We start from the raw sequence: 144,179 nt of genomic DNA on the forward strand, positions 1-144,179 counted from the left end.
GATTAGAGGGATGTCTATCTAAGTGGGAGTTCTTAAGTAATATGATTAATTGAACTTTAATTTATCATGAACTTAGTCCTGGTAGTATTAGCATATCTATGTTGTAGATCAATAGCTCGTGTTTAGCTCCCCTGTTTTATTTTTGATATGTTCCTAGAGAAAACTAAGTTGAAAGATGTTAGTAGCAATGATGCGGATTGGATCCGTGATCTGAGGTTTATCCTCATTGCTGCACCGAAAAATTATGTCTTTGATGCACCGCTAGGTGACAAACCTATTGCAGGAGCAGATGCAGATGTTATGAACATTTGGCTAGCTCAATATGATGACTACTTGATAGTTTAGTGCATCATGCTTAAACGGCTTAGAATCGGGACTTCAAAGACATTTTGAACATCATGGACCATATGAGATGTTCCAGGAGTTGAAGTTAATATTTCAAGCAAATACCCGAGTTGAGAGATATGAAGTCTCCAACAAGTTCTATAGCTAAAAAATGGAGGAGAATAGCTCAAGCAGTGAGCATGTGCTCAGATTGTCTGGGTACTACAATCGCTTGAATCAAGTAGGAGTTAATCTTCCAGATAAAATAGTGATTGACAGAATTCCCTAGTCACCATCACCAAGTTAGTAGAACTTCGTGATGAACTATAATATGCAAGGGATAAACGGAAACGATCCCCAAGCTCTTCGTAATGCTAAAATCGATGAAGGTAGAAATCAAGAAAAATATCAAGTGTTGATGGTATACAAGACCACTAGTTTCAAGAAAAGGGCAAAGGGAAGAAGGGGAACTTCAAGAAGAACGGCAAGCAAGTTGCTGCTCAAGTGAAGAAGCCCAAGTCTGGTCCTAAGCCTGAGACTAAGTGCTTCTACTACAAAGGGACTGGTCACTGGAAGCGGAACTGCCCCAAGTATTTGGCGGATAAGAAGGATGGCAAAGTAAACAAAGGTATATTTGATATACAGATTATTGATGTGTATTTTACTAGTGTTCGTAGCAACCCCTCGGTATTTGATACTGGTTCAGTTGCTAAGAGTAGTAACTCGAAACGGGAGTTGCAGAATGAACATAGACTAGTTAAGGATGAAGTGACAATGTGTGCTGGAAGTGGTTCCAAGATTGATATGATCATCATCGCACACTCCCTATACTTTTGGGATTAGTGTTGAACCTAAATAAGTGCTATTTGGTGTTTGCGTTGAGCATGAATATGATTTGATCATGTTTATTGCAATACGGTTATTCATTTAAGTAAGAGAATAAATTGTTGTTCTGTTTACATGAATAAAACCTTATATGGTTACACACCCAATGAAAATGGTTCGTTGTATCTCGATCGTAGTGATACACATATTCATAATATTGAAACCAAAAGATGCAAAGTTAATCATGATAGTGCAACTTACTTGTGGCACTGCCATTTAGGTCATATTGGTGTAAAGCGCATGAAGAAACTCCATGCTGATGGGCTTTTGGAATCACTTGATTATGAATCAGTTGATGCTTGCGAACCATGCCTCATGGGCAAGATGACTAAGACTCTGTTCTCCGGAACAATGGAGCGAGCAACAGATTTGTTGGAAATCATACATACTGATGTATGTGGTCCAGTGAATATTGAGGCTCGCGGCAGGTATCATTATTTTCTGATCTTCACAGATGATTTGAGCAGATATGAGTATATCTACTTAATGAAACACAAGTCTGAAACATTTGAAAAGTTCAAAGAATTTTAGAGTGAAGTGGAGAATCATCGTAACAAAAATAAAAGTTTCTACGATATGATCGTAAAAGTAAAATATTTGAGTTACGAGTTTGGCCTTCAGTTAAAAACAATGTGAAATAGTTTCACTACTCACGCCACCTGGAACACCACAGTGTAATGGTGTGTCCGAACGTCATAATTGTACTTTATTAGATATGGTATGATCTATGATGTCTCTTACCGATCTACCACTATCGTTTTGGGGTTATGCATTAGAGACAGCTGCATTCATGTTAAATAGGGCACCATCTAAATCTGTTGAGATGACACGGTATGAACTATGGTTTGGCAAGAAACCTAAGCTGTCGTTTCTTAAAGTTTGAGGTTGCAATGCTTATGTAAAAAAGTTTCAACCTGATAAGCTCAAACCCAAATCGGAGAAGTGCGTCTTCATAGGATACCCAAAAGAAAATGTTGGGTACACCTTCTATCACAGATCCGAAGGAAAGATATTCGTTGCTGAGAATGGATCCTTTCTAGAGAAGTAGTTTCTCTCGAAAGAAGTGAGTGGGAGGATAGTAGAACTTGATGAGGTAACTGTACCTGCTCCCTTATTGGAAAGTAGTTCATCACAGAAATATGTTTCTGTGACTACTACACCAATTAGTGAGGAAGCTAATGATGATGATCATGTCACTTCATATCAAGTTGCTACCGAACCTCATAGGTAAACCAGAGTGAGATCCACACCAGAGTGGTACGGTAATCCTGTTCTGGAGGTCATGTTACTTGACCATGACGAGCCTACGAACTATGAGGGAGCGATGATGAGCCCAGATTCCGCGAAATGGCTTGAGGCCATGAAATCTGAGATGAGATCCATGTATGAGAACAAAGTATGGACTTTAATTGACTTGCCCATTGATCGGCGAGCCATTGAGATTAAATGGATCTTCAAGAGGAAGACAGACGCTGATAGTAGTGTTACTATCTACAAAGCTAGAATTGTCGTAAAAAGGTTTTCGACAAGTTCAAGGTGTTGACTACGATGAGAGTTTCTCACTCATATCTATGCTTAAGTCTGTTCGAATCATGTTAGCAATTGCCGCATTTTATGAAATCTGGTAACTGGATAAACAAAACTGCATTCCTTAATGGATTTATTAAAGAAGAGTTGTATATGATGCAACCAGAAGGTTTTGTCAATCCTAAAGGTACTAACAAAATATGCAAACTCCAGCGATCCATCTATGGACTAGTGCAAGCATCTCGGAGTTGGAATATATGCTTTGATAAGTTGATCAAAGCATATAGTTTTATACAGACTTGCGATGAAGCTTGTATTTACAAGAAAGTGAGTGGGAGCACTACAACATTTCTGATAAGTATATGTGAATGACATATTGTTGATCGGAGATAATGTAGAATTATTCTGCAAAGCATAAAGGAATGTTTGAAAGGAGTTTTTCAAAGAAAGACCTCGGTGAAGCTGCTTACATATTGAGCATCAAGATCTATAGAGATAGATCAATATGCTTGATAAGTTTTTCAATGAGTACATACCTTGACAAGATTTTGAAGTAGTTCAAAATGGAACAGTCAAAGAAGGAGTTCTTGCCTGTGTTACAAGGTGTGAAGTTGAGTAAGACTCAAAACCCGACCACGGCAGAAGATAGAGAGAGAATGAAAGTCATTCCCTATGCCTTAGCCATAGGTTCTATAAAGTATGCCATGCTATGTACCAGACCTATTGTATACCCTGCCCTGAGTTTGGCAAGGGAGTACAATAAGTGATCTAGGAGTAGATCACTAGACATTGGTCAAAATTATCCTTAGTGGAATAAGGATATGTTTCTCGATTATGGAGGTGACAAAAGGTTCGTCGTAAAGGGTTACATCGATGCAAGTTTTGACACTAATCCAGATGACTCAAAGTCTCAATCTGGATACATATTTAAAGTGGGAGCAATTAGCTAGAGTAGCTCCGTGCAGAGCATTATTGACATAGAAATTTTCAAAATACATACGGATCTGAATGTAGCAGACCCGTTGACTAAACTTCCCTCACAAGCAAAACATGATCACACCTTAGTACTCTTTGGGTATTGATCACATAGCGATGTGAACTAGATTATTGACTCTAGTAAACCCTTTGGGTGTTGGTCACATGATGATGTGAACTATGGGTGTTAATCACATGGTGATGTGAACTACTGATGTTAAATCACATGGCGATGTGAACTAGATTATTGACTCTAGTGCAAGTGGGAGACTGAAGGAAATATGCCCTAGAGGCAATAATAAAGTTATTATTTATTTCCTTATATCATGATAAATGTTTATTATTCATGCTAGAATTGTATTAACCGGAAACATAATACATGTGTGAATACATAGACAAACAGCATGTCACTAGTATGCCTCTACTTGACTAGCTCGTTGATCAAAGATGGTTATGTTTCCTAACCATAGACATGAGTTGTCATTTGATTAACGGGATCACATCATTAGGAGAATGATGTGATTGACTTGACCCATTCCGTTAGCATAGCACTTGATCGTTTAGTTTGTTGCTATTGCTTTCTTCATGACTTATACATGTTCCTATGACTATGAGATTATGCAACTCCCGTTTACCGGAGGAACACTTTGTGTGCTACCAAACATCACAACGTAACTGGGTGATTATAAAGGTGCTCTACAGGTGTCTCCGAAGGTACTTGTTGGGTTGGCGTATTTCGAGATTAGGATTTGTCACTCCGATTGTCGGAGAGGTATCTCTGGGCCCACTCGGTAATGCACATCACTATAAGCCTTGCAAGCATTGCAACTAATGAGTTAGTTGCGGGATGATGTGTTACGGAATGAGTAAAGAGACTTGCCGGTAACGAGATTGAACTAGGTATTGAGATACCGATGATCGAATCTCGAGCAAGTAACATACCGATGACAAAGGGAACAACGTATGTTGTTATGCGGTCTGATCGATAAAGATCTTCGTAGAATATGTGGGAGCCAATATGAGCATCCAGGTTCCGCTATCGGTTATTGACCGGAGACGTGTCTCGGTCATGTCTACATTGTTCTCGAACCCGTAGGGTCCGCACGCTTAAGGTTTCGATGACAGTTATATTATGAGTTTATGAGTTTATGAGTTTTGATGTACCGAAGGAGTCCGGAGTCCCGTATGAGATCGGGGACATGATGAGGAGTCTCGAAATGGTCGAGATGTAAACATCGATATATTGGATGACTATATTCGGACATCGGAAAGGTTCCGAGTGATTCGGGTATTTTTCGGAGTAACGGAGAGTTACGGGAATTCGCCACGGAGTATATGGGCCTTATTGGGCTTTAGGGGCAAGAGAGAGGAGAAGTTGGGCGCCCCCCCCCCAAGGCCTAGTCCGAATTGGACTAGGTGGAGGGGCTGCGCCCCCTCCTTCCTTCTCTTCCCTCTTCCCTTGCCTTGACTCCTACTCCTACTACTTGGAAAGGGGGGAATCCTACTCCCGGTGGGAGTAGGACTCCTCCAGGGCGCGCCATAGGGGCCGGCTCTCTCCCCCCTCCTCCACTCCTTTATATACGTGGCCAGGGGGCACCCCATAGACACAACAATTGATCATTGATCTCTTAGCCGTGTGCGGTGCCCCCTTCCAGCATAATCCTCGATAATATTGTAGCGGTGCTTAGGCGAAGCCCTGCGATGGTAGAACATCAAGATCGTCACCACACCGTCGTGCTGACGGAACTCTTCCTCGACACTTTGCTGGATCGAAGTCCGGGGATTGTCATCGAGCTGAACATGTGCTAGAACTCGGAGGTGTCGTGGTTTCGGTGCTTGATCGGTCGGGCCGTGAAGACGTACGACTACATCAACCGCGTTGTGCTAACGCTTCCGCTTTCGGTCTACGAGGGTACGTGGACAATATCTCCCCTCTCATTGCTATGCATCACCATGATCTTGCGTGTGCGTAGGAAATTTTTGAAATTATTGCGTTCCCCAACACACCGCTGAACCACCCCTCCTTACACGGACGCCCCCATCAACATGGATCTTGTGATTACCAAGAGGTGGCTTTTTTGGTTTTGCATGGCCTGGCTGTGGCGCTGATCCGTTCTTGTTTTGGTTCTGCACTGGCTTGTTTATGATCGCCAGGTCTTGCATGTACCATTCGATGAAGCAGTGGGTTGCTTGAGGGCTCTGAAATATTGCTTCATAGATAGCTTTCCTTTGGGCATGCCAAATGGACCAAAGAGTTACTGCCATAGTGATAAATTGGTCATGTGTCAACAATCCCATAACTGTAAAGAGCCAGTTTTTTGCCTTTGGTTCGGTATTCGATGTGATTTTATGTGTAATCTCCTCATCCGCGAGCGCCCAAACACTTCTTGAAGATGTACATTCCAAGAGAGAGGCCGCCACGAATCCTGAACTCCGCATAATCCGCATGTGCTTGAGTCGGCCATATGATGATGTGCTCACACATCATTTGTTGGTAGCGAATGTATCGACAAGCTCCAAAGGAACATACGGATCTTACCAGGGACTGTTGTTTTCCATAGATACTTCCACGTCCCCTCTTCTGCCCTTGTGTGTGATGGGCCAGCTTCTCCATCTAACCACGCCTCTCTTCTCTGTTTTGTCGCCACAAGCATTTTGTAAGGTGACTTTACCGTGAAGGATCCATGCTTTTCGTGATGCCATGACCAGAAGTTAGGTAAGTTGCGCGTGCAGAGTGGAATGCCAAGGATGATCTCTGCATCCATATGCAAAAAAATTGCCTGAACTAGATCTCTATCCCATGACGCCGTGGCAGTAACGATCAGCTCAGATACCATTGTGGGTGGATTCTGAACACGACAACCAAGGGGCCGAAGGAACTCCGCACGAGGAAGCCAATTCTGCTCCCAGATGTGCATGGTTGCACCGTTGCCAATCCGTTTGACAAGACCTTGCTTTAAAGTATCCCTTCCCTCGATCATAGCTCGCCAAACTTGGCTCGGGTACCTTCCTAGTTCCGCTTCAAGGATGTTAGTCGCTGGGTGGTATATACTCTTGAGAACTCGGGCACATAAAGTATCAGGGTGTTGAAGCAGTTGCCATGCTTGCCTGGCGAGCATGGCAAGGTTGAAAAGTTCAAAATCCTTGAATCCTAGACCCCCCATGCCCTTGGGTTGAGTCATGGTCTCCTAGGATACCCAATGAGGCTTTCGTTTGCCCTCTTTACTCCCCCACCAAAATTTTCTAATAAGCATGTTTAGATGTTCACATAGTCCCCTCGGGAGCTTGAAACATGACATTGAAAACACCGGTACCGCTTGTGCCACAGATTTTACCATAACCTCCTTTCCTGCCGTGGACATTGTGTGCTCTATCCAACCTTGCACCTTACTCCAAAGCCGATCTATTAGATACTTGAAAGCACCATTCTTCGAACTGCCAATGTCAGACGGCATTCCTAAGTACTTCTCATTAAGGGTTTCATTTGGCACATGTAAAGTATCCTTTATCTCCTGTCTGATCGAGTCTGGCACTCCTTTGCTGAAATAGATAGATGACTTGTCATAGTTAATACGTTGTCCGGTTGTGTGACAGTAGGTATTCAAAACATGGTACACCTCATTTGCCTCCGTGCTATTTGCCTTGAAGAACAACAGGCTGTCATCTGTGAATAGGAGATGGTTCACCGGAGGCGCCATAGGTGCCACCTGTAAACCATTTAGATTTGATGACTCACTTTTTGATTTGAGGAGGCACGAAAGGCCCTCTGCTTCTATCAAGAATAAGTACGGAGAAATTGGATCCCCTTGTCTGATTCCTCTAGATGGTTCAAATTGTTGTAGTTTCTTGCCGTTGAACATCATTGAGAATTTGACCATGGTTACAAGGCTCATCACTATATCAACCCAACGAGCATTGAAACCCAGCTTCAACATAACTGCCCTCAGATAAGACCATTCCACCCTATCATACGCTTTCATCATGTCAAGCTTGAGGGCGCAAGATTGGTTCTTCTTAGCCTTGTTGCGCTTCATAAAATGCAAGCACTCATAGGCTGTAATAATGTTGTCTGTGATCATTCTCCCTGGCACAAAAGCAGACTGTTCTTCTGATATGATATTAGGTAGGACTATTTTCAATCTGTTAGAAATCACCTTCGAAGCAATTTTGTATAGAACGTTGCACAAGCTAATTGGGCGGAATTGAGACAAGTGTGTAGGATTTTTCACCTTGGGTATGAGGACCAAAATAGTCTCATTGATGCATTCTGCTGACTCAGTGCCCTCCACAATTTTCAGAACCACCTTGGTTACATCATCTCCACATGTTTCCCAATGGTGCTAAAAAAATGAGCCGGAAAGCCATCTGGCCCGGGTGCCTTTGTCGGGAACATTTGAAACAAGGCAGTCTTCACTTATTTATGGCTATACGGAGCATTTAACATGTCATTCATGTTTTGCGTAACTTCGGTTGGTACTGTGTCCAAGACCTGCGCCATATCTTGGACTCCTTCCGATGTGTACAACTGCTGATAAAAGGATGTGGTCAAGCTCTCCATCTCAAGAACATTTTCTGTTGCAACACCATCCTCTTTTAAAAGGGATTTTATCTGATTTTTCCTCCTCCGTCTACTCGCCCGTAAATGAAAAAAGTATGTGTTCTTATCCCCATGCGTTAGCCATTAAATACGTGCACGCTGTCACCAAAGGATTTCCTCTCTGTGAAATAATTCAGTTAATCTCTCAACTATTTTCAATTCCACATGACTAGGACTCGATCTGCCTGGGATCTCCCATAACTCCTGTAGTTGTCACTGGAGCTGTTGGATCTCGCGCCGTACATTGCCAAAATGTGTTCTGTCCCATCTGGCCAAACCAGATGAAAGCGACCGGAGTTTGTCGCTTATGGAACTCACAAAATCTCCCGCTCCAACTGCCCAAGCGGATTGCACCAGCGGCGCCAAGTCGGGGTCCCTTTCCCATGCCAACTCGTATTTAAAGGAGCGCGGGCCCCATTCGCATGCAGCCCCATGCACGTACTGCACGTGAAGTGGAACGTGATCGCTTGTTGCTGCTAGCTTGTGCTCAAGCGTGGCTGTGGGGAAAGCGATGGACCAGGCTGGGTTCACCACGCCTCTATCCAGTCTCACCTTGCTAAACGACCCACCTGCCACCTTCCGTTCAAAGGTCCAGTCTGTTCCAGTGTAACCTATATCAAATAGACCACACGTATCCAGAGCATCCCTAAAAGCATCCATTTGTTCCTGACTTCTATTTCCAACTCCATCATGTTCATGTGCATGGAGCACCTCGTTAAAGTCACCTAAGACTAGCCAGGGTATATTGTTAGAGCCGACAATTCCCCTGAGCATGTCCCAGGTCTTGTATCTTTCGCTCACTTGGGCTTCTCCATAGACGAATGTAACCCTTGTTTTAACATCCATAAGATCGTTAATGACTGCATCAATGTGATACTTAGAGTACCCAATAACATCAAGCTTTATTTCTTCATTCCAAAAAATTCCTAGTCCACCACTTCTTCTAGAACTACTAACAGCAAAACTCTTATCATAACCTAAATAACCATCCATATTTTCGACTCTAGTTCCCTCTATTTGGGTTTCAAGGATACAAAGTACAGAGGGGGCAAACTGCTTCGCTAATTCACGAAGCTCTTTAACTGTCGCAGGTTTGCCAATCTCGCGATAGTTCCAGCACATGAGACTCATTGTGCTAGGCGTGACCCCCCATGGGAGCCCGCCAAACGCGCATCAAGATTTTTGGTCACCACTGTGTTCTTCCCACTGTTCTTGTCAGTTGTGCTCGAGTTTTGCTTGGTTCTCTTCGGCTCTTGTACTGAAGAAGGGCTTGGCAGTATCTGTGGGGGAGGAAGCAACAACGGGTTGTCTGCATTACTGCTAGCATGCGCCAATGTCAAGGATGAATTGGGGTCACTTGCAATAACCCCTCTCTTCCTATTATTGTCTGCATCACTCATGGACACATCAGAAGCAGGGTTGGCTGTGTCTTCCTCGTTGTCATCTTCAACAGAATTCGCCTGAGAAGAGCCCCTACCATGTCCTCTACCAGAACGGCCTCCTCTCCCGACATTACTATCATCTTGTCCTCTTCCCTCCCCTAGGCCTCTTCCTGGTCCTCTGAACCATGATGCTCTGAGATCCTTGAAAACCAATGCCCTCGGTGGGTGAACCCCATCGCCACACTCTTTAAACAGATGTTCGAGATATCCACACACGGGCACCAATCTGGCAGCCATTCGTATTTAACTTTGAATATTACTCTCTGGAGGACGTCTTTCTTCTTGATCACAAGTGAGACTGCATTCTTGAGAGGTTTTGTCACATCAATCCTTACTCGAACCTTGGCGAAATTCCCTTTGAAGTCCTGGGATTTTGGTTCAACAAAGATGAATTCTCCTACCGTAGCTGACAGTGCTTTGATCTTGGGGTAGAAGCCATCCGGAAGATCGTGGATCTGTATCCAGATATCGATATTATTAAGCTCGATTGACGATGGCTTTGTGAATCCATCGTAATGAGCTAGAACTACAATTTTTCCTTTCAAGGTCCATGGTTTGTCCTCCATCACCCGTTCCCAGTCACCCAAACACCCAAATTGCATAGTGTACAAGTTTTCCTCAAGCGGCCTGATCTTTACCTCCTTTGCCAAGTCCCAAGCAGCTCTCATGTTCCTATAGAACCAGTACTGGCTGTATGTTTTCTCTGTGTGAACCCTAGCAATGGCCATCAAGCTTGTTGCCTCCGCCGGAAGCTCCTCATCTTCGATCACGACATCCTCAAGATCGCCTTCCTTCAAGCCAAGTTCTTCCATCATTGCCTCCAGATCGGAAGCGGTCGTGCCCGATCCTGAAGCATCATCATCCATCGATCTCTTGCTCGAGGTGTCTTTTCCGCGAGCGGTAGTACACACTTGGATTGGATGGGAACAGCAAAAGGAGCGGGCCTCGGCCAGGCGCTAATCAGGCCGGTAACACACATGCCTTGGCAGAAAGCCCTCCTTTGTTTAGGCCCACGCAGGAGGCTGGCTCAGTCTTCCTGCACCGTCCACACTCGGCACCGCAGGTGCGAGGGACGAGCAGCTCGTTTAGTTCACCTCGCTCAGCGATGAGGGGACGGGAGGGCGAGGAGGATAGAAATAGAGGGGCAGAGCAGCAATTCAACTCATACCTTTCTCGGCCTTTTGACTAAGATCAAGTGTAGTATCTGTTCTTATCAGTTTAATATTTGATATGTGGGCCATGTGCCCATAACGATATTAAATTTATTTTTTATGAGGGTGAGCCCATCACAGTAGCTTGTTATTGGGGTCCACATGCGTCGCCTGGGTGTTGCACTACTGCCTTAGCCTGACGCACCACAATCAAATCAAGTTCAAATTTTTATCGTCTTCAACTGATTTTGAAACTAGATTTGTTTGTCAGGCGAACCAATTGTTTATCTCAGCATGATGTATGTTGTGCAAACAGATTCATTGGCATTGGCACGGTCTGCACTACTAGCTTTGTGGTAGCCTTGTAGCACCTTTGGTCCATCGTAGGGCGTAGTTGCTGCCACCAAAGCCCATCTGTCGGTCGCCAACAACAGAAAAGCAATTGCATGCTATATAAATTCCCGGTATCAAACATGCAACCATTTTTTCTTGTGAGTATCTTCATGTGATTTGGTTCTGAACTCGAAACATAACTCGAGAGATTGAAAGTGTTTCAGGACAAGCAGAGTGGAGCAATGGTAAGACATATTCGTGGCTACGATTTCATTATCATCACAAAATTACACGAAGGATCATGTGCTTACGGGTTGTGAACCAGTTGAGAGGGTCCGATCTGCAGAACTCACACAAAGGGAGAAAGCCGGAAGAGAGGAAATTCTCTATGAGGGGAGAATGTGTGAGTAAGGGAGGAAGGGAAGTGAATGGGCACCGATCGGCAGCAGTGGTTGGTCTGGCGGCAAATGGTGCCCGGCCATTGCAGCGCTAGCACGTACTCCTGGTTGACCCGGCCTGCCATTGCTTCCTCACCGTCACCGGCGACGCCAGCACCGCGCCGGGGAACGACATGGCGAGGCAGAGGAAGCAGAGCACCACTTGGATTTCCTTTTTTGAGACAAGAGGAGCGGGCCTCGACCAGGCGCTGATCAGGCCGGTAATACAGGCCTCGGCAAAAAGGCCTCCTTTGTTTAGGCCCACGCAAGGGGCTGGCTCGCTCGATGGCATAGCACCATCCGCATTACGCACCACAGGCGCGAGGGGCGAACAACTCGTTTAGTAACACCTCACTTGGCAAGGAGGGGACGACCAGGCGAGGAGGGTACAAACAAAGGGGCATGGCAGCAGTTCAACTCATATCTTTCTCGGTCTTTTCGCTAAGATCAAGTGTAGTATCTATTGTTATCAGTTTAATATCTGATATGTGGGGTACATCCTCACAATGATATTAAATTTATTTTTTATAAAGGTGGGTCCATCATAGTAGCTTACTGCTGGGGTCCACACGTGTTGCTTGGGCGTTGCACTGCTGCCCTGGCCCGGTGCACCCCAACCAAATCAAGTTAAAAATTTATTATATCTTACAGAATCAAGCTAATTTTTTATTATATCTTTCATTGCTTTGAAACTCAATCTGTATAGTACATGTGTACGTGCACAGCAATGTTCAATTTATGAATACAACTTTTCCAAAAGAAAGAAACAATCACATGGCTATAGAAAAGTCTAACAAATCAACTAGTATTCTATTTTGTTTGCATAAAAAGTTGTTGTGGCAGTTACCTGCGAAAACAAAGGCGGGTGCTAGGCGTAAGTCGGCTGATAGTTCGCAGTTATAAGCCGCCTTGATAACCGTCCGATCGTGTACACCGTAGCCGGTTGCTTGCTGTCCCGCGAACGTACTTCCCCTCAACCCACTCTCTTCGCTCCAACAGAGAAAAAACCCATGCAACGCCCACTCGCGCTCCAAGCACACCAACTAGCACAACGGTAGTGGCTGCGACGCCGTCGTCGGAGTCGACGCCGCCGGAGCTGCGGTGCAGCGGCCGTTGATGCCGCCAGAGCTGCGATGCAGTGGCCACGACGCCGCCGGAGCTGCGATGCAGTGGCCGTCGGAGACGACAGTGCTGGAGCTGCGATGCAGCGGCCGTCGAAGTCGACGCCCCAGAGCTATGATGCAGCGGCCGCCGGAGTCGACAGTGCCGGAGCTGCGATGCAGCGGCCGTCGAAGTCGACGCCCCAGAGCTATGATGCAGCGGCCGCCGGAGTTGCAATGCAGCGGCCACGACACCGCCGGAGCTGCGATGCAGCGACCGTCGGAGTCGACGCCGCCGAAGCTGCAGCCATCCGGGTTGCAATGCAGCAGTGCGTCGGAGTCGACACCGCCGGAGCTGCGCCCGTCGGAGTTGCAATGCAGCGGTGCGTCGGAGTCAACGCCACCGAAGCTCCGCCGCCCGGCGAGATCCACGGCCAGCCGGCACCGGCTTACAGCACGGTGACCCCTTCAGCAGCAGCGTCGCTCGTTCTACTTGCTGTGGTGCGGCAACCGGCAACCGGTAGTCAACGCCGACTTGCAGCACCCGCCCCCTGACGACCAGCCTGCACCAGCGTCACTCGTCGGCCTGCAGCTGCATGGCGCCGCCAAGCAGCAACGCTGCATCGACGTAAACACACATGTGAGAGCAAGAGCGCGAGGAAAAGCAGCACGACGCGGGGAGGCTTTCCGGCGAGATGGTGCGGATGTGAAGCTGCACGTATCGATCTGAGGAGCAGAGGAGAGGATGAGGTTTGCGAAGGAATGGAGGGCTTCCGGATAGGATATGGGTGAACCAGGGCACGAGGGCACGAGGCACAGGGACACGTGGCCAACAAACGAGGCGGCTGATGTGCGGGGTGCAATCAGTCGGTTGATTTAGATAGTTTCCCAAAACAAAAGATTGTTCTCACAGTTATCCTAATTTTACCTATCACTTCTACAGCGGGTGGTTCTGACGCAACGTGATAAAATTATGCTTAGTGATGCATAGCGTAAACGGGAATTATCTTATAGTCACATTTGTTTTGGAGTAATTATTTTATGGTTGCAAAACTTGCAAGAAAACGTACACACTAAACTATTTTTGAGTTCCCTAAAAATAATCTTTGTGAGTCTCAAATAGTTGTACTGTGCTATACTTTAATCACAAGGTGACTTAACTAATGTACTACCAACTCTACTAATTCTCTACAAATATGCTAGTATATTCCACACAAACGGGCCACATAAATCCAGTGTTGCCTTGGGCACACGTGGAAAGCCTCGCCACACACACCATCCTCCGCTACTCTCCGTCCGACCACCCTCGCACAAAGTTTGTAGCAGCTGCACACTGTTGAGGTTGTGAAGCACCACGTCCTAGAATAAACAATTCAAGAGGAGGGGTCTAGATTTCTATAGAATGAAAGTGCAGTTGCACAGTGAATACTGTAGAGGCGAATCCCTTCACCTTGGACCATAGGATTGATGTCATCAACGGCTGAAATTGCATATTAGACTTAGGATTTTTAAAAAAAAACTGGTACATTATATAGTAATAAAATATACCTAGTATAGATTTGGGATGAAGCAATGGGTTTGCAAAGAAGGTGTGTTAACTTGTTCCTACAAACTCTCTGCGTATGTTGTGCAGATAGATTCGTTGGCACTACTAGCTTCACACACGTGTCATGAGTCATGTTTTTTTCTTTCTTGAATACGCACGAGAGTGCATATTATACATTTATAGAATGAGGGAAGAGAGACTCCCAAAATATCCACTTGGTTTATAATATTTACACACCCACTTCACCATACATTGTATAGGATTACTTGCGACCTGTCCACCCGCTACCTAACTCCTCAAACCCTCTGTCTTCATTCTTGAACATGCCGGCCTTTGCCCAGAGCTTTCCTTTTTCACGAAGTTGTTCCTTGACCCTTGGCAGAGAAAGTGGCGCCCCATTGAAAATGATGTCATTGTGATGCTTCCAAATCGTCCATATGACAAGGAGACACTTTGCCCGAGTGGCTTTCCGGTGCCGCGGATCATGATCCCGCCTTAAGCACCAAGCACTCAACGTTTCATCTTGTAGTGGCTTCAACTCGTGCTGTTTTGTCATCTTTCTAACTCATGTCAGACTTGTCTTGCAAAGACACAACTTAGCAAGGGGTGCTGTATTGACTCCTCATGCTGCTCATAGAAGGGACAGGAGTCCTGATGCGGTAGGCCTCTTCTGGCCAAACGATTCGAAGTCCAGCATCTATTTTGGATCGCGAGTCAAAGGAAAAGGCGACATTGGAGTGGCGCTTTTGACTTCCAGATGAACACGGCCGTTGGTGACACTTCTAGGCCCATGAACATAGCCGCTTATGCAGATCGAGCCGAGAAGTTTCCATCTTTCTCCCATGCCCAAATAGTTCATCTTTTCCTTCCACTAGTTGCGTGTCTTCAATCTTTTGCCACAAAGCCAAGAACTGCATCAGCTCCGTGGCAGATAGATTTGGCCCAATGTTTCTTGCCCACTCCCCATTGCTGAGCGCGTCGGCGATTGTCCGCGAGGTCATGAGTCATGTTATGCAGATAGATGAGCGTTTCGGGGTGAGCAGAGTGGAGTAATGACAAGACAGATTGGTGACTGCATTTTCATTATCATCATAAACTTACACAAAGGATCGTGTGCTTACGGATTGTGAACTAGTTGAGAGGGTTTGATCTGCAGAACACAGCAATGAGAGAAAGTTGGATCAGAGGGAATTCTCAAGAAGGGGACATCGCGTGAGTAAGGGAAGGAGTGAAAGCGAGTGGGCATCGACTGGTAGCGACCGTTGGAGGCGCAACGGTGGTAGGTCTGGCTCGGGGTACATGCCAGGCTATGTTTGATTGGTCAACTTTTGATTAGCTTAACGTCGTTTTAGACTACCCACAGTGAGAGTAATATAAATAGTAACATCACACATTTCTAGATAAAAATAGATGATGTGGCAAGCAATAAATGAAGAAAGAGATGTATGTAGTAACATAATTAGTTACTACTAGTATGAGTAACATCACACATATCAAGACAAGATGAGTCTATAGCATAATAAATGAAGTGTTGCATGTTGCCATACATATGTTATTCCTCACTATAGAGGTAGTAACATAGAGTAGTAACATGCCCATGTTATTACTCTATGTTACTATCCATTGTGGCTAGTCTAGGTAGTATGCTTGCGTCCATGGAGAGTAAAGTCAACTTGGGATAGTTCGAAATTTATGTCCATCCAGTTGACAAAGTATACCACAGCAGGAGCAGCAAAGACACAGCTGTCTATCTCGTTCCGGCGTGTTCCCTTTTTGGTCCGACAGGCCGACGGTCGCCTTGGGTTTGGGACAATTTAAGTTAACCTATTCAGTAAGCAACCACTAGTCACGCTTTTTGAAAAAATATTGCGAGTTTTGAAAAAAATTGTTCGAGAAATCATAAAAAGCTCGTGAAAAATGTATATGATTTTGACAAATGTTCAGAGCTAATAAAATGTTTGTGGATTCAAAAAATGTTCGCATATTCAAAAATGGTCGTGATTTTTTTTAAACCGTAAGGGAAATCAAAAGTTGTTCAATATTTTGAAAACATGTTTGCGTATTCTAAACATGTTCATGAACTCAAAAAATATTCATAATTTTGTGAGTTTCAAAAAAAATTCACAAATTTCACAAATATTTCATCAATTCAGAAAATGTTTTGCTGATTAATTTTTTATTCATTTCAAAAATGTCTGTCAAAACAAAAAAATGTTCATAAATTTTAAGAAAATGTTCATAGATTAAAAAAAGCTTGCCGATTCAAAAAAGGTTCACGAGTTTCAAAAAATGTTCAGAATTTCAACAAAATCATGAATTTGTAAAACTAGTATCAAATTTAAAAAATTTCATGATTTCAAAAAAGTTTGCAAATTTGTCAAAAATGTTCATGGTTCAATATAATGTCCGTAAATCCAAAAACAATTCACGATTCAGAAAATATTCAAAGAAAAATCAAAAAACGAAAATAAAAAGGGAAAGGAAAAAAAGAGAAAAGGAAATGGAAAAAACAAAAAAATAAAGAAAAACTAGAAGAAGAGACAAAGAAAAAGATGAGTAGCGACCTACACACCAAATAGGAGCTGTGATGTTTCTTGTAGAAAGAAATATCAATACTCACAATCATTATAGGTACATTGCTTTAGATCCATGATCCAAAAAATTACTAACTCCCACAACTAAGAATTACAAAAAAATAATCTTGCAGATATCTTCTTCGTAGCATTAATCTTTGTAAGACGAAAAACTGACAAGACTTCATACTACAGTTGGGCTCGAGCATCAATATTGACATTCATTCATTTGCATGAAGTTAATTTACCAACAAAGGTTTTTGAAAGCTCCTTGAGCGCCCATCTAAAATGATGGGAAGCCGGCGGCGATTAATGTACTTGGCCGAGGATGAACCCCTAGAAGTGTAGGTCGTTGAACCATAAAATCTTCAGCATAACATCGAGGAAAAATTCCAACCCCACAAATAATTAAACTAACAAAAGTAACATGACACGTAAACTCACGTGTTCCCAATAATCAGATACACAAGGACACATACCTCTATAGCTCCATGGCATCACCACAAAAACCGGAATAACTTTATTCAAGAAGACGTACCTCTATTGAGTCGTAGGTGTCGAGTGTGGGTACTTTCATGTCGGTGGCGAATTCATGTCCTTGCGAGCACCAGATGCATTGTGGGACAACAGATGAGCAAATGAGTTCGCCGCTGACCACCAGACACACCATGTATGTCCTCTGAAGTGGTTGGACGTTGTCGATGTAGTTGGCCAACTGTCGGTTGATGAAGGAAGTTGAGTTGCCGGAATCAACCAGCACCAGTACCTCTCGGCCTTGAATCCACACTGGAAAGCCTTGGACACAACTTCCTCAGAGATAGCCGAGCAAGATATCGCCATGACCGCGTCAATCATATCGTTGTCTGGCGACGCAGCGTGTCAAAGACAATGTCATGCCGAACAACTCCAAGATCTCCTCCATGACATGCAGCTCAACTGACATAGGGCAAACATGGTTGTCCCCCTATCATTCGCCACTCTTGAAGCATAGACACGGGTGCACAGGTCGTGCCGTAGTATATTGAGTTTGGTTGATTCGTCCCGCACGCCCTCGGTAACGCGTTGGTCCGTCGTAATTGATGGTGCAGCGAGGCGTGTCGGCAGTGGGGGAAATGGTAGATGTGCACCCGCCTTGGCTAGTGTGTCACACGGTCGTGGTAAGTGTTCTCGGGGAAGATTGCCTTAGGCGCCATCGTCCATCTCCTTCGAAAGCAATTAATATCACTGTGCATGTGAGGACGTTGAATGAGTACCCCGCCCGTATGTCTGCCCACAATCTCTCCACGAAACGAGTAAGAAAGTAGTATGGATGAATTGTATCTGAATATGGGCTCAAACGGTATATAAGAAGTCCAAACTTATCAAAATAATCAACCATAGTGGAACTTTGCCGCACAATATATAATTGTTGGATGAACAGTTGGTATCGATAACAGCCAGATCACGTACACAGAAACGATGTCAATGATTCACAAATTGAATTTGACCAGTTTCTTTTGGATCGATTGCGGCCAAATTGACGAAGTTCTAGGGTTTTCCTAGAGTTGAAGTGGCATCTGATCCATGCGCGAGGGGTGCGACAACAATGCATTGATGCATCTAAAAAAAAGTCAATGATGCATGTGGTCGCCGCATCGCTGGTCACAAGCCTGAAGCCAAAACATTGAGCGCTGACAAGCCCACAGCTACTACCACCGCCTCACCAGCCCACGGCTGCGAATCACAGATAGCCGTCACGGCCAATCGCACCACACGAAGACCACCGATGCCCAAACTTTATGACGAGCCACCAAATCCATCACCGACCAACGGGACGCAGGACCAACGGGCGGAGCGTTGAGCAAGACCAAGAACCGTCATGGTTCCGGATAGCAACCATGCACTAGAAGCACCGACATGCTCAACGCTGTGTGTTGAGTATCGTGATTAAAAAGTTAGGATAGCGTAGGATATTATTTCATCTTGCCTTGTATTTCAAAATGATCATGTACTCTTATATATATGTTCATGAGGCTCAAGCAAAACAACAACGAACTATTTCATCAAATCTCTCTCTCCCTTCTAACATGGTATCAGTTTCCGGATTCTAAACCCTAGCCGTCGCCGCTTCCGCACCCGTGCGCCACCCCCGGGGCGATCGACCTCCATGACCGCCGCTGGGGGCCGCGCCCCCCGTACCTAGGGCTCGTTTGCCGGTCGTGTTGATCAGCTGTCCTAGCGACTCTTTTTTTCGAGCCTTTGCTCCGGCTTTTTTTGCTCTCTCGCCGATCGTTTTGATCGGATTTTTTTTTTGGTTTTTCAATCTATACTTGATCGGTTTGCGTCGCCCGCCGCCGCCGTCGACCACCGTGCGCCTCTACTCCGACACCAGCACGACCGGCCGGCCTCTTCACTGACCCGGCGGCCTCGCGCGACAGGCGGTCCCTAACAGCCGCCGTCCATGCGTTTTCCCACCCGTCGCTCCGACCCAGCGGCCTCGTGCGAAAGGCGGCCCCTCACGGCCATCGTCTGCACGTCGGCCTGCTCGTTGACCTACGCCGGCCGTCACCGCCCTGTCCATGAGTTCAGCGCGCCCCTCCATCGATCGAGCAACGGGCTGCCGCTGCGTCGCCCCATCGGGCCACAGTGCCGCCGCCCCGCGGTTCTCCCCGTGGCTGCACTGATCCGCGCCGCCGCTGCGTCGCCCTTTCGGGCCATAGCGTCGGCACGTGGTCCCCGCCGCCGCCGCCCTGAGGCTGTTCCCGTGGTTGCACCACATCGCGCACTGCCGCTGCGTCGCCCCTTCGGGCCATAGTGCCGCGGCCCGCGGTCCACCACCGCACCGAGACCGTCCACTCCAGGCCATCCCCGAGGCTACACCGACCCTCGCGCTGCCGCTGCGTCGCCTCGTCGGGTCGTAGCGAGCGTGGCACGCGATCCCTGCAACCGCCCTGAGGTCTTCCCTACCGTCGCCCCGACCTGCTCGCCGCCGTTGCGTCGCCTCTTCGGGCCGTAACGCTGCGGCCCACGGTCCACCGCCGTCCACGCGCGTGGACTTCCACGTGATATGCGCCGCGCCGCCTCTCTTGGCGCGGGAGCGTCACCGTCTGTGCCGGTCTTCGTCACGCTGTCGGGTTCATTATCGCCTACTTCGAGCACCGCCGCCGCCTCCTTAGGCCGCCGCCGCCGCCGCTCTTCTTCCGCGGCTCCACGACGACTACCTCGACACCGGTGACCCCCGACTCGACACCGACCACAACGTTCTTCGCACGGCTACACCACCTACGCTCTCGGCTACCTCGACAAACGGTACAAAGGGCTACCGCCTTGCTTGAGCAACCCTGTCGGTTTTCACTCCAACCACGACTCCACGATGCATCGGCCGTTACAACTGTGGAGGAGTGTTCGTCGGCTTCCCTTTGGATTCTTCTTCAGTCTCACCGTCGACGTCGCTACCGTTGTGACCGCGGGGGGATGTTGAGTATCGTGATTATTAGGAAAGCTAGGATAGCGTAGGATATTATTCTACCTTGCCTTGTACTTCAAAATGATTATGTACTTCTATATATATGCCCATGAGACTCAAGTAAAACAACAACGAACTATTTCATCAAATCTCTCTCCCTTCTAACACTGGGCTACCGCCCGCCCGCCCGGCGGGGACCAAATTCGTAGACTCGCGCCATGAAGCCAGTCTTCTGCGCCATCTCAGGCCATCGAGCTGCTCCACCTGAGCAGCAGCGCCACCACGCGACCTCCTTGCGGCAGATCCGTGTCGCCTGGCCCATGTGCACTCATGTAGGCCCTCCTGCGTAGCCGCGCGCCAACGCGTCAGCGCCGGCCCTGAGGGGGGGGGGGGGGCAGGGGGGCGGCCGCCCCGGGCCCCCAACATCCAGGGCCCCCCTCCCGACCAAGTACGCAGGCCAGCCCATGAACTTCTCGAGACTGGTGTACAGGCGAGGGCACAGCCCGATCGATCGATAGTGCTGAAGTAGACGCACAAGCCCACGCCCGAGATTGTATCCGTATCGCTTCGTACTACCCTCGTAGTTGTGCGTAGGGAATGTAAAGGAACACAGCGGAAAAGCAGGTCGTCTAATCCAAAAGCCCTAATCCGATGTTCCCATCGCACGCCGCCACGCGAGGTTTCCAGACCTCGCATACTGAAGTTCGTCGATCCGCTGCAAACACAGGAGTACACGACCCCGTCTGGCTTCCCTCAATCTGGGTTCCACCGCTGTGATCTTGCCCACAATCAGCTTCTCCTCTCGTCTGCAGCCTGCACATGCTTCCGCCAAGGTTTGTTTTCTAATTTTCATCCCTTCGAATGAAGGGATACAAGATGACTAGCGTTCTTATGATTGAATTGTTATCTAGAACTTATGGCAAAGATTCCCCTCGCAAAATGGATGTAACTAGGACGGTAGGAAATCATCTTTACAAAGAATGAAGAGAACATCATGTTGCCATGCTTTCACGGTTACAATAGTTGCATATTCAAGTCACCTAAAACCATTGAGAGAACTTAACTAGATCTGGTTATGATATTTATTTATGAATTTGCCTTTATACCTTCAACCTTGTATATTTTTTGGTTCTCGAGTAGACTATATAACAAGTATGTTAGCGCCAAATATATACTTTCTACTATAACATTTTTTTATTGCAATTAGAGAACTTCTGCATGCATTAAGTTAGTCCTGCTGTGTTCCTAGCTTTGCTACTAAGTGTTATAGAATCACGGAGAGAAGCTATTTACAGATTTTTCAAGAGTAATATTGGTAACTCGGAAATAAGTTAATGCTTGAGATTGACATCAAACCCCCCCCCCCCCCCCCCCCCAAAATAGATTTGCATCGAGAATTAGAAGACATTTTGAAGGTAATACATATAAGTTATCTGATATAAATATTGATTTTGAATGCATTAAAAAAATTTATTGATAATAGTAACTATTGATGTTATATTAAAGGGCCCCGAATTTTAGTTCCGTCCCGGGCCCCGAAAATCTCAAGACCGGCCCTGCAACGCGTGACCCTGACATGGCAAAACCACGTCGCCCCGCTCCCTGTGCACCCTTGCCACACCTAGCGCACCTGCACCCGCGCTGCCCACTCCCCTGCGCGCCTCCATGCGCCGCCCCAAGCCAGCCCACATGCCGGCGCGAGAACCGTCTCGAGCTCCCACCGAAGAGATCGGTCCATGCCGCTCAACCCCGAGCACGAGGAGGAAAGGGCCCCTGTAGCCTCGCCGCGCGGCGGCAACGGAAGGACATGACGGTGAGGTGCAGCACTGGCGGCGGCTGTTTTCCGAAATATCCTTTGCCATCATTAAACACCAGAGAAAGAGACAGGTCAGCAACCGCGTACGAGCGGAACGTATGGTAATGAACACGGGTTCCATTCAGCTAGTCCCGTAAAAAAGAAGACCCACAGCAGCATCGACAGAAGTGACAGCCACGGCTGCTGTGCTTGATCTCGCGTATGGATACGCTAGCACTACCATATTCGTTCCTTGATGCCATCTTCACATCTACTCTACGTGGCTATGCTGAGAGACATCACGCACAAGATTGCGACGTCAAGTTGTTCCGAGTGGAGCTACATGCACCTTCAGGTCAACCTCTTCGAGGCAACCCTCGAGCAGTGGCGTTCCCCAACTCTGTCATGGCAAAACGGCCAGAGACGCGAGCAACTCGTTTTAGCCAGGGGCGGATCAGGCCTCGCCAAAAAGGCCTCCTTCCTTGTTTGAGGCCCATGCAAGAAAGAGGCTGGCATTACACCGTCCGCACTCCGCACCGCAGGTCGTTAGTTTAGTACCACCTCGCTTAGCGAGGGGAGGACGGGAGGGCGAGGAGGGTACAAGTAGAGGGGCAGGGCAACGTTGCAAATCATACCTTTCTCGGCCTTTTGGCTAAGATCAAGTGTAGTATCTGTTCTTATCAGTTTAATATCTGATATGTGGGCCATGTGTCCACAACGATATTAAATTTATTTTTTATGGGGGAGGGACCACCACAGTGGCTTGCCGTTGGGTCCTTCAGGTGTCGCCCAGTGCGTTGCACTATTGCCTGGGCAGGCGCACCCCAACCAAAAGAATTTGAAATTTTAATTAGATGATGAAATGCTTGGAAATTTTAAAAATAGATAAGGAGTTGGAAACATAACAAAATTATATACGATGAATGTAACGTCTGAACGTTTGGATCCGAAGGATCGATTGCGTACAGCCCGCAATCCTCGCGCTCACATGCACCAACCAAACCCCTGTCATGGGCGAGAAAAAAACTGCTAGTAGTTATTACTTTCCAGGATTGTCTATATGAGGCTTTATTGAAGTTTTTTTTTCAAACACAACTGAGGAAATAAAACAAGTGCTCAAACCACGTGAACTATCGTTGGTTGCTATACTACGTACAAAAACTAGATTTGTGTTATGTAGGTACAGACTTATGGTTTTCTATCTAACATGTATGTGGTTTTTTTAACAAAGTACCCACTTATTGTTGATTCTCATCCCTCGATACACTCCTCCCTACTCGGTCTTTTTTGGTTTTTCTTTTGCCCCACGCATTCCACATTGCATTATTAATTTGTCTTGGTTTTCTGTCGAGCAGGTTCCGCATCACTCGATCGCTAGCTATTTGATCTAATGGAAGAATAAAAGAGTTGTTTGAAACACACTCCATAACATTGGTGTAAATAGCACGGTAATTTGACATACCTAATAACTTAACGTACAAACACCGTGGTAATTTTAATTCGAAAAAAAATGGTTTGAACATACCACGTTAACTTTTGTGTACATAGCATAATAGTACACATACCACATACCCTATAACTTATGTATAAATAGTTACAGGACTAGATGTATTATAGTTATCAACATGGTTATTATTTTGTTATCGGACTAGATGTACCATAGTTATCAGCATGATTATTTTTGAAGTTATCGGGCTACTTGTGGTATAATACAACCCCGTTTGTTTTGGTGTAAATAGCATGATAATTTACACACTATAAACCTGATAACTCATGCACAAACATCGTGATAATTTTCACACGAGAGGAAAAAATTGTTGAAAACATCCTCCGACAACTTCTGTATAAATAGCATGATAATTTACACACTGTAGACCTGATAACTCACGCATAAATATCATGATAACTTTGACTCGAGAGAAATTTTTTATTGAAAACATTCGTCAGACCTGATACCAAGTTATACAATGAAGTTGATAACTCACTACAAACCCCACGGTAACTTTTGACCCCGGGATATAAGTTTGTTGAAAACATACCCTGATAATTTGTGTGTAAATAACATGACAATATACATACAACAAAGCTGATAACTTACATAGTCCATACATGGTAACTTTTGACCAAGGAAAAATATTGTTAAAAAACACCTCCCAATAACTCATGTGTAAACAAAATGATAATGCACGCACATGAGAGCTAATAACTCATACAAATATCGTGGTAATTTTTTGACTGAGTTGATAAAAATTGTTGAAAAACATAACCCAATAACTTTTGTGCAACATGGTAATATACACAACAAAGTTGATAACTCATTGCAAACACTATAATCACCGTTTGACACTGGGATAAAAGTTTGTCGAAAACACCCCCCCGAATACTTTTGTGTAAATGACACGGTAACTTATGTATGACGGACGTGCTAACTTATATAGTCCAGATGTGGTAACTTTTGGTCCCAAAAAAAAAATCATCAGAACATATCAACATGGGATCTAGTTTCGAAGATCTCGTTGAGATGTTTTTTTTATGAAGACGGTTTTTCAATCGGGCGACGGTTTGAGCTACAAAACATTTTGAAATTTGAAAAAAGTAAAAAAAAATCTAGGATGACATCAACTTTTTATCCTTTGATGCATATATGCATGTAATTAGAGGGAGGAGTGCACGTTCTAGAAAAATTAGTCATTCTAATGCATGCATGTATATAATTAAAATGGAGTAAGGATCGTTCTTGCCTATTGCTAAAATCCGAACGTTTGGTAGTTATAAAAGTCCAATTATATACTAACATTTGTTTAGCAAAATATCTCTATATGTCTGGTTCGATAGGTGTGTAGCACTGCAATTTTTATCCTCATGGTGTAGTCAGAAAATAGAACAACTTAAACATGTGACAAGAAAAATTCAGAGACAGAGGTGAACTTATCAATTGCTTCATGTATCAGGGTTATAACATAAGTTAATAAGCGAAGGCTTGCAAGGACCAAACAACGAGCTACAAGTAAAGGAAACAAGACAGGTTGAAAAGTTTATGCAATCTCACCAATAACCACTCTGAGGTGCCATTTTGATCTTCAGTTATTCCTTGCGAGGGAGCTGAAAGAATTTGCGTGTGACATCCCTGACTTCCATCATTAGCGACTCCGCAATCCCATGATCTTTCTATTAATAACACACATATACATCATTTACCATAGTTGGTCTAGACAACAACACATTATTAAATATTAATTAACACGCTATCGATGATTTAAGACCAGTTTTTGTTCAAAAACCCAAAGTGGAAAGACCAGCTGCACAGAACAATTGAACATGACACACACATGACGTTTTATTACATTCTATTATTGATACAGTACAGCATTTTGTCTGCAAACTGCTGATACTATTTTATTTTCATTTTCTATTGAAATATCACAACAACATAAAAAATGAGTATAAAAAGGTCTTTCCAGTTTTGTATAGTCTGCTTGGCAGTCCAAATTGCCATCAGAAAGTTGAACGAGTGATCACCAAACAGAAGAATCCGGCGTCCCTGCAAGCGTCGTCCAGGAAACCCTTGTCGTCGGCCATGGAAGGATCATCGATCTTCTCGACGAGCTGGCTGATATCTCATCATGCAAAGAGGAAAAGAGAACTCACTTTTCATATTTTCAAAAAAAAGAGAACTCACTTTTGAGATAAACAAACAGTGCATCAACCATATCACCTTAACACGACTGGTGCGGAAAAGAGAAATTTAAAAGGATAAACATGTATCGATCAGCTGCATGTCCTCAAGGAGAACAACTTGTTCCGTCAGACCGTCACACTCCAACATCCAGTCTGCTGAGTTCAGAGAGGGCGCAGAATGTCTGAATAATAACTCGTGAATTCAGAGAAGACTGCAGCAACATATATTTCCGAATAACTCATGAACGCACTGTTGAATTTCTCTTTCAGAAAGGATGAGGAATCAGGCCTGGCTTCCGCCCGTGACTGTCAGCAGTACATACATATTTTGGTTGAAGCAGTCCAATAGCGCTCGGCCGTGAATGTTAGCTGTACATACATAGCTCCGCCCGTGACAGGAAGAGGCTCGACAGTGCGCGCGGCTCGTTCTCCCTAGGCCGCCCATCCGTGGTGATCGCAAAACAGCAGGAGGCGCGAATCAGGCTGATGTTAAGATTAAGTGTAGTATATATCGGCGAAAAGGCCTTCTTTGTTTGAGGCCCACGCAAGAGGCTGGCTCGGGGGCATTGCTTGCACTGTCCGCACTCAGCAGCGCGAGGGGCGAGCAACTCGTTTAATAGTACCACATCGCTCGGCGAGGAGGGGACGGGAGGGCGAGGAGGGTACAAATAGAGGGGCAGGGCAGCGGTTCAACTCATACCTTTCTCGGCCTTTTGGCTAAGATCAAGTGTAGTATCTGTTCTTATCAGTTTAATATCTGATATGTGGGCCATGTGCCTATAGTGATATTAAATTTATTTTTTATGGGGGAGGGACCACCAAAATGGCTTGCCATTGGGTCCCTCGGGTGTCGCCCAGTGCGTTGCACTACTGCCTGGGCAGGCGCACCCCAACCAAAACAATTTTAAATTTTGATTTGTTCTGCCAAAGTGCTTTGAAGTTCAGTCTGCATCCAGTTTGTGAGTGAGAAGATATGTTCATTCTGAACCCCCAAAATGCTTGTAGGACAGGAGGTTGAGCCGTTGGTAGGTTGTTCTTGAGATGGAACTCAGTGTTGTTCCGTTGGTAGATTGGCAAAGGACCGAGACGCCCGGGAGGCTCGAACCGACATAATCACCTTCTATAGAAAAACTGGTGGAGTTTCTAGCCTTTTCGTTGAAAAAAAGATCTCTACGTATGAGCATAACAAATAGAGTGACTGTTCATTGTGCCTGCAAAGTGAGCGCTTTGCCATGGCACTCCTTTGCCTGGTCACAACACACCGGGATAGTTTGTCAACATGTTTTATTGACGAAGCGCCGTGGCCGGTCCCCAACGTTTCCAGTACATGCTAATGCTACAGAAACTGTTACATAACGAAGTTGGTGAGAACTTTCTGCACCAGGTGCTCCCCATACACCACCTTCTCATACTTGGCAACGCCGCCGGTTTTCTCTCGGCACAACTCCACGGGCTCCACCGCAGCGTCAAAGTTCGACTGCATATACAGGCCATTTGTTTCAGAAAAAAACATCGAGTATAAGCAACTCAATCGGTACAGCCATACATATCATGAATATGTTCGTCCGCGAGAGGGCTATACATACATAGATACCTCATAGAAGAATGCGACAGATACACGGTAGCTACAAGAAAATGATTTACAATTGATAAGGTTGCTACAAGAAAAGACTGAATTAGGCGGACAAAACAGATAAAATTCAGTGAAGTTGCAAACAAGGAAACCTTCAGCATGTCTCCGATGTTGCAAACGAAGGTCCCGGGTACGGGCTTGGCTTATATCCACTCACCAGACTGGTTCCTTACCTGATACCAAATTTACTAAAGAGTTTCAGCAGATCAATCTCTTTGCTTCTTGACAGAGGAAACAGAGGGCATAGATGGATAATAGTACAAGATATGTGTGCTAGTGAAGTAATAAGTATCTCAAGAGCACAGATATCACCGTCCTGATTCACCAGTGTCAAAAAGGCCTGCAGTTTAACAAAATGAGGAAAAGTATTCCCCCCAGGATTTTTGGTTTAATGTTTTGAAAAATACCATATGCGTTTTTCCTAAAAAGGCAAACATATTATTCTAGTATTGACTTAAAGAACACGATACAGTGTTCTAGTATTGACTTAAAGAACACGATACAATGTACTAACCATAATCTGTGTGAGCTCCACTGAATTGATCATAGGATGCATGGTGTATCGAAGAAAAGCAGTCAGATGTATCCACCCAAGTAAGCATAAGACAAATATGTTTTTTTGTGTGCTTACCATCCAATATCAATGCGTGGTGGGATGCCAGCTGAGAATGGATAGCCAATCAATCTGAGAACCCAGAAAGCATCTCCTGTTGTTCCGCCTTCGAAAGCATCCAACTGCGCGCCCAGTGCCAAGGCTATGCCTCGCATGATCTTCCTTGAAAGATCTGAAATAAAAAATGGCATGATAAACACTGTCAGATACGATCGATGAGCATAAAAGAATAAGTAATTCAGATAAGTGGACTTTGTAGAAGGCTTATATAGTTTTCCAGCAGCGTGTCAAAATTTGATGGATAATCTGGCCTGCATAGAAGATAAACTATTCAGCTCTTTAAAGCGTATTAAGTAGTAAAGGAGCATTTTTTTACATGGTGAACATACTGACATCAATAGGTGTCTAACAGTGTTACCTTCAGAAAAGCAGGCAGTGAACCGTTTTCTGAAAAAAATGTGACGACGGCTCTCTAAAATATACCTTCAGAGAAAAGAACAGAGAAGGGATCCTAAAGAAAAACAGAGAAGGGAAGTTGAAAACATACCACAAATTAGATTCTTCCATTGGTTTAGCATGATTACCATATCTGCCCGGTTCGATAGGCATGTAGCATTGCAAATTTTTTCTAAGGGTTTAGCTAAAAATGACAGAACAATTTAAACGAGTATTACAAGAAATTGAGGGACAGATGAACTTACATGAATTGCTTCATGCATATTAGGTTTACCCTTGGTAACATTTTCTCCCACTCTCTGATACCCTCTGATGATAGACCACAAGAAAGTTCATTGCATATGTACTTATGTAGAGATATTCCAAGGACCAAACAACTAGCTACAAGAAGAGTTGGGTTTTTATTCAGATATCACACCTATAATCACTCTGAGGTGTCATTTTGATCTTCAATTTTTCCTCGTGAGGGAGCTGAAAGAACTTCTGTGTGACGTCCCTGACTTCCATCATTAGCGACTCATCCCATGGCCTTTCTGTTAATAATGGACATCCGGTCTGCTGAGTTCTTTGAGGGTGGAGAATGTCTGAATAATAACTCGTGAATTCAGAGAAGACTGCAGCAACCTATGTTCTGAATAACTCATGAACGCACTTGCAGAATTGCTCTTTCAGAAAGGATGGTGGAACTGAGCCCGGATTCCGCCCGCTACTGACAACAGCGCTCGGCCGTGACCCGTGATGGATAAAGCATCTCCAGCCGTTGGCCCCCAAGGAGGCGCTAAAAATCGCCCCTGGGGCGCACCAGCGCAAAACGCGCGCTGGGGGCGTGATGCCAGTCGCAGCGCCCAAGAATTTTTGTGAAAATTAAAGTGAGGCACAAACATGGCGCAAATTCAACCATTTTCGGCGAGTTCATACATATTTCGGCAAGTTCAAACCAAATTCAACCAAACACGGCGAGAGTTTATACATATTTAAAATATTTTATAAAAAAGAAAAAAACACACACTACTAGGCCCGCCGTCTCCCTCGCCTCGCCGCTCGTCACCGTTCTACATGCCGAGGAGGCTATAGAACCGCGTGTAGTCGCCACCGTCATCGTCGTCGTCGTCGCCTCCGCCGCGGCCGCCATCCCTGCTGCAACCCTCCACCGGTTGGCGCGGCGGGTTGGACGGTCCGGCGGCGTCCTCGTCGTCGTCGCTGTCGAGGATCACGACGCCGTGCTCGTCCTCGCGCCCACGCTTGCGGGCGGCGATCTCCTCCAGGGCCCGACGCTGTCGGACCATCTCGTCGCGGAGGCAGTCGTCGCGCGCCCACCGTAGGGCGTCCTCGTCGGAGAAGCCGCGCCGAGCTAGCTCCTCGTACTCCGGGGGGAGGCTGGGCTCCGGTTTGGGTGCGACGAAGACGAGGCGGCCAGAGGCGGGGGTGGAGTCGGCGATGCGGACACCGGAGCGGCGGGTGCGCCGGCTGACAGGCGTGTCCTGGGGCTCCGGCTTGACGGAGCGGAGGCAGGGAGAGACGGTCGACCGACCGGACGAGGAGGAGGACGCCCCAGGGTCCATGCGCCTCGGCGTCCACGAGCTCCCACAGCGGCGAGAGAAGGACGGGGGCTCGGGGTACTCCAGCCTCGGCGTGTTGCCGCCCTCGATGTACTCGAGGACGGCCTCCAGCGTTGGTGGCTTCGAGCTGCTCGGCGTGACGGCGGCGGAAGTACGGCTCCCAGAGCGGACTGTCGGGGACGTAGCGCGGCCCCTCCCTCGTCGCCCGCGGCAGGGAGGCGCGGATACGTGCGATCTCCGCACGCCGTGCCACCCCGGTGGGCGGTGGTGGCACCGGGACCCCGCCGGCGCTGATTCTCCATGCTCCGGGCACCCGCATGTCCAGCAGGACCGGGTACTCGGCCTCGAAGAGGAGCCATGCTTCGTCCTCATGAAGGTGGTGGCGGCTGAAGCCGTTCGCCGCCGCGCCGTCGCCTGGGAATCGTTCGGCCATTTATTTGAACTGGGACGGCGAGGGGAGAGGGAGGAAGGGGAGAGAGGGTGCGTCAGCGGTGGAGACTCTGTGCGTGCCACCGGCGCGTTGGGGGTCGGCTTATATAGGTGGAGGTGCCGCGAGCATGCGTGGCCGCCGCGTCTACGCGTGGCATGCGCGGGGACACGCGTCGTCACGCCTTCACTGCGCCGCCCGTGAGGCATCAACGGCGGAGGCTAACCGGCGCGGCAGCGTGCGGCAGCTTTGGCATTGATTCGCCGCGGGAAACGAGGCGATGAGGACGATGAAGCGGCGAGAAGCGAGACGAGTCGCTGGCAAGGAGCGCCCGTGGCTCTTTCGCGCCAAAAACGATTTGCCCAGTGCCCCCGAGCAGCCCCAGCACGCCGGATTTGGGTTGGGTCCGCCGGCGCCAATTTCAGTCCGAGCCGACGAAAATTGGGTCCTTGGGGCGTGACTGGACCGATTTTTTAGCACCGACGACCGAAAAGTCGTCTAGGGGGTCTTGTTGAGGGCGCGGCTGAAGATGCTCTTAGCTGTAGATATATATAGCTCCGGGCGTGTGCACGCGGCTGATTCTCGGCAGACTGCCCCACGAGCCGTGGCGTTCGCCAGCGCTGTGATCGCAAAACAGCGGCGTGAGCAACTCATTAGCCAGCGCTGTGATCGTAAAATAGGCCTTGCAAAAGGCCTTCTATGTTTAGGCCCACGCAAGAGGCTGGCTTGGTGGCATTGCACCGTCAGGCGCGAGCAATTCGTTTAGTACCACCTCGCTAGGCGAGGAGAGGACAGGAGGTAGGAGGGGACTATATTTCGGTGCCTTAAGGCACCTGCCTTTATATCTATGACATGTGGGCTCAACAAGTGGCTAGCCCACATGTCAGTGACCCAAAGGCAGGTGCTTTTAAGGCACCGAAGCTGCGTCCGGTAGGAAGGGATAAATAGAGGGGTAGGGCAGCGATTCAACTCATATCTTTCTCGGCTTTTTGGCTAAGATCAAGTGTAGTATCTGTTCTTATCAGTTTAATATTTGATATGTGAATCATGTGCCCACAATAATATTAAATTTATTTTTTATGGGAGAGAGACCACCACAATGGCTTGCCATTTGGTCCCTCAGGTGTTGCCCATCAACTTAAAATTTTCATTTCTTGAGATGGGATGCTTGTAATTAGATCAAGGCCAGAGGCCCTCAGATTAGCCTTATCCCTTCGCACAAAAGCCAACTCTCTCCTTCTTCCTCACGCACGCATTCCTCGTCAGAAGAAAAAAGGGGGGTATCCCTTCGCACAAAAGTCAATTCTCTCCTTCCTCACGCACACAATCCTCGTCAGAAGAAAAAAGGGGAGCGCCGCATGCAGCCCGCATGCACCCACGCCTCCGGTCAATCCCCGACCACCTGCCCCACCCCCACCACGCAGGTCACCGCCCTCGCCGCGGGTTGGAGTTTGCCGTCGCCGTGTCTCTAAAGGAAATATGCCCTAGAGGCAATAATAAAATTATTATTTATTTTCTTATATCATGATAAATGTTTATTATTCATGCTAGAATTGTATTAACCGGAAACATAATACATGTGTGAATACATAGACAAACAGAGTGTCACTAGTATGCCCCTACTTGACTAGCTCGTTGATCAAAGATGGTTATGTTTCCTAACCATAGGCATGAGTTGTCATTTGATTAACGGGATCACATCATTAGGAGAATGATGTGATTGACTTGACCCATTCCGTTAGCTTAGCACTTGATCGTTTAGTTTGTTGCTATTGCTTTCTTCATGACTTATACATGTTCCTATGACTATGAGATTATGCAACTCCCATTTACCGGAGGAACACTTTGTGTGCTACCAAACGTCACAACGTAACTGGGTGATTATAAAGGTGCTCTACAGGTGTCTCCGAAGGTACTTGTTGGGTTGGCGTATTTCGAGATTAGGATTTGTCACTCCGATAGTTGGAGAGGTATCTCTGGGCCCTCTCGGTAATGCACATCACCTAAGCCTTGCAAGCATTGCAACTAATGAGTTAGTTGCGAGATGATGTATTACGGAACGAGTAAAGAGACTTGCCGATAACGAGATTGAACTAGGTATTGAGATGCCGACGATCGAATCTCGGGCAAGTAACATACCGATGACAAAGGGAACAACGTATGTTGTTATGCGGTCTAACCGATAAAGATCTTCGTAGAATATGTAGGAGCCAATATGAGCATCCAGGTTCCACTATTGGTTGTTGACCGGAGACGTGTCTCGGTCATGTCTACATAGTTCTCGAACCCGTAGGGTCTGCACGCTTAACGCTACGATGACAGTTATATTATGAGTTTATATGTTTTGATGTACCGAAGGACTTCGGAGTCCCGGATGAGATCGGGGACATGACGAGGAGTCTCGAAATGATCAAGACGTAAAGATTGATATATTGGACGACTATATTCGGACTTCGGAAAGGTTCCGAGTGATTCGGGTATTTTTCGGAGTACCGGAGAGTTACGGGAATTCGCCGAGGAGTATATCGGCCTTATTGGGCCATACGGGAATAGAGGAGATAGGCCAAAAGGAAGGAGGCCTCCGCCCCCCTTCTGGTCCGAATTGGACAAGGGGTGCAGCCCCCTTTTCCTTCTCCCTCTCCTCCTCTTTCCTTCTCTCCTACTCCAACTAGGAAAGGAGGAGTCCTACTCCCGGTAGGAGTAGGACTCCCCCCTTGGCGCGCCCTTCTCCTAGGCCGGCCGCCTCCCCCTTGCTCCTTTATATACAGGGGCAGGGGGCACCTCTAGACACACAAGTTGATCGTATTTTAGCCGTGTGCGGTGCCCCCCTCCACCATAGTCCACCTCGATAATACTGTAGCGGTGCTTAGGCGAAGCCCTGCGTTGGTAGAATATCAACATCGTCAACACGCCGTCGTGCTGACGAAACTCCCCCTCAACACTCGGCTGGATCGGAGTTAGAGGGACGCCATCGGGCTGAACGTGTGCTGAACTCGGAGGTGCCGTGCGTTCGGTACTTGATCGGTCGGATCATGAAGACGTACGACTACATCAACCGCGTTGTGCTAACGCTTCCGCTTTCGGTCTACGAGGGTACGTGGACAACACTCTCCCCTCTTGTTGCTATGCATCACCATGATCTTGCGTGTGCGTAGGAATTTTTTTGAAATTACTACGTTCCCCAACAGTGGCATCCGAGCCAGGTTTTATGCGTTGATGTTATTTGCACGAGTAGAACACAAGTGAGTTGTGGGCGATATAAGTCATACTGCTTACCAGCATGTCATACTTTGGTTCGGCGGTATTGTTGGATGAAGCGGCCCGGACCGACATTACGCGTACACTTACGCGAGACTGGTTCTACCGACGAGCTTTGCACACAGGTGGCTGGCGGGTGTCAGTTTCTCCAACTTTAGTTGAACCGAGTGTGGCTACGCCCGGTCCTTGCGAAGGTTAAAACAACACCAACTTGACAAACTATCGTTGTGGTTTTGATGCGTAGGTAAGAACGGTTCTTGCTAAGCCCATAGCAGCCACATAAAACTTGCAACAACAAAGTAGAGGACGTCTAACTTGTTTTTGCAGGGCATGTTGTGATGTGATATGGTCAAGACATGATGCTAAATTTTATTGTATGAGATGATCATGTTTTGTAACCAAGTTATCGACAACTGGCCGGAGCCATATGGTTGTCGCTTTATTGTATGCAATGCAATCGCCCTGTAATGCTTTACTTTATCACTAAGCGGTAGCGATAGTCGTAGAAGCATAAGATTGTCGAGACGACAACGATGCTACGATGGAGATCAAGGTGTCGCGCCGGTGACGATGGTGATCATGACGGTGCTTCGGAGATGGAGATAACAAGCACAAGATGATGATGGCCATATCATATCACTTATATTGATTGCATGTGATGTTTATCTTTTATGCATCTTATCTTGCTTTGATTGACGGTAGCATCATAAGATGATCTCTCACTAAATTTCAAGATAAAAGTGTTCTCCCTGAGTATGCACCGTTGACAAAGTTCGTCGTGCCCAGACACCACGTGATGATCGGGTGTGATAAGCTCTACGTCCATCTACAACGGGTGCAAGCCAGTTTTGCACAAGCAGAATACTCGGGTTAAACTTGACGAGCCTAGCATATGCAGATATGGCCTCGGAACATTGAGAACGAAAGGTCAAGCGTGAATCATATAGTAGATATGATCAACGTATTGATGTTCACCATTCAAAACTACTCCATTTCACGTGATGATCGGTTATGGTTTAGTTGATTTGGATCACGTGATCACTTAGAAGATTAGAGGGATGTCTTTCTAAGTGGGAGTTCTTATGTAATATGATTAATTGAACTTTAATTTATCATGAACTTAGTCCTGGTAGTATTAGCATATCTATGTTGTAGATCAATAGCTCGCGTTATTGCTTCCCTATGTTTTATATGTGTTCCTAGAGAAAACTAAGTTGAAAGATGATAGTAGCAATGATGCAGACTGGGTCCGTGATATGAGGTTTATCCTCATTGCTGCATAGAAGAATTATGTCCTTGATGCACCGCTAGGTGACAAACCTATTGCAGGAGCAGATGCAGACGTTATGAACGTTTGGCTAGCTCAATATGATGACTACTTGATAGTTTAGTGCACCATGCTTAACGGCTTAGAATCGGGACTTCAAAGACGTTTTAAATGTCATGGACCATATGAGATGTTCTAGGAGTTGAAGTTAAATATTTCAAGCAAAATACCCGAGTTGAGAGATATGAAGTCTCCAACAAGTTCTATAGCTAAAAGATGGAGGAGAATAGCTCAAGCAGTGAGCATATGCTCAGATTGTCTGGGTACTACAATCGCTTGAATCAAGTGGGAGTTAATCTTACAGATAAGATAGTGATTGACAGAGTTCTCTAGTCACCATCACCAAGTTACTAGAACATCATGATGAACTATAGTATGCAAGGGATGACGAAAACGATTCCCGAGCTCTTCCTGATGTTGAAATCGACGAAGGTAGAAATTGTTGGGGAACGTAGTAATTTCAAAAATTTTCCTACGCACACGCAAGATCATGGTGATGCATAGCAACGAGGGGAGAGTGTGATCTACGTACCTTGTAGATCAACAACGGAAGCATTTGGTTGATGTAGTCATACGTCTCCACGGCCCGACCGATCAAGCACCGAAACTACGGTACCTCCGAGTTCTAGCACACGTTCAGCTCGATGACGATCCCCGGACTCTGATCCAGCAAAGTGTCGGGGAAGAGTTCCGTCAGCACGACGGCGTGGTGACGATCTTGATGCACTACTGTCGCAGGGCTTCGCCTAAGCACTGCTACAATATTATCGAGGACTATGGTGGAAGGGGGCACCGCACACGGCTAAGAATATGATCACGTGGATCAACTTGTGTCTCTCTGGGGTGCCCCTGCCTCTGTATATAAAGGTTCAAGGGGGAGAGGCCGGCCGGCCATCATAGGGCGCGCCAGGAGGAGTCCTACTCCCTCCGGGAGTAGGACTTCTCCCCCAATCCTAGTTGGAATAGGATTCGCGAGGTGGAAAAGAGAGAGAGAGAGAGAGAGAGAGAAAGGAGGGGGGCGCCGACCCCCTCTCTCCTTGTCCTATTCGGACTAGGGGGGAGGGGCGCGTGGCCCAGCCCTGGCCGCCTCTTCTCTTCTTCCACTAGGGCCCACTAAGGCCCATATAGCTCCCGGGGGGTTCCGATAACCTCCCGGTACTCCGGTAAAATCCCGATTTCACCCGGAACACTTCCGATATCCAAACATAGGCTTCCAATATATAAATCTTTATGTCTCGACCATTTCGAGACTCCTCGTCATGTCCGTGATCACATCCGGGACTCCGAACAACCTTCGGTACATCAAAATGCATAAACTCATAATATAATTGTCATCGTAACCTTAAGCGTGCGGACCCTACGGGTTCGAGAACAATGTAGACATGACCGAGACATGTCTCCGGTCAATAACCAATAGTGGAACCTGGATGCTCATATTGGCTCCTACATATTCTACGAAGATCTTTATCGGTCAGACCGCATAACAACATACGTTGTTCCCTTTATCATCGGTATGTTACTTACCCGAGATTCGATCGTTGGTATCTCAATACCAATTCAATCTCGTTACCGGCAAGTCTCTTTACTCGTTCTGTAATACATCATCCCGCAACTAACTCATTAGTTGCAATGCTTGCAAGGCTTTAAGTGATGTGCATTACCGAGAGGGTCCAGAGATACCTCTCCGACAATCAGAGTGACAAATCCTAATCTCGAAATACGCCAACCCAACATGTACCTTTGGAGACACCTGTAGAGCTCCTTTATAATCACCCAGTTACGTTGTGACATTTGGTAGCACACAAAGTGTTCCTCTGGTAAACGGGAGTTGCATAATCTCATAGTCATAGGAACATGTATAAGTCATGAAGAAAGCAATAGCAACATACTAAACGATCGGGTGCTAAGCTAATGGAATGGGTCATGTCAATCAAATCATTCACTTAATGATGTGATCCCGTTAATCAAATAACAACTCCTTGTTCATGGTTAGGAAACATAACCATCTTTGATTAACGAGCTACTCAAGTAGAGGCATACTAGTGACACTCTGTTTGTCTATGTATTCACACATGTATTATGTTTCCGGTTAATACAATTCTAGCATGAATAATAAACATTTATCATGATATAAGGAAATAAATAATAACTTTATTATTGCCTCTAGGGCATATTTCCTTCAGTCTCCCACTTGCACTAGAGTCAATAATCTAGATTACACAGTAATGATTCTAACACCCATGGAGCCTTGGTGCTGATCATGTTTTGCTCGTGGAAGAGGCTTAGTCAATGGGTCTGCAACATTCAGATCCGTATGTATCTTGCAAATCTCTATGTCTCCCACCTGGACTAGATCCCGGATGGAATTGAAGCGTCTCTTGATGTGCTTGGTTCTCTTGTGAAATCTGGATTCCTTTGCCAAGGCAATTGCACCAGTATTGTCACAAAAGATTTTCATTGGACCCGATGCACTAGGTATGACACCTAGATCGGATATGAACTCCTTCATCCAGACTCCTTCATTTGCTGCTTCCGAAGCAGCTATGTATTCCTCTTCACATGTAGATCCCGCCATGACGCTTTGTTTAGAACTGCACCAACTGACAGCTCCACCGTTTAATGTAAACACGTATCCGGTTTGCGATTTAGAATCGTCCGGATCAGTGTCAAAGCTTGCATCAACGTAACCGTTTACGATGAGCTCTTTGTCACCTCCATATACGAGAAACATATCCTTAGTACTTTTCAGGTACTTCAGGATGTTGTTGACCGCTGTCCAGTGATCCACTCCTGGATTACTTTGGTACCTCCCTGCTAGACTTATAGCAAGGCACACATCAGGTCTGGTACACAGCATTGCATACATGATAGATCCTATGGCTGAAGCATAGGGAACATCTTTCATATTCTCTCTATCTTCTGCAGTGGTCGGGCATTGAGTCTTACTCAACTTCACACCTTGTAACACAGGCAAGAACCCTTTCTTTGCTTGATCCATTTTGAACTTCTTCAAAACTTTGTCAAGGTATGTGCTTTGTGAAAGTCCAATTAAGCGTCTTGATCTATCTCTATAGATCTTAATGCCTAATATGTAAGCAGCTTCACCGAGGTCTTTCATTGAAAAACTCTTATTCAAGTATCCCTTTATGCTATCCAGAAATTCTATATCATTTCCAATTAGTAATATGTCATCTACATATAATATCAGAAATGCTATAGAGCTCGCACTCACTTTCTTGTAAATACAGGCTTCTCCAAAAGTCTGTATAAAACCAAATGCTTTGATCACACTATCAAAGCGTTTATTCCAACTCCGAGAGGCTTGCACCAGTCCATAAATGGATCGCTGGAGCTTGCACACTTTGTTAGCTCCCTTTGGATCGACAAAACCTTCTGGTTGCATCATATACAACTCTTCTTCCAGAAATCCATTCAGGAATGCAGTTTTGACATCCATCTGCCAAATTTCATAATCATAAAATGCGGCAATTGCTAACATGATTCGGACAGACTTAAGCATCGCTACGGGTGAGAAGGTCTCATCGTAGTCAATACCTTGAACTTACCGAAAACCTTTTGCGACAAGTCGAGCTTTGTAGACAGTAATATTACCGTCAGCATCTGTCTTCTTCTTGAAGATCCATTTATTCTCAATTGCTTGCCGATCATCAGGCAAGTTAACCAAAGTCCATACTTTGTTCTCATACATGGATCCCATCTCAGATTTCATGGCTTCAAGCCATTTTGCGGAATCTGGGCTCACCATCGCTTCTTCATAGTTCGTAGGTTCATCATGATCTAGTAGCATGACTTGCAGAACAGGATTACCATACCACTCTGGCGCGGATCTTACCCTGGTTGATCTACGAGGTTCAGTAGTATCTTGTTCTGAAGTTTCATGATCATCATCATTAGCTTCCTCACTAACTGGTGTAGGTGTCACAAACAGTTTTCTGTGATGCACTACTTTCCAATAAGGGAGCAGGTACAGTTACCTCATCAAGTTCTACTTTCCTCCCACTCACTTCTTTCAAGAGAAACTCCTTCTCTAGAAAGTTTCCGAACTTAGCAACAAAAGTCTTGCCTTCGGATTTGTGATAGAAGGTGTATCCAATAGTCTCCTTTGGATATCCTATGAAGACACATTTCTCCGATTTGGGTTCGAGCTTATCAGGTTGAAGCTTTTTCACATAAGCATCGCAGCCCCAAACTTTCAGAAACGACAACTTTGGTTTCTTGCCAAACCACAGTTCATAAGGCGTCGTCTCAACGGATTTTGATGGTGCCCTATTTAACGTGAATGCAGCCGTCTCTAGAGCGTATCCCCAAAATGATAGCGGTAAATCAGTAAGAGACATCATAGATCGCACCATATCTAGTAAAGTACGATTACGACGTTCGGACACACCATTACGCTGTGGTGTTCCGGGTGGCGTGAGTTGCGAAACTATTCCACAATTTTTCAAATGCACACCAAACTCGTAACTCAAATATTCTCCTCCACGATCAGATCGTAGGAATTTTATTTTCTTGTTACGATGATTTTCTACTTCACTCTGAAATTCTTTGAACTTTTCAAAAGTTTCAGACTTGTGTTTCATTAAGTAGATATACCCATATCTGCTTAAGTCATCTGTGAAGGTGAGAAAATAACGATATCCGCCACGAGCCTCAATATTCATCGGACCACATACATCTGTATGTATGATTTCGAACAAATCTGTTGCTCTCTCCATAGTACCGGAGAACGGTGTTTTAGTCATCTTGCCCATGAGGCATGGTTCGCAAGCACCAAGTGATTCATAGTCAAGTGGTTCCAAAAGTTCATCAGTATGGAGTTTCTTCATGCGCTTTACACTGATATGACCTAAACGGCAGTGCCACAAATAGGTTGCACTATCATTATCAAGTCTGCATCTTTTGGCTTCAACATTATGAATATGTGTGTTACTACTATCGAGATTCAATAAGAATAGACCACTCTTCAAGGGTGCATGACCATAAAAGATATTACTCATATAAATAGAACAACCATTATTCTCAGATTTAAATGAATAACCGTCTCGCATCAAACAAGATCCAGATATAATGTTCATGCTTAACGCTGGCACCAAATAACAATTATTTAGGTCTAATATTAATCCCGAAGGTAGATGTAGAGGTAGCGTGCCGATTGCGATCACATCGACTTTGGAACCGTTTCCCACGCGCATCGTCACCTCGTGCTTAGCCAATCTTCGCTTAATCCATAGTCCATGTTTCGAGTTGCAAATATTAGCAACAGAACCAATATCAAATACCCAGGTGCTACTGCAAGCATTAGTAAGGTACACATATACCTTTGTTCACCTTGCCATCCTTCTTATCCGCCAAACTTGGGGCAGTTCCGCTTCCAGTGACCAGTCTGCTTGCAGTAGAAGCACTCAGTTTCAGGCTTAGGTACAGGTTTGGGTTTCTTCTCTTGAGTAGCAACTTGCTTGCTGTTCTTTTTGAAGTTCCCCTTCTTCTTCCCTTTGCCCTTTTTCTTGAAACTAGTGGTCTTGTTGACCATCAACACTTGATGCTCCTTCTTGATTTCTACCTCCGCAGCTTTCAGCATCGCGAAGAGCTCGGGAATAGTCTTATTCATCCCTTGCATATTATAGTTCATCACGAAACTCTTGTAGCTTGGTGGCAGTGATTGGAGAATTCTATCAATGACGCAATCATCTGGAAGATTAACTCCCAATTGAATCAAGTGATTATTATACCCAGACATTTTGAGTATATGCTCACTGACAGAACTGTTCTCCTCCATCTTACAGCTATAGAACTTATTGGAGACTTCATATCTCTTAATCCGGGCATTTGCTTGAAATATTAACTTCAACTCCTAGAACATCTCATATGCTCCATGATGTTCAAAACGTCGTTGAAGTCCCGATTCTAAGCCGTAAAGCATGGCACACTGAACTATTGAGTAGTCATCAGCTTTGCTCTGCCAGACGTTCATAACATCCGGCGTTACTCCAGCAGCAGGCCTGGCACCCAGCGGTGCTTCCAGGACGTAATTCTTCTGTGCAGCAATGAGGATAATCCTCAAGTTACGGACCCAGTCCGTGTAATTGCTACCATCATATTTCAACTTTGCTTTCTCAAGGAACGCATTAAAATTCAACGGAACAACAGCACGAGCCATCTATCTACAATCAAGCATAAACAAGTAAGATACTTATCAGGTACTAAGTTTCATGATAAATTTAAGTTCAGTTAATTTACTTAAAGAACTCCCACTTAGATAGACATCCCTCTAATCCTCTAAGTGATTACGTGATCCAAATCAACTAAACCATGTCCGATCATCATGTGAGATGGAGTAGTTTCATTGGTGAACATCACTATGTTGATCATATCTACTATATGATTCACGCTCGACCTTTCGGTCTCCGTGTTCTGAGGCCATATCTGTATATGCTTGACTCGTCAAGTATAACCTGAGTATTCGCGTGTGCAACTGTTTTGCACCCATTGTATTTGAACGTAGAGCCTATCACACCCGATGATCACCTGGTGTCTCACACGAAGAACTTTCGCAACGGTGCATACTCAGGGAGAACACTTCTTGATAATTAGTGAGAGATCATCTTATAATGCTACCGTCAATCAAAGCAAGATAAGATGCATAAAAGATAAACATCACATGCAATCAATATAAGTGATATGATATGGCCATCATCATCTTGTGCTTGTGATCTCCATCTCCGAAGCACCGTCGTGATGACCATCGTCACCGGCGTTACACCTTGATCTCCATCGTAGCATCGTTGTCGTCTCGCCAAGCTTGTGCTTCCACGACTATCGCTACCGCTTAGTGATAAAGTAAAGCATTACATCGCGATTGCATTGCATACAATAAAGCGACAACCATATGGCTCCTGCCAGTTGCCGATAACTCGGTTACAAAACATGATCATCTCATACAATAAAATTCAGCATCATGTCTTGACCATATCACATCACAACATGCCATGCAAAAACAAGTTAGACATCCTCTACTTTGTTGTTGCAAGTTTTACGTGGCTGCTACGGGCTTAAGCAAGAACTAATCTTACCTACACATCAAAACCACAACGATAGTTTGTCAAGTTGGTGCTGTTTTAACCTTCGCAAGGACCGGGCGTAGCCACACTTGGTTCAACTAAAGTTGGAGAAACTGTCACCCGCAAGCCACCTATGTGCAAAGCACGTCGGGAGAACCGGTCTCGCGTAAGCGTACGCGTAATGTCGGTCTGGGCCGCTTCGTCCAACAATACCGCCGAACCAAAGTATGACATGCTGGTAAGCAGTATGATTTATATCGCCCACAACTCACTTGTGTTCTACTCGTGCATATAACATCAACATATAAAACCTAGGCTCGGATGCCACTGTTGGGGAACGTAGTAATTTCAAAAAAATTCCTACGCACACGCAAGATCATGGTGATGCATAGCAACGAGGGGAGAGTGTGATCTACATACCTTGTAGATCGACAACGGAAGCATTTGGTTGATGTAGTCGTACGTCTCCACGGCCCGACCGATCAAGCACCGAAACTACGGTACCTCCGAATTCTAGCACACGTTCAGCTCGATGACGATCCCTGGAGTCCGATCCAGCAAAGTGTCGGGGAAGAGTTCCGTCAGCACGACGGCGTGGTGACGATCTTGATGCACTACTGTCGCAGGGCTTCGCCTAAGCACGACTACAATATTATCGAGGACTATGGTGGAAGGGGGCACCGCACACGGCTAAGAATATGATCACGTGGATCAACTTGTGTCTCTCTGGGGTGCCCCTGCCTCTGTATATAAAGGTTCAAGGGGGGAGGCCGGCCGGCCATCATAGGGCGCGCCAGGAGGAGTCTTACTCCCTCCGGGAGTAGGACTTCTCCCCCAATCCTAGTTGGAATAGGATTCGCGAGGTGGAAAAGAGAGAGAGAGAGAAAGGAGGGGGGCGCCGGCCCCCTCTCTCCTTGTCCTATTCGGACTAGGGGGGAGGGGCGCGTGGCCCAGCCCTGGCCGCCTCTTCTCTTCTTCCACTAGGGCCCACTAAGGCCCATATAGCTCCCGGGGGGTTCCTGTAACCTCCCGGTACTCCGGTAAAATCCCGATTTCACCCGGAACACTTCTGATATCCAAACATAGGCTTCCAATATATAAATCTTTATGTCTCGACCATTTCGAGACTCCCCGTCATGTCCGTGATCACATCCGGGACTCCGAACAACCTTCGGTACATCAAAATGCATAAACTCATAATATAACTGCCATCGTAACCTTAAGCGTGCGGACCCTACGGGTTCGAGAACAATGTAGACATGACCGAGACATGTCTCCGATCAATAACCAATACCGGAACCTGGATGCTCATATTGGCTCCTACATATTCTACGAAGATCTTTATCGGTCAGACCGCATAACAACATACGTTGTTCCCTTTGTCATCGGTATGTTACTTACCCGAGATTCGATCGTCGGTATCTCAATACCTAGTTCAATCTCGTTACCGGCAAGTCTCTTTACTCGTTCTGTAATACATCATCCCGCAACTAACTCATTAGTTGCAATGCTTGCAAGGCTTTATGTGATGTGCATTACCGAGAGGGCCCAGAGATACCTCTCCGACAATCGGAGTGACAAATCCTAATCTCGAAATACGCCAACCCAACATGTACCTTTGGAGACACCTGTAGAGCTCCTTTATAGTCACCCAGTTACGTTGTGACGTTTGGTAGCACACAAAGTGTTCCTCTGGTAAACGGGAGTTGCATAATCTCATAGTCATAGGAACATGTATAAGTCATGAAGAAAGCAATAGCAACATACTAAATGATCGGGTGCTAAGCTAATGGAATGGGTCATGTCAATCATATCATTCACTTAATGATGTGATCCCGTTAATCAAATAACAACTCCTTGTTCATGGTTAGGAAACATAACCATCTTTGATTAACGAGCTAGTCAAGTAGAGGCATACTAGTGACACTCTATTTGTCTATGTATTCACACATGTATTATGTTTCCGGTTAATACAATTCTAGCATGAATAATAAACATTTATCATGATATAAGGAAATAAATAATAACTTTATTATTGCCTCTAGGGCATATTTCCTTCAGAAATCAAGAAAGAGTTGATGATTGACAAGTACACTAGTTTCAAGAAAAGGGCAAAGGGAAAGAAAGGGAACTTCAAGTAGAATGACAAGCAAGTTGTCACTCCCGTGAAGAAGCCCAAAGCTGGACCAAAGCCTGAAACTGAGTACTTCTACTGCAAAGGAAATGATCACTGGAAGCGGAAATTCCCTGAATATTTGGTGGATAAGAAAGATGGCAAAGTGAACAAAGGGTATATTTGATATACAAGTTATTGATGTGTGCCTTACTAGTATTTATAGTAGCCCCTGAGTATTTGATACTTGTTCGGTTGCTAAAATTAGCAACTCGAAACAGGAGTTACAGAATGAACAGAGACTAGTTAAGGGTGAAGCGACGATGTGTGTTGGAATTGGTTCCAAGATTGATATGATCATCATCGCACACTCCCTATACTTTCGGGATTAGTGTTGAACCTAAATAAGTGTTATTTGGTGTTTACGTTGAGCATAAATATGATTTGATTATGTTTATTGCAATACGGTTATTCATTTAAGTTAGAGAACAATTGTTGTTCTGTTTACATGAATAGAACCTTCGATGTTCATACACACCAACAAAAATGGTTTGTTGAATCTCAATCATAGTGACACACATATTCATAATATTACTACTAGAAAAAGGGCTGCTAGTGGCGCACCTATTTTCGCTACTAATGGCGCACTACTGGTGCGCCACTAGCATCACGCCATTAGAATTTTTTTCTAATGGCGCACCTGTGGTGCGCCATTAGAATCGCACCACATAGAAGTGCGCCATTAGTAACAATTTTTTTTCAAATTTTTTTTCCAGATTTTTTTTAAATTTTTTTTCGTTTTTTTCTTAATCTTAGGTCATTATGTCTTAATCTCGGTTCAATATGCTTAATCCCAGGTCAAATCGCACTCCGTGGTCAAACTTCCCGAAAGGTCACCCATCCTCACACTACTCCAGCCCAAGCATGCTTAACTTTAGAGTTCTATCCAACCCCAGCAACAGCTCACTTCACAGACACTTGTTGATATATCTAGCATATCAATCCTATTATACCTTGTTGATGTCTAGGACTTTGTTCATGTTCATGACTATGATGAAATTTTGAAAAATATTTCAAACTTCCCGGTCATATTACGTATCATTCTTTGAAAAAAAAAATTAAAAAAATTTCAAAACCTTTTTTTTGAATTTTTTTGCCTCTAGATCTTGAAAGCCCCGTAACTTTTTTGTGTTAGGTTTTTGGGGATTTTGAAATGTTTAACGGGGTTCCCCCTGTTATGTTTCGGATGTAACTTTTTGAGTAGATGATTTTTCATATATAAAACTTTTTAATCTGAGTTCGTATGCAAAAGTTATGCCCATTTTACAAATTTCCAGAGAGATTTTGCAAATAAAGTCAAAATTTATATTTATAAATTTTTCCAACAACTAGACCACATATCACATGGCAAACTTATTTTCTTTTATTTTTTTGACATTTTTATCATTTTTTTATTTTTTTTTAAACTGAAAAGGCGGTCCACAGGGGGGGGTGCATTCGGTGGAAGCCGGGCAAACTAGTAATGGCGCACCATGGGGTGGTGTGCCATTAGTAGTTAAACTAGTAATGGCGCACCACACCCACGGTGCGCCATTAATAGTTTTGAAAAAAAATATAAAAAAATTTGAATTTTTTTGAAAAAAACTTAGTAATGGCGCACCAGTGGACAGTACGCCATTACTAGTTAAAAACTAGTAATGGCGCACTGTCCACTGGTGCGCCATTACTAACAATTTTTTTTTACTTTTTTTTTCAAAACTTCTAATGGCGCACCGTGGGTGTGGTGTGCCATTACTCTGTCAACTAGTAATGGCGCACGACACCCACGGTGTGCCATTAGTAACAATTTTATTTTTCAAAACTTCTAATCGCGCACCGCACACCAGGTGCGCCATTAGTAATATATTACTAATGGCGTACCTGTATGTGGTGCGCCATTGCTATATTCTAATGGGGCACCACACACGTGGTGTGCCATTAGTGTCCATTTCATCTATAGCCGTTTTCCTAGTAGTGTATTCAAGTCAAAAAGATGCAAAGTTAATAATGACAGTGCAACTTATTTGTGGCACTGCCGTTTAGGTCATATTGATGTAAAGCGCATGAAGAAAATCCATGCTGATGGGCTTTTGGAATCACTTGATTATGAATCAGTTGATGCTTGCGAACCATGCCTCATGGGCAAGATAACTAAGACTCCGTTCTCTGGAACAATGGAGCGAGCAACAGATTTGTTGGAAATCATACATACTGATGTATGTGGTCCGATGAATATTGAAGCTCATGACAGGTATCATTATTTTCTGATCTTCACAGATGATTTGAGCAGATATGAGTATATCTACTTGATGAAACAAAAGTTTGAAATATTTGAAAAGTTCATATAATTTCAGAGTGAAGTGGAAAATCATCGTAACAAGAAAATAAAGTTTCTACGATCTGATCGTGGAGGAGAGTATTTGAGTTACAAGTTTGGCCTTCAGTTAAAACAATGTGAAATAGTTTCACTACTCATGCCACCTGGAACACCACAGTGTAATGGTGTATCCGAACGTCGTAACCGTAGTTTATTAGATATGGTGCAATCTATGATGTCTCTTACCGATTTACCACTATCGTTTTGGGGTTATGCATTAGAGACAGCTGCATTCACGTTAAATAGGGCACCATCTAAATCCGTTGAGACGACACAGTATGAACTATGGTTTGGCAAGAAACCAAAGTTGTCATTTCTTAAAGTTTGGAGTTGCAATGCTTATGTGAAAAAGTTTCATCTTGATAAGCTCAAACCCAAGTCGGAGAGGTGCATCTTCGTAGGATACCCAAAAGTAACTGTTGGGTACACCTTCTATCACAGATCTGAAGGCAAGATATTCTTTGCTGAGAATGGATCCTTTCTAGAGAAGGAGTTTCTCTCGAAAGAAGTGAGTGGGAGGGAAGTAGAACTTGATGAGGTAACTGTACCTGCTCCCTTATTGGAAAGTAGTTCATCACAGAAATATGTTCCTGTGACTACTACACCAATTAGTGAGGAAGCTAATGATGATGATCATGTAACTTCAGATCAAGTTACTACCGAACCTCGTAGGTAAACCAGAGTGATATCCGCACCAGAGTGGTACGGTAATCATGTTCTAGAGGTCATGTTACTTGACCATGACGAGCCTACGAACTATGAGGAAGCGATGATAAGCCCAGATTCCGCGAAATGGATTGAGGCCATGAAATCCGAGATGATATCCATGTATGAGAACAAAGTATGGACTTTGATTGACTTGCCCATTGATCGGCGAGCCATTGATATTAAATGGATCTTCAAGAGCAAGACGGACGTTGATAGTAGTGTCACTATCTACAAAGCTAGAATTGTCGCAAAAAAGGTTTTCGACTTGTTCAAGGTGTTGACTACGATGAGAGTTTCTCACTCATATATATGCTTAAGTCTGTCCGAATCATGTTAGCAATTGCCGCATTTTATGAAATCTGGCAAGTGGATAAACAAAATTGCATTGCTTAATGGATTTATTAAAGAAGAGTTGTATATGATGCAACCAGAAGGTTTTGTCAATCCTAAAGGTACTAGCAAAATATGCAAGCTCCAATGATCCATCTATGGACTGGTGCAAGCATCTCGGAGTTGGAATATACGCTTTGATAAGTTGATCAAAGCATATAGTTTTATACAGACTTGCGGTGAAGCCTGTATTTACAAGAAAGTGAGTGGGAGAATTACAGCATTTCTGATAAGTATATGTGAATGACATATTATTGATCGGAGATAATGTAGAATTATTCTGCAAAGCATAAAGGAATGTTTGAAAGGAGCTTTTCAAAGAAAGACCTCGGTGAAGCTGCTTACATATTGAGCATCAAGATCTATAGAGATAGATCAAGACGCTTGATAAATGTTTCAATGAGTACATACCTTGACAAGATTTTGAAGTAGTTCAAAATGGAACAGTCAAAAAGGAGTTCTTGCATGTGTTACAAGGTGTGAAGTTGAGTAAGACTCAAAACCCGACCACGGCAGAAGATAGAGAGAGAATGAAAGTCATTTCTTATGCCTCAACCATTGGTTCTATAAAGTATGCCATGCTGTGTACCAGACCTATTGTATACCCTGCCCTGAGTTTGGCAAGGGAGTACAATAGTGATCTAGGAGTAGATCACTGGACATTGGTCAAAATTATCCCTAGTGGAATAAGGATATGTTTCTCGATTATGGAGGTGACAAAAGGTTCATCGTAAAGGGTTACGTCAATGCAAGTTTTGACACTGATCCAGATGACTCTAAGTCTCAATCTGGATACATATTGAAAGTGGGAGCAATTAGCTAGAGTAGCTCCGTGCAGAGCATTGTTGACATAGAAATTTGCAAAATACGTACGGATCTGAATGTGGCAGACCCGTTGACTAAACTTCTCTCACAAGCAAAACATGATCACACCTGAGTACTCTTTGGGTGTTAATCACATAGCGATGTGAACTAGATTATTGACTCTAGTAAACCCTTTGGGTGTTGGTCACATGTCAATGTGAACTATGGGTGTTAATCACATGGTGATGTGAACTATTGGTATTAAATCACATGGCGATGTGAACTAGATTATTGACTCTAGTGCAAGTGGGAGACTGAAGGAAATATGCCCTAGAGGCAATAATAAAATTATTATTTATTTCCTTATATCATGATAAATGTTTATTATTCATGCTAGAATTGTATTAACCGGAAACATAATACATGTGTGAATACATAGACAAACAGAGTGTCACTAGTATGCCTCTACTTGACTAGCTCGTTGATCAAAGATGGTTATGTTTCCTAACCATAGGCATGAGTTGTCATTTGCTTAACGGGATCACATTATTAGGAGAATGATGTGATTGACTTGACCCATTCCGATAGCTTAGCACTTGATCGTTTAGTTTGTTGCTATTGCTTTCTTCATGACTTATACATGTTCCTATGACTATGAGATTATGCAACTCCCATTTACCGGAGGAACACTTTATGTGCTACCAAACGTCACAATATAACTAGGTGATTATAAAGGTGCTCTACAGGTGTCTCCAAAGGTACTTGTTGGGTTGGCGTATTTCGAGATTAGGATTTGTCATTCTGATTGTCGGAGAGTTATCTCTGGGCCCTCTCGGTAATGCACATCACCTAAGCCTTGCAAGCATTGCAACTAATGAGTTAGTTGCGAGATGATGTATTACGGAACGAGCAAAGAGACTTGCTGGTAAAAAGATTGAACTAGGTATTGAGATGCCGACGATCGAATCTCGGGCAAGTAACATACCGATGACAAAGGGAACAACATATGTTGTTATGCGGTCTGACCGATAAAGATCTTCGTAGAATATGTAGGAGCCAATATGAGCATCCAAGTTCCGCTATTGGTTATTGACCGGAGATGTGTCTCGGTCATGTCTACATAGTTCTCGAACCCGTAGGGTCTGCACGCTTAACGCTACGATGACAGTTATATTATGAGTTTATATGTTTTGATGTACCGAAGGAGTTCGGAGTCCCGAATGAGATCGGGGACATGACGAGGAGTCTCGAAATGGTCGAGACGTAAAGATCGATATATTGGATGACTATATTCGGACTTCGGAAAGGTTCCGAGTGATTCGGGTATTTTTCGGAGTACCGGAGAGTTACGGGAATTCGCCGGGGAGTATATGGGCCTTATTGGGCCATACGGAAATACAGTGAAGGGGAACATAGCAATAATTCAAAATTTTCTACGTATCACCAAGACCAATCTATGGAGTCATCTAGCAACGAGGGAGGAGTGGATCTACATACCCTTGTAGATCGCGCGCGGAAGCGTTCAAGAGAACGGGGTTGATGGAGTCGTACTCTTCGTGATCCAAATCACCGATGATCCTAGCGCCGAACGGACGACACCTCTGCGTTCAACACACGTACGGAGCAGCGACGTCTCCTCCTTCTTGATCCAGCAAGGGGGGAGGAGAGGTTGATGGAGATCCAGCAGCACGACGGCGTGGTGGAAGTAGCGGGATTCCAACAGGGCTTCGCCAAGAGCTGCGGGAGAAGGGAGATGTGTCATGGAAGGGAGAGGGAGGCGCCAGGGCTTAGGTGTTGCTGCCCTCCCTTCCCCCCACTATATATAGGGCCAAGGGAGAGGGGGAGGGCGCAGCCTTGGCCCTTCCTCCAAGGAAGGGTGCGGCCAGGGAGGAGTCCATCCTCCCCAAGGCACCTCGGAGGTGCCTTCCCCCTTTAGGACTCTTCCTTTCCCTTATCTCTTGGCGCATGGGCCTCTTGGGGCTGGTGCCCTTGGCCCATACAGGCCAAGGTGCACCCCCTACAGCCCATGTGCCCCCCCGGGGCAGGTGGCCCCACCCGGTGGACCCCCGGGACCCTTCCGGTGGTCCCGGTACAATACCGGTGACCCCGAAACTTGTCCCGATAGCCGAAATAGCACTTTCTATATATAATTCTTTACCTCCGGACCATTCCGGAACTCCTCGTGACGTCCGGGATCTCATCCGGGACTCCGAACAACATTCGGGTTACCGCATACTAATATCTCTATAACCCTAGCATCATCGAACCTTAAGTGTGTAGACCCTACGGGTTCGGGAGACATGCAGACATGACCGAGATGACTCTCCGGTCAATAACCATCAGCAGGATCTAGATACCCATGTTGGCTCCCACATGCTCCACGATGATCTCATCGGATGAACCATGATGTCAAGGACTTAATCAATCCCGTATACAATTCCCTTTGTCTAGCGGTACGATACTTGCCCGAGATTCGATCGTCGGTATCCCGATACCTTGTTCAATCTCGTTACCGGCAAGTCTCTTTACTCGTTCCGTAACACATCATCCCGTGATCAACTCCTTGATCGCATTGTGCACATTATGATGATGTCCTATCGAGTGGGCCCAGAGATACCTCTCCGTTTACACGGAGTGACAAATCCCAGTCTCGATTCGTGCCAACCCAACAGACACTTTCAGAGATACCTGTAGTGTACCTTTATAGCGACCCAGTTACGTTGTGACGTTTGGCACACCCAAAGCACTCCTACGGTATCCGGGAGTTGCACAATCTCATGGTCTAAGGAAACGATACTTGACATTAGAAAAGCTTTAGCATACGAACTACATGATCTTGTGCTAGGCTTAGGATTGGGTCTTGTCCATCACATCATTCTCCTAATGATGTGATCTCGTTATCAACGACATCCAATGTCCATGGCCAGGAAACTGTGACCATCTATTGATCAACGAGCTAGTCAACTAGAGGCTTACTAGGGACATGGTGTTGTCTATGTATCCACACTTGTATCTGAGTTTCCTATCAATACAATTCTAGCATGGATAATAAACGATTATCATGAACAAGGAAATATAATAATAACTAATTTATTATTGCCTCTAGGGCATATTTCCAACAGTCTCCCACTTGCACTAGAGTCAATAATCCAGTTCACATCGATATGTGATTAAAACTCAAGGTCACATCCCCATGTGACTAACACCCAAAGAGTTTACTAGAGTCAATAATCTAGTTCACATTACCATGTGATTAACACTCGATGAGTTCTGGGTTTGATCATGTTATGCTTGTGAGAGATGTTATAGTCAACGGGTCTGAATCTTTCAGATCCGTATGTACTTCACAAATCTCTATGTCATCTCCTAGATGCAGCTACCACGTTCTATTTGGAGCTATTCCAAATAACTGTTCTACTATACGAATCCAGTTTACTACTTAGAATAATCTGGATTAGTGTCAAAGTTTGCATCGGCGTAACCCTTTACGTCGAACTCTTTTACCACCTCCATAATCGAGAAAATTCCTTAGTCCACTAGTTACTAAGGATAACTTTGACCGCTGTCCTGTGATCCATTCTTGGATCACTCTTGTACCCCTTGACTGACTCATGGCAAGGCACAGTTCATGTGCGGCACACAACATAGCATACTGTAGAGAGCCTATGACAAAAGCATAGGGGACGACCTTCGTCCTTCCTCTTTCTTCTGCCGTGGTCGAGCTTTAAGACTTCATACCTTACAACTCAGGCAAGAACTCCTTCTTTGACTGATCCATCTTGAACACCTTCAAGATCATGTCAAGGTATGTGCTCATTTGAAAGTACCATTAAGAATTTTGATCTATCCTTATAGATCTTGATGCTCAATGTTCAAGTAGCTTAATCCAGGCTTTCCATTGAAAAACACTTTTCAAATAACTCTGCATGCTTTCCAGAAATTCTACATCATTTCCGATCAATAATATGTCAACAACATATACTCATCAGAAATTCTATAGTGCTCCCACTCACTTCTTTGGAAATACAAGTTTCTCATAAACTTTCTATAAACCCAAAATCTTTGATCATCTCATCAAAGTGTACATTCCAACTCCGAGATGCTTACTCCAGTCCTTAGAAGGATTGATGGAGCTTTGCATACTTATTAGCATCTTTCAGGATTGACAAAACCTTCCGGTTGTATCACATACAACCTTTCCTCAAGAAAATCGTCGAGGAAACAATGTTTTGACATCCTATCTACAAGATTTCATAAATAATGCAGTAATCGCTAATATAATTCCAACAGACTCTTAGCGTCGCTACGAGTGAGAAAGTCTCATCGTAGTCAACTCCTTGAACTTGTCGGAAAACATCTTAATGACAAGTCGAGCTTTCTTAATGGTGATACCTACCATCATCGTCCGTCTTCCTTTTAAAATCCATATGTACCTAACAGCCTTACGACCATCAAGTAGTTCTTCCAAAGTCTTCACTTTGTTTTCATATATGGATCCTCTCTCGGATTATATGACCTCAAGCCATTTTGGAATCCAGGCCCACCATCGCTTCTCCATAACTCGTAGGTTCATTGTTGTCTAGCAACATGACTTCCAAGACAGGATTACGTACCACTCTGAAGTAGTACGCATCCTTGTCATCCGACGAGGTTTGGTAGTGACTTGATCTGAAGTTTCATGATCACTATCATAAGCTTCCACTTGAATTGGTGTAGGTGCCACAGGAACAACTCCCTGTGCCCTGCCACACACTAGTTGAAGAGACGGTTCAATAACCTTATCAAGTCTCCACCATCCTCCCACTCAATTCTTTCAAGAGAAACTTTTCCTCGAGAAAGGACCCGATTCTAGAAACAATCCCTTATTGCTTTCGGATCTGAGACAGGAGGTATACCCAACTGTTTTGGGTGTCCTATGAAGATGCATTTATCCGCTTTGGGTTCGAGCTTATCAGCCTGAAACTTTTCACATAAGCGTCGCAGCCCCAAACTTTTAAGAAATGACAGCTTACGTTTCTCTAAACCATAGTTCATACGGTGTCATCTCATCGGAATTATGTGGTGCCCTATTTAAAGTGAATGTGGTTGTCTCTAATGCCTAACCCATAAACTATCGTGGTAATTCGATAAGAGACATCATGGTATGCATCATATCCAATAGGGTGCAGTTATGATGCTCGGACACACCATCATACTATGGTGTTCCAGGCTGTATTAGTTGTGAAACAATTTCCACAATGTCTTAACTCTGTGCCAAACTCGTAATTCAGATATTCATCTCTATGATCATATCATAGATATTTTATCCTCTTGTCACGACGATCTTTCAACTTCACCCTGAAATTACTTGAACCTTTCAATAATTCAGACTCGTGATTTATCAAGTAAATGTACTCAACATCTACTCAAATCATCTGTGAAGTAAGAACATAACGATATCCACTACATGCGTCATCACTCATTGGACTGCACACATCAAAATGTATTTCTTCCAACAAGTTGCTTTCTAGTTCCATTTTACTGAAAACGAGGCTTTCAGTCATCTTGCCCATGTGGTATGATTTGCATGTCTCAGGTGATTCAAAATCAAGTGAGTCCAAACGATCCATTTGCATGGAGTTTCTTCATGCATATCTACCAATAAACAGGGTTTGCATGTCTCAATCCTTTCAAAAATGAGTGAGTCCAAAGATCCATCAACATGGAGCTTCTTCATGCGTTTTATACCGATATGACTTAAGTGGCAGTGCCACAAGTAGGTGGTACTATCATTACTATCCTATATCTTTTGGCATGAACATGTGTATCACTACGATCGAGATTCAATAAACCATTTATTTTAGGCGTAAGACCATTGAAGGTATTATTCAAATAAACAGAGTAACCATTATTCTCCTTAAATGAATAACCGTATCGCGATAGACATAATCCAATCATGTCTATGCTCAACACAAACACCAAATAACAATTATTTAGGTTTTAATACCAATCTCGATGGTAGAGGGAGCGTGTGATGCTTGATCATATCAACCTTGGAACCACTTCCAACACATATCGTCAGCTCACCTTTAGCTAGTCTCCGTTTATTCCGTAGCTTTTATTTCGAGTTTACTAACACTTAGCAACCGAACCGGTATCTAATACCCTGGTGCTACTAGGAGTACTAGTAAAGTACACATCAACATAATGTATATCCAATATACTTCTATTGACCTTGTCAGCCTTCTTATCTACCAAGTATCTAGGGTAATTCTGCTCCAGTGGCTGTTCCCTTTATTACAGAAGCACTTAGTCTCGGGTTTGGGTTCAACCTTGGGTTTCTTCACTAGAGCAGCAGCTGAATTGCCGTTTCATGAAGCATCCCTTTTTGCCCTTGCCCTTCTTGAAACTAGTGGTTTTACTAACCATCAACGATTGATGCTCCCTTTTGATTTCTACTTTTGTGGTGTCAAACATCACGAATATCTCAAGGATCATCATATATGTCCCTGATATATTATAGTTCATCACGAAGCTCTAGCAGCTTGGTGGTAATGACTTCGGAGAAACATCACTATCTCATTTGGAAGATCAACTCCCACTCGATTCAAATGATTGCTGTACTCAGACAATCTGAGCACAAGCTCAACAATTGAGCTTTTCTCCCTTAGTTTGCAGGCTAAGAAAATCGTCGGAGGTCTTATACCTCTTGACGTGGGCACGAGCCTGAAATCCCAATTTCAGCCCTCAAAACATCTCATATGTTTCGCGACGTTTCAAAACCGTCTTCGGTGCCTCAACTCTAAACCGTTTAACTGAACTATCACATAGTTATCAAAATGTGTATGTCAGATGTGCGCAACATCCACAGACGACGTTTGAGGTTCAGCACACTGAGCGGTGCATTAAGGACATAAGCCTTCTATGAAGCAATGAGGACAATCCTCAGTTTACGGACCTAGTCCGCATAATTGCTACTATCAACTTTCAACTAAATTTTCTCTAGGAACATATCTAAATAGTAGAACTGAAGCGCGAGCTACGACATAATTTGCGAAGACCTTTTGACTATGTTCAGGATGATTAAGTTCATCTTGTGAACTCCCACTCAGATAGACATCCCTCTAGTCATCTAAGTGATTACATGATCCGAGTCAACTAGGCCGTGTCCGATCATCACGTGAGACGGACTAGTCATCATCGGTGAACATCTTCATGTTGATCGTATCTACCATACGACTCATGCTCGACCTTTCGGTCTCTTGTGTTCCGAGGCCATGTCTGTACATGCTAGGCTCGTCAAGTCAACCTAAGTGTTTCGCATGTGTAAATCTGTCTTACACCCGTTGTATGTGAACGTTAGAATCTAACACCCGATCATCACGTGGTGCTTCGAAACAATGAACTGTCGCAACGGTGCACAGTTAGGGGGAACAGTTTCTTGAAATTATTGTGAGGGATCATCTTATTTACTACCGTCGTTCTAAGTAAACAAGATGCATAAACATGATAAACATCACATGCAATCAAATAGTGACATGATATGGCCATCATCACTTTGCTCCTCTTGATCTCCATCTTTGGGGCTCCATGATCATCATCGTCACCGGCATGACACCATGATCTCCATCATCATGATCTCTATCATCGTGTCTTCATGAAGTTGTCTCGTCAACTATTACTTCTACTACTACAGCTAACGGTTAGCAATAAAGTAAAGTAATTACATGACGTTTACGTTGACACGCAGGTCATAAATAAATTAAGACAACTCCTATGGCTCCTGCCGGTTGTCATACTCATTGACATGCAAGTCATGATTCCTATTACAAGAACATGATCAATCTCATACATCACATATATCATTCATCACATCCTTTTGGCCATATCACATCACATAGCATACCCTGCAAAAACAAGTTAGACATCCTCTAATTGTTGTTTGCATGTTTTACGTGGCTGCTATGGGTTTCTAGCAAGAACATTTCTTACCTACGCAAAAACCACAACGTGATATGCCAATTGCTATTTACCCTTCATAAGGACCCTTTTCATCGAATCCGATCCAACTAAAGTGGGAGAGACAGACACCCGCTAGCCACCTTATGCAACTAGTGCATGTCAGTCGGTGGAACCAGTCTCACGTAAGAGTACGTGTAAGGTCGGTCCGGGCCGCTTCATCCCACAATGCCGCCGAATCAAGATTGGACTAGTAACGGTAAGCACATTGAACAAAATCAACGCCCACAACTACTTTGTGTTCTACTCGTGCACAAAAACTACGCATAGACCTAGCTCATGATGCCACTGAAGGGGAACGTAGCAATAATTCAAAATTTTCTATGTATCACCAAGATCAATCTATGGAGTCATCTAGCAATGAGGGAGGAGTGGATCTACATACCCTTGTAGATCGCGCGCGGAAGCGTTCAAGAGAACGGGGTTGATGGAGTCGTACTCGTCGTGATCCAAATCACCGATGATCCTAGCGCCGAACGGACGGCACCTCCGCGTTCAACACACGTATGGAGCAGCGGCGTCTCCTCCTTCTTGATCCAGCAAGGGGGGAGGAGAGGTTGATGGAGATCCAGCAGCACGACGGCGTGGTGGAAGTAGCGGGATTCCAACAGGGCTTCGCCAAGCGCTGCGGGAGAAGGGAGATGTGTCATGGGAGGGAGAGGGAGGCGCCAGGGCTTAGGTGTTGCTGCCCTCCCTTCCCCCCACTATATATAGGGCCAAGGGAGAGGGGGGGGCGCAGCCTTGGCCCTTCCTCCAAGGAAGGGTGCGACCAGGGAGGAGTCCATCCTCCCCAAGGCACCTCGGAGGTGCCTTCCCCCTTTAGGACTCTTCCTTTCCCTTATCTCTTGGCGCATGGGCCTCTTGGGGCTGGTGCCCTTGGCCCATACAGGCCAAGGCGCACCCCCTACAGCCCATGTGGCCCCCCGGGGCAGGTGGCCCCACCTGGTGGACCCCCGGGACCCTTCCGGTGGTCCCGGTATAATATCGGTGACCCCGAAACTTGTCCCGATAGCCGAAATAGCACTTCCTATATATAATTCTTTACCTCCGGACCATTACGGAACTCCTCGTGACGTTCGGGATCTCATCCGGGACTCCGAACAACATTCGGGTTACCGCATACTAATATCTCTATAACCCTAGCGTCACCGAACCTTAAGTGTGTAGACCCTACGGGTTCGGGAGACATGCAGACATGACCGAGATGACTCTCCGGTCAATAACCATCAGCGGGATCTGGATACCCATGTTGGCTCCCACATGCTCCACGATGATCTCATCGGATGAACCACGATGTCAAGGACTTAATCAATCCCGTATACAATTCCCTTTGTCTAGCGGTATGATACTTGCCCGAGATTCGATCGTCGGTAACCCGATACCTTGTTCAATCTCGTTACCGGCAAGTCTCTGTCGGTGTACTAGAGTAGGGGTACCCTAGTATCCCGAACTTGTGCACGGGCAGTCGCAGCGTCCCGCGGCAAGGCTTGCCGGGTGACCGCCAAGGTCCTCCGTGGTTCCTTTGGAGCCATTCAAGAACAAAGTATCCAAGTCAAGGAGACAAGACCCCGGCAAGAGGAGCTTGCCGGGAAGGCCAACAAAAGCATCTCAAGACCCCGGCAAGAGGAGCTTGCCGGGAAGGCCACCCAAGGCATCTCAAGGAACTTGCCGCGGCGCGCCTCGCTCCCCGGCAAGGCCCGGTGAGTGACAAACTCTCGGACATGACAAGACAACCACCATGGCAAGGCGCTTGCCGCGGCAAGCCACCACTCCGCGCCCGCGCTCCAGCACATCCACCAACGTGTCGCTCTGGGACCCTTCCAGGCGTACGTGGTGGGAGGCTGTGCAGCCAGGGGTGCGCGGTGGCAAGCGGCGCTGACAAGATTGCCATCGTGGCAAGCGGTGGCGTCCCTGACGGTCCCTTTTGCACTATTTAGGCGACGTAGACGGGCATTTAATGCCCTTGTCCCCTGCCGTTAGGGTTAGGTATGATACACTATAGCAGGTAGTTGTACCTACCGCAGCACCTTTCCATTTTTACCCTTGTCTACGTTGCCACCTGTTGGTGACCCCTTGAGCATATAAAAGGAGGCCCATGCGCAACGTAGGGGGGGTTAGCTGGTTAGCTGGTTGGCTGGTTAGCATGTTAGCTAGTTAGCCAGTTCAGAGGAGATTCACGCTCGGTCTCGTTAGCTGCTGGGGTGTACTGTAGCACTCCGTGCTCCCGAGCAAGGAATCAATACAAACCACAAAGCAGGAGTAGGGTTTTACGCATCCGTGCGGCCCGAACCTGGGTAAACTGCTCGCGTGCCTCGCCTCGATCCGCTCTTTGCACGGCCTCCGCCCTCACCGAATCGAAAGGGACTCGGCCCGCCGGTCCCATAGGTGTTCGTGGATCAGTCCCCGACATCTTTGGCGCGCCAGGTAGGGGGCGTCGAGGTTGTGTGAACCAGATCCGGCGTTCGCGCGAGCTAGATCTTCATCATCTTCATCTACATGCCGCTGAAGAAGAAGGCTTCGGAGGCGGCTGCTCCGTCCGCGCCGAACCCACCATCGTCGGAGCAAGTGGCTGATGGGGCAAGTGCCGGCGGAAGAACGGGCGTCGACGAGGGAGCTCACGGTGCTGCCAGGTCCAAGGACAAGGCTGCCCTGCCCATCAGCGGCGTGGCCGGCTCCCACAACGACCGGGCGCACTCCAAGACCTCGGCGTCCGTACATGCACCGTGCCCATCTCAGGAGGCGCGGGACCGGCAGCGTCATGGTGCTCACAGTACCATGTGTTTGCTGGACCAAGATCGAGCTGGTGGATCTCGGAGTGCTCAAGACCAGCATGCACGCCAACATGCTGGCACGAGCGAGGCACGGTCGCCTGGACGGGATACTGCTCCTTCTAACATAGTTAGAAGTCCGAGCATATCCCGCTCCTCGCACCGTTCGCCACCGCCACCCGCCACTCCAGCAGAAGCTTTGGCGCGAGCTCAACTGCTCCTGGACTACCCTCCAACGGCAGACAAGATCGACGACTGGAGGGCCACCATTCAGAGTCTCATCGGCTTCGCCAATGGTGACGCCCAACGGCAGCCGGGCACGTCGCTGCCGCGGCAAGTCAGCCAGGCACAAACCGGTGGCGACAAGACCGGTGGGGGTGCAACCACTGTGCACTCTCCGCCCCGAAGGCCAAGATCGCCGACTCGCCGGATCCACCTCGACAGCGACTCCACTGCGTCATTAGATCCACGAGCTCGTTGCGATCAGCGCCAAGTTCTTCACGAACGACAACAAGAAGACGCTCGTACTCGCATCGAGCGCCAAAGAGAAGCGCGACGTCAATCAGACCAGCGCGCTGGGCCCTCTGTCGACATGCATGCGCCAGGGGAACCAGGCGACTTGCCGTACGCGGTAGGTTGCCCTGCGTTTACCCGTGAGCTGCGGCAAGTCCAGTGGCCCAGCATGAAGAATTTCAAGCCAGACGTACCGGAGAAGTACGACGGCAAGTCGCATCCGTCGGAGTTCCTCAGCATCTACACCATCACGGTGCAGGCTGCCGGGGGACGGGACGACAAGATCCTTGCCAACTACTTCCCGCTGTTGCTCAAGCCCAACGCCAGATCCTGGCTCATGAACTTGCCGGACAACTCCATATCCTCCTGGGCAGACCTTTGCCATCAGTTTGTCGGCGCCTTTACAGGCGGCCACAAACCTCATGGCCAAGAGAGTGACCTTCATCTGCTAGCCCAGAAGGAAGGAGAGCCCCTGTGCAAGTACATTCAGAGATTCAGCCATGTACAGCACAACATCCCAGATGTCCACCCTGCCGCGGTCATCAGCGTGTTTCATCAGAACGTGCGTAACCGCAGGATGCGGGAGGAGATGGCGATGTGCAAGATCAGAGACGTCAGTGAGCTGTATGCCCTAGCCGACAAGTGTGCACGTGCTGAGGAAGGGAGGAGACTCCCCGGAGAGAATACAGGAGCGGGAGGATCTCACAGTGAGGATGCTGCCCTGGCAAAGAAAAACCGGCGGCGGAATAGGAAGAAGAAAGGCAAAGATGTGCTAGTCGTTGAGCAGTCCGGCAACGAAGGTGGCGCCAAGAAAGCCAATGTTGGTAGCTCCGGCAAGGAGGTTGCCGCATGCACCAACTGCCAGGCTGTAGCGGTCGCCGACAAGCAGGACGGCTCCGACAAGCAGTACTGCAAGATCCACCGCACCAAGGGCCATGACCTCCAGAGCTGCAAGAAGGTCGAGCAGCTTGTCCAGCAGCAAAAAGCTGAATACGAGCGACGCGACAAGGAGAGGGCCCAAGGTGGCGCTGGAGAATCCGGCAAGAAGCGCGTCGGCCGGGGAGGACGCCGCGGCAAGGCCAAGCAGCGGCAAGGAGACAGACCTCCCCGCGGCCGCGACAAGGATGAAGATGACGACGACGACGAAGACATGGATGATGTCGAGACCAGTGAGCAGGAGTTCCAGAAAGCCACAGAGGTCTTGTGCGTTGACGGTGGTGCTTCTCTGCATACTTCGCACCGCCAACTCAAGCAGTGGGTGCGGGAAGTCAATGCAGCAGAACCACCCGTCGAATCATGCAAGCTTCTGAAATGGTCCAGCACGCCTATCATCTTTGATATTGAGGACCACCCTGATCGCACAACTGCGGTCGGGTGCTTGCCGATGTTGGTTTCACCAACTATCCGCAACCTCAAGGTCACTAAGATGCTAGTTGACGGCGGGGCCGGCTTGAACCTGATCTCCTCCGCTGTACTCCAGAAACTCCAGATCCCTGACAGCGAGCTTGAAGAGACCGGCACATTCCAAGGAATTAACCCGGGAAGGAGCAAGCCGAAGGGGAAAGTCACGTTGCTAGTAACATTTGGCAGCGAGCTGAACTTCAGGACTAAGAGGGTCACTTTTGACGTTGCCGATATTCCATTGCCTTACAATGGGATACTTGGCCGTCCAGCACTCGCCAAGTTCATGGCAGCCTCTCACTATGCATACAACATGCTGAAGATGCCAGGCCCGATAAGCATCATCTCTATCCCCGGAGACAAGAAGGATGCTCTTATCTGCGCCGACAAGATCTACCGGGAAGCAGCAGCCGCAGCAGACGCAAGTCACTTGCCGCTGAAGCTCCCGGGGGGAAGAAGACCAAGTCCGGCAAGAGTTCTGATGCCCACTCCAGCAAGCGCACCTCTTCGGAGTGCTGCGCTGCCGTCGAGAAGGCACCATCGAGCTCCACCGGCAAGTGTAAGAAGACGATGGCAGCTCCACCAGAGACGAAAAAGGTGTCCGCCAAGGAGGACGGCACTGGTGGAACCTTCACCATCAGTACCACTCTCGACCCCAAATAGGAAAGCGCGCTCATTGCTTTCCTGCGGGCGAATGTCGATGTGTTTGCGTGGCAACCGTCTGACATCCCCGGTGTTCCCAGGAAAGTAATTGAGCACCACCTTGCCGTTTGTCCTCATGCGCGGCCCGTCAAGCAAAAGATCAGGAAGCAAGCAGTGGAGCGCCAAGAATTCATTGCAGAAGAGATCAAGAAGTTGGAAGCCGCAAGCCTTGTCAGAGGAGTGCTCCATCCTACGTGGTTGGCCAATCCTGTAGTCGTGCGCAAGGCAAACGGGAAATGGAGACTTTGTATCGATTTCCAAAGACCCATTTCCTTTGCCGCGCATTGACCAGATTGTTGACTCCACAGCCGGATGTGATTTGCTTTCATTTCTTGACGCATACTCAGGATACCATCAGATCTTCATGGCAGAAGAGGATGAGGAGAAGATCGCATTTATTACTCCATGTGGCACGTACTGTTTCGTACGGATGCCTTTCGGATTAAAAAATGCTGGTTCAACGTTTGCAAGAGTAGTTCATGTCGCTCTTGAGCAGCAGATACACAGAAATGTGGAAGCATACATGGATGACATAGTAGTCAAGAGCAAAGACAGAGCAACCCTGATTCAAGATTTAGACGAGACCTTTGCAAATCTGCGCAAGATCAGCCTCAAGCTCAACCCTGAGAAGTGCGTGTTTGGAGTCCCCTCCGGCAAGCTTCTCGGGTTCTTCGTGTCTCAGCGGGGAATTGAAGCCAATCCCGACAAGATCAAGGCCATTGAGCAGATTGAAGCACCAAAGCGCGTCAAGGATGTACAAAGACTTGCCGGTTGCGTGGCTGCTCTCAGCAGGTTTATCTCTAGGTCTGTTGAGCGTGCCCTGCCATTTTTCAAATTATTGAAAAAGGCAGGTCCAATGAAATGGACTCCGGAAGCGGAGGCTGCGCTGCAAGACTTGAAGAGATACCTGTCCTCCCCTCCAATACTTGTCGCACCTAGGCCACAAGAGAAGTTGCTGCTGTATATAGCGGCAACCAATCAAGTGGTTAGTGCTGCGTTAGTAGCAGAGAGGGAGGCAGATGACGAGCCCGCAACCACGGCAAGCACATCCAGTTACAAGCAGGGGGCTTCCCGACAAGCTCTGGTCCCGACAAAGATGAATCCGCGCAGATGCACGAGGAAATACAGAAGAAAATGGTGCAGCGCCCAGTTTACTTTGTCAGCTCCCTTCTGCAGGGGGCTAGGTCAAGGTACTCTGGCGTGCAGAAATTGCTTTTCGGCCTTCTCATGGCCTCGAGAAAGCTGCGCCATTACTTCCAAGCACATGAGATCACAGTTGTCACTCGCTTTCCGCTGAAGAGGATACTACAGAATCCAGAAGCGACAGGCAGGATTGTTGAGTGGGCACTGGAAATGTCAAGCTTTGGCCTTAAGTTTGAAAGTACTTCAACTATCCAAAGCAGAGCATTGGCAGAATTCATAGCAGAATGGACGCCAACACCAGATGAAGAAATTCCAGAAATGAGCATCCCCGTCAAGGAAGCAAGCAAAGAGTGGCTGATGTACTTTGATGGTGCCTTTTCGCTGCAAGGCGCCGGCGCTGGCGTGCTGCTTATCGTACCCACCGGAGAGCACCTCAAGTACGTATTCCAGATGCACTTTCCCAAGGAGCAAGCAACAAACAATACTGCAGAGTATGAAGGCTTGCTTGCCGGTCTTAGGATCGCGGCAGACCTTGGGATCAAGAAACTCATTGTCAGGGGTGACTCGCAGCTTGTCGTCTGGCAAGTGAACAAGAATTATCAGAGTCCGTTGATGGAAGCCTACATCAACGAAGTGAGAAATCTAGAAGAGCACTTTGACGGCCTGCAGATGGAGCATGTTCCAAGAGCTCAGAACGGCATTGCCGATGGCCTGTCAAAGTGCGCCGCACTTAAGTTACCTGTGGAACCAGGGATCTTTGTGCTCAAGCTGACTCAACCATCTGTAACGCCATCAACTGGGCAGAGCAAGAAGAGGAAGTTGATTTCTGGTGACTATTTGCCGGCAGAGCTTCCCGAAGCCGCCGCCAAGAGGGTCCCCAAGATCAACACCAAGAGCGCCGAGGAGCAATCTGCTCCGGAAAACCCCAGGGTTTGTTCTGTTTAAGCAGAAGCTCCCGACAAGTTTTGCTCCGGCAAACTTGCCGGGGAACGTCAAGCTCCGGCAGAACCGCAGATTCTTGCCGTGGAAGCGGACTTTCCCGCAGCAACAGATTTGCCTTGCGCTGAGGAGCACTCTGCTCCGGCAAACCCCAGGGTTTGTTCCGTTGAAGCAGAAGCTCCCGACAAGTTTTGCTCCGGCAAGCTTGCCGGGGAACGTCAGGCTCCGGCAGAGCCACAGGTTCTCGCCGTAGAAGCGGATGTTCCCGCAGCAGCAGATTTGCCTTTAGTCCTTGTTGTCGAGCCACAAGCTCCAGCATGGGCACAGCAGATTGTCCATTTCCTTCAGACAGGAGAACTTCCCGAAGAGCAAGAAGAAGCGGAAAGAGTAGCCCGGCAGTCAAGTATGTACCAGTTTGTCGACAAGACACTGTACAGAAGAAGACTCAACGGTGTGAAATTGAAGTGTATTCACCGGGAAGACGGACAAAAGCTGTTGGCAGAGATACATGGAGGCATATGTGGACACCACATTGGCGCAAGAGCACTTGTCGGCAAAGCATTCCGGCAAGGTTTCTTTTGGCCGACAGCCCTCCAGGATGCAACTGCACAAGTAACCAAGTGTGAAGCGTGCCAGTTCCATTCCAAGCAGATACACCAACCAGCTCAAGCTCTCCAGACGATCCCTTTATCCTGGCCATTTTCGGTCTGGGGGCTCGACATCCTCGGCCCCTTCCCCCGAGCAGTCGGGGGCTTTGAGTACTTGTACGTTGCAATCGACAAGTTCACAAAGTGGCCGGAAGTGGAACCAGTGAGGAAGGTGACAGCACAGTCAGCAGTCAAGTTCTTCAGGTCGATTGTTTGCCGCTTCGGGATCCCTAACAGGATAATCACCGACAACGGTACGCAATTTACGAGCCGCACCTTCATGCAGTACGTCCAAGATCTTGGCGCCAAGGTCTGCTTCGCTTCTGTTGCTCACCCGAGAAGCAACGGTCAAGCGGAGAGGGCAAATGCTGAAGTGCTGCGCGGGCTCAAGACCAGAACTTTCGACAGGCTGCACAAGTGCGGAAGAAACTGGATCGAGGAGCTGCCGGTGGTTCTTTGGTCGATCAGGACGATGCCAAATCGAGCCACTGGCCAGACACCTTTCGCTCTAGTCTATGGAGCAGAGGCAGTTATCCCCACGGAACTCGTATACGGGTCACCTCGAGTGCTCGCTTATGATGAGCTTGAGCAAGAGCAGCTGCGACAAGATGACGCGCTGCTCCTTGAGGAAGATCGTCTTCAGGCTGCTGTGCGAGCTGCTCGCTACCAGCAAGCTTTGCGCCGCTACCATAGCCGCAAAGTTAATGCCAGAAGTCTCGAGGAAGGCGACCTTGTTCTTCGGCATGTTCAGTCCGCCAAGAATTCCAACAAGTTGACGCCGAAGTGGGAAGGCCCTTACCGGGTGAAACGAGTCACTAGGCCTGGCGCTGTCCGCCTTGAGAACGAAGATGGCATTCCGGTGAGCAACTCCTGGAACATTGAGCATCTTCGTAAGTTTTACCCGTAAGGCGCGGTTGCCGGAACCTGTCCGGCAACCACCTTTTGTACAAGTCTTGCCGCTGTTGCATGTAATCCTTTGTACAAAGCCGGGCGCAGACCCCGTGCATAAGTAAAGCTCATGTGCTCCGCACATTTTGTCGATTTCATGCTTTTTATTTTTGGCATATACGATCTGACACTTTGTGCAGCACCTACTCCACGGTAAGCGATAACGAGCCGTAAGGCTCCGTATCTTTATTTTCTCTTCTTTCTTTTTTCTCAAGGAAAGGAAGGTTCCCTCGCCCACAAGTTTGCCGGGGGGGAAAGGAGAAGATAATGGTATGGACCAGGCGTCGTTCAAGAAAGTTTCGCCTTGCCGGGAAGCAAACAACAGAAAAGATAAGTTGCCAAAGTTTGAGCAGTCAGATTTTTTTTAAAATTTTTAAGTTATCTCCCTTGAACGACCGCGCTTTGTATGGAAAACCCGTGTGCGGAGGAACCAGCTCGTAGCTAGTGGTGCCCTTACTTTGTTTCGAGTCCGCTCAACAACTTAAGTGAGCTGCGACTAGTTGTCGCGCCCTTACTTTGTTTCGAGTCCGCTCAACAACTTAAGTGAGCTGCGACTAGTTGCGACAAGGTTTCTTGTCGGCAGCGGCACCGCCAGCAGGCTGCTGACGTCCCGCACTCAGCGCTCGCGGCTAGGGTGCCTGCGCCGGCAAGTTCCCTAAAAGCGTAGGGTAAAAGCATACAAAGCAAGGAGTCAAGTAAAGGGAATAACATTGCAATGGCTACCCAAAATAGAGTTATATTACAAAATAGCTTGTCGCAGCTCTAACAGATCGTTTTCATAACTTGATCGACAGCGACAAGAAAAAGGAGGAAACGGGCGGCCTAGTCTGCGCGATCGCCCTCAATCCTCTTGATCCCGCTCACCTTGTCCACAATGGGTGCGACAAGGGCCTTGAGCTCCTCCAGATCGGCATCCGGCGGCAAGGTCCTGAGGACATTGGTGAGGCGGAGGCCCGGGTTGCGGAAGGCCACCTTCATCAACACCTTCTGAAGGGCTCCCGCGCAGATCTTGCGCGACTCGTCGGCCAGCTGCTTTGGGATCCTCTCCCGGAGTCGCTGGAGGGCCGTCGCCACGCCCTTGAAGAACAAAACGAGCTTGGCGCTGGGTTGGAGGTTCTCGTCGGAGGGATACCCGAGATCCTCCATCCCCAGCTGCGCCAGCTCCTTGTCGATGTCTGTGGCGGCATTCACAAGACTCTCCGTCCAGTGCTCCACAGTTTCCCTGAAGGCATTTTGCGTGGTGGCAACACTTTCTAGCAGCGCCTTGTCGGCCTTGATCTCCTCCCTCAAGGCCGCCTCCTGCTTCTTGGCGCCGTCCAGAGTCTTGGTCAGAGCAGTCAGCTTCAACTCGAGATTCGCATTGGAGTCCTTGGCAGCGCTGAGCTCTTTGCCCTTCTCGGCGAGATCGGCCTCCAGCTGCGCCACCTTCGTCTCCAGCTCCTTCTTGGCGGCCTCGGCGGCGGCGGCAGCGTTCTCTGCTTGCCTGAGGGCTCCGCCAAGTCTTTTCTCGCGCGCGGCAAGCTCCTCCTCGTGGGCGTCAAGATTGACCTTCCGCTGCGCCAGCTCGCCGTCCTCCGCGGATAGCTTCACAGCGGCAAGCCGCTGTTGCTCTTCGACTTCAGCTTTCTCGAGGAGGAAGGCCTTCTGCGCTTTGTCGAGTTGCTCCCGCTCCTCCGCCAGGGACCGGAGAGCTTCCCGGTGGAAACCCCCGAGCTCTTCCGTGCGCTTCTCAATATCTGCTCCCGCCTTCGCGACAAGCGCCTCGCGGGATTCCAGCTTGGCTTGCCGCGCGCGGTAGAGCGACAACAGCTTCCGCAGCAGCTGCTCCTCTTCAGGCTCGTTCCTGCTGCTGCTTGGCGCGTCGACCAGCGTCAGTCCCGCGGAGGCAAGCACTTCCCCGTCGAAGATCTCTCCCTCGACCGGCGCCCTGGATCTTGACGCCCAGGGGAGGTTGATGAAGACGTCGTCGCCGGCCTTCAAGTAAATGCCAGGCTGGGGCTCTTCGGAGCCGGGCGCTGCTGCATCGGCGGACGGGTCGGCGGTCGGTGTAGCGCCTGGCGCTCCTGCGGCCTCAGGGCCGTTAGTGCGATCGCCAGACCCCTCACCAGCTGCTGTGGTGGCAGCCTTGGCGGCCTCTGCACCGGCGGGATCGCCAGCGCCGGCTGCTCCTTCGGCAGCAACCTCGGTCTCCATCTGCTCCATAGCAGATGGGTCTGACGGCCGGAAAGGGGAGAAGAGTCAAGCAAAAATCCAATAAAAAGAAGATCAAGAGAAGAAGAACCCATGGAAAGTTTTTCAGCGAAGGGATTACCTGTGCCGGGTTCTGCAGTCGTGGTCTCCGCCGTCGGGGGGCCGCTGGTGCTGTCCCTTGCCGGAGAACCCTCCCTTGCCGGAGACTTCTCCCTTACCGGGAAGCCCTCCCTTGCCGGAGAGTTCTCCCTTGTCGGGAGATCCTCCCTTGGCTCCTGGTGGGGCTGCTCTGCTCCTACACGAATCAGCAATCAAATGTCAGCAAAGACAGAGTACCCATGCGCACCTCACAGCGGAAAGCACTTACGTTGGGGGCTGCTCTGGAGAAGGGTTGCCGGGTCCGGCAAGGTTGTCTCGGGCGCGCCCCCCGCCGTCGCGGTGGGTTCGTCCTCGATGACGATCACCGGGACCTTGGCCCTCTTTGCTGCCCTCTGGGCCAGAGTCCTAAAGAGGAACAAGTTCAGAGAAAAGCAAGTGAGAAACAAGACAAACAACAAGGATTGAAGAAACGCAAGTACAGCAAGAGAAGCTTACTCTTCTTCTTCTTCTTCCTCGCCGGAGCTGAACGCGGAGAAGTCGAAGTCCGGCGCGCGCCCGGCTCAAGGAGGCGGAGGAGAAGCTTCCCTTGGCCGCTTGGCGGGAGCAGTGGTGGTGGTCTGGGACGACCCCGCTCCGGCTGCCGGCGCGGCGTGAGCAGCGGCAGGAACTGAAGCGGTGGTCCGGCTAGACTCCGCTCCAGTTGCCGTCGCAGCATGAGGCGCTCCCGCGACAACGGTGTTTGCCGCGGTGGAGCGTGTCACGCGGCGTGGCGACTGCTGACCCGCTTGCCGCTCCGCCACGTCACCGGCCTTGCGGAGACGCCTTCTTGGTGGGGATGGAGGCTCTACTTGCGGCGAGCTGCCCGAAGACGAGGAGGAAGAAGAGTTGATGTCCAACGAGCCGCTCGTATCCCTGGCGGGCTCGTTCGGCTCGGCGTCACGCCCGGCAAGCTCCTTCTTTCCGGCGGGCTCCCCTCGCTCGGCACGGCTTGCCGCCTCTGCTGCATCTGCCTCCTCCACGGTGAATCCAAAGTCGCCCGCGGCTGCGGCTGCCGCCGCCTCTTCCAGCCTAGTGGCGATGAGTGCCATCTCCGCATCGGTGGTGTCGCGGGTGAGGCCATCCTTCTCGTCGGAGCGGATCGGCACTTCCACCAAGTCATCGAAGAACTGCTGCACGACGTCGTCTGCAGGCTCCTGCCAAGTTGGCACAATTCCATGCGAGTCGCACTCCGGCATCATTGCACGGATGCGGTCGAGCGAGGAATTGTTGCACAGCGGAACGACGCCCCCCGGCAACCTGAAAACCTCGGGATGTTGGGGGTCATACTTGAACAGCTCCTGCAGCATCGCGTTGAGCTCCAGGACAGTGAAGTTGTAGTTGAGGCCCGGCCGCAGCCTCATGATATCTGCCGCATTCTTGAACTCCCAAGTGGGCCTCCCCCGTTCCTGCAGGGGGCGATGCGGCGGCGAAGAAAGTCTGCGCCAACAGCGCCTACAGTAAGCCCGGCAAGCCTGAGGCGTAGGATCCGGGTGACAGCAATCTTCAACCTGTCGTCTTCCGGGGCCACGTCACTCCAATCGCTGCCGCGTGCTACTGGGGTTTTGCGCCGGGTGGTGAATGGCCGCGGGTTCTCCTCGTTAATCCAGCACCAGTCTGCTCTCCATTCCTCCCACTTGCCGCGGAATTTTCCCTCCAGATACGTTTCCTTCTTGCCGGCCCTTGAGATCCAGGTGATTCCGCCGGATAGAGGCTCTCCTCTCTCTACTCGGGGTATGAAGAAGTGGCGGAAGAGAGCTACGTTGGATGGACCCCGACAAAGTTTTCGCAGAGATGTGCAAAAACTGCCATGGTCAGAACGGCATTGGGGGTGAAGTCAAGGAGGTGGAATCCGTAGGTATTCATGATGTCGCAGAAGAATTCAGAGAAGGGCGGGCAGAGCCCGCAGTAGAAGAACAATGCAAAGAAGGGGTATCCGTTTGGGGCCTTCTTCCAAGCGGCGGCGGGGAGTACCTTCGTGCGCGGATGCGCGCGCGTCTCCGTCGACCAGAAGAGGTAGAAGTTCTCCCTCAGCTCCTTCGCGGCAAGCTTGGGGGGGGGAGACGGCCCGCTCCTTCCGCAGCGCCGCAAGCCGCTGCGCCTCGGTCGACTTCACGCCCTTCCCCTTGTCGGCTTTTGGAGCCATGGCGGAAGTGGTGGAGGAGGTCGACGGCGTTGGTGGTGCTGGTGGCGATGGGGGGCGGAGCGCTGCTCTCTCTTTCTCAGCTTTGGGAAGGCGAGGGAGCGGCGGAGATTTCTGAGATTGGAAGCAGCAACTGGCAAATGGGCGAGCTGCCCCTGTTTCCTCTGCTTATAAAGAGGGAGGGGGCGGACGTTTCGCATTTCCGAATAAAGAAACCACCCACGATCTCTCCCACGACGCCGCATTCAACGCGTGCCATTCAGGGAGAGCGCGGTGGATACGGAGAGAGATACGGCGTAACCTAGGCCGCGCGTGCCCGTGCCCTGTTTTGGGCCTGGCCCAACGGCGCTCGGCACCGCGTATGGCCCAGGCCCGGGGGCTCCTGTCGGTGTACTAGAGTAGGGGTACCCTAGTATCCCGAACTTGTGCACGGGCAGTCGCAGCGTCCCGCGGCAAGGCTTGCCGGGTGACCGCCAAGGTCCTCCGTGGTTCCTTTGGAGCCATTCAAGGACAAAGTATCCAAGCCAAGGAGACAAGACCCCGGCAAGAGGAGCTTGCCGGGAAGGCCAACCAAGGCACCTCAAGGAACTTGCCGCGACGCGCCACGCGCCCCGGCAAGGCCCAGTGAGCGACAAGCTCCCGGACGCGACACGACAACGACCACGGCAAGGCGCTTGCCGCGGCAAGCCACCACTCCGCGCCCGCGCTCCAGCACATCCACCAACGTGTCGCTCTGGGACCCTTCCAGGCGTACGTGGCGGGAGGCTGTGCAGCCAGGGGTGCGCGGTGGCAAGCGGCGCTGACAAGATTGCCATCGTGGCAAGCGGTGGCGTCCCTGACGGTCCCTTTTGCACTATTTAGGCAACGCAGACGGGCATTTAATGCCCTTGTCCCCTGTCGTCAGGGTTAGGTATGATACACTGTAGCAGGTAGCTGTACCTACCGCAGCACCTTTCCATTTTTACCCTTGTCTACGTTGCCACCTGTCGGTGACCCCTTGAGCATATAAAAGGAGGCCCATGCGCAACGTAGGGGGGGTTAGCTGGTTAGCTGGTTAGCTGGTTAGCAGGTTAGCTAGTTAGCCAGTTCAGAGGAGATTCACGCTCGGTCTCGTTAGCTGCTGGGGTGTACTGTAGCACTCCGCGCTCCCGAGCAAGGAATCAATACAAACCACAAAGCAGGAGTAGGGTTTTACGCATCCGTGCGGCCCGAACCTGGGTAAACTGCTCGCGTGCCTCGCCTCGATCCGCTCTTTGCACGGCCTCCGCCCTCACCGAATCGAAAGGGACTCGGCCCGCCGGTCCCATAGGTGTCCGTGGATCAGTCCCCCGACAGTCTCTTTACTCGTTCCGTAACACATCATCCCGTGATCAACTCCTTGATCACATTGTGCACATTATGATGATGTCCTATCGAGTGGGCCCAGAGATACCTCTCCGTTTATACGGAGTGACAAATCCCAGTCTCGATTCGTGCCAACCCAACAGACACTTTCGGAGATACCTGTAGTGTACCTTTATAGCCACCCAGTTACGTTGTGACGTTTGGCACACCCAAAGCACTCCTATGGTATCCGGGAGTTGCACAATCTCATGGTCTAAGGAAACGATACTTGACATTAGAAAAGCTTTAGCATACGAACTACATGATCTTGTGCTAGGCTTAGGATTGGGTCTTGTCCATCACATCATTCTCCTAATGATGTGATCCCGTTATCAACGGCATCCAATGTCCATGGCCAGGAAACCGTGACCATCTATTGATCAACGAGCTAGTCAACTAGAGGCTTACTAGGGACATGGTGTTGTCTATGTATCCACACTTGTATCTGAGTTTCCTATCAATACAATTCTAGCATGGATAATAAACGATTATCATGAACAAGGAAATATAATAATAACTAATTTATTATTGCCTCTAGGGCATATTTCCAACATAGAGGAGATAGGCCAAAAGGAAGGAGGCCTGCGCCCCCCTTCTGATACGAATTGGACAAGGGGTGCAACCCCCTTTTCCTTCTCCCTCTCCTCCTCTTTCCTTCTCTCCTACTCCAACTAGGAAAGGAGGAGTCCTACTCCCGGTAGGAGCAGGACTCCCCCCTTGGCGCGCCCTTCTCCTAGGCCGGCCGCCTCCCCCCTTGCTCCTTTATATACAGGGGCAGGGGGCACCTCTAGACACACAAGTTGATCAAGTTGATCGTCTCTTAGCCGTGTGCGGTGCCCCCCTCCACCATCACTAGTAGAAAAAGGGTCAAATGTGAAGCACATTAGTGCCGGTTTGAATTTGAGTGGTCACTAATGTGACCATTAGTGTCGGTTCCAACGGCTAGGCGGGCGGGCATCATTAGTACCGGTTCGTGGGTAACCTTTAGTACCGGTTCATGCCACAAACCGGTACTAATGAGGCTGTGTCTGGCTATGGTCAGTCTGGGGCCCCCACGAAGACCTTTAGTACCGGTTCATGCCATGAACCGGTACTAGAGTTTCTTTGTAAGCTGATTTTTAGTCCCACCTCGCCAAGAGAGAGGCAGTATGAGCGGTTTATAAGCCGTGAGTGCACAGACAATGACGAAGAGTTGCAATGCTCACCTACATGTTGATTAGCTTCAAGCCTTGCGGAATAGTATAGATTGCACTGAGCTATGTGTAGTGCAGTCTACACTATTCCGAATGGCTTGAAGCAAATTAACCAGCATTGCACCTCTTTTTTATTTTTAATAACTTATTTGAACTCCGGACTTCTTTTGTGTTTAGTATGCAGCATTCAAAGCGACGTCATCAATTTCCAACATGTTCTGACATCATTTGTTGTTTTTCGGTCATTTACCTAATTGTTTAGAGAGCTAAATGACCGTGAAATTGAAAACCACTACAAAATGAATTCTGAAAATGTTGAAACTTGGCATGGTATCATCATATCACCCGCATAGCATGCGCAAAAGAGTAGAGAGGGTCACGGCAAAAACTGGACAAACTTCGTGTACAAACTAGACATACTCTTTCGGAGTATCAGGGTTTCGGACGAGAACTTGTCTGTTACACGGCCACTTCAATGTTTTTTAAACTTATTTGAACTCCGGACTTTTTTGTGTTCAGTATGCAGCATTCAAAGCGACGTCACCAATTTCCAACATGTTCTGACATCATTTGTTGTTTTTTGGTCATTTACCTAATTGTTCAGCATGCAGCATTCAATTTCCAAAAGAAAATAAATAGAAGAAAATAAATAATGCAGAAAATAAAAAATATACAAAAAATTACTCAAAAATAAATAGAAGAAAATAAATAATGCAGAAAAGAAAAAACTATATAAAAAACTACTCAAAAATAAATAGAAAAAATAAATAATGCAGAAAAGAAAAAATTATATAAAAAATTTGTTGGTGCGCTGCCCAGTTGTAACACCCCGGATGTAACCTTCCCAATTTGTACTCCAACTCTTGCCATTTCCGGCGTTAAGTTATTTTATTTTCTCGGGTTCGGGTCTTTGTCTCCATGTGTTGTTATCGTTGTCATGCATCTCATATCATGTCATCATGTGCATTGCATTTGCATACGTGTTCGTCTCATGCATTCGAGCATTTTCCCCGTTGTCCGTTTTGCATTCCGGCGCTTCGTTCTCCTCCGGTGGTCATTCCTACCTTTCTTTCGTGTGTGGGGATTAAACATTTCCAGATTGGACCGAGACTTGCCAAGCGGGCCTTGGTTTACTACCGGTAGACCGTGTTTCAAGTTTCGTATCATTTGGACTTCGTTTGATACTCCAACGGTTAACCGAGGGACCGAAAAGGCCTTGTGTGTGTTGCAGCTCAACACCCCTCCAATTTGGCCCCAAACCCACCTAACTCTTCTCCATCATCTAGAGCGTTCGATCACGATCGCGTGGGAAAAAACCGCACCTCATTTGGACTCTCCTAGCTCCCTCTATGCCTATTTAAACACCCCTCCGTTTTCGGATCTCCTTCCTCCCCGAAACCCTAAAAAAATCCCCTCGCGCGCACCGGACGTGTCCGTTTCTCGCCGGACGGACTCCACCGCCGCCCGCAGCCACTGAGGGGCTGCCACGTGGCCTCCCCGCGCCGCCTCCTCCGCCGTCCCGCCGCGGCCCATCGCGGGCCCTCCCCGCCGCCACTCGGGCCCGCGCCGTGCTGCCGCCGCCTCGTGCCACCAGCCGCCGCTGCCGCGCCAAGCCGCCGCCTCTCCGCCCGCACGCCGGCCGCCGCCGCCGCCTCTCCGCCCGCACGCCGGCCGCCGCGACCGCCTCCTCGCCGTGGTCGCCGCGCCACCACCCGGCTCCGGCCTCCTCCTCCCTCCTCGGCCACCGCGGCCCCCAACTCCGGAGAACAGGACCCCGGCGTCGAACCTCGTGCAACGTGCAGATCCGGATCTCGGATGAACAGTAAACCCTAGGGGTAAAATTTCGTCTAAGTCCCAGAATTTCCGATCCAAGTGCTTCTGTTCGTGACCCCGTAACTTTGCATCTGTAGCTCCGATTCATCCATATAGCATATCAAAATGTTCACCTCAGAGAGTATATCATTTCATTCCATTGCATCATTTTCATTTGAGTTCATCTTGATACCCGAAATGCTGTTAGAAGAGGGCTACTTGAGATAATTGTCAGACCTGCTACTCCGTTTAGGTTTTTGTCATTTTTGCCATGATTATTGTGTGCATGCTATGCCCATAAGTTCTACATATGTTTTGTTAAGGGTTTTGTCATCTTTCAAGAGGTGCAACCCATGTATTTTTGTGATGTGTGTGGTGACTTGTGCAAGCTTGCAAAGTGGTGCACTTGCTAATTCTGTTTTCAGGGACTTAGTGATTTCACTAAGTCCTGGAGCTATTTATCTCATGTTGCCATATGTTCTTGTTGTTTCCTAGTGATCCGTGCCTCTTTTGAGGATGATCAGTAAGGGAGTTTTGTTAATCTTGTAGTACTCTATCAATCCATGTCTTTGTTTGCAATTGTGGATCACCCTAGCTTGAGTCAATCGAGCTCTACTTTTGCTACTTTGTGAATTTGGGCAGATTGTCAACTTGTTAGCAATTTTGCCGGTGATGTTGTAGTTGATCCGTGCATGCTATGCTATTGTTCTTGCCATGTCTAGATTGCATTTTGTGTCTTATTGATGGGTGTATGCTTGTCTTGCCATGAATTGCTCTGTAGTGAGTGCATCGAGCTCGTAAACATGCCTACTTGAGTTATATTTCAGCATGTGCCAGTTTTCACTAAGTCTGAGAACTGATTATGTTTTTGCTATGTTCACGTGCTTGCAATTGTATTTTTTGATCCCTTTTGGCTCAAGGTCACTAAGGGACTTTTGTTAAGCTCTTTGAGTAGCTCCATGCCATGCTTTACTTTGCCATGTTCAGATCCTGTAGCATGTAGTTTTGCTGCTCCGAAGAGGGCTACCTGATCTGAAATTCCAGACAAGTGTTAATTTCACTAAGTCTGAGATCTGTTTGTCATATGCATTTTTGCCATGCTTGTTTGAACCTGTTAATGGATGAATTGGCCGTAGCTCAGTGCTAGACTTTTGTTAAGCATCTTGTGTGCATCCCTGCCATGTATCTTGTTGTCATATTTGGGTGCTGTAGCATGTTCATTTCGTTGCATTTAGATGCCTACTTGCTGTAAATCGCAGACCGGTGTCATATTTGAATCGCTTGCCATTTCCAAACCGTAACTCCGATTCCGGCATTCTTTATATCGTTTTCAAGCGATTTCATCTCATCTTTCTAGTGACATACTTGGATTTCCATGTTGAGGCCAGGTTCATGCATTTACTGTCATATCTTGCATTTTGCATCCCGCATCGCATCCCGCATAGCATATCATCATTGCATCATATTGCTTGATCCTTGCACGTGGTTGATTGTATCCTTGTTGCTTGTTTGTCTTGTTTGGGTAGAGCCGGGAGATGAGTTCGCTAACGAGGAGCCCGTTGAGTTTGCTTTCGAGGATCCAGTCAACTCTAACAACTGTGCAGGCAAGATGATCATACCCTCGAAATCACTACTATCTTTGTTATGCTAGTTTTCTCTCTCTTTTGCTATGCCATTGCTACGATGCCTACCACTTGCTTTCAAGCCTCCCAAATTGCCATGTCAAACCTCTAACCCACCATTGTCCTAGCAAACCGTTGATTGGCTATGTTACCGCTTTGCTCGGCCCCTCTTATAGCGTTGCTAGTTGCAGGTGAAGATTGAAGGCTGTTCCTGGTTGGAACATTTATTTACTTGTTGGGATATCATTATATTGCCATGTTATCTTAATGCATCTATATACTTGGTAAAGGGTGGAAGGCTCGGCCTCTTGCCTAGTGTTTTGTTCCACTCTTGCCGCCCTAGTTTCCGTCATATCGGTGTTATGTTTCCGGATTTTGCGTTCCTTACGCGGTTGGGTTATAATGGGAACCCCTTGATATTTCGTCTTGATTAAAGCTTTTCCAGCAATGCCCAACATTGGTCTTATCATTTTCCACCTAGCCTTTTCTTTCCCTTGGGTTCTGCAGACTCAAGGGTCATCTTATTTTAGCCCCCCCACCCCCCCCCCCGGCCAGTGCTCCTCTGAGTGTTGGTCCAACCGAGCAATGTCCGGGGCTACCAGGGGCAACTCTGGGCTGGCCTACCCGACGTCTGGCTCATCTGAGTGTGCCCTGAGAACAAGATATGTGCAGCTCCTATCGGGATTTGTCGGCACATTCGGGCGGTGTTGCTGGTCTTGTTTTAACCTGTCGAAGTGTCTTGAGTAACCGAGATACCGAGTCTGATCGAAACGTCTTGGGAGGAGGTCTATTCCTTCGTTGACCGTGAGAGCTTGTCATGGGCTAAGTTGGGACTCCCCTGCAGGGATTGAACTTTCAAAAGCCGTGCCCGCGGTTATGGGCAGATGGGAATTTGTTAATGTCCAGTTGTAGATAACTTGAACCTTAAATTAATTAAAATGAATCAACCGAGTGTGTTACCGTGATGGCCTCTTCTCGGCGGAGTCCGGGAAGTGGACACAGTGTTGGAGTAATGTTTGCGCAGGTTGCTCTCTAGTTTCTCGCCCGCGCTTTGCCTCCTCTTCTCGCTCTCTTTTGCGAATAAGATAGCCACCATATTTGCTAGTCGCTTGCTGCAGCTCCACATATATTTACCCTGCCTTACCTATAAGCTTAAATAGTCTTGATCGCGAGGGTGCGAGATTGCTGAGTCCCTGTGGCTCACAGATTACTATTACACCAGATGCAGGGCCTGATAATTCCGCTCCAGGAGATGCGTATGAGCTCAAGTGGGAGTTCGACGAAGACTCTCAACGATACTATGTTTCCTTTCCCGATGATCAGTAGTGGTGCCCAGTTGGGGGTGATTGGGACCGTGTCGCATGTTGGGTTATCTTTCATTTTGGTGCCGTAGTCGGGCCATGAGTGTTTGGTTGATGTAATGTTATTTATGTACTTGATTGACGTGGCGAGTGTAAGCCAACTATGTTATCTCCCCTTTAATTATCATATTACATGGGATGTTGTGAAGATTGCCTAACTTGCGACATATGCCTTCAATGCGATTATGTCTCTAAGTCGTGCCTCGACACGTGGGAGCTATAGTCGCATCGAGGGTGTTACACCAGTGGGCCTGCCAGACCTACGGTGTGCAAATGCAGGCCCAGAAGGGCCAGCTGGCTCACAGGGCAGCACGCCCTAATTAATTAGGCCCAGAAGCCTGCTATATAGAGGAGTTCGAAGAGGTAGCCGCGGCTGGGTTTATAAACCAGTGCGGCTGCCCTTCACCCGGCGAGGTGGGACTAAACTTTGGGGTGGCAGCACGAGGCCTTTAGTACCGGTTGGTGGCTCCAACCGATACTAAAGACCACCCTTTAGTACCGGTTGGAACCACCAACCGGTACTAAAGGCCTGCTCTTCCCGCCTCTTGGCCTGGCCAAAGTTGGCCTTTAGTACTGGTTGGTGGCTTCAACCGGTACTAAAGGCCTCTTACAACACTTACGAAAATTCAGTTAGATCTCCCCACTTCTTTCGTCTCCAACCTCTCGTGCGCCACTCGAACCCGTCCTCGCCGCTCGTCGCCCGTCGTCCATCGTCGTCGTCGCTGTCCCCGCCGCCGCCCGTCGTCGTCGCCGTCTCGCGCCGCCGCCCCAAACGCCGCGCGCTGCCGTCCGTCGTCGTCCCACCGCAGTCCCGTACGTCTCTCGCTCTCGCGTATACCCGCCGCGCCGCCGTCCGTCGTCGTCGCACCCGGCCCGTATGGCGGCGCCCCCACCCGTACGCCGCTGCCCCCGCCCCGTACGCCGGCGCCCCCGCTCGTATGTACGGGGCGGCGGCATACGGGGCCGCACACATACACACATACACACATGCATATATACGTACACACAACACACACACATATACACACACATACACACACACACATTTTTTTACTTATTTTCTGTTTTTTAGAAAAGTTAATTAGATGATCGAATGTTTGATTAATGTCGAATGTTAGATGAATTAGCTAGATAGAAAATTGTCGAACTAGAGATTTGAACTAGTTGAATAATTAATATAACTAGTTTATTTTTAGTAAGAAAATTATTGAACTAGTTTATTTAGGTATATGAGATTTGAACTGGTTCAATAATTAATATAACTAGTTTATTTTTAGTAAGAAAATTGTCGAACTAGTTTATTTAGGTATATGAGTTTTGAACTAGTTCAATAATTAATATAACTAGTTTATTTTTAGTAAGAAAATTGTCGAACTAGTTTATTTAGGTATATGAGATTTGAACTAGTTCAATAATTAATATAACTAGTTTATTTAGGTATATGAGATTTGAACTAGTTCAATAATTAATATAACTAGTTTATTTTTAGTAAGAAAAATTAGGTATTTGAGATTTGATGATCTAATTAAAATATTATTTGTTAATGAGTTTTTCTGTTTATTTAATTTTTTATATATTTTGAGTTTATATAAATGTTAGATTAATGTCGAATGTTAGATGAATTAGATAGAAAAGTTAAATATATAGTAATATCAATTGTTAGAGATGAATATATTTAGATATATTAATATCAAATGTTAGATGAATATATATTTGGCTAGATATTAATTAATGTTAGATAGTAATAGGTGTTTAATGTTTCACCTATATGACATAGGAAATGTCATCTGACGACGAAAAAGATTTCATTATGTGCGAACACTGTGAAGACCAGCGCGACCTGTGCGACATAAATTTCCTTGTTGATGGTAGGCGCTTCAGCATCAAGCTGGATGAGACATTCGAAGTTGATACAGTAAGTCACTTTGTCAATTATTATTTGAATGCAAAACTTATGCTTCATTTGCTTCAACTTATAATTTTAAATTTTCACTATTCTATTAGCGCATCCCCTGCCATGCAAGAATTTTTGTCTTGGATAAGATAGGTTTTAGTGTTATAGATGATATGGAGGTAAAGAGAGTTTACTTGAAGACGGAGCATGGGTATACTTTCAACGTCAAATTATATAATGAAGACACATACACCTATTTTGAATGCAAAACTTGGCAAGCACTATGCAAGGCTTATGCATTTGAGCCTGGTATGGTTGTCACCTTTGATATTCGTCCGGAAGATGATATTGAAGGTAATATAGACATCTGGGTCGATGTGCAAACTCCTCCAGTTCTACCATTATGTGAGTTTTTCTCAACCATGCATGCATATGTTTATGTCTTTGATACAGTTTATTCAAAAATAGTTGACAACTAATTTGTATTGTCAGCTTATTTCGGTTCAAGCAAACATGTCAGGCGCTTGGTAGACATGACCTACTACTGCCCCAGGGCTCAACTAAACTGCAAGGAGATAAGTCATTATGTTTCATGGCTTGAGGATCTTAATACTGTCAAGACAAAAAAAATTCCTGAACTTAGAAATGTTAGTACTCAAAACGTGCGACCAATGGTGATCGTATTGAACTACGGTCACATCTATAATCGAAAGATGGTAAGATTTTAACTATTTGTCCTTAATGAAGGAAATATGCCCTAGAGGCAATAATAAAGTTATTATTTATTTCCTTATATCATGATAAAAGTCTATTATTCATGCTAGAATTGTATTAACCGGAAACATAATACATGTGTGAATACATGGACAAACAGAGTGTCACTAGTATGCCTCTACTAGACTAGCTTGTTAATCAAATATGGTTATGTTTCCTAACCATGGACAAAGAGTTGTCATTTGATTAACATGATCACATCATTAGTTGAATGATCTGATTGACATGACCCATTCCATTAGCTTAGCACCCGATCGTTTGGTATGTTGCTATTGCTTTCTTCATGACTTATACATGTTCCTATGACTATGAGATTATGCAACTCCCGTTTGCCAGAGGAACACTTTGTGTGCTACCAAACGTCACAACGTAACTGGGTGATTATAAAGGAGCTCTACAGGTGTCTCCAAAGGTACATGTTGGGTTGGCGTATTTCGAGATTAGGATTTGTCACTCCGATTGTCGGAGAGGTATCTCTGGGCCCTCTCGGTAATGCACATCACTTAAAGCCTTGCAAGCATTGCAACTAATGAGTTAGTTGCGGGATGATGTATTACAGAACGAGTAAAGAGACTTGCCGGTGACGAGATTGAACTAGGTATGGGATACCAACGATCGAATCTCGGGCAAGTAACATACCGATGACAAAGGGAACAACGTATGTTGTTATGCGGTCTGACCGATAAAAGAGTTTCGTAGAATATGTAGGAGCCAATATGAGCATCCAGGTTCCGCTATTGGTTATTGACCGGAGACGTGTCTCGGTCAAGTCTACATTGTTCTCGAACCCATAGGGTCCGCACGCTTAAGGTTACGGTGACAGTTATATTATGAGTTTATGCATTTTGATGTACCGAAGGTTGTTCAGAGTCCCGGATGTGATCACGGACATGACGAGGAGTCTCGAAATGGTCGAGACATAAAGATTGATATATTGGAAGCCTATGTTTGGATATCGGAAGTGTTCCGGGTGAAATCGGGATTTTACCGGAGTGCCGGGAGGTTACCGGAAGCCCCCGGGAGCTATATGGGCCTAAGTGGGCCTTAGTGGAAAAGAGAAGGGGCAGCCCAAGATGGGCCGCGCGCCCCTCCCCTCCCTTGGTCCGAATAGGACAAGGAGAGGGGGCCGGCGCCCCTCTCTCTTTTCCCCCCTCCGCGAATCCTATTCCAACTAGGATTGGGGGGGGGGGGGAATCCTACTCCCAGAGGGAGTAGGACTCCTCCTGGCGCGCCTCTCCTAGGCCGGCCGCACCCCCCCCCTTGAGCCTTTATATATGGAGGCAGGGGCACCCCAGAAAAACACAAGTTGATCCACGTGATCATATTCTTAGCCGTGTGTGGTGCCCCCTTCCACCATAGTCCTCGATAATATTGTAGCAGTGCTTAGGCGAAGCCCTGCAGCAGTAGTACATCAAGATCGTCACCACGCTGTCGTGCTGACGGAACTCTTCCCCGACACTTTGCTGGATCGGAGTCCGGGGATCGTCATCGAGCTGAACGTGTGCTAGAACTCGGAGGTGCCGTAGTTTCGGTGCTTGATCGGTCGGGCCGTGGAGACGTACGACTACATCAACCAAACGCTTCCGTTGTCGATCTACAAGGGTACGTAGATCACACTCTTCCCCTCTCGTTGCTATGCATCACTATGATCTTGCGTGAGCGTAGGAATTTTTTTGAAATTACTACGAAATCCAACACTTAATTAGTGCATCTTTTGCATACATTATTTTTGAAGCTAAACTTTCATTGCTTAGTATATTAATTATACGATGTTCTTCAACAGGGACTTCCGATGACAGTTGTGCCTCAGTGGGTCGAGACTAAAGGTGACATGTCAATGGTTAGCTTACGGCCAAGATATCCTACATTGCACATGAGTGCATTCAGGATTTCTGAAAGCGAAGAATGCTTAATAGTGAAAGATTGGAGCAAAATTGTTAACGATCGCAGAGAAGTACTAGGGGGCAGCAAGGAGAAGTGCAACCCAAGATTAGGAGACAGATTCATCTGCATGCTCCCGTATGATGAATCAGGAGAGCTGTACATGTTCTATGCTATTCTACCTAAGAGGGAGCAGCACTAGTTCATGCTCTTAATTAGTGTCTCATGTCCGTGTCCTGAACTTTGATGTTGGTGATGATTATGTTGAACTCGATGATATCTTTGCTTCTGTTACAAAGTGAATGTTTCCTTTTTAAGCTAGCCAGTGTTGGTGATGATTAGATAGCTAGCGGTAATGACTATGATGATTAAATAGTGGTAATTAGACGACTACAATGATTTTTAGCTAGCTAGAGTTTATTTATTTATTAATATGCGATGATGATGATGATGATGATGATGATGATGATGACGACTACAACTCATTATAACGTAAAACAATCCTAAATTAAATTGATAACACAAATTTAATTAAAAAATACAAAATAAAACAAAAACCCACAAACATTTAGTACCGGTTGGTGTTACCAACCGGTACTAAAGGGCTCCCGGCCCCCGGAGCTGGCTCGTGCTACGTGGTTTCCCTTTAGCACCGGTTCGTGCTGAACCGGTATTAAAGGGGGGCCTTTAGTGCCCACACTTTAGTGCCGGTTATGGAACCGGCACTAAATGGCCTTACGAACCGGTGCTATTGCCCGATTCTGCACTAGTGCATAGTCCACCTCGATAATACTGTAGTGGTGCTTAGGCGAAGCCCTGCGTCGGTAGAACATCAACATCATCAACACGCCGTCGTGCTGACGAAACTCTCCCTCAACACTCGGCTGGATCGGAGTTAGAGGGATGTCATCGGGCTGAACGTGTGCTGAACTCGGAGGTGTCGTGCGTTCGGTAGTTCATCGGCCGGATCGTGAAGACGTACGACTACATCGACCGCGTTGTGCTAACGCTTCTGCTTTCGGTCTACGAGGGTACGTGGACAACACTCTCCCCTCTTGTTGCTATGCATCACCATGATCTTGCGTGTGCGTAGGAATTTTTTTGAAATTACTACGTTCCCCAACAGTCTCCACTTCTGCTCCCCCCGTCTCCCCCGTGTCCATCTCCTGTGCCCCTGCACCACCTCCTCCCTCCTATATCCTACGCATGCTTCTATTGCAGCGCCGACTAACTCACCGGCGGCAGCCCAGCGACTCCCCCATGGTCGAAGCTTTGAACTCTTTCACGGTCACCATTGTAGCATCTCGCAGACGCGGTTCCAGCTCGCCATCGACACCGTTGTAGCATCTACCCCCACGTCCAGAGAAAAACTAGTCTCACCGTCGCCATCATTGCAGCTCGCTGCGGAGGCCCTTGTAGCATCACAGGGATAAGGTTCTAGCACGCCGCAGGCATGGTCGCAACATCCTGCTTTGTAGGAATCTAGCTCGCTGCGCCCGTTGTTGCAAAACGCCGTGGTCACCATTGTAGCGTCCACAAGACTTGATTCCGGCAAAACACGAACTCGATTGCAGCTCCACAAACACGTGGTGCCAGCATCCCTACTGTTCACGTAGGCACCGCCGCAGTCGAGAACATCATCATGGTTGCAGCTTGCCGCTTAGCCGTTTCCAGCATGCCAAGCAGCCGGTTCCAGCAAAACTCCATGGCCGGTAGCAGCTTACCGGCGTGCTCGTCGTCGATCACGGCTGATGCCACAGCTCATGCTTATCGGTCACATCTCACAGTCGTAACATCCCGATCATAGGTTCCAGCAAAAAATGAGCGCCCGTTCCAGCAAAATCAAGCAACGGTTCTAGCAAAAAATCATCTTCGCCGTTGAGTCGCGATGCCGGTTGCCGCTTGCACTGCCACCGGCTGTAGCAATTTGAAACGCTGGTTGTAGCATGGCCTGACACGATTGTAGCAAAATTCCCGACATCGGCTTGTGCAATGTAGCAAAAAATGTCACACCGGTTGTAGCAAATGGAGACACCGGCTGTAGCAAATTGTGATGCCGATTGAAGCAAAAAAGCAACGCGGTTGTAGCACAGGGTCGACGCCGGTGATGGTTTATAGCAAAATGAGGCATCGTTCGCCATCCCGGCCGGGTCGTCTCTCTATCATGAATGGATGTAGCAAAAATCCTCGTCGGTTGTAGCAACAATTGACGATGATTGCAGCAAAAAAGTCATCTCCGTCGTCATGGGTCATAGCTCCGTCATGGGCCGTGGATGGATGTAGCAAATTGCCGTCACCGTGGTAGCAAAAAGTGAACACGGTTGCATCAAATCATTGTTGTAGCAGTACCACTTATACTGGTTCCAGCAAAAGAAACTCGCCGCAACAAAATTGCAGCACCACCATGCCGCCGCCGTAGCACGTCCATCGCAGCACCACCCGTGTCGCCGGCCGCAGCTCTCAGCGTCACCACTCGCACTCGTTGAAGCTTTTTTTTTGTCGGTTGAAGTTTTCTTTTTGGTGTCGGTTGAAGCTTTTTTCCATCGCCGACGCTTGCTGCACAGGGTTGCATGAACGATTGCCACCAGTCATCACCATTAAAATGGATGTAAAAAAAACTCGCTGGTTGTAGCAAAAGACAACGGTGGTTGCAACAAAAATTGCCGTTGCCGTTGTCTTGGGTTGCATCTCTGCCATGAATTTATGTAACAAATTTTCACGTCGGTTGTAGAAAAATTCAACGACGGTTGCAACAGAAACTCTTGTCCCCGTCGTCGCGTCGTAGCTCCACCATGAGTCGACGGTGCAAAAACTGTCGCCGGTTCCAGCACACCGCGACGTTGGTTCCAGCATGCAATCACCACGGTCGCAACATGCAGCACCCTCGCCTGCCCTTGAGCTCGCAGAACCGTGATGGTGTGGGCATGGCCATGGTCACCACGGTTACAACATAGCGGACAAACGAATGCAGTCTGTGGTAGCAGCTCTTTCCCCAACCCACCTCGGAGCTTCAGTGAGCAGTTGGTGAAGATAAAGTATCGAAGACCACCTGTGTGTGCTCCTCATTTTTTTTTCAAGAATCAGGTGGGCTCTTTGTGTGAAAGAAGATAAGAGAAAGGGCTGAAGACTGAACGAGCGGCCGTGATGGGCCAAGGGCACGTGATGGGCTGAGAAAGGGAAAACCAACCATGCAAACATGGATCTGGGAGATGCTGAGCGGGATGGCTACACGATCGAGCGGTGCGTGCGGTATGCAACGTTTCCCTTAGATCAATGTATCAGGTGAAGCATTCGGTAGCAAGATGTGAATTTGTTCCTACGAAACTGCTGGTAGAACTCTCTATCTGATTTTTGGCGATGCAACGAACTCCTCCAATATCCATCGATAAAAAATACTTCCAACTACATGAGCAATGTGTGTAACCTAAAGTAGAGGCAACGACGACCAACAGACAACCCCTCATCACACGAGAAACCTCCCGCCAAAATAGATGTAACCAGCCGGTAACGGTGGACCTCGAGCCAAGTTCAACTTTCAAGTAAAAAATTCACACAAAATAACTAAAGACGGCACCTAAAGAGGGCCGCTTAATATTCGATACACATATTGTTTAACCTGTCTATTACAATGACCAAATGACCGGACCTGACTTTATATATTATTCGACCTCTAGAAACTTGCCTAACAAGTTGACTGAATACTTGGAGCGCCTCTAGTAGCAGCTTAGGATTCTTCGGTTAATCTCAAGAAAGTAGTACTCAAGTGCGTGTACAACTTGGACTACTTTTGGACGTGGCAAACAAAAGAAACAACCAAATTGATACACACCTTGATCGAACGTGCTAGTGTATGTATCATTTGCATGCACATGCATGTATTGGACTCCTTGTACATGCACTAGTAATCATGCACGTGCAATGCACGTATTAAAATAACACACATACTCCCTCCGTCTTTAAATATTTGTTTTTCTAAAGATTTCAACAAGTGATTACATACGGAACAAAATGAGTGAATCTACACTCTAAAATATGTCTATATACATCCGTGTATGGTAGTCTATTTGAAATCTCTAAAAAGACAAATATTTAGGAACGGAGGCTGTATTATGTAGTGACTGAGCGAGTGGTTACTCATGCTATTGGGCAAAAAAAAGGCCCAAGAGAACAAGCACATGAAGTTCTTGCTTCATTCCTCTCGAATATCGTCCGACGGGTTTGCATGCTTGATCCCAGGCTTGAAGCCCAAGCTACCCCCACCTATAACCATGAAGGCAACGATGGCTCGTATATTGGTGGAAAACTCAGAACCAACAAATTTGATTCGAACAAAAAAGTCAAGGCTAGCTTATGCTCACCGACAAATAGCGGTCATATAAGACCGAAGCTATGTGTAGACAAAAATAAAAAATAAAACCCTAACAATTAGATCAGGAATCGGCAAACTACAACAATGATCATATCCGCACCAATCATCTCATGACATCATATGGACGATGATGCTCTTAACAGCAACGCCTTCGAGAAGGGAGCGACGCTCAAGCACCGTTGTCACCGGATCCAACCAACAAGGCAAGAATCTATATTTTCACCCTAAAGAACCAGTCCGAGCATATCCAGCAATGCCTTCAACAAGGTAAAACATAAGAAAAAAATATCGCCATTGCTAGGTATGACCACCTTGGGTCAGACCTGGGCTCTTCACCCCGAAGGTCGAGACCGACTTCTCCGTGATCCTGACAGCTACATGAGATTTGCAACCGCCACCGCTACACAACCATCCCTCTGTATCAAGTGGTCCTCCTTAATCTGCATCTCACACTGAAGTCAACCATTAGATTTGGAGGGATGAACTCCGCCGCATCTGACCTTCAACGTCATGGAGCCATGGTGGGCCACTACAGGTCTACAACTACCACCATCGTCTGACCTGATCTTGATCACCACAACCGAACCACCCCAATCTGAATTTGGGCAAGAACATGAAGGATGCCAGCCACCCAACAACAGATCAGGAGCGGCCGCCCAACAATATGCATGTATCAATCAAAATCTCTAATTTGCAAGGCTGAAAAGCTACATGTCGTGCATCTGCAAGAGCGTGAGAAGAGTAATGGTATACCTGCAAACGAAATTGGAGATTACACTCATAAAGCATAAAATAAAGTAAGTTGTGCTTCTGAGAAAAGGTCCACCTACAGTGAGATGGCTCATACATCCATAATAATAAATGGTGTTGGTTTCGAACTCTTTGTTCCATCCAAAAATCCCAAGTCCACACTGTCATCCTAAAAGCAGCAAGGATGTATGGCGAGTATATCAAACTTACATGGAAGATATCTTCTTTTAGCTTGGTATGCCCAAAATCATCATAGACTTTCGGAAATCAGAAAAGGCGGGTGGGTTTCATATGAACAATAAAGAATGAAAACAACGCTTGATGATAATTTTAGTATCCCTGGTTACTTCCAAACAGTAAATTAAGAACTGTCACAGCTAATGACCAAGTATTTGTAAGAAAAATCCATAATTATGTTATCATACAGTAAAATAACGATGGAGACACCACCTAATGAGTAATGACCAATGGTCTTTTCAGAACATCTTGCAGCCGAACGAATCATGAACCACTAACCAATGGTCTGAAGCCACTCGCTAATTTTCTCCTACCTCTTATGCAGCACGATTCAGTACAAACAAACGTTATGTTCAAATCCACCGAAACCCCAAGGGAAATACAAAATATTTGAGTGCATATGATAGAAAAAAATGTGGTTTTGGCGGTGAAACTACCTTTGCAGGCTTGACGTGTCTTTGTGGGGGGCGGATAACTTACTTCATAGTGCATCACTATACACCAATGAGCAATTACGAAAAATTGAGGTGCTATAAACACATGAAAATTCACAAAACACCTATTTTTTACCTGGATATGGGATTCACTTTTGGCGAAGGACCCAAGCGTCCACCGGCTGTAGGCACCTTTGTTGACGTGCACCTGCAAGATAGAATCATGGAATACATGAAGATGTCGAAACAACCAGTTTGTCACCACCAGGCTGCGTACGCACATTGTGTCATGGTTGCCAATACCATATAGAAATAGATCAATGTGGTCTTACAAACATACTGAAAACCTTTAGAAGTTCTAGTTGTGTTGCTGTACAATAAAAATTCTTCAATAATTCTGTAATAAAAATCAATGTAGTGCCTACTGCCCATATGTATTTCTATATGGTATGGGTAATAATTGAACATACTACGCGCTGGTGTAGTGTTGTACAAATAAAGAATTACATGGCTGCCTGACTCCTGTCTCTGGACAAATTGAAACCGGGGCTGCCGCATGCCTGCAGTCTCGAGACTCCACTGAATTGAAGTAGCATGAAGGACAGGAGGAGCTTCCGGGTCTAGACAAATTCAGATTTGTACCGAAAATCTTGTCGAATTCGATGTAAATTTATCTAAACCAGAGATTCAGAGAAAGTAAGCACCCATGGGGGAATTGGGGATCAAGGTATGCGCTGCTGGCCGGTGGTGCGCGGGCAGCAGCCGGGCGGGCGTGCAGAGGCAGGCCACGGCACCGGAGCGCCCAGGCGGACTGGGCGGTTCCAACAGTCGGGCTAATAGGGGCCGCTTGGCGCGCTGCACTAATAGAAAATGGAGCTTTAAAACCGGTTCGTAAGGGCCTTTAGTGCCGGTTCCATAACCGGCACTAATTGGTGGGCACTAAAGCCCCCCCCCCCCCCTTTTAGTACCGGTTCGGCACGAACCGGCGCTAAAGTGCCACCACGTGGCGTGAGCTCGCGCCCTGGTATGGGGGACCTTTAGCACCTTGGTGTTACCAACCGGTACTAAAGATTTTTTTTTAATTTTTTTTTTTCGATTTTTAATTTTTCTGAATTATTTGGTGATTTAGTCTCTAATCACCTCTCTTAACTGCTCAAGTGTGGATCACTCATTCCAAATCATCTAACTTCCCGACCGGTCACCCATCCCTCTCACTACTTCAGCTCGAGCACGCTTAACTTTCGGGTTCTATTCTCCTTCGTTTTCAAGTCTGCACTTATTGTTTTCCTGACAATAGTAAGATGCCAATCCTATTAACCCTCAGGAGTTTAGCTTGAGCATGAAGTCACACATTTCACTGTTTGAGTTTGAAACTATTATTCTAAAAAACAGTAATTATTTAGTAACACTATATTTCTTGAATAAGTTTGACCATAGTTTGACCACAGTTTGACCATAGTTTGACCACAGTTTGACCATAATTTGACCAGATTTGACCAAAATTCAAAAAATTAAAATAATTATTTAGTAACACTAATATTCTTGAATAATTATGTAGTAACATTAATACTTCTTGAATAAGTAGTTTGACTAGATTTAACAAATTTTTTAAAAAAAACTTAAATTTGACCATATCTTTTTTCCTTTTGGAATTTGAGGATTCTAAAAAATTGCAAACAGGTCGTAGGCGGTCTCCATCGGATGCGGATTTTCGTGCTGATTTTTTTTGATATATTATACGTTTTTTTCCCGACATCGTATGCAAAAGTTATTGCCGTTTTACATTTTCCCTACACTTTTTGCAAAACATGTCCAAATTTAAGTTTTCAAAATTTTCTAACTAGTAGGTGTAGTAATATAACTACCTCTCGAAGGATTTTATTTTTTGAAGTTTTTATCATTTTCTTTTGATTTTTTCAGAACTGAAATGGCGACACACGGGGGGGGAGGTAGAGTTTGAAAATTGCCCTATAGTGTCGGTTTGTGTCACAAACCGGTACTATAGGTCAGACCCCTTTAATACCGGTTCGTGGCACAAACCGGTACTAAAGGTTAGCTCTTTAGTACCGGTTTGTGACACGAACCGGTACTAAAGGTGATCGTGGGGCCCCGGCCTGACGCCAGCCTGCCATCACCCCTTTAGTACCGGTTCGTGACACGAACCGGTACTAAAGGTTCAACACGAACCGGCATTAATGCATAGCCGTTCGAACCGGCACTAATGGTAGGCTCAAATTCAAACCGGCACTAATGTACTTCACGTTTGACCCTTTTTCTACTAGTGCTGCTGCACGGGTCGCGAGTTGGAGAGTGCTTTTCCCCTCTGGTTTAGTACCATTTTTGCGTTGAGGAAGCGTCGTATAGGGGCCGCTTGGCGCGCTGCTGCACGGGTCGCGAGTTGGAGAGTGCTTTTCCCCTCTGGTTTAGTACCATTTTTGCGTTGAGGAAGCGTCGTATGCGGACGCGTCGTGGAATATTTCTTCACGGGTGGAGTGCGTTCAGTCGTGATAAATTGTTAATTGCACACTGACACAGAGTTAAATTAATCCTAACCATTACTGGGGCTAATTTAACGGTGCTAATCAAGCTGTGTACATCTGTCGTGTGGCTTTACGAAAGAATCAGTTTGATTGTTTAATAGTAGTATAGATATAGATACTTCCATCTTGATTCCTTTTCTTCCGATCCAAGCCAAAGCCATGAAGACTTCTTGTCAAACCATGAATTGTATCAGCATGCGTACATGTTATATTAACTAGCCCATACTTGCCTTCCTAACTCAGCCGCAGATCTGTTCCAGCATATGTATTGTTAACAGTAACTAATGGAGCAACGATGACTTGATACTGACCAGCAGCTTGGACATTATCATTGTCAGTATGAACATTAATAAAGCTGGTCATATCATCCTCTCCTCCTTGAAACAAAACCGTTCTCAGTTTTGAGTCCTCCACCCGAGCAGTTGCATCAATAGTGGTTTTTGAGGTGAAAAAATTAGCAGTCTCGGCCTCCCTTAACTTTTCTTCCTCCCAACTCTTTCATCTTCTCTTGGTGTTTCTTTGCATCAATTGCAGCATGTGCATGATCTCGCCTCTTACGGTCCTCCAAATATTATTCGGAAGAATATGCTTCAAAATAAGACCACTATCCTTGACAAACAAACTTAAATTTCCTCCAAGAAAATGTGCCAGATTTATCAGTCTGCAGCTCTCTCTTTTCTGTCCTAGATTGACCAAGTATACAGGTACACACAGACATATGCTGAGGAAGAACATCACACAGTACAAAATTCGTATGGCCACAAAATCTGAAACACACCTCTACTTGATTTTTTATAGTCACAAAATTCCCTTGCCACAAAAGTCTATATGGTTCTGGATGTTCGGTCGTTGATAATTGTAATGCATCAACCAAAGATTTACTCACCGAATTTATTTTTGAAGAACGATCCAACATTGTAGCACAAGTAGTTGCTCCAACCTCCACTCTTGTGTAGATTTGTAACCATGAAAGTGGACGCAATGGGTCCTTTTCACATTGTGACATCTCATCGTCCAAGTAGTACTCCGTCCTCATTGCAATTTTAGAATCTGTACCACTAAATTGATGGGGAAAAAATTTACATCATAATAAACCCAGAAATCTGATACCAACTGATGAGTACACGAGCTCGGATGCGCCGCTGATTTGGCTTGATCTTTTACGATGCAACGAACTTCGCCAATATTCACCAATAAAAAATACTCCCAATTACACGAGCAATAAGCGTAACCTAAGATAAAGGTAACAACGACCAACGGACAACCCCTCGACACACGAGAAATCTCCCGCCGAAATAGACGTAACCAACACGCAACCCGCCGGTGACGACAGACCTCAAGCCAAGTGCAACTTTCAAGTAGAAAATTCACACAAAATAGCTATAGACGGCACCCAAAGAGGGCCGCTTAATATTTGATATACATGTTGTCTAACCTGTAGAAAATATAACCTGTCTATTACAATTACTGGACCTGACTTTATATATTACTAATAGAACGCCCGTGCCTTGCTACGTGCTATAATGCATATAAATGAATTAAATAAATAATTAAGGCCTGTGAGTATCCAGTAGGCTCTTTAAAATTCAATATTTAGACATCCTGGGCTTCCCCAAATCCAGACCACACGGGCCCGCTGTACACAAAAACCCCACCCCACAATGCACCCTTTGTTTTCTTGCCGGACTCTCCCCTGCCTGCTTAGTTTCCTACCGTAGCAGGACATTTCTCGCTGGAGCCCTCTTCTTTAAATCCGGATGATGTCCACCTCACCTTCACCATGGGTCTACAGTGGCAAAGAAATGACCATGTGTTACTATGGGCAGAAGGCGTGAAATGCCACAAGCACGTTACAACAAGCACTAAAGTTCCTCTCCCACATCCTGATACGTCCATTTTGCATCATGCTTTTATATCGATATTTATTGCATTATGGACTGTTATTACACATTATGTCACAATACTTATGCTTATTCTCTCTTATTTTACAAGGTTTACATAAAGAGGGAGAATGCCGGCAGCTGGGATTCTGGGCTGAAAAAGGAGCAAATATTATAGACCTATTCTGCACAGCTCCAAAAGTCCTGAAACTTCATGGAAGACGTTTTCAGAATATATATAAAAAATACCGAGCGCAAGAAGTTCACCAGGGGGGCCACACCCTGCCCACGAGGGTGGGGGCGCGCCCCCTACCTCGTGGGCCCCCTGGTGGCCCTCCGATGACCATCTTCTGCTATATGAAGTCTTTCGATGAGGAAAAAAATGATAAGCCATCTTCTCAGACGGAACTCCGCCGCCACGAGGCGGAACCCTGGCGGAACCAATCTAGGGCTCTGGCGGAGCTGTTCTGCCGGGGAAACTTCCCTCCGGGAGGGAGAAATCATCGTCATCGTCATCACCAATGCTCCTCTCATTGGGAGAGGGCAATCTCCATCAACATCTTCACCAGCACCATCTCCTCTCAAAACCCTAGTTCATCTCTTGTATCCAATTCTTGTCTTCAAGTCCGGGATTGGTACATGTGGGTTGCTAGTAGTGTTAATTACTCCTTGTAGTTGATGCTAGTTGGTTTAATTGGTGGAAGATCATATGTTCAGATCCTATATGCATATTAATACCCCTCTGATTATGAACATGAATATGCTTTGTGAGTAGTTATGTTTGTTCCTGAGGACATGGGAGAAGTCTTGCTTTTAGTAGTCATGTGAATTTGGTTTTCGTTCGATATTTTGATGATATGTATGTTGTCTCTCCTCTAGTGGTGTTATGTGAACGTCGACTACATAACACTTCACCATTATTTGGGCCTAGAGGAAGGCATTGGGAAGTAATATCAAAGTATCGAACGCGAATCATATGACCGTGATAAAAACTAGCTTGACGATATTCCCATGTGTCCTCAGGAGCGCTTTTCTCTATATAAGAGTTTGTCCAGGCTTGTCCTTTGCTACAAAAAGGATTGGGCCACCTTGCTGCACTTTATTTACTTTTGTTACTTGTTGCTCGTTACAAATTATCCTATCACAAAACTATCTGTTACCACTTATTTCAGTACTTGCAGAGAATACCTTGCTAGAAACCGCTTACCATTTCCTTCCGCTCCTCGTTGGGTTCGACACTCTTACTTATCGAAAGGTGTACGATAGATCCCCTATACTTGTGGGTCATCAAGACTCTTTTCTGGCGCCGTTGCCAGGGAGTGAAGCGCCTTTGGTAGGAGGAATTTGGTAAGGAAAATTTTATATAGTGTGTTGAAATTTATTGTTACTTGTTACTATGGAAAGTAATCCTCTGAGGGGCTTGTTTGGGGTATCTTCACCCCGACCAGTAGAGTAAAGAGTTTCCCCTCAACCTAGTGAACCTACTGAAAATGAAAATGAAAATGTCTGCTTTAAAATTCCTTCGGGTATGATAGAAAAACTGCTAGCTAATCCTTTTGCAAGAGATGGAACAATGCATCCTGATGAGCACCTAATATATGTTGATGAAGTTTGTGGAGTATTTAAGCTTGCAGGTGTACCCGGAGATGTTGTTAAGAAGAAGGTCTTCCCTTTATCTTTGAAGGAAGATGCATTGACATGGAACTACAAATGATTGAAATTGGAATTTCATCAGAAGTTTTATCCTATGCATCTTGTTCATCGTGATCGCAATTATATATGTAATTTTTGGCCTCGCGAAGGAGAAAGCATCGCTCAAGCTTGGGGGAGGCTTAAATCAATGTTATATTCATGCCCCAATCATGAGCTCTCAAGAGAGATGATTATTCAAAATTTATATGCTCGGCTTTCTGATAACAATCGCACCATGCTCGATACTTCTTGTGCTGGTTCTTTTATGACGAAGACTATTGAATTCAAATATGATTTATTGGAAAGAATTAAGCGCAACTCTGAAGATTGGGACCTCGACGAAGGTAAGGAGTCATGTATGACACCTAAGTTTGATTGTGTTAAATCTTTTATGGATACCGATGTTTTTCGTAAATTTAGCACTAAATATGGACTTGACTCTGAGATAGTAGGTTCTTTGTGTGAATCTTTTGCTACTTATGTTGATCTCCCCAAGGAGAAATGGTTTAAATATCATCCTCCCATAGAAGTAAAAGTAGTTGCACCTATTAAAGTTGAAGAAAAGATTATCACTTATAATGATCCTATTGTTCCCACTTCTTATGTTGAGAAACCACCTTCTCCTGTTAGGATAAAGGATCATGCTAAAGCTTCAACTGTGGTTCGTAAAAGCAATATTAGAACATATACACCTACTGAGCAAGTTAAAGTTGAACCTAATATTGCTATTGTTAAAGATCTTTTGGCTGATAATATTGATGGGCACGTTATTTATTTCTGTGATGAAACTGCTATAATTGCTAAACCTTGTGCTAAAGATAAACCTAGACCTGTGGTAGGCATGCCTGTTATTTCTGTTAAAATAGGAGATCATTATTATCATGGCTTATGTGATATGGGTGCCAGTGCTAGTGCAATACCTATTGACCTATATAAAAAAATTATGCATGATATTGCACTTATTGAGTTAGAAGATATTGATTTCAAAATTAAACTTGCCAGTAGAGATACTATTTCACCAATGGGAATTGTTAGAGATGTTGAAGTCTTGTGTGGGAAAACTAAATATCCTGCTGATTTTCTTGTTCTTGGTTCCCCACAAGATAGCTTTTGTCCCATTATATTTGGTAGACCCTTCTTAAACACTGTTAATGCTAAGATAGATTGCAAAAAGGATGTTGTTACCATCGGTTTAGATGATATGTCTCATGAATTTAATTTCTCTAAATTTAGTAGACAACACCGTGAAGAAGAATTACCTAGTAAGGATGAAATTATTGGTCTTGCTTCTATTGTCGTACCTCCTAGTGATCCTTTAGAGCAATATTTATTAGACCATGAAAATGATATTTTATGAATGAAAAAAGGGAAATAGATGAAGTATTCTTTAAACAGGAACCTATTCTGAAACACAATTTGCCTGTTGAAATCCTAGGGGATCCTCCTCCACCCAAGGGTGACCCCGTGTTTGAGCTTAAACCGTTGCCTGATACTCTTAAATATGTTTATCTTGATGGGAAAAAGATATATCCTGTTATTATTAGTGCTAACCTTTCAGAGCATGAGGAAGAGAGATTATTGAAAACTCTGAAGAAGCATCGTGCTGCTATTGGGTATACTCTTGATGATCTTAAGGGCATTAGTCCCACTCTATGTCAACATAAAATAAATTTGGAAGAAGATGCTAAACCAGTTCGTGATCATCAACGACGGTTGAATCCTAAAATGAAAGAAGTGGTAAGAAAGGAAATACTAAAGCTCCTTGAGGCAGGTATAATCTATCCCGTTGCTCATAGTCAGTGGGTAAGTCCTGTTCATTGTGTCCCTAAGAAGGGAGGTATTACTGTCGTTCCTAATGATAAAGATGAATTGATTCCTCAAAGAATTATTACAGGTTATAGGATGGTAATTGATTTCCGCAAATTAAATAAGGCCACTAAAAATGATCATTACCCCTTACCTTTTATCGATCAAATGCTAGAAAGATTATCCAAACATACACATTTTTGCTTTCTAGATGGTTATTCTGGTTTCTCTCAAATACCTGTGTCAGCCAAGGATCAATCAAAGACTACTTTTACTTGCCCTTTTGGTACTTTTGCTTATAGACGTATGCCTTTTGGTTTATGTAATGCACCTGCTACCTTTCAAAGATGTATGATGGCTATATTCTCTGACTTTTGTGAAAAGATTTGTGAGGTTTTCATGGACGATTTTTCCGTCTATGGATCTTCTTTTGATGATTGCTTGAGCAACCTTGATCGAGTTTTGCAGAGATGTGAAGAAATTAATCTTGTCTTGAATTGGGAAAAGTGCCACTTTATGGTTAATGAAGGTATTGTCTTGGGGCATAAAGTTTTTGAAAGAGGTATTGAAGTTGATAAAGCCAAGGTTGATGCTATTGAAAAGATGCCATGCCCTAAGGACATCAAGGGTATAAGAAGTTTCCTTGGTCACGCGGGATTTTACAGGAGGTTCATTAAGGACTTCTCAAAAATCTCTCGGCCTCTGACTAATTTATTACAGAAAGATATACCATTTGTCTTTGATGATGATTGTGTAGAAGCATTTGAAATACTTAAGAAAACATTGATCTCTGCACCTATTGTTCAGCCACCTGATTGGAATTTACCCTTTGAAATTATGTGTGATGCTAGTGATTATGCTGTAGGTGCTGCTCTAGGGCAAAGAGTTGATAAGAAATTAAATGTTATTCAATATGCTAATAAAACTCTAGACAATGCTCAGAGAAATTATGCTACTACTGAAAAAGAATTCTTAGCAGTTGTATTTGCTTGTGATAAGTTCAGACCTTATATTGTTGATTCTAAAGTAACTATTCACACTGATCATGCTGCTATTAAATATCTTATGGAAAAGAAAGATGCTAAACCTAGACTTATTAGATGGGTTCTCTTGCTACAAGAATTTGATTTACATATTGTTGATAGAAAGGGAGCTGAGAACCCCGTTGTAGACAACTTGTCTAGGTTAGAAAATGTGCTTGATGACCCACTACCTATTGATGATAGCTTTCCTGATGAGCAATTAAATGTCATAAATGCTTCTCATACTGCTCCATGGTATGCTGATTATGCTAATTACATTATTGCCAAATTTATACCACCTAGTTTCACACACCAGCAAAAGAAAAAGTTCTTCTATGATTTGATACATTACTTTTGGGATGACCCACATCTTTATAAAGAAGGAGTAGATGGTGTTATTAGACGTTATGTACCTGAGCATGAACAGGAACAGATCCTACGCAAGTGTCACTCCGAAGCTTATGGAGGACACCATGCTGGAGATAGAACTGCACATAAGGTATTGCAATCTGGTTTTTATTGGCCTACTCTCTTCAAGGATGCCCGTAAGTTTGTCTTATCTTGTGATGAATGTCAAAGAATTAGTAATATTAGTAGACGTCAAGAAATGCCTATGAACTATTCACTCGTTATTGAACCATTTGATGTTTGGGGCTTTGACTATATGGGACCTTTTCCTGCCTCTAATGGATATACACATATTTTAGTTGTTGTTGATTACGTTACTAAGTGGGTAGAAGCTATTCCAACTAGTAGTGCTGATCATAACACTTCTATTAAAATGCTTAAAGAAGTTATTTTTCCAAGATTTGGAGTCCCTAGATATTTAATGACTGATGGTGGTTGACATTTTATTCATGGTGCTTTCCATAAAATGCTTGCTAAATATGATGTTAATCATAGAATTGCATCTCCTTATCACCCTCAGTCTAGTGGTCAAGTAGAATTGAGTAATAGAGAGCTCAAATTAATTTTGCAAAAGACTGTCAATAGGTCTAGAAAGAATTGGTCCAAGAAACTTGATGATGCATTATGGGCCTATAGAACTGCATATAAAAATCCTATGGGTATGTCTCCGTATAAAATGGTTTATGGAAAAGCATGTCACTTACCTCTCGAACTAGAACACAAGGCATATTGGGATATTAAAGAGCTCAATTATGATTTTAAACTTGCCTGTGAGAAGAGGTTATTTGATATTAGCTCACTCAATGAATGGAGAACCCAAGCCTACGAAAATGCCAAGTTGTTTAAAGAAAAAGTTAAAAGATGGCATGATAAAAGGATACAAAAGCGTGAGCTTAATGTAGGTGATTATGTATTGCTATACAACTCTCGTTTAAGATTTTTGCAGGAAAACTTCTCTCTAAATGGGAAGGTCCTTACGTTATCGAGGAGGTCTATCGTTCCGGTGCCATAAAAATCAACAACTTCGAAGGCACAAATCCAAAGGTGGTGAACAGTCAAAGAATCAAACATTATATCTCAGGTAATCCCATAAATGTTGAAACCAATGTTATTGAAACTGTAACTCCGGAGGAATACATAAGGGCCACTATCCAGAACGTTTCAGACTCCGAAAAGGAATAGGTATGTGGTACGGTAAGTAAACCGACTCCAAAACAGTTTTAAGGCAGTATTTCTCCGTTTTGGAATATTTAGAAAAATAGAAAAATAATAAGCAGTCCGGGAAGGACACAAGGGCTCCACGAGGGTGGAGGGCGCGCCCTACCCTCCTGGGCGCGCCACCCTACCTCGTGGACACCTCGTGCGCTTTCCGGACTCCGTTTTCTTACACGACACGTATTTTGGTCGGTAAAAATTCATTATATAATCTCCCGGAGGTTTTGACTCCCGTATCACTAAAAAATCTCATGTCTTTATTTCGAGCTGTTTTTCTGACAGATCCAGGACGTCATGTCGTCGTCAAGTGCCCCCAAGGACCAGTTCTTCGAGAAGGTCATCAGCCCCTACCTCACGGAGGTGCTGCAACACCCTCAAACCATTGAGATGCGTGAGGGGTTGTTGCACATCCGCGATGTTGAGGGACCAAGGAAGACCTGAAGCACGGAGGCAAGGCTCGAGGCATTGGAGCAAGAAGTTTTCAAGTGTCAGGAGATGGTGGAGCATGGACTCGATTCCGATCACATTATGATCACAGAGTTCACCAACAACCACAAGTTGGACGTCAAGGACATTGGGGAGGCCATCTTCAAGCTTCATGAGAAAATCGAGCACCTCCAAGCCTAGATCTATGACCTGCAAAATCAAAACTGTGAGTATGAATATAGATTCAAGAGGATGAGTTTGGCTGCAGATTTGAGGTTTCAGGAGACTCGATCATCCTTCTATGATGGTGAGCCTATGCCTTGGAAGAAGGACGACAAGCCTACGCCATCAACAAAACCATCACCTTCTCCATCAACAAAGAAGAATTGAGTATCTGGTATGGGCACTCCCTTTGGCAACTGCCAAGCTTGGGGGAGTGCCCCAGTATCGTATCACCATCACTTTTATCTTTACCGTTTTTCTTAGTTCAATCCTTTTGGTAATATCTTGATCTAGTAGAATAAAGTTTATGGCATGATCTAGTTTTGAGTTTTGCTTTATGATCCTTCTATGTAATCGAGTCCGTGAGTTATATAATAAAGATTAGTGTTGAGTCAAGGGCTTGATTATTTTGCCATGATCCTAAGTGAATAAAAGAAAAGAGAAATAAATAAAAAAAAAGGAAAACAAAGAGATCATAAGGATCTTATGGAGAGTAATGAGCTCACAAAGAAAAAGTATGATGAATAAAAGTTGTTGAGAGTTGACAAACATAGTTTTGGTCATCGTTGCAATTAATTGGAAGTAATAAAGAAAGAGAGGTCTTCACATATAAATATACTATCTTGGACATCTTTTATGATTGTGAGCACTCATTAAAATATGACATGCTAAAAAGTTGACGTTGGACAAGGAAGAAAACGTAATGGGTTATGCTTTCTTACATCTGAGATAAATTATATTGTCATGGATCATCCAACATGGTTGAGCTTGCCTTTACCCCTCATGCTAGCCAAATTCATCACACCAAGTAGAGATACTACCTGTGCTTCCAAATACCCTTAAACAAGTTTTGCCATGAGAGTCCACCATACCTACCTATGGATTGAGTAAGATCCTCCAAGTAAGTTGTCATCGGTGTAAGCAATAAAAATTGCTCTCTAAATATGTATGACTTATTAGTGTGGGAGAAAATAAGCTTTATACGATCGTGTGATATGGAAGAAATAAAAGCGACAGACTGAATAATAAAGGTCCATATCACAAGTGGCAATATAAAGTGACGTTCTTTCGCATTAAGATTTTGTGCATCCAACCATAAAAGCGCATGACAACCTCTGCTTCCCTCTGCGAAGGGCCTATCTTTTACTTTTATCTCCTACCTTGCATAAGAGTCATGGTGATCTTCACCCTTCCTTTTTACATTTTATCTTTTGGCAAGCACAACATGTTGGAAAGATCCTGGTATATATGGCTAATTGGATGTGAGTTTTCATGAACTATTATTGTTGACATTACCCTTGAGGTAAAACGTTGGGAGGCAAAACTATAAGCCCCTATCTTTCTCTGTTTCTGATTAAAACTCCATACCCATAAGTATTGTGTGAGTGTTAGCAATTGTGAAAGACTATATGATAGTTGAGTATGTGGACTTGCTGAAAAGCTCTTATATATTGACTCTTTCCTATGTTATGATAAATTGCAATTGCTCCAATGACTGGGATTATAGTTTGTTAGTTTTCAATGAAGTTTATGATTCATACTTGAAATTGTGATTGAATTATTACTCTAGCATAAGAAATCATATGACAAGTATTATGTAAGTTGTTGTTCTAAGAATGATCATGATGCCCTCATGTCCGTATTTTACTTTTATCGACACCTCTATCTCTAAACATGTGGACATACTTTTCGATTTCGGCTTTCGCTTGAGGACAGGCGAGGTCTAAGCTTGGGGGAGTTGATACGTCCATTTTGCATCATGCTTTTATACCGATATTTATTGCATTATGGGATGTTATTACACATTATGTCACAATACTTATGCTTATTCTCTCTTATTTTACAAGGTTTACATAAAGAGGGAGAATGCCGGCAGCTGGGATTCTGGGCTGGAAAAGGAGCAAATATTAGAGACCTATTCTGCACAGCTCCAAAAGTCCCGAAACTTCACGGAAGACGTTTTCAGAATATATAAAAAATACCGAGCGCGAGAAGTTCACCAGGGGGGTCACACCCTGCCCACGAGGGTGGGGGCGTGGCCTACCCCCCTGGGTGCGCCCCCTACCTCATGGGCCCCCTGGTGGCCCTCCGATGACCATCTTCTGCTATATGAAGTCTTTCAATGATGAAAAAAATGATAAGCCATCTTCTCAGATGGAACTCCGCCGCCACGAGGCGGAACCTTGGCGAAACCAATCTAGGGCTCTGGCGGAGCTGTTCTGTCGGGGAAACTTCCCTCCGGGAGGGGGAAATCATCGCCATCGTCATCACCAACGCTCCTCTCATCGGGAGAGGGCAATATCCATCAACATCTTCACCAGCACCATCTCCTCTCAAAACCCTAGTTCATCTCTTGTATCCAATTCTTGTCTTCAAGTCCGGGATTGGTACCTGTGGGTTGCTAGTAGTGTTAATTAGGGCGTGTTCGGTAGCCCTCCATGGCCAAAAAATCCTCAACTCCAACGTTACGAATCCAGTGCCAGCTTCTCACTATCGATCTTGGAGTCATCGATCCGTTCGGCATCACCGCTTCTCGGTCGCACCAGGAGCGAACCTGAAGCCCACAAAATTGCCCCTTTGTGGCCCAGCAAGAGCAGGCTGGTACTGCAAAGGGTTGGGAAAATATGGACTGGGCCAAAGGCCTGGTGGCGGACAGGAGGGGAATGGCGTGGGGAGCGACAACTCGTGATACTGGCAGCGAACCGGTACGAGAAGGATTCGCTTGGCGATGGCAGGGACTAGTAATTATCTCTCAACTCTGACTTCCTAGTTTTGGAGGAGTTGTGATTTCCCAACTCCACGACTCCACAAAATTTGTACTACGTTTTTAGCCAGCTTCTTTTGTCTAAATCCTGGAGTGGAGCCGTTCGGTTGGACTCCTGGCTGGGAGTTTGAGGAGTTGAGAGTTGGAGGAGTACGGAACACGCCCTTACTCCTTGTAGTTGATGCTGGTTGGTTTAATTGGTGGAAGATCATATGTTCAGATCCTACATGCATATTAATACCCGTCTGATTATGAACATGAATATGCTTTGTGAGTAGTTACGTTTGTTCCTGAGGATATGGGAGAAGTCTTGCTATTAGTAGTCATGTGAATTTGGTATTCGTTCGATATTTTGATGAGATGTATGTTGTCTCTCCTCAGTCACAGCCACCGCTCCACGATGCCACGGTCGCTGCCTCTGTCACGAGGAACGGCCAAGAAGCTCGGGTACGACTGAATAGAGTGGATCCAGACGCCGACTGTGAGGAGCATCTCTGCCCAAGCGCTAGCTCAGGACCGACGCCGCCACCTACAGCTCCGAGATGTTGCGGTCGCCGCCGGCGCCACCCACTGCTTCTCGATGATGCTATGGCTGCCACCACCGCAAGGAATATCTAAGAAGCTATTCCTCATTTTATTACTGCTCGCTAGATTATTTTCAGCTCAACAACCATCATACTCAAATTTCATATTCTAGCACAAACCATTTTATTTCAAGAAACACAAAGAGGTCTAATCGACAACAGTTCTATTATCATCATACATCAAAGTTCATATTTGCCGGTCGCTGCATCCGTGGAGGCTCCTGTGACACCTCAACAACAGAAGGACCGAGTGTGGAGGAGCCAAATCAAGCGGGTGCTATAGGGCGGACGACTTTAAATTGTTGGGGGAGAGCGTGACGCCGCAAATGCTCCACCACCTCCTTCCCCCTTGTCCTTGAGCTATCACAGAGCAGGCTGACATCACTGTTGGGGGGGGATCAAGGTCGCTCACCATGGCAGAAGAAGGGTGACATCCATGGGTAGGTCACCACCTATGTCATGAGGAATGACCTGGAAGCTCGGGCATAGCTGAATGGAGCGGATTCAGATGTCGGCTATGAGGGGCATCTCCGCCCATGCACTGGCCCAGGGACGCCACCACCACCTACCGCTTCGAGATGTTGTGGTCCTCGCAATCGCCACCCGTTGCTTAGCGATGCCGCTGTGGCCACCACCACCGTGAGGAATGTCCGGGAAGCCATTCTTCATTTTATTATTGCTCGCCAGATTATTTTTGGTTGAACAACCGCCATACTCAAATTTCATATTCTATTGCTTTAATTTCAAAAAACATAAATAGGCTTAATCAACAATAATCCTATTACGGTAATACATCAAATTTAATATTCTCCAAATGCCACTTCCATGGAGGCTCTTGTCACAAATCAAGAACAGAAGGACTGAGTGTGGACGACCCGAATCGAGCGGGTGTTGTAGAGCATTTGACTTTACACTAGTAGAAAAAGGGGCTTTTGTCCCGGTTGGTAAGGCTCTTTAGTCCCGGTTTTCGAACCGGGACTAAAGGGTCGGTACTAATGCCTCTCCCCTTTAGTCTCGGTTCAATCCAGAACCGGGACTAAAGGGCGCGGCCACGTGGAGCTCCACCTTTGGTCCCGGTTGGTAACACCAACCGGGACTAAAGGAAATTTTATGATTTTTTTTGAATTTTTTTTATTTTCAAATTTCTGAATTATTTTAACCTCTAGTGTGTAATCACCACCCCTCATCACTGCTCAATTTATCCTCTAATCACCCCTCATCATTCCAAATCATCTAACTTCCCGAACGGTCACCCATCCTCCCACTCCCCCAGCCTGAGCACGCTTAACTTTCGGGTTCTATTCTCTCTCGTTTCCAAGTCTGCACTTGTTGTTTTCCTGATAATAGTAAGATGTCAATCCTATTAACCTTCATGAATTTTGCTTTAGCATGAAGTGACACATTTCACTGTTTGAGTTTAAAACTATTGTTTTAAAAAGCAATAATTATTTAGTAACACTAATATTTCTTGAATAATTAGTTTGACCATTGTTTGACCACAGTTTGACCACAGTTTGACCAAATTTGACCAAAATTCAAAATAACTGAAATAATTATTTAGTAACACTAATATTCTAGAATAATTAGTTTGACCATTGTTTGACGACAGTTTGACCACTGTTTGACCATATTTGACTAGTAATTTTTTCGATTTTTTCCACTCTAGATCTTAAAAGCCCCGTAACTTTTTTTCTGTTAGGTTTTTGAGGATTTTGAAAATGTTTCGGATGTAACTTTTCGAGTAGATGATTTTTCATATAAAAAACTTTTTAATCCGAGTTCGTATGCAAAAGTTATGCCCATTTTACAAATTCCAGAGAGATTTTGCAAATAAAGTCAAAATTCATATTTGTAAATTTTCCCAACAAGTAGACCACATATCACATGGGAAACTTATTTTATTTTATTTTATTGACATTTCCATCATTTTCTTTTGTTTCTTCTAAAACTGAAAAGGCGGTCCACCGGGGGGTGGAGTTTGAAAATGGGACCTTTAGTATCGGTTCGTGCCATGAACCGGTACTAATGCCTCAAAACCCATTAGTACCGGTTGGTGGCACCAACCGGTACTAAAGGTCTAACCTTTAGTCCCGGTTGGTGCCACCAACCGGGACAAATGGGCATCGCACCCTTTAGTCCCGGTCCGTGGCACGAACCGAGACTAAAGGGCCCAGGTGAACCGGGACTAATGCCTTAGCCGCACAAACCGGGATAAATGCTCACATTAGTCCCGGTTCTTGACTGAACTAGGACTAATAGGCTGACCCGGCCTGGACCAAAGCCCTGTTTTTTATTAGTGTTAAATCGCCCGGGGAGAGTGTGATGCCACAACTCCTCCACCTCCTCCTTCCTGCCTGGTCCTCAACCAGCTGCAGAGCGGGCAAAAGTCACTGTCGAGGGTCGGGGTCGCTCAACATGGTGGAAGAAGGATGGCATTGATACATCTCCAATGTATCTATAATTTTTTATTGCTCCATGCTATATTATCTACTGTTTTGGGCAATATTGGGCTTTATTATCCACTTTTATATTGCTTTTGGGACTAACCTATTAACCGGAGGCCCAGCCCAGATTTGTTGTTTTATGCCTATTTCAGTGTTTTGAAGAAAAGGAATATCAGACGGAGTCGAAACGGAACGAAATCAACTGGAGAAGTTATTTTTCGAAGGAAACACACCTGATGGACTTGGAACCCACGTCAGAAGATACGGGAGCTGCCCACGAGGGTGGGGGGCGCCCCCCTATGGCGCGCCCCCTGCCTCGTGGGGCCCCCGTGGCTTCCCTGACGTGCTTCTTCTGCCTATATAAGTCCATATACCCTAAAACTTCTAGAACGCAAGATAGATCGGGAGTTCCGTCGCCAGAAGCCTCCATAGCCACCAAAAGTCAATCGGGACCCTGTTCTGGCACCCTACCGGAGGGGGGAACCCTCACCGGTGGCCATCTTCATCATCCCGATGCTCTCCATGACGAGGAGGCAGTAGTTCTCCCTCGGGGCTGAGGGTATGTACCAGTAGCTATGTGTTTGATCTCTCTCTCTCTCTCTCTCTCTCGTGTTCTTGAGATGATACGATCTTGATGTATCGCGAGCTTTGCTATTATAGTTGGATCTTATGTTTCTCCTCCCCCTCTTATCTCTTGTAATGAATTGAGTTTCCCCTTTGGAGTTATCTTATCGGATTGAGTCTTTAAAGATTTGAGAACACTTGATGTATGTCTTGCCGTGGATATCTGTGGTGACAATGGGATACCACGTGCCACTTGATGTATGTTAAGGTGATCAACTTGTGGGTTTCGTGACATTGGGAACCTATGCATAGGGGTTGGCACACATTTTCGTCGTGATTCTTCGGTAGAAATTTTGGGGCACTCTTTGAGGTCCTTTGTGTTGGTTGAATAGATGAATCTAAGATTGTGTGATGCATATCGTATAATCATACCCACGGATACTTGAGGTGACATTGGAATATCTAGGTGACATTAGGGTTTTGGTTGATTGGTGTCTTAAGGTGTTATTCTAGTACGAACTCTAGGGCTGTTTGTGACACTTATAGGAATAGCCCAACAGATTGATTGGAAAGAATAACTTTGAGATGGTTTTGTACTCTACCATAATCTCTTCCGTTCGTTCTCCGCTATTAGTGACTTTGGAGTGACTCTTTGTTGCATGTTGAGGGATAGTTATGTGATCCAATTATGTTAATATTGTTGAGAGGACTTACACTAGCGAAAGTATGAACCCTAGGCCTTGTTTCAACGCATTGCAATACCATTTACGCTCACTTTTATCATTCGTTACCTTGCTGTTTTTATTATTCCAGATTACAAATACTATTATCTACTATCCATATTGCACTTGTATCACCATCTCTTCGCCGAACTAGTGCACCTATACAATTTACCATTGTATTGGGTGTGTTGGGGACACAAGAGACTCTTTGTTATTTGGTTGCAGGGTTGCTTGAGAGAGACCATCTTCATCCTATGCCTCCTACGGATTGATAAACCTTAGGTCATCCACTTGAGGGAAATTTGTACTGTCCTACAAACCTCTGCACTTGGAGGCCCAACAACGTCTAAAAGAAGAAGGTTGTGTAGTAGACATCAGACATCCATTGGTAGGCGCACATGGTAGTGTAGGCAGCTTGATATAAAAACCCTAGCCAAGGGAAAGGAGGATCGAGCGGCGGAGCCGCAACCTCATTCTGTAGGAGGATCCCTACGCGGTGGGGAATCGACCGCTGAAGATAGATGAAAGATAGGCTCATGCGATGCATGCTAAATTAGGAATAGAAAATTCAGTTAAACCAATGGGAGGGGAACAATAAAAAATCGGCGGGGTATCCCTTCGTTTGATGGGAGTTATGTGAACCAACGAGGACTACTATGCATTGCCATTTAATAATAGATTGCCCTTAATAATAAAGAGAGAGATTATAGACATGTGATTGATTCCTTTCCATCAATGTAGCATTGTTTTACCAAACATTGATTCTTTTTTGTAGATTTGGTCTTTAAAGAATGATTAGCGAGATTGATTTCTTTTGATAAAAAATCTACTAAATATATCGAAGATTGATCTACATTACTTGTGTAGAATTGGAAGGTAAAAACCAGATTAAGTACATAAGTGGGCTAAAAGCTGGTTTAAAAAAATGGTGGTGGAGGTTTAACCGGAATGGAGGCGACCCTACCAACTCACCATGGCATATAGGTCTGTGTTGATTCTGATAACATGTCGAGCACAAAATAATAGGTTGGTCGTAGAAAAACCGAATAAAGAAGGAACCAAAAAGGAAAACTTTGAAGAAAAAAATACATGCACACGTCAAATGGGTCAGCAACATTGATTATAGTTATTTTTTCATAAGATTTGATTTGATTTGGTTAGGAGTAATGGAAGGCAAGGAAAGTTTGGTTTTAGTTAATATTTTGTTAAGATTTGATTTGATTGAGTTAATGCTTGACGTTGTTTTCAGAAAGTGCTGATTCGTTTTGTTTTTTTCCGGAAAGTGTCGATTCTAATAGTATGCCGAGCACAAAATAATATGTTGGTCATAAGAAAAGAAATATAATAAAGGAAACGAAAAAAATAAAACATAGTAGAAAATGAAAAAAAATACACGCGCATGTCTCAAATGGGCCGGCAAATTTTGACTATAGTTGATGTTTTGGCAAGATTTGATTTGGGTATGAGTAGTGGAAGTTTGTATTTCAGTGAGATTTTCTTAAGATTTGATTTGACTTAGTTAATGCATGACATTATTTTGGGAAAGTGCCGATTTGTTTGGATTTTGTTTTCGGAAAGTGTTGATTCTAATAGTATGTTGGTCTTATAAAAAATAGAAGAAAAATAATATGTTGGTCTTATAAAACAAAATCAACACTTTTTGACTATAAAAAATCTTCACTTTATTGGCTTTATAGTCAAAATTGACTGCCCATTTTACACTTTTTGACATACTATAAGACCAGCATGACAATTCAAATCAACACTTTATTGGTCTTATAAAACAAAATCAACATTTTTATACTTCATTTTTTTATAAGACCATCTAAAGTGTCGAGAACAAAATAATATGGTGGTCTTATAAAAACAAAGTATAAAAAAGGAAAACCAAAAAACAAAACATAGAACAAAAAAAGGTGTGAATGTGCCAACTGGGCAACCAATTTTGACTATAGCCGATGTTTTGGTAAGATTTGATTTGATTTGGATATGAGTAGTGGAAGGCAAGTAAAATTTGGATTTCATTGAGATTTTTTTATGATTTGATTTGAATGAGTTAACACATGAAGTTGTTTTGGAAAGTGCCGATTTGGTTGAGTTAATGCACACGTCAAATGGGCTGGCCCAACTTGGTTACGCTTCAGCAAAAGGTCGTTTGTATGATGGTCGCAGGCATAATATAAGGTTTGCATTATAGTTGATGGGAGTGAGGCGAGAGTACCAACTCCCCCATTAGAAATAGAGATTAATGAGGATAAGCAAGCACTAACACAATGTAGATAAGGATGCATTAATACATAATACGATTAAAAGGCAAGAATTTATTATGGAGATTATATCAAGCATCTATACAATGTGGCATTTATTTACTACAAAACTATAGAAGGCAAGAAATAAATTCACTCCAAATTTTTCTTCCGTGTTAATCTCGAAGACTGCTAGCTTTCCCTCAATATAAACACAAGCACCCACACAAAGAACATGCATTCGGCAAAATCAACGAACAACATTAGAAGAAAAGGAATAGCTAACTATCTCCCATGGCACGTATGCAGAACTACACACGGGCCCTATGCTTCGTAGCTCTTGTAGCCATGGCCACCACTGTCTTCTCAGATCATGCAGCAGCGCGTTACATAGGTATGGTCTTCTTCTTCCTTTCCTGATCTTTTCACTCGTATTTTGATACACAAACATATATTTTCCTGGTGGGTTATATGTATCTCTATTATGCTGTGTGCACAGATACTGACCTGTGTACACCTGTGGAGTATTGTTCGCCACCAGTCCGAGCTAGTGGCAACATTGCGTGCAAGGCTAACTGTGTTAACCGAGGTTATGACAAGGATAAGAGCAGTTGCCTTGAAGGCAGTAGTGGCACATGCTGTTGCGGAAAGAACTGAGTACCATGAAATGAGTTTATATATGTACTAGAAATATTTGCATGAAGGTGAATGCTTATATTGTTTGTGTGAAACCTGATTCAGTTCATACAAAGCAATTAATAATAAGCTATTGATAATTATTGTTTTAGTATATGTTTTTCCATCGCGGCCCTAAATTATTTTATCGCCATGACATATGAAAATAAATCATTATTATCACGTCAAATAATGAGAAATTAATCAAGGTCTCTCAAATAGAGTCGAACTGAACTGCTAGACTACGTTGAGTGATGAACTCAATGATTCAAAAAAAAACTAAGAGATGGATAAAATTACACAAGGAATCCTAGTCCCCCTTGGGATCGATAAACCTTTTGGATTTTATTAGCCAAAGAGATACGACTTTGGGCTATGGTTAGCTCAGCTCCAATCAAGAATCCCCAAGGGACCCCAAGAATTCTTGCTGGGTTGGAATCCCATTCTAAGGATTCTTGTGGTTCCGGGGAATCCAGTTACAGGAGAACCATTGGAGGTCTCACAACACTATGGAACAAGCCATAGAATCGTAGTCATTATAGGGAACACGCCATATATATAGGGTGGGTCTATTCTAACAACACCCCTTAAGACCTTATTCTAACAACAAAAACCTTATTCTTCACATACACACACCGAACCGACCCCCGAGGCGCACCATGGAAAGAGAAATAACATCCCACATGACCCACTCCTCCAACTATCTCACTCCCTCCCCCCCCCCCCCCCGCACGGTCGTCCCCAAGCCCCACTCCCCACAGACCCCCGCAACCGCACCCCAAATCCCTGCCATCTTCTTCGCCTCTGGCAGTCCACCCACGCTCCCAGCCATCTAGCGCCCCTGTCACCCAAGCAACTAGATCCGACCCCTCCCCCACCGCCCACCCCAACCTTCCACTGCCGCCCCACCACTAACAGTCCCCTCTAGGCTGCCGGCACGGATCCGGCTGCACCATCCCAGGCGCCTCCCATGGCTACTAGTGTGGATCCGGCCACACCATCCTAGGCATCTTCTGCGGCTGCTGACGTGGATCTAGGTGTGCTGCCCCCAGGCGCCCCGCACGGCTGCCAACATGGACCCAGTTGGCGCCTCCCCAAGGCGCCCGACACGGCTGCCAGTGTGGATCCTGATGTGCCGCCCTTAGGCGCCCCACGCAGCTGCCGACGCGGATCCGAGACCGCCTCCCACCATCGGCCCAATCTCCCCTCAACCTTTTCCAGTTCCCCCTTCTCCAGTGGATCCTGCTGCGTGTGCAAGCTATCACAGATCCTAGGTTGCCTCCAAAAATGCGTCGATGGCCAGCGTGCCTCCAGCACCCCTATGCAGGCAGGGGGGAGGACCTGTCGGGGAGTTACCTGTGGCTAGACACGACTCTGAGGATAAGTCATCTCTGGAGTTAAGTCGGCTGGTTACAATCATGAACTGGCTACAATCTTGACCCAGCTTGCTACAGGACCTGGACTTACACGAAATTCTGCCAACGAGTCCAAATACAAGACGGAGTCCCCCAACTTTGAAAGCACGGAGGATTTAGAGGACTTGGAGTAGGACTCCAACTGCGGGTATAACCCGAAACCTCTTGTAACCCCATGGACTCAGCTATTATATAAAGCGAGTCCCTGGGTCATCAAAAGGACATGTTTTTAGACAAACAAGTCTCGAGACAGATGTTTTGATAGGTCTCGAGACACATGTTTTGATAGCTCTCAAGATAGAGGTAGCAAAATAGTGTCCTTGTAATCGAGGCCACCGCAATCAATAGCAATCAAGCAGGATATAGGATTTTACCTCCACCGTGAGGGGCCGAACCTGGGTAAACTCGCGTCTTCTTGTATTTCGATTAATCCCATCCAAGCTTCCACCTAGCGGTTATGGCCTCACAACTTAGTCTTCTCATGAGGACATCTGTCATGACAAAACCATGACAGGAACTCCACCTTGACTCTGTCAAGGTTCATGTTGGATTTGCAGGCGATTCGATTACCCCTCCCATACAGTTCGGCTTGGATTGGTGAGCGCCACATCTTGCTGACCTCCACCCCCTTTTATTCATGTGCAGCTGGGAGGCGCGCCACGTGCAGTCCACTGATCATCACCGCACGTCCATGTAGTACGACTCGATGAGCTGCCCTCCTCCCCTTGCAGTCATGGTATCCCGGACTAGTAGTGCGCAGGGACACCCAAGTGGAGTTCATGTGTCACATTTCCCCAAAAACTGATTTTCTGTAGTTCGCTATTTTTAATTTGGGAAATGTTCAGTTCAAATATCAGTATATCACAAAAGCATAAAAAGTCTTTCCAGTTTTGCATAGCCTGCTTAGCGGTCCACATTGCCACCACAAAGTTGAACGAGTGATCACCACACCGAAGAATCCGGCGTCGCTACAAGCGTCGTCCAGCAAACCTTCGTAGGCGGCCATGTCAGGGTCGTCGATCTTGTCGACGAGCGTGCTGATATCACCTGCAAAGAGGAAAAGAGAACTCACTTTTGAGATAAACAAACAGTGCATCAATCATATCACCTGCTTAGAGCGAGAAATCGCCTTAGCACGACAGGTGCGGAAAAGCGAACTTTCCAAGGACAAACATGTATCGATCAGCTACATGTCCTCAAGGAGAAGTAGTTGTTCCGTCACACTCCAACATCCAGCCTGCTGAGTTCAGAGAGGGCGGAGAATGTCTGAATAATAACTCGTGCATTCAGAGAAGACCGCAGCAACATATATTCTGAATAACTCATGAACACACTGCAGAATTTCTCCTTCAGAAAGGATGTGGAATAGAGCCCCGATTCCACCCGTGACTGTCAGCAGTACATACATATTTTGGTTGAAGCAGTCCGACATAGCTCCGCCCGTAACCGTGTGCACGCGGCTCGCGTTCTCCGCAGTCTGCCCCTCCTTGCCGAAAACAAGAGGGCGGTGATCGCAAAACAGCAAGAGGCGCGTTCCCTTCAAAAAAAAAAAAAACAGCAAGAGGCGCGTGAATCAGGCCTTGCCGAAAAGGCCTTCCTTGTTTAAGGCCCACGCGCAAGAGGCTAGCATTGCACCGTCCGCACTCCGCACCGCAGGTGGTTAGTTTAGTACCACCTCGCTCGGCGAAGAAGGGACGGGAGGACGAGGAGGGTACGAATAGAGGAGCAGGGCAGCGGTTCAACTCATACCTTTCTCCGCCTTTTGGCTAAGATTAAGTGTAGTATTTGTTATTATTAGTTTAATATTTGATATTTGATATTTGATATGTGGGGTACATCCTCACAACGACATTAAATTTATTTTTTAAGGCAACTTTCTGCACCAGGTGCTCCCTGTACACCATCTTATCATACTTGGGAACGCTACCCGTTTTCTCCACCGAATAGAGAAGCGTTCACCATAATCAATTGCTGTAAATACAATGATGTTAAACCAATAGTGGTGTACTCACCATAATCTGTGTGAGCTCTACTGGAATAGAGAAGAAAAACAGAGTGGGATGTATCAACATGCCACAAGATAACTTCTTTTTTAGGGTATATGTGTGCTTACCATCCAATATAAGCATCACTACCGAAAAAGGCTTTACGCCCCGCTTTACCCAGTAAGCATCTCCCGCCACTCCGCCTCCAAAGGCGCACCCAGTGCCAAGGCTATGCCTCTCATGATCTTCCTTGAAAGATCTGAAATGAAAAATGGCATGATCAACACTGTTAGATACGGTTGACGAGCATAAAAGAATAAGCAAATTGATTCAGATTCCTCTCAAAAAAGTAAAGTAAAGTGATTCAGATAAGTCCACTTCGTAGAAGGCTTATATGGTTTTACAGCAGTGCGTCAAATTTTGATTGATAATCTGGCCTGCATGGAAGATAAACAATCAGTTCTTTAAAGCACATTAATTAAGTACTTCTTTGCATTGTGAACATTAACATCAATAAATATTGATAGGTGTATAATAATGTTACAGGATTTTCTAATGCACAAAAAAAACAGGCAGTGAACGGTTTTCTCAGAAATGCAATCATGGTGCTCTAAGATATACCTTCAGAATAAAGAACCGAGAAGGGACCCCTAAAGAAGAACAGAGAAAGGAAGTTAAAACACACAAATTGGATCCTTCCATTAGTTTAGCAAGATCACCATATCTGCCCGGTTCTATAGGCGTGTAGCACTGCAATTTTTGTTCTAATGGTTTAGCTAAAAAACAGAATAATTTAGACAACCATGACAAGAAATTCAGAGACAGGGGTAAATTTACATCAATTGCTTCGTGCACATTAGGTTTACCCTTGGTAACAATTTCTCCCACTCTCTGATATCCTGTGACTATAGACCATAAGAAAGTTCATTTACATATGTAGTGGTTTTCCAAGGACCAAACAACAAGCTACAAGAAAAGTTAAGTTTTTATTTAGATATCACACCTATAACCACTTTGAGGAGTCGTTTTGATCTTCAGTTTTTCCTCACGAGGGAGCTGAAAGAACATGCATGTGACGTCCCTGACTTCCATCATTAGCGAGTCCAAAATCCCATGGCCTTTCTGTTGATAATACACAGTCATCATTTGGCATGGTTAATTAGGACTCAACAGATGAGTTGAGCAGCATCTAGAACCAGTTTTGCTCATAAAACAGAAGGGGAAAGACCAGCTGCACACAACAACTGAACATGACACACACACACACACACACACACACATAGTATTTTACACTCTACTACTGGTGACAGCACAGTATTTTGTTTGTAAACTGTTGATGCTGTTTATTTCCATGTTTAGTTGAGATACCACAACAACATAAAAATTAGTATACATAGTTTGCTTACAGGTCCAAATTACTTGGCATCACAAAGTTGAACGAGCGGTTACCACATAGAAGAATCCGGCCTCCCTGCAAGCGTCGTCCAGCATACTTTTGGTCGGCCATGTCAGGGTCGTCGATCTTGTCGACGAGCGGGCTGATACCTGATCATGCAAAGAGGAAAACAGAGCTCACGTTTTAGATAAACAAACAGTGCATCTGCTGCCTAGGGCGAGAAATCTCCGTAACACGCTTGGCACGGAAAAGAGAAATTTCCAAGGATAAACATGTATCGATCAGAGCCGGATGTCCTCAAGGAGAACAACTTCTTCCGTCACACTCCAACATCCAGTCTGCAGCAACCTATGTTCTGAATAACTCACGAACGCACTGCAGAATTTCTCTTTCAGAAAGGATGGGGAACTGAGCCTGGATTCCTCCCGTCACTGTCAGCAGTCCGACAGCGTTCGCCAACTCTGATCGCAAAACAGCAATCCAGGGGCAAATCAGGCCGGTTATATAGGCCTTTGCCAAAAGGCCTTCTTTGTTTAGGCCCACGGAAGAGGCTGGTTTGGTGGCATTGCAACGTCCGCTGCAGGTCGTTAGTTTAGTACCACCTCGCTTAGCGAGGAGGGGACGGGAGGGCGAGGAGGGTACAAGTAGAGGGGCAGGGCAACAGATCAAATCATACCTTTCTCGGCCTTTTGGCTAAGATCAAGTGTAGTATCTGTTCTTATCAGTTTAATATCTGATATGTGGGCCATGTGCCCACAACGATATTAAATTTATTTTTTATGGGGGAGGGGCCACCACAATGGCTTGCCATTGGGTCCTTCAAGTGTCGCCTAGTGTGTTGCACTACTGCCTGGGCAGGCGCACCCCAACCAAATTAAGTTTAAATTTTAATATCTTGAGATGAGATTGAGATGAAGATGCTTGAAACTCAATCTGTGTTCCAGCCTTTGAGGTGAAGCATTCGGTTTGTTGTTTGTTGCTGCCAGTTTGTAGCACAGGACGGTGACCACAACACCTCGTCAGCCCCTCTTCTGCTATTACATTCAGAGAGCACATGAATAACCCACTGACGAAGGTGGAAGGCAACAAATGAGCCCGTGAGTAAGTAACGGTGTCGCCTGTTTCCGCTCAACAATCAGGTCTCGGAAAGTCACCGGTTAACTGCTAGCATTACCTTGAGGACGTACGGCCGAAGCGAAAAAATGAGCCCAGCGCGATGAGTTTTTGATGATTGTGGTGGTTGGTCTGAAGTCTGCACTCTGCACTTCTGCAGCACGATGGCCACCCACCATACGTAACTGTAGTGCGGCCAAAACCCACCTGTGGCTCCCCAACAAAGAAAATGGGACTGGATACTGTCTAAGTTCTCGGCATCTGACTGCCAGAAATGTCCGACTGTTTTTTCTTGTGCATATCATCATGTGATTTGGTTCTGAATATGTTTCAGAAATTGAAACATAACTCAGAGATCTGAAATGAAAAATAGCATGATCAACATTACTAGATACGGTTGACGAGCATAAAAGAATAAGCAAAGTGATTCAGATTCCTCTCAAAAAAATAAAGCAAAGTGATTCATATAAGTCGACCTCGTAGAAGGCTTATATGGTTTTCCAGAAGCGCGTACAATCTTGATTGATAATCTGGCCGGCATGGAAGATAAACAATTCACTTCTTTAAAGCACATTAATTAAGTACTTCTTATTGGTCGAAAAAAATTAAGTACTTCGTTGCATTGTGAACATTAACATCAATAAATATTGATAGGTGTATAATAATGTTACAGGATTTTCTAATGCACAAAAAAAAACAGGTAGTGAACGGTTTTTCAAAAAATGCGATCACGGTGCTCTAAAATATACCTTCAGAACAAAGAACCGAGAAGGGACCCCTAAAGAAGAACAGAGAAAGGAAGTTGAAAACACACAAATTAGATCCTTCCATTAGTTTAGCAAGATCACCATATCTGCCCGGTTCTATAGGTGTGTAGCACTGCAATTTTTTGTTCTAATGGTTTAGCTAAAAAAACAGAATAATTTAAACAATCATGACAAGAAATTCAGAGACAGATGTAAACTTACATCAATTGCTTCGTGCGTATCAGGTTTACCCTTGGTAACATTTTCTCCCACTCTCTGATATCCTCTGACGAAGTGACAATTGACCATAAGAAAGTTCATTTACATATGCAGAGGTTTTCCAAGGACCAAACAACAAGCTACAAGAAAAGTCAAGTTTTTATAGCTCGTGAGGGAACTGAAAGAACTTCCGTGTGACGTCCCAGACTTCCATCATTAGTGAGTCCAAAATCCCATGGCCTTTCTGTTGATAATACACAGACATCATTTTCCATGGTTAATTAGCACTCAACAGATGAGTTGAGCAGCATCCAGAACCAGTTTTGCTCATAAAACAGAAGGGGAAAGACCAGCTGCACAGAACTACTGAACATCACACACACACGCACACACAGAGAGCATTTTACACTCTACTATTGATGGCAGCACAACATTGATGATGTTTATTTCCATTTTCCTTGTTCAGTTGAGATACCACAGAAACATAAAAAATGAGTATGAACAAGCCTTTTCCAGTTTACATAGTCCGCTTAGAGGTCCAAATTACTTGGCATCACAAAGTTGAACGAGTGATTACCGCATAGAAGAATCCGGCATCCCTGCAAGAGTCGTCCAGCATTCGGATGATGTCGAGCAAACCCTCGTCGTCGGCCGTGCAAGATCATCGATCTTGTAAACGAGCGGGCTTATATCCGATCATGCAAAGAGGAAAAGAGAACTCGCTTTTCAGATATACACGGCTGGTACCGAAAAGAGAAATTTCCAAGGATAAACATATATCGATCAGTTGCATGTCCTCAAGGAGAACTACTTGTTCCGTCAAGCTCCAACATCCGGTCTGCTGAGTTCAGAGGGGGTGGGGAATCTCTGAATAATAACTCGTGAATTCAGAGAAGACTGCAGCAACATATATTCTGAATAACTCATGAATGCACTGCAGAATTTCCCTTTCAGAAAGGATGGGGAATTGAGCCGCTGTACATACATAGCTCCGCAGTTGCCCCTCGAGCCGTGGCGTTCGCAAAACAGCAAGAGGCGCGAGTTACTCGTTTAGCCAGGCGCAAATCAGGCCCGGAATATAGGCCTCGGCAAAAAGGCCAGGCCCACGCAAGAGGCTGGTTTGGTGGCATTGCACCGTCAGGCGTGAGCAGCTCGTTTAGTACCACCTCGCTAGGCGAGGAGAGGACACAGGAGGGTAGGAGGCTACAAATAGAGGGGCAGGGCAACGTTGCAAATCATACCTTTCTCGGCCTTTTGGCTAAGATCAAGTGTAGTATCTGTTCTTATCAGTTTAATATCTGATATGTGGGCCATGTGCCCACAATGATATTAAATTTATTTTTTGTGGGGGAGGGACCACCATAATGGCTTGCCATTGGGTCCCTTATGTGTCGCCCAGTATGTTGCACTACTGCCTGGGCAGGCTCACCCCAACCAAATCAAGTTTAAAATTTTCATTTCTGAATCCTACCAAACTGTTTGTAGGTCAGGAACAGCACAGCTATATTTGATTTGTTTCTTCTGCTGCTGCAGTTAGATTTAGAGAGCACACACACACACTGACGAAGATGGAAGGCAATCCAGCAAAAGAAACATCACATCAGCAACCCAAACGAAACAGCGGAAGATGAATTAACCGAAGAAATGTACCTTGTTCATGTTGAATGTGGTGGTTGGTATGCAGCATGATGGCCACCCACCGTTGTCCGTTTCTGTACCGCGGCCAAAGCACATCTGTCGGCCCCCAACAAACAAGATGGAATTGAATAATGTCTGAATTCTCGGTATCTCACTGGCACAAATATGCAATTTTTTTCTTGTGCATGTCGTCATGTGATTTGGTTCTGAACTTTGTTTCTGAACTCAAAACATAACTCAGAGATTGAAAGCGTTTCAGGATGAGCAGAGTGGAGTAACAACAAGACATATTGGTGGTTGCATTTCCATTGTCGTCACAAAATTACACGGAGGATTGTGTGCTTACGGATTGTGAACCACTTGTGAGGGTTCGATCCGCAGAACGCAAGCAAAGGGAGAAAGCCAGATGAGAGGAAATCCTCATGCGCTGCCTTGCCTGGTCACGATACACCGGGACAGTTAGTTTGTCCCACCAGAAAGGAGGCTGATTTGTCGATGGGTTTTATTGATGGATCATTTTCAGTACAGCTACAGAATTTTTTTCCCCCAAACTGTTTACATGACGAAGTTGGTGAGGACTTTCTGCACTAGGTGCTCCCCATACACCACCTTCTCATACTTGGCAACGCCGCCCGTCTTCTCCCGGCAGAACTCTACAGGTTCCACCGCAGCGTCGAAGTTCGACTGCATATACGTCAATACGTGCAATTTGTTTCAGAAAAAAGGGAAAATTAAGTATAAGCAACTCAGTCGAAGTTCGGCTGCATATACCTCATAGAAGAAGGCGACAGATACACGGTAGCGAGGGGAGTTGTTGACGACTCTGTGGAGCGTGGGCTGGTATATCCCATTCGACCAAACCTGAAAGCACATAAGATGATTTATAATTAATAAGGTTGCTAAAAGAAAATAATCAATGCCAAAATAGATAAAATGTTAGTGTAGTTGCAAATAAAGAAACCTTCAGCATGTCCCCGATGTTGCAAACGAAGGTTCCCGGGACCGGCTTGGCGTATATCCACTCACCGGACTGGTTTCTGACCTGATACCCAATTGCCAAACAGTTTCAGCAGATCAACTCCTTTGCTTCATTACAGAGGAAGGAGAGGGCATAAATGGATAATACAAGATATGTGTTCTAGTGAAGGAACATGTACCTCAAGAGCACAGATATCATCATCCTGATTCACTAATGTCAGAAGACCTGCAGTTTAATAGAATGAGAAAAAAATATTTGCAGGATTTTTCTATAATTTTCCTAAGAATACTATAGATGGTTTTCCTAAGAAGCAAGCAGATTATACTGGTATTGACTTTTCTTAAACACAAGACACTGATGTAAAACCAAGAGAGGTGTACTCACCATAATCTGTATGAGCTCCACTGGAATAGAGAAGAAAAACAGAGTAAGATGTATCCACATATGCCACAAGATAACTTCCTTTTTAGGGTGTATGTGTGCTTACCATCCAATATCAGTGCGCTCCTCTTGTGGGATGTCATCTGAGATTGGATAGCCAATTAACCTGAGAACCCAGAAAGCATCGCCCGCCACTCCGCCTTCGAAGGCATCCAACGGCGCACCCAGTGCCAAGGCTATGCCTCTCATGATCTTCCTTGAAAGATCTGAATTGAAGAATGGCGTCACAAACACTGTTAGGGACGATCGACGAGCATAAAAGAATAAGCAAAATGATTCAGATAAGTGGACCTCGTAGAAGGCTTATATAGTTTTCCAGCAGCGCGTCAAAATTTGATGGGTAATCTGGCCTGCATGGAAGATAAACTATTCAGTTCTTTAAAACGCACTCCCTCTGAGTGTAGTGTCAAAAAACGTCTTATATTATGCGACGGAGGGAGTATTAAGTAGTAAAGGGAGATTCTTTATTGTGAACATATTGACATCAGTAAAAGTTTAGAAATCGATAGGTGTATAAAAAGTGTAGTGTCAAAAAATGTCTTATATTATGCGACGGAGGGAGTATTAAGTAGTAAAGGGGGATTCTTTATTGTGAACATATTGACATCAGTAAAAGTTTAGAAGTCGATAGGTGTATAAAAAAAATACAGGATTTTCTGATTTATAAAGAAAAAGTAGGCAGCAAACTGTTTAAAAATGCAATAACGGCGCTCTAAGATGTATCTTCAGAACAAAGAACAGAGAAAGGATCCCTAAAGAAAAACTGAGAAAAGGGATCTCCAAAGAAAAACAGAGAATGGAAGTTGCAAACATACCACAAATTAGATCCTTCCATTGGTTTAGCAAGATCTCCATATCTGCCCGGTTCGATAGGCGTGTAGCACTGCAATTGTTGTTCTAATGATTTATCTCAAAAAACAGAACAATGTAAACAAGAAAGATAAGAAATTGTAGGGACGGTGAGAGTACTCGGACGGTGGTAAAACTTACATCAATTGCTTCATGCATATCAGGTTTACCCTTGGTAACATTTTCTCCCACTCTCTGATACCCTCTGACGATAGATGATAAGAAAGTTCATTTGCATATGTAGATGTTTTTCAAGGACCAAACTACAAGCTACAAGAAAAGTTAAGTTATTATTTAGACATCACACCTATATCCACTCTGAGGTGTCATTTTGATCTTCAGTTTTTCCTCACGAGGGAGGTGAAAGAATTTGCGTGTGATATCCCTGACTTCCGTCATTAGCGACTCTGAAATCCCATGGCCTTTCTGTTAATAATGCAGACATCATTTTCAGCATGGTTAATTAGCACTCAACCGATGAGTTGAGCAGCATCCAGAACCAATTCTGTTCATAAAACAGAATGGGAAAGGCCAGCTGCACAAAACAACTGAACATGACACACACATTTTTATTGATGACAGCACACCATTTTAGCTACCACTTAATGAAACTATTTATTTCCACATTCAGTTGAGGTACCACAACAACACAACAACAGAGTATAAGCAATCACTTTCTTGTTTATATAGTCTGCTTAGAGGTCCAAATCAATTGCCATCAGAAAGTTGAACGAATGATCATTACCACATAGAAGAACCCGGCCTCCCTGCAAGCGTCGTCCAGCATCCGGACGACGTCGAGCAGACCCTCGTCGCCGGCCATGGCAGGGTCATCGATCTTCTCGACGAGCGGGCTGATATCTGATCATGCAAAGAGGAGAACGCAACCTTTCATCATCTGATTTAGAGTGAGAGATTTCTGTTTCGCCGCTTCAGACAGGATGCAGAGTTCCGAATGACCCGCGATCACTCGGCTGTTGCTACGGCCGGGACTGCGAGGCCGGCAGGATTCATTCTGAATTCCGGCACCTCAGAATTTCCCTTTCTGAAGGGATGGGGAATCGACCCCGGATTCTCAGAATCCGAATCTTGCACGGAGCAACAACTTTCCAGAGATAAAAGAATTTATTAACAGATGACATACCGATCAGAGGGATGGCCTTGAAGTCGGAGCCCATGTTGTTCGGCGAGGCGAGAGAGACCCGAGAACAGAGAGGGATTTGGGGTTCGGGATAAGGGGGGCGATGGCAGGTGAGATGAGGTGAGGTGAGTGGCGTGACGGCAGGATCAGCAATCATGCATCCATGCGCTCGGTATTGCGATGCGGTGCAGAGCACCTTTTCCTGTTTGGTTTTTGGTTTTGGTGTTGGTGTGTCGTGTAGGTGCTGTTGGCCGCTGTAGTGAGAGCGACTCGATCGTCCTACGCACCTGCTCTGCCGCATCGATGGCAGAAGAAGGTGGGTGTTTCAGGGCATTATGATGGCGGCGACAGAATCGCCCGAGCTGAGCGGTGAGTATCCTCCGCGGTTCCTGCTCGCAAACGTCAGTTTTCCTCCCTAGTTTTAGAAACCGCTGTGAACAATTTTTGAAATCACGAGCATATTTCAAATGCACAAACATTTTATAAATTCATGATTTGGAACTCGTGATTGTTTTTAAATCAATGAGTATTTTTTGAAATCCGGAAACAAGTTCATGATTGTTTAACCGCAAAAAAAAACAAGTTCATGATTGTTTTACTAACATTTTCTGAAATGCATGAACATTTTCTTAAGCAATGATTTTTTTCGAATCAATGAACTTTTTAAGAAAAAATCATGAACATTTTTCAATTTGCAAACATTTGTTCAAATTCACGAGCATTTTCCCCCAAAATTATGAACATTTTTTATTTCCCGAACTTTTTTTAAACCATGAATATGTATTGTCAAAATCATGATTTTTTTTCTATCTGCAAACATTTTATGATTTTCTGAACATTTTTTAAAATCATGAACCCAAATATTGTTCTCTTGTTCGAGGGTGGGGCGGCAGCGGAGGTAACCGCTGCTGATGTGAACCCAAATTCCACCCCAGGGAAAGTACCAATTGTGAAGAGGAGGAGGCAGGAGAAAGGAGTGAATGGTGAGTTAGATCAGATTGATATGGACACTTCAAATGAGGTGGCCTCCGAGACAGAGGACCGCCGGTCCCAATGAATTGCCTTAGTTGGAACTCCTATACAGTTCGAGAATTAGCGATGGTATGTCAGTCGCGTTCCCCCATGTTTGTGTTTTTATGTGAGACTCGGCAGAAGGAAACTAAGATGAAAAGGGTACACAATCGCATGGGATTGAAAGGTTTCTGTGGTGTTGACAACAATGGTTTGAGTGGTGGACTGGTGGGCTAGCGGTCTATTGGCATGAAAGTTGTGTTGTTGAGATTGTGGACAAAGACTAGCGTCACATTGATGCTCTCGTTCGGATCCATGAAGGTGTAAGTCAATGGCGGATTACTTTCGTTTATGGTGAACCCTGCGTTGAAAATAGGCATCTCATGTGGACAAAGCTACAGAACCTGAAAACTGTTAGCAACTTGCCTTGGCTTGTCCTCGGCGATTTCAATGAAGCGATGTGGAACTTCGAGGATTTTTCGGCCACCCCTAGGGTTGTGGCTCAGATGTTAGCTTTCCGTGATGTACTTGAAATTTGTGAGCTCGTGGACCTCGGTTTTTCTGGAGTCCCATTCACGTATGACAACAGGCGTAATGGCATGCGTAATGTCAGAGTTCGTTTGGATCAGGCAGTTGCTACAAGTTCATGGAGAAATATGTTTGCTTTTGTATGTGTTGAGCATGTCCCCTCACCATGTTCGGATCATGTTATGTTACTGTTAAAAGGAGATGTCGACCCAGGGCCTTTAGGTGCCAAGAGCAGGATGTATGAGGTTTTTTGGGAAAGGGATTCAGCACTACCAGAAGTCATAAAGGAGGCATGGGCTGCGGTAGGTGTGGTGCAGAATTTGGCACGACTGAGAGATGCTCTATCAAAAACCATGATCTGCCTTGGGTCGTGGAGTAGAAAATTCGGCAACATTACGAGGGAGCTTGCCAAGTCTCGATCTCAACTAGAGGAGCTTATGAATATGAATGCGGATAGACAAGATATAAGAAAAGTAACATATAAGATGAATGATTTATTATACCAAGAGGAGATGATGTGGCTTCAAAGGTCAAGACTCAAGAACATCTTGGCTCAGGGAGGGTGATACGTCTCCGTCGTATCTACTTTTCCAAACACTTTTGCCCTTATTTTGGACTCTAACTTGCATGATTTGAATGGAACTAATCCGGACTGACGCTGTTTTCAGCAGAATTACCATGGTCTTATTTATGTGCAGAAACAAAAGTTCTCGGAATGACCTGAAACTTCACGGAACATCTTTTCGGAAATAATAAAAAATCCTTGCAAAAGATGAAGACCAGGGGGGGCCACACCCTAGCCACAAGGGTGGGGGCGCGCCCCCTACCTCGTGGGCCCCCTGGAGCTCCTCCGACCTCGACTCCAACTTTATATATTTGCTTTCGGGGAGAAAAAATAAAGGAGAAAGTTTCATCGCGTTTTACGATACAGAGCCGTCGCCAAGCCCTAAAACCTCCCGGGAGGGCTGATCTGGAGTCCGTTCGGGGCTCCGGAGAGGGGAATCCGTCGCCATCGTCATCATCAACCATCCTCCATCACCAATTTCATGATGCTCACCGCCGTGCGTGAGTAATCTCATCGTAGGCTTGCTGGACGGTGATGGGTTGGATGAGATTTATCATGTAATCGAGTTAGTTTTGTTAGGGTTTGGTCCCTAGTATCCACTATGTTCTGAGATTGATGTTGCTATGACTTTGCTATGCTTAATGCTTGTCATTAGGGCCCGAGTGCCATGATTTCAGATCTGAACCTATTATGTTTTCATCAATATATGAGAGTTCTTGATCCTATCTTGCAAGTCTATAGTCACCTATTATGTGTTATGATCCGTTAACCCTGAAGTGACAATAATCGGGATACTTACCGGTGATTACCGTAGTTTGAGGAGTTCATGTATTCACGATGTGTTAATTCTTTGGTCCGGTACTCTATTAAAAGGAGGCCTTAATATCCCTTAGTTTCCGCTAGGACCCTGCTGCCACGGGAGGGTAGGACAAAAGATGTCATGCAAGTTCTTTTCCATAAGCACGTATGACTATATTTGGAATACATGCCTACATTACATTGATGAATTGGAGCTAGTTCTGTGTCACCCTAGGTGAGGGAGTCCTGGATTAGGGGGTGTTCGGATAGCCGGACTATACCTTCAACCGGACTCCAGGACTATGAAGATACAAGATTGAAGACTTCGTCCCGTGTCCGGATGAGACTTTCCTTGGCGTGGAAGGCAAGCTTGGCGATGCGGATATTCAAGATCTCCTACCATTGTAACCGACTCTATGTAACCTAACCCTATCCGGTGTCTATATAAACCGGAGGGTTGTAGTCCGTAGGCAATCAACTCCATATACAACAATCATTCCATAGGCTAGCTTCTAGGGTTTAGCCTCCTTGATCTCGTGGTAGATCTACTCTTGTACTACCCATATTATCAATATTAATCAAGCAAGACGTAGGGTTTTACCTCCATCAAGAGGGCCCGAACCTGGGTAAAACATCGTGTTCCCTGCCTCCTGTTACCATCCGGCCTAGACGCACAGTTCGGGACCCCCTACCCGAGATCCGCCGGTTTTGACACCGACATTGGTGCTTTCATTGAGAGTTCCTCTGTGCCGTCACAATCAGGAAGGATGCCTCCTCCCGTCTTTAAAGACGGCGCCGTTGCTAAGGGAGCCTTGGCTGTCGGCCAAACCCTCCGGCTAGGTGGTTTCCTCATGACCGCCTGTTCGGCTGTTGCGCCGACGGTGACCTCTCGGGTCATCAAAAGCAACCTACACGTCAGCTCGGAGCTCGTCGAGCAGCTAGATCCAATGGAGCTCTCTTCCGTAAACGAGCTCTTGGATCGCATCGCCGCCCTGGGGGTCGCTACGGATTACGACCAGGTTGGGCTTAAACCCGATCTAAGAGAAATTAACTCTCCCCAAGTCACCCACCACGTTGCCGTGGTAGAGACGCAGTGCGGCGACCCTTCATCTATTTTAAGGACTAGCTACGTCCGAATTCCCGACCCCTCCAAGCCGGATACCCGCGGAGGGGAGATGTAACTCAAGACCTGAGCTTAGGATCAGGCAACGGGCCAGATTCACTGGACAACATCCAAGAATCCGAACTTCAGAGTTCGGAAACTCTTCGGCCTCCGAATCTTGGATTGGGTGAGGTTTCAGATTCAACGACACCCGCCCACCCGATCATAAGCGATCTCTCCCAAATCAGGCAGAGGCCCGAGGAAACAGTACATCATTACTGGGCCAGATTCCTCCTGGTTATGAACAGGATAAAGGATTGCCGCGAGGAAGACGCAATCTCAATTTTCTGCAGTAATTGCACGGACAAGGGAATCCTTAACGCCGTAAGTCGTCGTGATATCACACGCTTCGCTGACTTGGCGTCCATAGTACAAAAATACTGTGCGATGGAAAGCGCCTGGAAAACCGAAATAAATTTTGGGATAATCCGGCCTTGAATAGTAATCCCGTCCGAACTAAGAGGGTGCATCATCACAGGACACCCGGGATAAACACCAAAAAGCCAAAACCCTCTACAGGGCATGGAACCGTACTGGAAAGATGGCTTGATGGACCCTGTAGAATTCACAGTACAGAGGACGCCACACCAACTCACAGCCTTAGAGCATGTTGGATACTCCGGCAGGTGGCCAAAATCGGCGAGGACCTCTTAATTCCGGAGGCCGCAGAAAGCCAGCCCAAGGACACCAGTACCGTTCTCACAGTCTTCGAGACTTTCGCATCAAACAATGTGCGAAAAAGAACACTCCGCAGCCTCGCCGAAGTCTATCAAGTTGCAACAATAAATCCATGGAGCGACACTGCCATTACCTTCAACGCAAGTGATGAACCTAGATTCCGAACAGCCCGAGCACCAGCCGCATTGGTCCTCAGTCCCATAGTGGACGGCTTTCGCCTCACCAAGGTGCTCATGGATGGAGGCAGCGGACTGAACCTCATTTATGAGGAAACCCTTCAAAAAATGGAAATAGACTGGAACCGCGTCGAGCGAAGCAGCACAACCTTTAGAGGAATAATCCCCAGTCGGGAAGCGCGCTGCACAGGAAAAATCACACTAGATGTGGTGTTCGGCACGCCGGATAATTACAGGTCCGAAGAAGTCACGTTTCAGGTGGCCCCGTTCAAGAGCGGATATCACGCTTTACTAGGGCGGGAAGCATTCACAATCTTCCAAGCAATACCCCATTACGGGTACATGAAGCTTAAGATGCCCGGGCCGAACGGAATTATCACTCTAGCTAGTGATCCGGACATAGCACTCCGCGCCGAAAACAAGACGGCCGCATTAGCCCTTGAGGCGCTATCCGAAGCCTTAGCGGCCGAGGAACTGACTGCGCTGCGCTCCACGGTTAACAGGGATGATGTGATACTCGATAAGAGATCCAAATCCACATCCTTCAAGCCAGCTGACGAAATAGTCAAATTCCAGGTCCATCCAACGGACCCCAATAAAACAGCTTCCATCGGGGCACGACTGAACCCTGATGTAGACGCCGCACTGCGAGAGTTCCTACGAGAGAACTGGGACATTTTCGCCTGGCACCCTTCAGACATGCCAGGGATCCCACGCAGGCTGGCCGAACACAGCTTAAATATCCTAAAAGGATTCAAACCTGTCAAACAAGCCCTTCGGCGTTTTTCCGAACCCAAGAGACAGGCTATGGGAGAGGAGCTAGCCAAGCTATTGGAGGCCGGATTCATTAGAGACATAAAACATCCGGACTGGCTAGCAAACCTGGTGATGGTACCAAAGAAGGACAAATCCTGGCGCCTGTGTGTCGATTTTAAAGACCTTAACAAGGCTTGCCCAAAGGATCCCTTCCCCCTCCCCCGTATCGATCAAATTATCGATGCCACCGCAGGACACGACTCGTTGTGTTTCCTCGACGCATACTCCGGTTACCATCAAATCAAGATGGCAGAATCAGACCAAGCCGCAACAGCATTCATCACACCATACGGCCCATTCTGCTTCAACACAATGCCCTTCGGGCTGAAAAACGCCGGCGCAACATATCAGCGCATGATCCAGACATGTCTGGCAAACCAGATCGGCAAAACAGTGGAGGCGTATGTGGATGATGTGGTCGTCAAATCAAGACATGTCGAATCTCTAGTAGACGACTTGAGGCTTGCATTCGATAACCTCCGAAAATATGACATCAAGCTCAACCCAGAAAAATGCGTCTTCGGCGTTCCAGCCGGAAAGCTCTTGGGCTTCATTGTATCCGGTAGAGGAATTGAAGCAAATCCAGCCAAGATCCGAGCTTTGTCACAATTGGATATCCCAAAGGACCTCAAACAAATACAAAAATTAACCGGATGCGTGGCGGCTTTAAGCCGCTTCATCTCCCGCTTGGGAGAAAAGGCACTACCCCTCTATCGCCTCCTTCGGCGCACCGAACACTTCGAGTGGACGGATGCCGCCACGGCCGGACTTGATGAAATAAAAGCCATATTGGCAACAAACCCAGTCCTGGCCGCGCCAAACACCGGCGAACCAATGTTATTGTACATTGCAGCAACACATCAAGTTGTCAGCGCAGTGCTCGTTGTCGAGCGGGAAACGGATGGACACAAATTCCCCCTTCAAAGGCCGGTCTACTACGTATCCACTGTCCTCACTCCATGCAAATCACGGTACCCGCATTATCAAAAGATTGCATACGCGGTATTCATGGCATCCCGGAAGCTACGACACTACTTTCAAGAGTGTTCCATAACAGTAGCCTCGGAAGTACCACTCAACGATATTATCAACAACCGCGATGCAACGGGCCGGATTGCAAAATGGGCCATCGAGCTTCTCCCGTTCGATATAACCTATAAGCCACGGCGAGCTATTAAATCGCAAGTTTTGGCCGACTTCGTCGCAGAATGGACGGAGGCCGAGCTCCCTAAAGAGTACGGCACATATTCAAACTGGATTATGCATTTCGACGGCTCCAAAATGTTGGCCGGACTGGGGGCTGGCGTCGTCCTGACGTCCCCCACAGGAGACACAGTCCAATATGTGCTCCAGATCATGTACATGGATTCCAACAATGCAGCCGAATATGAGGCCCTCCTACATGGTCTCCGGATAGCAGTATCCATGGGTATCCAGCGCCTAGAGGTACGCGGGGATTCAAACCTCGCGATATCCCAAATAAATGGAGACTTCGACGCCAAGGACCCAAAAATGGCAGCTTACCGCAACGCCGTCCTAAAAATGTCAGCTCGGTTCGAAGGGCTGGAGTTTCACCATATAGCCCGAGAAAACAATCAAGCAGCGGACGTCCTGGCACGCATCGGAGCAAAACGCGATGCAGTCCCCCCCAACATCTTTTTGGAAAGATTGTTCAAGCCATCCGTAGCATGGGAGGGGGAACCCGCAAATAACAGCCCGGACCCAGCCGCACCACTCGACGCCGAACAATCTGACACAATTGGAGGCTCTGCCAATGAAATTACACCTTCAGCCCACGTAATAATGGCGGTTATCGCCCCGTGGACAGAACCATTCCTAGCCTACCTTACTAGGCAGGAACTCCCGGAGGACCAAAACGAGGCCCGCTGCATAGTGCGGCGATCTAAAGCCTATAGAGTCCATGAGGGAGAGCTTTATAAGAAAAGCACTACCGGAGTCCTTCAAAGGTGCATCTCCGAAGAGGAAGGGCGGAACCTTCTGGCTGAAATTCATGCCGGACTCGGTGGTCACCACGCCGCTGCTCGGTCCCTTGTTAGCAAGGCTTTCCGTACAGGCTTTTATTGGCCGACGGCCCGGGCAGACGCTCAGGACCTAGTCCAACGATGCGCTGGTTGCCAACTTTTTGCCAACCAAAGCCATATGCCACCCACCGCACTCCAAACTATACCCATCACCTGGCCTTTTGCGGTCTGGGGGCTTGACATGGTCGGACCCCTTAAAGGTGGGACCGATAGGAAAAAATACTTACTGGTCATGGTGGATAAATTCACCAAATGGATAGAAGCCAAGCCTGTTAAAACGGCCGAATCCGGACCTGTGATAGACTTCATATCCGGGGTTGTACACCGTTATGGCGTCCCCCACAGCATCATAACCGATAACGGTACAAACTTTACCGCCGACGAGGTAAAACTCTGGTGCAAAAACATGGGCATCAAGCTCGATTATGCTTCCGTCTATCACCCACAAACCAACGGCCAGGTCGAACGTGCAAATGGTCTTATCATGAGCGGCATTAAACCCAGACTGGTGCGGTCCCTCAAGGAATCTAACACGCACTGGGTAGAGGAGCTCGACTCCGTGCTATGGGGGCTGCGGACCACGCCAAATCGCACCACCGGATACACACCATTTTTTATGGTGTACGGCGCAGAGGCAGTTCTGCCCTGCGACATAATTCATGACTCACCTAGAGTGCGCATGTACGAAGAAAGAGAAGCCGAGCTCGATCGGCAGGACAACTTGGACGCCTTGGAGGAGGAGCGTGACGTGGCAAAAGCCCGTTCCGCATTTTATCAACAGCAGGCCCGAAGATATCAAAGCAGAGAAGTACGGGCCAAAAATTACAATGTTGGCGAACTAGTTCTACGCCTGCCGGATAAGAAAAAGGACAAACTCAAGCCCAAGTGGGAAGGTCCATTCATAATCGACCAAGTCCTGACTGGTGGGGCGTACCGCCTGCGAGATGCGTCGGATAACCGACTCGAGCCGAACCCGTGGAACGCCACCCGTCTCCGAAGATTCTATGCCTAGCGCCGGACTCTGTGTTCGTCTCCTTCCTCTGTCCATTTTTTGCATTTTTCTGTCTTACATTTCTCTCCTTCCCCTCTTTTCTTTTATAGCCCTTAAAGGCTCATCTAGTGACGCGCCACTCGCGCTCATTAAACCTGGGGGCTTCTTTAACAGAAGCTTATTTATACGGGCTTCACGCCCAACACATGCGTCAAACTTCCGCATGTACCTTTTTCTTCACCATTATATGCATCGATATGACTTAAGTTTTGGCCAAGCTGGGTTGCCTGGCTCCTGTGCTTACCCCTACGTTCCCGATTGTTCGGCTAGGCGGTAAAGGGAGCACCTCTGCGATTGTTACTGCCGGGTCAGCCGGATGTGTACCTCAGACTGGGTGAAGCCGAAAGCTAGCGTTCTTAAGGGAATATTCGGTCGGTGAAATAAAAGATGATCTTTTTACTCATTTTATGCGCCCCCAGATGCTTTTTTCTGCGTCTTTTCACGCAGTCCGGACATGCACTTTAGGGCATGCCTCCCAGCGAAAGGAACCCCTAACGGAACTATTCTCTCTGGAAGATGTTTCTTACTAACCATGTAATATAACATAACTAGTTGGGCACTTGTCTGATAAAGCACTAATGACCCCTACGCCTGGTCTCCACGCATACCCCGGTTCTTATATAACCGCTATGGTATTCGGACACACTCCGGACCGTCAGGTCCCGAGGTTGAAGCGAAAAGGTCGGCAACGACAAACGATCTACAATCCGGCTAGAAGGCATTACACATGTCAATTCAAAATTACATAGTCATTCTGACTGATTGTATTCCTCTTCTATACCATCTAACAGGCTGTCTAATTTACAGTCCTGCTGGGAATACTTCGCGGCCAACTCTACTTGGCCGTATACTAAGCTCACAGGGATCTCCTTCCCGTCAGGCCCCACTGGTCCGACCTCGGCCATGTGGTTTGGGTCAGACTTCGTAAAACGGGTCTTCACCATGGCCCAGGCCTCCCTAGCGCCTTGTCGGCAGGCCGATATCTTCCACAACCGGAAGCGCCGCCGAGCTCCCTTCAGCTTCTCCGCAAGCTCTCCAAGGCCCTCGGGCACGGAGTGGGCAGGCCATAAGGCTTGGGCAATACCCCGCATCGCCTGCCGAATTCGCTCGTGCAGTTGCAAGAGTTCGGGAAGAAGGTCACCCGTAGAACCGGGCATCTCCTCTGCAGGACGACCTGTGAGCATACCTACAGACATTACTCTGTTAGTCGACTTCCTCGCCGAACTTTTTTTTCGAAGTTCGTTCAAGCACTTACTAAAAATGCCGCGTCGAAGCCGCTGATTCTCCTTCGTGGAGTCCGACAGCTGGCCACGAACATCTTTAAGTTCGACGTCCAGCTTGGTGTTGGCATCCTGAAGATCATTCTTCTCTCGCCTCACCTTTGTCAACGTACTCTCACCGGCCTTTAGCCGGCGTAAGAGTTGTTGCTTGTCCGGATCGAGTCCGGCGCCATCTGCAATATGATTTGTCAGATTTGCACCCACACCGCACAATACTAATCTTTCGAAGTGTATCTTACCTGAGGGGGTCTCTTTGGGCTCCCCTGCTGCGGCTAGTGCGGCCTCTAGTTGGGCCTTGCACTTTTCCAGCTCCTGGGACAGTACGGTATTCTTCTCTGTAAGAACCTGCATATTAAATGATCCTTAAATCAGTTGCTCTAACTGCTTCAAGTCTCGGGGGCTACTGGCATATATATGTTTAACCAAAATTTTCTTACCCGTATGTCTTTTACATACTGCTCCGTGGCTCTGGCTAAACCATTTTGAGCGGCACGGAGGTACGCATCTCCCGAATTAAAGGCATCTAAAGCCTCTTGGGAGAAACAAGCGTCGCGTAGAACTGTCCGGCGACGCCTGTGGTTCATGGCACTCTCCACTTCAGAATTTGTGGCAGACAGCCTGTCCGCATCCTCTGTCGGAGGAGCGTCCGGTGCGCGCCTTGTGCTCGCCTCCGCTTCCTGGCCAGACGTTGGAGCCTGGCTGGTGGAGGCGCGATTGGCAACCTCTCCGGATGTAGTCCGGCGAGGTCTCTTCGTTCTGAAGATAGCACGAACGTTAATATGCCCTGACAGAATAACACCAGGGAAACAGAGGGTGCGCTATACCTTTGCGCCGGCATCTCAGTCCGGACTGCATTCCTTTTTGCCCCACGGGGCCCTGCGGCCCCTCGTTGGCTAGCCGCCGCAGGTTCGGCCTCCTGCCTCGGAAATCTCCCCTGCAAAACACGGTTGTCATTAGAAACACCGGAATACGTGAGAGTGGAATCTCTTTCAAGGGAATGAGGCTCCGGTTTCTGTCACCTGGGAGGCCGGGATTAACCCTGGGTAATCAGCCGTAATGGCTACCAAGGTATTGTCCTTGCTTAGCTGATGGAACACCCCGTCGATAAGCTCCACCGATATGTCCGGATCCTCTTCGGAGTCCGGATCGAGGGACCGTTCTGGGTCCTCGGGCTGTGGAGGGCGGCTGTTTATATCCTTTACCTCCTGTCGCAGTTCCTGCATTGAAGTCGTTAGACTACCTATCTAACCATGGGAGTATAAAACAAACGGGTAAGCGCAATTGTTCACTTACCCAACTTGGAGGATCGTACATACTGAATCCGGCCCGCGGGTTGACGCGGAGGAATTCCTCCTTTTCTCCCTTGTACAAAGAGGATAAGATCTTTACTAAGGCGGCGGCTGAGGCCGGCCCCTTACGACCGTAACGTGTGGCGTCATCCTCCCCGTTGAAATCCCACATGGGGTGGCCTCTATATTGAAGCGGCTGCACCCCCCGCATAATGCATGCGGCCATGACTCCAATCATGGTTAGTCCGGAATGAGCCAACAGTCTTATCCGGCCCATCAGGTAAAGGACGTCTCTGTCGCTTTCTCTCTGAGAGCTCCGCGGACGCCAGCTCAAGCGTTTCTTCAATGGAGCACTGTTGAACTCAGGGAGACCGACCCGGATAGGGTCCGGTAGCGGGACGTCATCTATGTAAAACCATTCCGAAGGCCAGTCCTCGGACGCCTTCTTTGGGGTTCCGGATAGGTATCCGGTCCCGGCGATGCGCCATACTTCGGCTCCGCCCACTTGGTATATAGACCCCTCTTGAGAACGGGGCACCAGGCAGAATAACCTCTTCCACAGCGCGAAATGAGCCTCAACGCCTAAAAATAGCTCGCAAAGGGCGACGAAACCCGCAATATGCAATACGGAGGCGGGCGTGAGATTGTGCAGCTGGAGGCCGTAGAACTCCAGAAGCCCGCGGAGAAATGGATGAATTGGAAATCCCAGTCCCCTTATTAGATAGGGGACGAGGCACACCCGCTCTCCTTTAGAAGGATTGGGGGTGCTCTCCGCTTGTTTTCCGCCATTGTAGGTGGCGAGACCGGCTCGGACCGGGACCATGTATGCCTGAGGGAGAAATCCCTTGGCCTGAAGCGACACTAACTCGCTATGCGGGATGGTGCAACTCTCCCAGTCCCCGGGTTTGGGACCGGAGGGGCGAGGGGAGGAGCTGCGACGGCTGGTCATGTTGGAATGGACCTTTGCTGGAAGCGCTCTGATGATAACTCGCGGAAAGGAGAAGATGTGGTTTGGACCTAAATCCCCATCCCGTTAAATAGGCGGCTCGTTTATACGGCTAGGGGTGTGGGTGTAAAAACGCCCTGGCTTTTCGCATTCGTTTGACACGTGGAAGACGGCCATTATTGGGCGTGGAAGCCGAGGAGCACTACATTACAAAAATCGGACATTATTCCTACAGGTACACAAGATTTGGAGAAGAACCCGCCTTGCAATGCCGAACAATCTGCGCGCCGGACTCGTCGTCATTGAAGCCTGGTTCGGGGGCTACTGAGGGAGTCCTGGATTAGGGGGTGTTCGGGTAGCCGGACTATACCTTCAGCCGGACTCCAGGACTATGAAGATACAAGATTGAAGACTTCGTCCCGTGTCCGGATGGGACTTTCCTTGGCGTGGAAGGCAAGCTTGGCGATGCGGATATTCAAGATCTCCTACCATTGTAACCGACTCTATGTAACCCTAACCCTATCCGGTGTCTATATAAACCAGAGGGTTGTAGTCCGTAGGCAATCAACTCCATATACAACAATCATACCATAGGCTAGCTTCTAGGGTTTAGCCTCCTTGATCTCGTGGTAGATCTACTCTTGTACTACCCATATTATCAATATTAATCAAGCAGGACGTAGGGTTTTACCTCCATCAAGAGGGCCCGAACCTGGGTAAAACATCGTGTTCCCTGCCTCCTGTTACCATCCGGCCTAGACACACAGTTCGGGACCCCCTACCCGAGATCCGCCGGTTTTGACACCGACACTAGGTTATGACTGTTACATGATGAACCACATCCAGCATAATTCTCTATCACCGATCCATTGCCTACGAGCTTTCCATATATTGTTCTTCGCTTATTTACTTTTCCGTTGACATTGCTATCATCACTACAAAATACCAAAAACATTACTTTTGCTATCGTTACCTTTTGTTATCGTTGCCACTACTATCATATTACTTTGCTACTAAACACTTTGCTGCAGATACTAAGTTTCTAGGTGTGGTTGAATTGACAACTCAGCTGCTAATACTTGAGAATATTATTTGGCTCCCCTTGTGTCGAATCAATAAATTTGGGTTGAATACTCTACCCTCAAAAATTGTTGCGATCCCCTATACTTGTAGGTTATCAAGACTATTTTCTGGCGCCGTTGCCGGGGAGCATAGCTCTATTCTTTGAGTCACTTGGGATTTATATCTGCTTATCATTATGAAGAACTTGAGAGATCCAAAAACCAAGATTTATCCCTCAACTACGAGGGGAGTTAAGGAACTGCCATCTAGCTCTGCACTTGATTCATCTTCTATTTTGAGTAAGCTTGCGACACCTAAACCTGCTTCTGCTATTTGTTCTGATATGTCGCATGTTATTGATGATGCCACTTCTGCTATGCATGCTACTTATGATGAAACTACTTTTATGCTTGATACTACCGTGTCACTTGGTGAATTTCTTGATGAACAACTTGCTAGGGTTAGAGAGAATGAAATTATTGAAACTTATAATATTGATGAAAGTGATGATTAAGACTCTTCCCCTAATAATGAATCACCTGTTATTCCTGAGGGTTATGTTTATGAAAACGAAGTTTTTTTAGCTATTTTAGCTTGCAAAGATAGATACGAGCTCAAGAGGTTATTAGCTAAATGGAAGCAGCAATCTCTTAATGCTAGAACGAAACCTGACCCTGCTTTTTCTACTTCACCTATCTGTGTAACTGATAAGGATTATGAATTCTCTGTTGATCCTGATATAATTACTTTGGTTGAATCTGATACTTTTCATGGCTATGAATCTGAAACTGTTGTGGCACATCTTACTAAATTAAATAATATAGCTACCTTGTTCACTAATGATGAGAGAACTCGTTACTTTTATATCCTTAAAATATTTTTGTTCTCATTAAAGGGTGATGCTAAGATATGGTTTAATTCTCTTGATCCTGGTTGTGTGCGTAGTCCCCAGGATATGATTTATTACTTCTCTGCTAAATATTTCCCTGCTCATAAGAAACAAGCTGCCTTAAGGGATATATATAATTTTATGCAAATTGAAGAAGAGAGTCTCCCACAAGCTTGGGGGAGGCTTCTCCAATTACTTAATGCTTTGTCTGATCATCCTCTTAAGAAAAATGAAATACTTAATATCTTTTATAATGGACTAACCGATGCTTCCAGAGATTACCTGGATAGTTGTGCTGGTTCTGTTTTCAGGGAAAGAACACCGGATGAAGCTGAAATTCTATTGAATAATATGTTGACAAATGAAAATAATTGGATACTTCCTGAGCCTATTCCTAAACCAACTCCGAAGAAAAGAGGTGTTCTATTTCTCAGTCCTGAAGATATGCAAGAGGCAAAGAAATCTATGAAAGAAAAAGGTATTAAAGCCGAAGATGTTAAGAATTTATCTCCTATTGAAGAAATACATGGTCTTAATTTACCGCCTGTTGAAGAAACACATGATCTTAATCCCTTACCTATTGAAGAAATGCATGGTCTTGATAACCCAACACAGGTAGTAAAGGTAAATTCTCTCTATAGATATGATAAAGCTGAAATCCCATTTACTAAGTTTGCTAACCCATGATTAGATGAGTTTGATAAATTTATGGTTAAGCAAGAATATTTTAATGCTTATTTTGGTAGACAATTGAAATACAATTCAAATATGCTTGAACACTTGGGTGATTATATGCCTAATGTCAAAGGTGAACTTAAACTTATTAGTAAACATGCTTCTATGGTTACCACTCAAGTAGAACAAGTACTTAAAGCTCAAAATGATTTGCTCAATGAATTGAATGGTAAGAATAATGATTATGCTGTTAGAGTGGCTACTAGAACTGGTGGAATGACTCAGGAACCTCTGTATCCTGAAGGCCATCCTAAGAGAATTGAACAAGATTCTCAGAGAAATAATATAGATGCACCTAGTCCTTCTAAAAGGCAGAAAAAGAAAAATGATAGGACTTTGCATGCTTCTAGTGAACCTATTGCTCAACCACCTGAGAATCCAAATGATATTTCTATTTCTGATGCTGAAACACAATTTGTTAATGAACCTGAAACTAGTTATAATATTAATGATAATGTTCATGATGATGCTCAACCTAGTAATGATAATGATATAGAAGTTGAACCTGCTATTGATCTTGATAACCCACAATCAAAGAATCAACGTTATGATAAGGAAGAATTTGTTGCTAGGAAACACGGAAAGGAAAGAGAGCCTTGGGTTCAGAAACCCATGCCTTTCCCTCCTAAACCATGCAAGAAAAAGGATGATGAGGATTTTGAGCGCTTTGCTGAAATGATTAGACCTATCTTTTTGCATATGCGATTAACTGATATGCTTAAAATGAATCCTTATGCTAAGTATATGAAAGAAATTGTTACAAATAAGAGAAAGATACCGGAAGCTGAAATTTCCACCATGCTTGCTAATTATACTTTTAAGGGTGGAATACCAAAGAAACTTGGAGATCCAGGAGTACCCACTATACCATGCTCCATTAAAAGAAACAATGTTAAAACCGCTTTATGTGATCTTGGAGGCAGTGTTAGTGTTATGCCTCTCTCTTTATATCGTAGACTTGATTTGAATAAGTTGACACCTACTGAAATATCTTTGCAAATGGCTGATAAATCAACTGCTATACATGTCGGTATTTGTGAGGATGTGCCTATTGTAGTTGCAAACGATACTATTTTAATGGACTTTGTTATTCTTGATATTCCCGAGGACAATAGTATGTCTATTATTCTTGGAAGACCCTTTTTGAATACTGTAGGGGCTGTTATTGATTGCACTAAAGGCAATGTCACTTTTCATGTTAATGGTAATGAGCATACGGTACACTTTCCAAGGAAACAACCTGAAGTTCATACTATCAACTCTATTGGAAAAATTCCATCGATTATATTTGGAGGTTTTGAATTTCCTCTTCCTACTGTCAAGAAGAAATATGATATTCTTATTATTGGGGATGTGCATATCCCCGTTGAGGTAACATAGTGTTATTCGAAATTTCTCCGGTTCCATGTTATTCAGAATGAGTTCGTTAACAAGACTTGATCAATGATAGTCTCCAACGTATCTATAATTTTTGATTGCTCCATGCTATATTATCTACTGTTTTGGACATTATTGGGCTTTATTATCTACATTTATATGATTTTTGGGACTAACCTATTAACCGGAGGCCCAGCCCAGAATTGCTATTTTTTGTGCCTATTTTAGGGTTTCGAAGAAAAGGAATATCAAACGGAGTCCAAACGGAATGAAACCTTCGACAACGTGATTTTCTCACCGAACATGATCCATGAGACTTGGACCCTACGTCAAGAAACAAAGGAGGAGGCCATGAGGTAGGGGGCGCGCCTATCCCCCCAAGCACGCCCTCCACCCTCGTGGGCCCCCTGTTGCTCCACCGACGTACTCCTTCCTCCTATATATAGCTACGTACCCCCGAACGATCAGATACGGAGCCAAAACCCTAATTCCACCGCCGCAAATTTCTGTATCCACGAGATCCCATCTTGGGGGCTGTTTCGGAGCTCCGCCGGAGGGCGCATCGATCATGGAGGGCTTCTACATCATCACCATAGCTCCTCTGATGAAGTGTGAGTAGTTTACCTCAGACCTTCGGGTCCATAGTTATTAGCTAGATGGCTTCTTCTCTCTTTTTGGATCTGAATACAATGTTATCCCCCTCTCTTATGGAGATCTATTCGATGTAATCTTCTTTTTTGCGGTGTGTTTGTTGAGACCGATGAATTGTGGGTTTATGATCAAGTCTATCTATGAACAATATTTGAATCTTCTCTGAATTCTTTTATGTATGATTGGTTATCTTTGCAAGTCCCTTCGAATTATCAGTTTGGTTTGGCCTACTAGATTGATCTTTCTTGCAATGGGAGAAGTGCTTAGCTTTGGGTTCAATCTTGCGGTGTCCTTTCCCAGTGACAGTAGGGGCAGCAAGGCACGTATTGTATTGTTGCCATCGAGGATAACAAGATGGGTTTTTTTCATCATATTGCATGAGTTTATCCCTCTACATCATGTCATCTTGCTTAAGGCGTTACTTTGTTTTCATGAACTTAATACTCTAGATGCATGCTGGATAGCGGTCGATGAGTGGAGTAATAGTAGTAGATGCAGGCAGGAGTCGGTCTACTTGTCTCGGACGTGATGCCTATATACATGATCATACCTAGATATTCTCATAACTATGCTCAATTCTGTCAATTGCTCAACAGTAATTTGTTCACCCACCGTAGAATACCTATGCAGTTGAGAGAAGCCACTAGTGAAACCTATGTTTCCCGGTCTATCTTCACCATATTAATCTTTCAATACTTAGTAATTTCCTTTGCTTTTTTACTTTGCTTTTATTTTACTTTGCATCTTTATCATAAAAATACCAAAAATATTATCTTATCACATCTATCAGATCTCACTCTCGTAAGTGGCTGTGTAGGGATTGACAACCCCTTATCGCGTTGGTTGCGAGGATTTATTTGTTTTGTGCAGGTGCGAGGGACTCGCGCGTAGCCTCCTACTGGACTGATACCTTGGTTCTCAAAAACTGAGGGAAATACTTATGCTACTTTGCTGCATCATCCCTTCCTCTTCGGGGAAAACCAACACAGTGCTCAAGAGGTAGCAATCAACCTTGTTAGTGGATTCCTTTTGATGATCATGAGATGGATGAATTTAGAAAACACAACTCTCTGTACCCTCTTTCTACTTTCTGTTATTTATATTAAATAAAATAAAAATAAGTATTTTATGTCTGTTATCTGATTTATCCGTGCAATATACAAATACCCCAAAAATAAAAGTTCTCCAAATGCCCTGAAATTTAAATATGATTTTTTCTGGAATATTTGAGAATATTTGGCACCGAGAACACATCACGGGGGGCATCCACCTAGCCACGAGGGTGGAGGGCACGCCCTACCCCCTGGGCGCCCCCTGCCTCGTGGGCCCATGGTGGCCCCCCTCCACTTATTGCTGCACCCACACACTTCTTCTTCCTCCCACAAACACGAATATCCAGCTCAAGCATGAGTTCTAGCTCATTTTGCTGCCATTTTCGATCTCCTTGCTCAAAGCACCTCTCACAAAACTGCTTGGGGAGATTGTTCCTTGGTATGTGACTCCTCCATTGGTCCAATTAGTTCTTGTTCTAGTGCTTTATTCATTGCAAATTTTTGCTGCTTAGGTGACCCTGTTCTTGAGCTTGCATGTCAAATTTATATGGTCAAAGGTAGTTTTGATGCATGATATAGGCTCTAGGCACTTGTAGGAGTAGTTGCTATCAATTTTATTGAGTTTGGTTCACTTTTATTTGAAGTTACTAAAAATTTCAGAAATTTTTCAAAGGAAGAAATATGTTTAGGAAAATGTACCAAGGTGTCTCTTCAAGGAAACAAGAGCCCAGGCTTGCAATGCGTGATGCTGATGATGAGCCACCAAGAGACGCTCCAGTGCATCCTTGTGAATGGCCTTCGGAAAACTTTATGGATCGAGCGGGAATTAAGGAAGAATTCAACGCATATTTGCCTAACGCTGATCTTGTGAGCTTCGAGGAAGAAAAGTGCCGCCAATATCACTATCTCACCAGTTCCTTTGTGAGGAGGTTTGAATTTTCATCTTCACGTAATTCTCCAACTGTCCTATTTGATCTTTATGAAAATTCTTACACTATGGACTTAGAGGGTTTTACCACTGCTTGCAAGCTTCCACAATGGGGTAGTGTCAGGGAACCTCGGAAATCTGAATTTAGAGATTTTCTTGCTAGTATAACCGTGGGGGAATCTAGAGATATAACACAAGCTACCATAGGAAGCATTTAGTTTCCTGCTATACATTATTTTGCTCTCTTCATAGCTAGATGCATTAATGGTAAAGATGAGGCATGTCACATGTGTGTCCCTGACCTCAGTATTCTTAGGAGTGCTGTGTTAGGAGATAAATCTTATAATTTGGGAGCCATTTTTGCACGTAGGTTGCATCTTAATAGATTTAATGGAGATTTCTTTGGTGGAATTTATGCAACCCGCATAGCTAATTTTCTTGGTATAGCCATACGTGAAGATGATATTGAGTTGCCTCCTGCTTATTTGGATTATGAGGCTATGGTTCACCACCAGTTTGTCGAGAGGAATGAATCACCTCTCCAGTATCGCTTAATCTTTGACAGACGCCTGTTGTCCGTATTACTCTCTCTGCTCCTACCTTCTTTGATTAACAAGCAAAAGGAAGATATGTTATTACCAGAGAGGAGGCAGATGAGTACGAGAGGAGGGCGGAGACCACTCATCGCCACGCTGCAGCTCAGGAGGCGATAGCCGTTGCATCTCAGTACGACCCCAGCTATTACTATGGATATCCGCCAGGGCAGCCGTGGCCATACACCAACTTAGGCCAAAAGCCTAAGCTTGGGGGAGTACGTATTTCCCACTGACATTACATTCATGTTCACACACTCATTGCTAGATGTCGGTGCTCATACATTTTCATTGTATCATCCATGCTAGTTTATTTCCTTTTTATGCTTTCTTCTTGTGTGTTTAATAAACCTTAAGAAAAACCAAAAAAAATAGTTGTAGCTTTTAGCTAGTTTTAATTTCCATGCTTGTAGTAGTAAGTAAAAAATAAAACCCAAAAATATTTCTTGTTCTTCTTTTACTTGTTGGGTTCTTTCCCGTGTAAATAGTTTTATTTCTTTTCTTTTCTTTGGGGGTCGATAGGAGAAGACCATGATTAAATTGTTGAAGTGGCTCTCATATGCATTATTGTTGATCTGAAAAAAGAGCCCATATTGCCTTGTCTTCTCCTGTTAATTGAATGCTTGCAGATTCTAGCTTAGTCCAATGCACGTGCACTACTATTATTATTCACATCGTTCGGTCGTGCAAGTGAAAGGAAATTATGACGATATATGATGGAATGATTGAGATGAGAAAAGCTGGTATGAACTCGACCTCTCTTGTTTTTGTAAATATGATTAGTTCATCGTTCCTGATTCAGCCTATTATGAATAAACATGTTTGCAATGACAACTAGAGATCATAGTTTCTTGTGCCATGCTTGATTAGCTAGGAGCTTATAATGGTTTACCTTGCATGCCAACATGCTATTAAAATGGTTGTGATGTGGTATGATAGGGTGGTATCCTCCTCTGAATGATTTAAGTGACTTGACTTGGCACATGTTCATGCATGTAGTTGAAACAAAATCAACATAGCCTTCACGATATTTATGTTCATGGTGGATTATATCCTACTCATGCTTGCATTTAGTGTTTAATTTTAATGCATGTTCATGACTGTTGTCGCTCTCTAGCTGGTCGCTTCCCAGTCTTTTGCTAGCTTCACCTGTACTAAGCGGGAATACTGCTTGTGCATCCGATCCCATAAAACCCAAAATTGTTCTGTATGAGTCCACCATACCTACCTATATACGGTATCTACCTGCCGTTCCAAGTAAATTTGTATGTGCCAAACTCTAAACCTTCAAATAAATATCCTGTTTTGTACGCTCGAATAGCTCATGTATCAACTAGGGATGTCCGTATCTTCCATGTTAGGCGGGTTATTCTCAAGAGGACTGGACTCCGCTCCTCACTCACGAGAAAATGGTTGGTCACCGGGATGCCTAGTCCCATGCTTTATGCAAACTAAATCAAAATAATTTCAAACAAAACCCCCCTGGGACTCTTGTTAGTTGGAGGCACTCGTTGTTTCGAGCAAGCCATGGATTGATGCTTGTTGATGGAGGGGGAGTATAAACTTTACCATTCTGTTTGGGAACCGCCTATAATGTGTGTAGCATGGAAGATATCGCCATCTCTTGGTTGTTATGTTGACAATGAAAGTATACCGCTCAAAATATTATTCACCTCTATTTCAAAACTGAGCTCTGGCACCTCTACAAATCCCTGCTTCCCTCTGCGAAGGGCCTATCTATTTACTTTTATGTTGAGTCATCATCCTCTTATTAAAAAGCACCAGTTGGAGAGCACCGCTGTCATTTGCATTCATTACTGTTAGTTTACATTGAGTATGACTTGACTGGATCTCTTTTACCATGAATTACAATGTCTAGTCAGTCCTCGATCTTTAAAGGTGCTCTGCATTTATGTTTTGCGGTCTCAGAAAGGGCTAGCAAGATACCATCTTGTTATATAATATTATGATTGTTTGAGAAAGTGTTGTCATCCGAGATTTATTATTATTGCTCGCTAGTTGATTATGCCATTGATATGAGTAAACATGAGACCTATGCGTTATTGTGAATATGGTTAGTTCATAATCTTTGCTGATAACTTGAATGTTGGCTTTACATATTTACAACAACAAGAGAAAACAGAGTTTGTAAAAGTTTTTCTTTATCACTTTCAGTTTGTCAACTGAATTGCTTGAGGACAAGAAAAGGTTTAAGCTTGGGGGAGTTGATACGTCTCAGTCGTATCTACTTTTCCAAACACTTTTGCCCTTGTTTTGGACTCTAACTTGCATGATTTGAATGGAATTAACCCGGACTGACGCTGTTTTCAGCAGAATTACCATGGTGTTATTTATGTGAAGAAACAAAATTTCTCAGAATGACCTGAAACTTCACGGAACATCTTTTCAGAAATAAAAAAAAATCCTTGCAAAAGATGAAGACCAGGGGGCCCACACCCTAGCAACGAGGGTGGGGGCGCGCCTGCCCCCCTAGGGTGCGCCCCCTACCTCGTGGGCCCCCTGGAGCTCCTCCGACCTCGCTTCCAATTCTATATATTTGCGTTCGAGGAGAGAAAAATAAAGGAGAAAGATTCATCGCGTTTTACGATACAGAGCCGCCGCCAAGCCCTAAAACCTCCCGGGAGGACTGATCTGGAGTCCGTTCGGGGCTCCGGAGAGGGGAATCCGTCGCCATCGTCATCATCAACCATCCTCCATCACCAATTTCATGATGCTCAATGCCGTGCGTGAGTAATCCCATCGTAGGCTTGCTGGACGGTGATGGGTTGGATGAGATTTATCATGTAATAGAGTTAGTTTTGTTAGGGTTTGATCCCTAGTATCCACTATGTTCTGAGATTGATGTTGCTATGACTTTGCTATGTTTAATGCTTGTCATTAGGGCCCGAGTGCCATGATTTTAGATCTGAACCTATTATGTTTTCATCAATATATGAGAGTTCTTGATCCTATCTTGCAAGTCTATAGTCACCTATTATGTGTTATGATCCGTTAACCCCGAAGTGACAATAATCGGGATACTTACCGGTGATGACTGTAGTTTGAGGAGTTCATGTATTCACTATGTGTTAATGCGTTGGTCCGGTACTCTAGTAAAAGGATGCCTTAATATCCCTTAGTTTCCGCTAGGACCCCACTGCCACGAGAGGGTAGGACAAAAGATGTCATGCAAGTTCTTTTCCATAAGCACGCATGACTATATTCGGAATACATGCCTACATTACATTGATGAATTGGAGCTAGTTCTGTGTCACCCTAGGTTATGACTGTTACATGATGAACCGCATCCGGCATAATTCTCTATCACCGATCCATTGCCTACGAGCTTTCCATATAATGTTCTTCGCTTATTTACTTTACCGTTGCTATTGCTATCATCACTACAAAATACCAAAAACATTACTTTTGCTATCGTTACCTTTTGTTATCGTTACCACTACTATCATATTACTTTGCTACTAAACACTTTGCTGCAGATACTAAGTTTCCAGGTGTGGTTGAATTGACAACTCAGATGCTAATACTTGAGAATATTCTTTGGCTCCCCTTGTGTCGAATCAATAAATTTG

The 144,179-nt window shown here is 45.7% G+C and overlaps 1 protein-coding gene, 6 non-coding genes and 3 pseudogenes across 8 annotated transcripts; 8 read left to right on the forward strand and 2 right to left on the reverse strand.

The window, feature by feature from the left end:
- Positions 1 to 10,914: 10,914 nt before the first annotated feature.
- On the forward strand, positions 10,915 to 11,111 carry LOC123155068 (U2 spliceosomal RNA). The gene has a single exon (XR_006477198.1). It is a non-coding gene; the product is annotated as a U2 spliceosomal RNA (small nuclear RNA).
- A 980-nt stretch (positions 11,112 to 12,091) lies between these two features.
- Positions 12,092 to 12,288, forward strand: LOC123155073 (U2 spliceosomal RNA). The gene has a single exon (XR_006477204.1). It is a non-coding gene; the product is annotated as a U2 spliceosomal RNA (small nuclear RNA).
- A 10,473-nt stretch (positions 12,289 to 22,761) lies between these two features.
- Positions 22,762 to 22,958, forward strand: LOC123155063 (U2 spliceosomal RNA). Its single transcript, XR_006477194.1, has one exon. It is a non-coding gene; the product is annotated as a U2 spliceosomal RNA (small nuclear RNA).
- Positions 22,959 to 26,504: 3,546 nt separating this feature from the next.
- LOC123155062 (U2 spliceosomal RNA) lies at positions 26,505 to 26,701 on the forward strand. Its single transcript, XR_006477193.1, has one exon. It is a non-coding gene; the product is annotated as a U2 spliceosomal RNA (small nuclear RNA).
- A 455-nt stretch (positions 26,702 to 27,156) lies between these two features.
- Positions 27,157 to 117,226, reverse strand: LOC123153624 (2-oxoglutarate-dependent dioxygenase 33-like; annotated as a pseudogene).
- Positions 31,469 to 31,643, forward strand: LOC123155077 (uncharacterized; annotated as a pseudogene).
- On the forward strand, positions 112,199 to 112,415 carry LOC123155083 (uncharacterized; annotated as a pseudogene).
- Positions 114,507 to 114,703, forward strand: LOC123155061 (U2 spliceosomal RNA). Its single transcript, XR_006477192.1, has one exon. It is a non-coding gene; the product is annotated as a U2 spliceosomal RNA (small nuclear RNA).
- LOC123155064 (U2 spliceosomal RNA) lies at positions 117,150 to 117,346 on the forward strand. Its single transcript, XR_006477195.1, has one exon. It is a non-coding gene; the product is annotated as a U2 spliceosomal RNA (small nuclear RNA).
- Positions 117,347 to 118,013: 667 nt separating this feature from the next.
- LOC123148857 (2-oxoglutarate-dependent dioxygenase 33) lies at positions 118,014 to 121,234 on the reverse strand. 2 transcript variants are annotated; one of them, XM_044568370.1, is made up of 12 exons: positions 120,964 to 121,220; positions 120,565 to 120,680; positions 120,127 to 120,245; positions 119,961 to 120,024; positions 119,786 to 119,853; positions 119,262 to 119,320; positions 119,017 to 119,176; positions 118,914 to 118,933; positions 118,708 to 118,754; positions 118,512 to 118,592; positions 118,322 to 118,411; positions 118,014 to 118,234 (listed from the first exon to the last, which is right to left on the reverse strand). In XM_044568370.1, exons 1-12 carry the CDS (start codon positions 121,115 to 121,117, stop codon positions 118,106 to 118,108), a joined length of 1,107 nt encoding a protein of 368 aa, XP_044424305.1. In that variant the 5' UTR covers positions 121,118 to 121,220; the 3' UTR covers positions 118,014 to 118,105. The 2 variants fall into 2 exon arrangements, with proteins under 2 accessions (XP_044424305.1, XP_044424306.1); XM_044568371.1 differs by lacking the exons at positions 119,961 to 120,024; positions 120,127 to 120,245 and having other exon boundaries at positions 120,964 to 121,234.
- Positions 121,235 to 144,179: the final 22,945 nt, after the last annotated feature.

The sequence above is a fragment of the Triticum aestivum genome, chromosome 7A, assembly GCF_018294505.1.
Source record: "Triticum aestivum cultivar Chinese Spring chromosome 7A, IWGSC CS RefSeq v2.1, whole genome shotgun sequence".
In the NCBI taxonomy this organism is placed as follows: domain Eukaryota; kingdom Viridiplantae; phylum Streptophyta; class Magnoliopsida; order Poales; family Poaceae; genus Triticum; species Triticum aestivum.

Bases quoted from the DNA above. Each gene is read 5' to 3' on its own strand.
- LOC123148857 (XM_044568370.1), bottom strand. From the start codon at position 121,117: ATGATTGCTGATCCTGCCGTCACGCCACTCACCTCACCTCATCTCACC. The intron at 120,681-120,963 runs GTATGTCATCTG...TTGCATGATCAG, and splicing joins CAAGGCCATCCCTCTGATCG to ATATCAGCCCGCTCGTCGAG. The intron at 118,593-118,707 runs GTACATGTTCCT...ATTGGGTATCAG, and splicing joins ATGATATCTGTGCTCTTGAG to GTCAGAAACCAGTCCGGTGA.